This window comes from Gobio gobio (assembly GCF_949357685.1).
Source record: "Gobio gobio genome assembly, chromosome: 13".
NCBI classification, from domain to species: Eukaryota; Metazoa; Chordata; class Actinopteri; order Cypriniformes; family Gobionidae; genus Gobio; species Gobio gobio.
Genome location: NC_137106.1, coordinates 54,700,887 through 54,843,561, shown reverse-complemented (window position 1 = coordinate 54,843,561; position 142,675 = coordinate 54,700,887). Strand labels below are relative to the sequence as shown.

Genomic DNA, 142,675 nt, shown 5'->3' with positions numbered 1-142,675 from the left:
TCAGGTGTGCAGAATTATTAGGCGTTTCCTTTACAGATAAAATGAGCCAAAAAAGAGATTTAACTCAGACTGAAGTGTTAAAGATGATTAAATGCCCATGAGAAGGACACAATACTAATACAATACTAGACATTGCAGTTAAGGCATGACCACTGGACAGTGAAATGCTCAGCAGGGTCAGACAAAAACAGGTAGAGAAGAAAAGACTGCAAAAGAATGAAGAATTAAGCTGAAGAATGAAGAGTGAACCCATCAGGAACCCTTTAGTCTCCAGCGCCACCAGAACTGAACCTACCCAGAGTCTCCAGAAGTGAAGGTGTCAGGATCTCAGAGACTTCAGTCAGGTAAAGAGTCCTAAAAAATCACCCTCACTTAATAAAATCACAAGCTGAAGTGTTGTAAAATATACAGATGGGTTGAGAGTGACTCTTGAAGGACCAGCATCACATCCTCGTGTTCCACAGTTTGAAGAATTCATCTTCCAGAATCTGCCAGGAAGTTTTGGGAGGTCATTTTTAGCCCATCTCAGCAAAATGGACTTCAGGATATGAGATGACTAAAAATAATAATTCTACACACACACGCACGCACACACACACACACACACACACGAAAGGAAACTTTGCTTACTTTAGATTAAATTTATAATTTTTTGATATTTGTACTTGAAATATGACCAAAATACTCAGTAAGAAAATCATTTGTGGCGTTTGAATGAATTAATAAAGTATTTAAACACCGCTGGCGCTTTAAAAAGGGGAGGAGACTGAAAGAAACTCTGGGTTTACTGAAGAAAACCTGCTCCAGACCAGGTTAGGTTCACAGAGTAAGAGTGACCCTGGTAACTGACTCTGAGTATAAGTGACCTCTCTTTCAGAAACCGGCTTGACTTACCCCGCTTTCTCAGGTTTGACAAACCTCCCATTCTGAAACAGAAAACCCAGAGTTTCCCTCATTTCAGGGTTAACATACTCAGAGTTTCCACTTAACCTCCTTTCTGAAACCGGCCCCAGATGAAAAGTCTGTATTTATTTATTTATTTTCAGAAGAGAATGGCAGACAAAGTTTTAGCGCCATAAAAATTTCAAGAATAAATTCATAATGTTATTAAAATTTGAATAGGCATAATATGCTTTTTACTAAGTCATACTGTTTCTAACCAAGTTTTCCAGTGTCTTTGGAAAATATATTTAAACTATGTTAGTTATCCAATAAAGACCTCTTTCTGTAGCATTAAAACTCTACTAATGTGTTTGAGGTCTGCATTGATGAATGATTTGAGACTGTACAGCATGCAACGTCAACTGGCGGCCAAATCCGGCCCCCCGAATAATACTGAATTCAGGAATAGCCTTGTAAGAGGAAAAAGTTTAGGGCTGGTCCGAATACCATTTTTTGAGCTTCGGAGAGAGGGGCTGAACATATTTTTCTCTCTAATAAAGGCAGGAATCTGTCCATTTGCATTTTTATTATTTCGAAAACCGTTCATCCAATCGACTTCACAAGGGAGTGCAGTGTCACATTTGGTGCAATATAGATGGACACACGAGACGCGACACATTCAGAATTAATAAACTTTAAGTAAACTACAGTCAGAACAGCGCGAGCGGGAAGCGGCGCACCTCACGCGGGCAGAGCTTAAGGCCCGGGTTTACTTCGGCCGTCCGCGTTCGTGGCTGCGCCCGGACAAATCAGTCACGCGCGCAGCTCTGTCCGCGCGTCTTTCAAAGTATACTACACAACGGATGCGCGTGGAGGATCGCGTTCGACACATGCGCAGTAAAAAAGTGTCTATGCTCCACCAGACATCGGAGGGCAGCACTGAGTCCTGTCATCAACGGGACATTCGCTGGGCATGATCGGAGAAGAACTGTAGTGCATCCACCATTGCTACATAGTTTGGAAGAAACACTGAAGAATCAAAAATTCTCTCTTTTTGTTCCAAGCGTGTTGTTTTTAAACCGGTCTTTGCACACTCTTCTTCGACGGCTGAACACTGTGCTCAATACTGTGTGTATTGCCACCTAGTGGACTCTTCTGTACTGCTGGCGCATGCGCTGTTGCACGCGGACCGTCCGCGCGTTCACAAAATTTGGGCTGCGCGCGGACGGGGTGTGCGGCCGGCCGCGAGCCCTCCGAGTGACGAAAATTACGTCATGCGGGCGGTGCACGAACGCGGACGGCCGAAGTATACCCGGGCCTTTAAGCTCCGAGAACGGACACTAGTGATATAAAACGCACACACAGGTCTGTTAAATTAAGCAATACTTTTAAGGTAGTCTAATATTTTTCTGACTAACAAATTGGCACAGTAAGGGTAGATTTAAATAAATAAAAACTAAATTTAAATAAAGAAAAACAAAATTTGAATTAAGAAAAAACGAAATTTAAATAAAGAAAAACAATTTGAATTAAGAAAAAACGAAATTTAAATAAAGAAAAACGAGATTTAAATAAAGAAAAACGAGATTTAAATAAAGAAAAACGAGATTTAAATAAAGAAAAACGAAATTTTAATAAAGAAAAACGAAATTAAGTTAAATTAAAAACGAGATTAATTTAGATTGATAATAACGGGTAAAAATGCTAGTACATTTTGTTTCTATTATTCTATTTTCCACAATGTCAAAGCAACAAAACACAAGCTCAGACATGCACTTCGGTCCATTCAAACTCTGCTGTTCTGCGCTCTAGCCAGAGAACACTCCCGTTCGCGTTGGTTCTATTTCTAGCATACACACGTTTTCCGCGTGGCTCGAGTGCGCCTGAGACGCCTGTGTCAGTGTGCAAACTCCAACCTGTTAAATATGGGAGCCGAAATAATGGACACCAAGCAGCTGAGACGCTCACGCAGCCAGTGTGTCGCCGGCCTTATTCAAGCGGGAATGAGAACCGTTTCGCGGGGGATCCCAGGTCCAGACCAGGTTATGTTCAGAGAGTAAGAGTGACCCTGGTAACTGACTCTGAGTATAAGTGACCTCTCTTTCAGAAACCGGCTTGACTTACCCCGCTTTCTCAGGTTTGACAAACCTCCCATTCTGAAACAGAAAACCCAGAGTTTCCCTCATTTCAGGGTTAACATACTCAGAGTTTCCACTTAACCTCCTTTCTGAAACCGGCCCCAGATGAAAAGCCTGTATTTATTTATTTATTTTCAGAAGAGAATGGCAGACAAAGTTTTAGCGCCATAAAATTTCAAGAATAAATTCATAATGTTATTAAATTTGAATAGGCATAATATGCTTTTTACTAAGTCATACTGTTTCTAACCAAGTTTTCCAGTGTCTTTGGAAAATATATTTAAACTGTGTTAGTTATCCAATAAAGACCTCTTTCTGTAGCATTAAAACTCTACTAATGTGTTTGAGGTCTGCATTGATGAATGATTTGAGACTGTACAGGCTACATGTAGACAGCAGATGGCAGTGCTGCTCCAAAACAACTTCATCTCAAACATTCTGCCTGATCCTCTGATCAGAAACCCTGGACTGAGATGGACAGGTTCATGTTTCTCATGGCCACCTCTGGAGCCAGACAGGCTTTGCTGTACAGTAATGGCCGATTATCACCCACATCACAGTAATATTGTGGGCAGTTCACATGCGGTGTGTGAGCTCCTGTGATTGTGGAGCTGTAATATGACATTGACAGTAAAGAGGCAGTCCAGATTCACCTACAGTCGGTTCTTAGTCGCACATGCGCAAAAACACTGGGACAGAACTTCGTAAGATGTGCCAGTTGTCAAGAGTCTGATCAGATGTCTCATATTTCTCATCGGCAGTTCAGGCTTATTTACTGAAAACAAGATTTGAAATTATTTGAATATACATGGCTAAATTCAACCATCTTAATCAGAAGCTTTACTGAAGTATCGCTGGCATCAGTCCAAAGGAGGACATCTATCAGAGCGCCATGAGATGAATAAACATGAGGATAGTGAAGATGAAGAACGTAACCGGCCAATCCCAGAGACAGAAAACACATCATCAGAACATCAGAACATGGCTAACTGCCTTCTGGGAGGAGTTTGGTTTCTGGGTGCATATACGTTTACTTACAGTCAAACAAACATTTATTCAGACACCCTCAACATTATCACAGTTTATTCACTATAGTTTAGAAAATGGTCAAATATGACAAGAACTCAGAGTTAAACTGAACAGATTAATCTTGATAATGTCAGATAACTTTGATAGAAAGGGATGTAATGGATTCAATCAACTGTTAGATTTAAGAACACAATCAGATAAAACCAGTTTAGCTCAACCAATGACCAAGCAATGCTTCATTTAGTTCAGTCTGTGGGGTCAAAGTTCACATTAGCAATTAAAGAACAAACATTTAAAGGGATAGATTTCATTTTCAACCAAAAATGAAAATTCCGTCATCATTTGGTCACACTCAAGTTGTTCCAAACCTGTATGAATTTCTTAGTTCTGCTAAACACGAAGGAAGATATCGGCAAGCATATTAACCAAGCAGATCTCGGCAGCCATTGAGTAGCGTAGTGTGGGTGTCCAAAACACAGCAGCTCCAGTTCTTACTAGAACCAGGAAGTATGAACTTGTACTTCCAGTACTTGAGCGAGCTCTTAACATATTATACTCCATCACGTCTACTGCGCTCTCTAAACTCTGGCCAGTTGATCATACAGAGAATATCCAAATCAACGGCAGGCGCTCGATCCTTTTCCTATTTAGCTCCTAAACTCTGGAACTCTTCCTAGCATTGTTCGGGAAGCAGACACACTCTGTTGGGTATAATATGTCACAGTTTACTGTATTTTGCTCTGCTCACATCATAAATGAACTATAGTGTCCCACACACACTAGTGAACATTATATATCTGTCTGAATCATGTTTGGTTTGACTGTACATGCGAAACAGAAGAGGAAGATACTTGCGTAGAAATCATGCAGCTGAAATATGAAAAGAACAAAAACCAGGAATATTACCAAGAAGAGCTGAGGCAGAAAGAAGCAGATCCCACGATTACCTATAGTTCCTCAAACGTGTCAAGTCTAATATATAAATCTATAAGTAATCATATATAGTATAACTGGAGCCGCTGTGAAAGGATGCATATTTACAAATGACATGAAGTTGACCACACAAAACATGAAATATTTTGTGTTCATATTGTCTGCAGTGAAATACAAGTCAAAGTAAATTTAGAAATCACTTTTTTTTTTGCGTTTTTCATACTGTCCCAACTTTTTCTGATTTGGGGTTGTATATAACATTACAAAAATAAAACGTTATATATATATATAATTTCGAATTGCCGACGTTCTAAATTATTTACGTCTAAAATACATACCCTAGATGTATATATATATATATATATATATATATATATATATATATACCCTAGATGTGTATATATATATATATATATATATATATATATATATATATATATACACATACACACACACATTAAAAAGTATAAAAATCACTGGTTTTTATAAAGGAACACTGTCCAACAGCGACACCCGCAGGTAAAGTTACAGCGGTCGCCTGAGCCCATTGAATTTTAATAGACCCGTCAAGGTAATCAAGCTATGTTCTATAACATGTAAAATGGGAACATAAACAGAATATTCTCAAAAGCAACTCATGTAAACGCTTTAATCAGAATATAGTCTTATTCAGAATAAGGTCAATAATTACTGCCCAGATAGCACACGCACGTCGCGCAGACATCTGAGTGATGTCGTAATTTTCATCTGGAAGATGTTTATATTAGGGCGTTTGCTCATATGCTTTACGTCGCCGAGACGTCCCTGCCAGCTGTTAGAACGACGTCTAGGGTATGTATTTTAGACGTAAATCATTTAGAACGTCGGCAATCCGCTCTTTTAAAGATGTTCATCAGATGTTCATGCAGCTGCAAGACATCTAATGTATGTAGCCCAGACATCGTTTTAAGATATGATTCCTCTCATTAACAAAATGAATTACCATAAAATGCAGCCACTCTTCACGCTGTACTAAAACAAATGCGACTTTACCACAGTAAACAAAACAATGTTTCCTAGCAATGACAAACCGCGCTAAAAAGCTCATGAGAAATGAAAACAAAACACTTATCTGCTGTCCTCCTCTGTTGCTTGACTGCTTCTTCTAACAAGAACTTGCAAACACAGTAAATTAAGTAATTTTACCTGGCTTTGGCCACGTATACTCTCCCTGCATTGGGTCAGATATGATAATCACCTTAGCTAGTGAACAAGTTGCTTCTTCTGGAATAAAACGCAATTTGGTGTAGTTTAAAAAAAAAAACACATTTATTAATAGGCAAAAACAACATTGTAATTTATTATTAAAAAACCGTATTAACATACATTCAAACAAAACAATACACTTTATATCTAGAAAATAAAACTTTACACATAAAATATAAATAACATAAACAATTACACCCTCCCGGGGGCCAAGCGTAGGAAGTCTTTTATGTATTTTTCTGCCTCTGCTTCCGTCGGAGACAACAGGACGGGATTCCTCATGGCTGAAGCTGCATGTAAAACATTTTTTCAACCAAATAACTCTGGGTGTGTCTCAATCAGCTTCCTGGTTCCTGGTTCCTGGGGCGTTGCAGAGCGTTTAACATACAGCATGTTATATGCACATGTGTTTGAGACAGAGGGTAACAGGTCGCAGATATATGCTGCCCATCGTAAAGCACGAGACAGACAGGGTCGGAGGAGAAGACTGGAAAATGTGACATAATGGACAATATTCATCTGTATTTGCAATTCATGCGCCGCGGTTCATGCAGGACGGGCTCGCGGCTCCCGCAGCAGATTTCACGGAGGAATTAGCTTCCACAATCTTCGCGAGTTCAATGCAGGATTCACACAACGGCTTGTCCTGAAAGCTGGATTTACAAACAGAAGCTGTTTACGGGCCACAACCTGCAAGTCTGATTTATTTTTCATCGATGTGTTTTCCTGTAATACATTGTACGTTGTAGCAAGGAAGTAAACAGATGACAGCGCTGTTCTGCAAACCAGTCTGTTAAATGCTCATTCATACTTAACGTTATCCAACGAACACCTAACGTTACAAACACTGACGTTAAAATCTCAACAGCTAACTCGGCATTAGTGTAAATGATTCTTTGATTAGAGCTTTTGTGTATTGTTTATCTACAGGCATGCTAAACATGGTTCTGTGTGACATGGTTCACATGGTTCAAAGCCAATGTTTAGTGTTCGTTTTGGGACAGATATTTGGCTATAATCGTTCTAAAAATACAAAAGTAACAGTGCCATTCAGTAGCGATCACTATAGATCCGCAGTCTTTACTCTTGAGGAATGAACAGGTTGAACAGGTTCTGCTCGATTATCTTCACTCAAATGTTCTGGGTCTGATTCGGGCTCATATGGTTTTATTGACGCCGTTGTTTCTAATACTGACCAAAGCACAGGTGAAGGTAAGGGGCGTGGCGTTTCCGATAAACGTGCACTAGGCGGTTAGCGAATCACAACACACTGGGCCAGCTAACCAATCAGAGCCCATCGCGTATTTATGAGGGACTGGCTTCATACAACCCGGAAACCATCAGACCGATTTACAAGGAGGGACAGAGCAGTGTAGAATAAAGGTCAAATATATGAAAAATAATGACATTTTTTAAAAACAAAGCATGAACACGTTACAGTGCAGCCCACAAACACAATCAAGCCTTCAAAAGAATGTGTTTTACCACCCCTTTAACAGACTATTATATGTGCTAGATAAATGCACATATAATAAATGCTCGTAAATGCACATTGCTGTTTGTGTTACCACATGTTTGATTATAGTTGACTCAATATATGAATGTTAGCCAAAGATTTAATGGCGGGAAATTACTTGACTAAAGCTGTATTTTCCCGCCATTAAATCTAATCTATTCTGTACAACATTTGAACTTGCCTATTAAGAGTGAGCCGATGTTCGATTTCTTAATGCCTCGCTTGTCTCCTCTCCCGCACCAGTTCAGTTGGCGGGCGACATTGGTGGTGAAGACCTTGAAGCAGATTCTCCATACGGTCTTCTTCATTGTTGGCCCGCCACTGATGGATAATCTGTTCACCTTCAACAGGTACATTAAGTCATATTTTAGCATAAAGATGGACCTCTTCTGTACTGTACTAAACACTAATACCTGTCAAAAGTTTGGAATAATTAATATTTTCGTAATTTTTTTGAAAGTCTAATCATGTTCACCAAGACTGAGTTGATTTGATCCATGTTGTAAAAACGTTATAGTATATTATTTATATGAACTGTTCTCTATTTTGAAAAGTACTTCCTGCTTTTTCAAAGCTTAATTTTCAGAAATGCATGATCTTTCAGAAATCATTCTAATATGCTGATTTGCTGATCAAGAAACTTTTCTGATCATTATCAATGTTGTTTCTCAGTTTTGTGAAAACTACCACTCAACATTTTAGGGTAAGTAACAATTCTAACAAATATAAAACACATTTATAACATTACAGAGGATTATTTGAACTTTCTACTCATCAAAGAATTCTAAATAACGAACACCGTTTCCTCAAAAATATGAAGCAGCAAAAACAATTTTTACATTGATAATAAGAACGATTATCAATACTTGAGCACCAATAATTATTGCTAATAACCAAGTAGAAAAACAGCTTATTAGAATATTATGTGACACTAAAGACTGGATTAATGATGCTGAAAATTGAGCTTTGATCAGAATAAATTACATTTGTACAATATATTCAAATGGAAAAGTTGTTTGAAATTAATATATTTCACTTTTACTGTTTTTGCTGTATTTCTGATCAAATAAATGCAACCTTGGTGAGCATACGAAACTTTAAAAATACAAAATCTTAATTTTAGACTTTTGACATGTAGTGTGTAAACATGCACAAACACATACACATACATTTCAATAGTAGTTGAGAATTCCCATGATTCTTACCATTCTCTGCATAAACCCTCTGTCCAGGGCCGGCTCTGTAAATCTGGGGGCCCTGAGCAGGATAATTTTGGGGCCCTGCCTTGCAGTGAATAATGGAGTATTGCACCGCAAACCAGCAACTGTATACAATCTAACACTTACACATTTCATCTGAATATCTTTTAACATGATTGCCTACAATTATTTTACTGCTTATTAAAGTACACTCACTGAAAAAATAGTAAAAGTAAAGATTACAGATTTGCAAATTTCTTTCATACATAAGGTCAATTTGTTGTAAACAAATAAATATTAATAATTTAGCATTAACAATATATAGCTAACTTACAACATTAGCCATAGTGGTCTGCGGCTCGCTGCTCTACTGAAGCAGCAGTAGAGTCACCTCCTCCAGATGTTGAGATTACAATATAATTCATAATAAATACAGTATGCAGAGTAGATAAAACACATTAATTTTAAATTGATATTAAAGTACAATTAGACAACACAGTGAATTATGATTATAAAACTAAATTTGTTATTGGCAAGAGGAAAATTAGCTATGTTGAAGTTGCGCACAAAACTATTCAAAAGAAAGGCAGTGGGAAATATTTCCTTGTGTCATCTCTGGTGTCAGCCTCATGAAATGTTTCTCCACGACCACCAAAATATTTAAGAATGGCTCCTCCTGAGAAAGTGACATTTAGTTTTTTACAATTATGTTAAGGGTAAATTAAAAGAAATCCAATGTTAAATTATATTATTTAATTATTGGTTGATTAACTCTTACATACTGTTCATATTTTAAACCTTCACAGCATGGAGTGAGATATTTTTGACCTTTTATGATTACATACAGTAATACATTCACTGTAAAAAAAAATCAGGTGCCCAATTGAAAATTTTCTAGTGAGCGATCACATCTAAAATTTTCAGTTGGCCAAATTTAATTTCTTGAATTTTAATTGAATTAAATTGCATCAATTCACATTAATTCAATTTGGCCAACTGAAAAATTTAGATGTGATCGCTCACTAGAAAATGTTCAATTGGGGACCTGCTTTTTTTTACAGTGTTCTTTACTAAAATTTACCACAAATCCATTTTGCTTTTAGGTGTCTTGTATCGATCATCATTCAATAATGTTTCAGAGAGGACACTGTGTTTTCTTTAGGTTTAAACGGTCTGGGCGATTTAGCTTAACAATATATAAAATATTTCATAATGGTATATAGATTAATATTTATTAATAATCTTTAATTGCCTATTCAATTAAGACCATAAGAAAAAGCTTGTATTTAACCGCTTTATTTTAAACTTCATTTTGATTTTGACTGTCAAATGATTGCTCTTTCTCTTCCTATTACTTTCTTTCTCTCGAATGTTCTTCTTAAACTATTTATTTTTTGTAATAAGCGTCTATTGAGACAAAGATTTTTCGGTTTTTTCTTTCCCAGAACTAGTGTAGGTCATGTAACGTTAACTGTTAAAAAGAAAATACATTCATAGGAGGTGGGTCTGTCTCTACGCGGTCTGTAGCCCAGAGCTGGGGCCGACGGCTGGACCATAGCGCAAGCAATGTTGATTCAGCATAATCGACGGACAGCTAACTTTATGCTGCGTTCACACCAAACGCAAATAGAGTGTCTGGCGCGAGTGATTTGATTTCAATGTTAAGTCAATGGAAAGGCGCGTTGACGCGCGTCTGGAGGTCCCGCGGCGCGGAAGGCGCTTTTCGCGCGGTGCGAATGACGCGAATTGAGCGTCTTGCGTGATAAACTGCGGCGACGCTGACGAGTGCAATCTGTAGTTAGGGGCCCCCTAGTGGCGGCGGGGCTCTAAGCAGCCGCTTAGTTCGCTTATAGGGAGAGCCGGCTCTGCCTCTGTCTAATAATCTTTGTTCCAGCCTGTCTAGATCTTCGACAGACACAAGTGGAAAGATGCCATCCTCGTCATCATTCTGGATTTGGGGTAAAAAGCGCCTGTTTCCCACTAGAGACTGGACCAGTGAAGTCAGGTGGTTTATCTTCATGTCCATCTTCTCTAGCGTTTCCAGAATCGCCCTTTCTACAGCTGCAATACAGAAGATCATTTAATTTGGTATGTAGCTTTGAGTAAATATTTTTGTTGTTGTTTTTATTGATGAAGGACTTACATGTACATTGATTTGTTACAAGACTTGAGACTGTATTCTCCAGACTCACGCCAGAAGTACCTGTAAGTAAAAATTTACTGTGAGGTTTTCATTGTTAGACATATTATCACGTGTGCCTCTGCCTTGGTGGAACATGTCTGGGTTACATTTCACCCTAAATAATGTGACACTTTCACTCTTTTCCTGGTTTGCTTAAGAGACACACTGAAGCTCAAAATGGGGAACTTGGTAAGCAAAAACTTAAGGAAGCTGCTGCTCATGTTTTTCATTTGTAAAAAAATATATAATTTGTAGGTAGTCTGCTGATAACATACTCTGCTCTCTTCCTTGGTGGTCACCCGAGGGTCTCAGGACTATTGATTGAACAGATAATGTAATATATATATATAAAGTATTAGATTGTCTTTAAATATGGTGAATATGTTTGATTTCCTCATGCCAAATGAATGCTCTTTTACCTTGTGTGTTAGGTGGATCAACACCCCAGCCGGCTCCATGATGGTGTGCCTGAGAGACGCCCACTGGAGCTGAGAAAGGTGGAGTGGGTAAGATTTGCTTGTTACCAACACACATTAACATGCACTAAAATGTAAACTGAAAAGCATAAAACAAATTTTTGTTCACCATCACATTATAACCAGTGCTTTAAGTGGGCCGGTACGCGCCGATACTCAGTACCGCCACTTCCAAATATAGCTTTTGAGCGTACCGCCACCTCTCCGTGCGCCCAGAACGTGCTTTTAGCGTACCGGTACGCTCATTTGCGAGCAGAGACTACATTACCCATACACTCTTGAGTTTTACAAGTGAAAAGCGCATGCGTCGCTTTTGCCGCTGCCAGCGTCAACAACTCAAAGTGGTCCGGAGAGGGTGTGTGAAACGCCACGTGAGACTGGGTTGGAAACGCGCAACCATAGCTGCTCGTTTAAAATCTATGGTTAAAATACAAAGCACTTGTGCTGCGGACGAGGACGAGAGTGGCACCACTTCTACCGATGACAACAGCCGCATGTTGTAGCTGGGTCGTTCCTGTTATACAGTGACTTTTCTGTCTTTATGATTTACTTACTCATATTTTCTATGAAATGAGTCACATAAGAAATGGCTTAAATTATAAATGTAGGTCTTCTTTATCACTTAAACAGATATAATAGGTATTAAAAATACTATTTTGTATTTTGCACACCTTTTTATTGATATATGCATTCAATTTTATCATGTCCTCAGTGCAAAGTAATCAACTTCCACAAGAACTATAAACTATGAAATGATGAAAATCTCAAAATATAAATGATGAAAACTCCTCCACTGTTATGGTCTTCCACCCTGTTAGGCGAGTCATTTTTAAATAATAATTTGACAGCAATGTTAAATGTTTTGCATACTTATGTTTAATTTTGGGAGGTGAGGATCATTAACAGCATATACAATATATGTTTTTAAACACATTTTTTTATTATTTACCATCCTGTTGGCAAAAATGGGTACAAAAAGTACTTGTTCTTAATAATCAAGACATTCTATTCATCAATAATAGTTTTGTTATTGTTTCAAGAATTTAAAAAAAATACCATGATGGCATAAGGGACATATAGCTACTATCCAAGAAAAACTTGTTATTGTTTAACATTTACATTATTAACATTTTGTGATAACTATGTCCCTAACAGGGTGGAACACCTTCACGGCCCGTGTCTGAACAATGAATCTACCCATAATTATTATTTTTTTAGTCCCTGAGCTTGACCAATATGTATTCCGACTAGTTAAACATGTCACCATTTTGGTAGAATGCTAAAAACATGAAAATCATGTACTTTTTTTTCAAACATTTATGAAGCCAAAATGTTACCGCATACCAGGAATGACCCAGCTATAGTTTCTAACTGTGTTGCTATTTGATTAGAAAAAAAAAGTTAACATTGGCCTGCATGGTAGCCTCATGAGGTGCCGTCAAGGTCTTGCTTTGTAAATGAACCCTTATTGTAACAAATGATATATTTACACAATTACAAGAACTATATGTAAGTTCTAAGGCTGAGAACAAGTTAGAAAGAGCTTTAAAATACGGACCTTCTTGAATTATTGACTAAACAATCCCCCCATAACCACGCCCCCAAAAAAGCCCCGCCCCCTCTGGTGAGTACCGGCACTTTATTTTTTCCACTTAAAGCACTGATTATAACAGTATGGTTAATTTATTCATTATTGCACTGACATTCCCAACAATCTCCAGTCAGTGCATCAGTGTTCTTTTGAGGACATTAAGGACTAGGGCAATATGATAAAACCCGATTTTGTAACCGCAAAGGCTGCGATTAGAGTCTGGTCACGTCACATGCGAGAGTAAAGCAGTCTGCAGAATCAGCTTGGCACGTTATGCCTACAGGAAAGAACAGTTTGTTTAATCGATCTTATATTGTGTTGGTCATACTATACTGATACTATAGATTTTAACTGCAGGTGTGCAATGGCGCTGCGTGTGTTTTAGAAACTCACTCACTCTCTCACTCTCACACACCCAACACTCGAACCATAAAATATAGACCCTTTTCACAGACTGTGATGACGCGTTTTAACTGTCATCAATATCATAAATTCTGCAACGTTTTTTGTATTTTCATTTTTTTTACAAGTACATTTATAACACTAATACTTTGTATTGTACAAAGCCTGTATGAGCCTGTAAAGATGATATTTAGAAGAATGTTTGTAACAAAGCAGAGCAACCATTAACTACCATAGTATTTTTTTCTCTACTATAATCTTTTCTGTTCAGCAGAACAAAGAAACTCGTACAGGTTTGGAACAACTTGAGGGTGAGTAAATGATGACAGAATTTTTATTTTTGGGTGAACTATCCCTTTAATTATTAATAATCAAGCAACAGTAAAAATGAGAATCACTCACAGTTCAGATACTCTTAAATACTGAAAGCACTCTTTGTTCATTGCTTGTAATGTTTTTTGTTCCTCTTTATTATTTACTAGCTTTTATGTTTTGAAGCTATATTAGTTTATATATTTAAAATTCTTAACATGCAATTGTTTTAATGAAATTTGTGTAATTATTTTAAAAAGTACTTATAATTACAAAAAAAGAGTAAGTTTTATTAATAAGATTAATTAGAAAAAAGTTCAAGAATTGTTTTGGAATGGGATCGTGAGGTGCCTAAAGATTCCCACCATTAAAATACAATGATTTATTGCTCATCTTTGAATAATACAGAAGATAAAAAGCTTAAAAAATAATTGCGTGTTAAATCGCAATATTGGTTTAAAAAAAAAAAATCGTTTTCCAAACTCATTCAGCCCTATTAAGGACTTAATGTGGTTTTCACACTGGCTGACAGACATCACAATGTTTCTTTGAAATGACGAGGCGACTAGTAGTAGTTGCTCAAAATAGGGAGGGATGCACCATTATGAACATTTATCTGTTGTTGTTTTTCTCTTTTGTTTATTTATTTATATTTTATTTACTTGCTCTGTGATCTTCCTTGGTGTTCACAATCACCTAAGGGTCTCAGGACAGAAAAGGTGTGTTCTATGGATTGGAAAAGATCATGTAATATACAGTATTAGATTTTCTTGAAGTGCTGTGCATAATGTTTCTGGTTTCTTCCTCCCTATCATATTGTAATTAATGCTCTTTTACCTTGTGTGTTAGGTGAATCAGTATCCCAGCTGGCTCTGTGATAGTCTGTTTGAGAGACGCCCACTGGAGCTGAGAAGGGTGGAATGGGTAAGATTTGCTTGTTACTAACACAAATGAACGCATACAAAAATGTGTAGCTAATTGAAATTCCAGAAAATAATAAAACCAAAGAAGGAAAATGGTACTTATGTATTAATCACATTGTTATTCAGGGTACCCGCGGGACCTTAAAAAGTCTTAAATGTCTTTAAATTCAAAATCAAAATTTTAAGGCCTTAAGTCTTAAATTCGCTGAAGTATTGAGTTCTAGGTCTTAAATAATTTTAAACAGGTCTTAATTTTCCTACGTCCATGTAACGCTACTCCATTGCTCATTGAAATGCTCCCGCAATGTTTTAGTGTGTGTGTGTGTGTGTTGTTCGTTTTTTCGCTAGTGAGAGACCAACATGCATCTTAAATAGCAGCCAATCAGCTTTCGTGTTATTGGCGCGGGTCTCTTTCGGATTGTACCACAGACGCATCAAACGGATTTTATTCTTCAGCTTCAGTTCTCCAGTTCTTCCAGTTCACGCGATCGTGAAAGCAAAGGCGAATCTTTCTCTCCTGCCATCTCGTATAATGACCAAATAAAAGTTTGATATGCCCGATAGCACTAAACAAAGAGTTTAAAAAGCGATGTAAACCCCGAACTCATTCGCTACTGACACACGGACCGATGTCAGACTGGCCGCGGATTCTGCACGCGTTTGCCGCCGGTCAGCGCTCGCGCGAGTGTACCGAATCTAGGCTCATTCATGGATATCCATATCTATGGGCTCATTACTGTAGGTCTTAAAGTGAAAGCAATCCAATATAGCCTAGCCTATACCCACCCCTGCCTGTGTCGTTAGTATTAATCACACAACAACAACAACGGGGAAAAATAAACAGTAGCCTACCTAAACTTAAAGCACTGTTTGTATCTGTATATTTAAGTTGTATTTATTTGTCCTATTGTCAAACAAGATTCATGCATTTTGTTTGTTTTATTGCCATGTGTGACTATAGTGCATCTAATATAATGATATGGTAAATGTGGCATCCTAATTATTAAAAAAAAAAAAGAAACATGCACATTTCTGAAAATGACCACCACAAAATCAGTAATTTTGATCTCACAAAAAAAAAAATTATATACATACACATACACTATCGGTCAAAAGTTTGCGAACGGTTCGATTTTTTAAATGTTTTTTAAAGAAGTCTCTCCTGCTCACCAAGGCTGCATTTATTTGATCCAAAATACAGCAAAAACAGTATTATTGTGAATAATGTTTTTTTTTTTTTTTTTTACAATTTAAAATAACCATTTTATATTTCAATATATATCTTAAAATATAATTTATTTCTGTGATTCAAAGCTAAAGTCTGGAGCAATGATGCTGAAAATTCAGAGTCACATAATCCTTCAGAAATCTTTTTTATTTTTTTTTCCTTTTTTTTTATCCATCAAAGAATCCAAAAAAAATGTTTTACACAACTGTGTTCAACACTGATAATAATCATAAATGTTTGTTGATCATCAAATCCTCATATGAGAATGATTTGTGAAGGATCATGTGACACTGAAGACTGGAGTAATGATGATAAATTCAGCTTTGATCACAGGAATAAATGACACTTTACTATATATTCACATAGAAAATAGTCACAACAGAACTGTCACAATATTACAGCTTTTTGTATTTTTAATAACATAAATGCAGCATTGGTGAGCAGAATGTAAAAACATTAAAAAATCTTTCCGTTCTCAGACTTTTGACGGGTGGTGTGTTTGTATATTAATCCTGGTGGGATTGAGCTATGAGGAAGTGCAAGATTACTAATACTTACTTAATTTTGCAAGTAATTTTGTGATTCTGCATTTCCTTTTGTACGTTTTTTTTTTAATTGCATGATATAGGTTTTAAATTTAATTCATAATGGTCTTGAAAAGGTCTTAAAAAGTCTTAAATTTGACTTGGTTAAACCTGCAGATACCCTGTAATTACTGTTATCTGTTAGATGCTTATTCGCATACATTTCGCGAATTACTAGTAGAGATTCACCAGAGATGGAAACTCAAGTCTGGAATTTTTTAAAAAAAAATGTAAGCTTTCATAATTGCACATAAACCAAATCGCGATTGTGGTTTGCTTTCAATTAATCATGCAGCCCTACTGTGAATGTGTTTCTGATTTCCTCATCCCTGTAATTAATGCTCTTTTACCTTGTGTGTGAATCAACACTCCAACCGTCTCCATGATGGTGTGCCTGAGAGACGCCCACTGGAGCTGAGAAAAGAGGAGTGGGTAAGTTGCACTTGTAATTTGTGTAATTGTAAGGTTACTGTTCCTCAATTGACAGGGCATTTCTTCCTAACTTGCATACTTCAAAAAGATAATAACATAATTGGAAAAGTAATGCATATGAATCAAGCGGTTTAATCCTAGTCTTTTGAAGAGAAACAAGCATGTAAACATTAGTCAGTGCTACTAGTGTACATCAAATATGGTAACCAGAATCTCAAATGTGCTTGTTCTCATACGTCAACCAAGTAAGGTTGATGTTACATGTTTGTTTTTTGTGTCCCTTATATATGTGCACTGATCAATGTGTAATATTGGGGATAGACTAAAATATACTTGACCTTTTCTCTATGTATTTATAGCCTCCCCTCCAATATTACTGCTACTTCCAGTATGGGCGATGGACCATGGCTTTTACCTCCAATCAAATAGTCTTTATTCAATTTGTATACCGAGTTAATAAAAGAGGACACATTGTGAGTTCCCCTTCTCATGGTTATACCCGTAACCGGAGACCATTTCTTTGTACTACACCAAGCCTTACTAAAGCCTGAGAGTGCCGTTAAAGGCCTGCACACACCGGGACGAATATCGCACGCGCTTATCGCCAGTGTTTTTCGTGACGTTTTTCGGCGCGTCTTGAGTGTTCACACCCAATCGATTTTCACTGGCGATGCGCCGATTGAACCTGCACATTCAGTAGATAGCGCTCACGGTACACAAGGTGGCGCTGCGGCACTTTACGCTTCTGACATGCTTGTCACTCAGAAGAAGAAGAGAGACAGTATTTACGTGCTTGCCAAAACCATAGACCTATTATGTATACGGCCAAAACCATTCACACACTTTTTGCTAACTGGCAATCAGCATTAGCAGCTCATCTTCTTCTTTGTCTACTTACTACTTCTTCGTCGTATCAACGTGTGCTCGGCAAGACCGTTTTGTGCTTGAGCGCCACCAAGTGGTGTTTAACTGTCACTTCAACAGCTCCAGGCACGTGAACAAAAGCGCTGATCTCATTGGTCGGCTAGTTTTTAACGCGCCGCTTCAAAATAAAAAAACGAACCCGAAGCTTTTTTTTTTTTTTTTAAATGACGCTTTTACGCCTGGCTTTTTGCGCATCGGCGTGCACTAGGGCTGTCACTTTACGTTCGAAAATCGATTGCACAATCGATCGGACCAACCAACACAAGATTAGATTAGATTAGATTCAACTTTATTGTCATTACACAAGTACAAGTACAAGGCAACGAAATGCAGTTTAGGTCTAACCAGAAGTGCAATAGCAGCAAGTGCAGGATATACAATGGTTGCGTAAGTGCAGGACATAAAAATGTTCTGAATATATATAAATATGTATAAGTAGAGAGATGGTTATTACTATAAGTAGAACTGAATTTACAGATGAATATATACAGTGAATAAATATACAGATGGCTATTACTATAAACAGAATTTACAGGTGACTATGTACTATGAATAAATATACAGACGGTTATTACTTGAACAGAATTTTACAGTTAGAGGTATACAATAATATGTTAGGCTAATATGAGGAATATAGCAGTGGATTAAGTTAGTACAATAAATTATGGACAGAGCTATCCGAAAGAAAGTGTAAAAGTGCAGTGGAAAGTGGTTGCATATTCCAGTTAGAAGTACGGTGCAAAATGCAAATGTAAACATTGTTACTGTAAATACAGTCGGCAGTGCAGATGAGCATTATCCAGTTACGGTATGGTGGTGCAGAATGCATAAGTAAACAGTTGTTACTGTAATAAACAGTCAGTAGTGCAAATAACAAAGTGAAGGTGGATGTGAGGTAGGAGAGTTATCAGTTTATGAGGGAAGTGGATCAACGGGGGTTTGAGTTCAATAAAGAGACAGCTCTGGGGAAAAAACTGTTCTTTAGTCTGCTGGTCCTGGTCCGGTGGATCGGTGGAACACAAGTTTCGAAAACGAAAATAGGGAATCGATTTTAACCAAATATGGACACTTATTATTTTTGAACGAATTAAACAAATAAAAAAATTATTAACAGGTATTATTAATATGTTGAAATATGTTTTTAATTTTTTTTTTACAGTTTTAAAGAACTATTTTATATTTCAATATATTTCAATATATTTTAAAATGCAATTTATTTCTGTGATTCAAAGCTGAGTTTTCAGCATCATTACTCCAGACTTTAGAGTCACATAATCCTTCAGAAATATTTTTTTTACTTTCTATTTCAGATAAATGCTGTTCTTTAGAACTTTCTATCCATCAAAGAATCCTAAAAAAAATTTTTTACACAACTGTGTTCAACACTGATATTAATCATAAATGTTTGTTGATCATAAGATCCTCATATGAGAATGATTAGTGAAGGGTCATGTGACACTAAAGAGTAATGATAAATTCAGCTTTGATCACAGGAATAAATTACACTTTACTATATATTCACATAGAGAACAGTCACAACAGAACTGTCACAATATTAGAGCTTTTTTGTATTTTTAATAACAAATGCAGTGAAGCCACAAAGGAACATCTTGTCACTTAGGCTAGAGGTGTTGTAGGGTTATCTGACGCGTGGGATCCAAAACATGACTGTTCCAGTCCAGTACTGCAATTATCACCTTTATTTGTCACAGTTACGATGCTCAAACACATAGTACTCCTCATACCCACTCCTGACACGGTCAAAAATTGTTTGCTTCCCTCATTACACCTGACCTCACTTCCTCTCTGGCTACCTATATCCATTAAACCCACACTCCACCCGGTGTCTAACAGTGGAACTACAGCAGACATATAAATAAAGCATAATGGCTCTTACATGCAGCATTGGTGAGCAGAAGAGACTTCTGTAAAAACATTACAAAATCTTACCGTTGTCAAACATTTGACCGCTAGTGTGTTTGTATATTAATCCTGGTGGGATTGAGCTATGAGGAAGTGCAAGTTTACTAATACTTTGTTCAATTTGAATAAATGAATTTGCTTTGCAAGTAATTTTGTGATTCTGAATTTCCTTTTGTAAGTTTTTTTTTTAATTGCGTGATATAGGTTTTAAATTTAATTCATAATGGTCTTGAAAAGGTCTTAAAGTCTTAAATTTGACTTGGTGAAACCTGCAGATACCCTGTAATTAATGCTCTTTTACCTTGTGTGTTAGGTGGATCAACACCCCAGCCGGCTCCATGATGGTGTGCCTGAGAGACGCCCACTGGAGCTGAGAAAGGTGGAGTGGGTAAGATTTGCTTGTTACCAACACACATTAACTCACTAAAATGTAAACTGAAAAGTATAAAACGATTTTTGTTCTTATAACAGTATGGTTAATTTATTCATTATTGCACTGACATTACCAACAATCTCCAGTCAGTGCATCAGTGTTCTTTTGAGGACATTAAGGACTTAATGTGGTTTTCACACTGGCTGACAGACATCACAATGTTTCTTTGAAATAACGGGGCGACTTGTAGTTGTTGCTCAAAATAGTGATGCACCATTATGAACATTAGGCTGATACAGATAACCAATAATTCTTTATATCTAAAAGCTTATAATTGATACAGGTATATTGGCCGATAAACCAAAATTTGATATAATTTGAGAGCCTAATTACAAAACAAAAGGCTCATCATTAAAAGTTGTGTCCCAAACACAACATGAATCAAACATGTATAGTACAGAAGCCTAGTTTGAAATGATATAAGATTCTGATCACGCACCGATGAACTGAAACTAAGTTACGTAGTGAGAGTTTAACTCCTGATGTGGACATGCTCTTCTCGTGACAACGCGCTGAAACATTCAAAATTTATTCTAATTAGCACAGCTTTTTAATGAGGCAGCAACATATTATAGATGGGGTAGAACAAGAGAGACTATTAATAATCTTTTCATTGCGCAAAAGTATTATAATATGAAAGGCTCCAATACAGAGCGGCACAAAGTGCGTACATCCCGTGCGCAGGATGAAGAGCTTGAAGCAACACAGTCACAACGCAGCGCTCCGTCCGCATTGAAGTTCAAAACACAAAGGGAAGATATATCGGTGCGTAGTGTATCTATCTATGCAATATTTTAGTGAGCCTTTTCTTTTAACAGTTAAAAATTTCAGTTAACATGCGTGTGAAGAACAATACAATCAAGAAAGTAAACACGATTTAGAAACAGTTAATTAATGAGATTATAAACAGATTATTAATGAGAGGTGGTGGTCCAGTGGGTTAAACCACTGAACTGATATGCAGAAGGTTGCTGGTTCTATCCCAGCGGTCACCACCAGTGTGTCCTTGAGCAAGGCACTTTACTCCACGTTGCTCCAGGGGGATTGTCCCTGTAATAAGTGCACTGTAAGTCGCTTTGGATAAAAGCGTCTGCCAAAATGCATAAATGTAAACCGCAATAGCATAATAACATCAACATTGAATCATCTTGGTGAGGGTTTCATCGTGTTGACTGTCGTAGCCGAAAGCGACACGCGGTTTGAATGGAGAATGGCTGAGGGAAGCTTTCACGTGAACTTAAATTTAATGACCTAAATATTAATCTGTACCTCACATTAAACTATGGAATGGCTATGTAGTGCAAAAGGAGGGGTTGATGATGCTTTATAATGTTGTTATGCACAGTATCGGATTTGGATTGGATTATATTAAGACATACAAGTCTTAACACCAGGGGATCCCTTTAAAGACATCTTCATTTGTTTTGAAGTTTATGGGTTTGGAATGACATGAGTGAGTAATTCACAGAAGTTTCTTTTAAGTCAACTAAAATTTAATTTAATTGCATCAAATGTTGGTCTTCTTTTGAGCATACCCACCAGCCAGATACAACTTTAATTTACCTTGAAAGCTGCGGAGACTCTCACACCAGGTCTGCTGTTGGTCTTCCAAATCCCTTTGTTGCTGATTGACAAATGCTGTTGACAGTTAGGGGTTGGGGTGTCATTAGCTACAGTTGTGCAGCTGTATGTTTTCAACATTTACATAGTTTAGCGGTTCTTAATCCGGTTCCTGCATAAGAAATCTGTTCATTCACGGATTTACACAACACAACTACAGAAATGCTGGTATAGTCACATTTTTATAATTTCTTATATATATTATATATAAATAATTATATATTCGACTCGGTACCGAAGTACCGGTACTTGTGACATCCCTAATGTGTATTATTCATAGCATTTTTTTCTATTTACCCTTTTTTTTGGCGTGTTTTGGAATTGCTGGAGGTTTCGGTGCTGGTGGAACACTTTGTTTGTCTGCAGTTTTTCTTTTTTTAAGGGGTGATGGTTCTGGTGCCTCATCATCTGTTGAATAGATGTGATTGGAGCATGTTTTCTTTCTAGGAAAACAAAGAGAAAATATAATTCAGTCAATGAGACGGCATTTGTATCACTCTGTCTAACAGAGGATCCTAGCTTTCCATCCCTGCTAAGCCAGTGTGTTTTACAAGTGATTTTTCATTTTTGCCTAAAGTGAATTGGAAGCAACATCCAAGGCCAGAAGGACCGAGTGGCGCGTGTAGTTTGAATTCTCCACAGTAATCAAGGGCTGAATCCGAAATCGCCCCCATAACCTCAAATAGGGCATTATTTGGAGGGGACAGCGCTTTGTAGTGGTGTCCGAAACCCTATGGACATTATTGAGTGCACCGCAATAACGAGTGTACAGCCGATGTCTGGCCATGGCCTGCTCATGCACGTTTTCATTGAAATTCATTCACTCCTTCAAATAAAGTGATAACATAGGGAATAGTGAATGAGAGTATAGGATTCAGCCATAGGCTGTAATGCGATCTCAACTGTGCTCTGACTGCTCTTACTACAGTGCATCAATGAAATGGGTCCCCTCTCAAACAATGACGCGCTGCGCCGCGTTCCGAACGTTGTTTAAGCGACATATACCGGTATTGCGGTATCATCAAAATACATATCATAAAATAAATGTATACCGGTATTCGGTATGAACCGGTATACCGCTCAGCACTAATGTACACCCACTGGTTTGTCACAGTTGGGGCATCCAGGCAATTCACATATTAGCACCATTTTAAACACTACACCAAGACCTAAAGCAATACCTAAATGAATGTAGAATCCAATAGATTGCATAAAGTGTGTGTTGTATGTCTAAAACAGAAAATTATTGTTTGTGCATAAAAATTTTTTCTCGGCGCTTCATAAAATTGTGGTTGAACCACTGTAGTCAAATGGACTATTTTAACAACATCTTTACCATCTCAAGGCCCATAAAGGTTGAAGTTGTGTTGCCGTTGTCACGGTCTTACCGTGTTTTGTTTTGTTTTCTGATTGTTGTTCATCACTGTCTGTCTGTGATTTGTGAGATTGTGAACACCTGGGCTGGATGGGCTGTGGGTATTTAATATGCCTGTTCACTAACCAGAGGGTGGTGGGGGTTGTTCGTGATTTTGATCTTGTCTTGCATCTCGCAGGTATGGGCTCGTGGCAGGTGCCTTGGGATTCGAACACCTCTACCACAATAAGATCCTCGTTTGTCCCGTCTACCTCGTAGCCATGATTGGACCAGTCGGCGTTTGAATGTCTTCTTTCTTATTTAATTTCATTAAGTTTCCCCTAGAACTATGTAATAAATTTATATCTTTGCAACCTTATTTATGGTGTGATCGCCCTTTTTGTTGCAGTTACGAGCCGAACTGTAACAAAATTGGGGGCTCGTCCGTTTCAAAGTTTGGTTGAAGATTTTCCCCGCTGATTGAGAACACTGTGGTCGCGCGCATTGAACTTGACTCTGATTAGAATCACCTGCGTGCGCGCTGCTCCGTTTGTTAGTGCTGTCGGTTTGCAACCTGCAAACGTTTGATTATTCGCTGCCGAGTTTTTCCAAGTTTGTCGCATTATTTTGGTGAAACATCGGTAAGCAGCCTATCTTCTCTATGAGTTTGAATGCGATTTGTTATTGGGTTAATCTTGTTAAATCGGTAACGAGAGGTGAGATCGCGTTATGCAGTGGTTATTTATTGTAACGAGGTTAGATGTTTGTTTCTCATAAAGGGTGTCTTTTTCCAAGTAGGTTGTAGCAACGCATTTTGCGTTGACCCTTTTTTATTTTAGTTTGTTATTTTTGTGCTGAGGCTGGGCTGAGGGCACTGCCGCTGGACTGTATCTCTCTGGTTAACTGAGGGGTATCGGTGCTGTCGGTATAAGGGCTTAAAGGAACTCGGCTCTTGGTTGAAGCACGAAGATTAGGGTTGAGTTAGAGTGTTTTTTTTTGGGTAGTGGGAAAAGACTCTGTTTATGAGAAATTAGAATCTGTGTTAAAACAAGGTTTGGGTAAGTTGTGGAGAAAATAACAAAAATGGCCTCAGGGTTTGACATCCTACTGAGGATGAGTTGGACAAAATGTCTAAAGACCAATTAATAGAGGTAGCAGCACATTTTGACATTGGGATTACAGCTAAAGAAAAACGTCTAAAAGAGAGTATAGGACTTATTGTAAAATCAGCCTTGGCAGATTTGGGTGTGTTTACATCTAGGCAAGCTGAGAAACAAGCTGTGTCTGAAATTAAAGATCCTAAAGAGAAAATTAATCCTCAAAGTAATTCTTCCTTAACTTATGAGCAGCAAAGAGACTTGATGCTTTTAGAAATGGAAAATAGTAAAAGAAATCGGGAACTTGAATTTCGTAAATTAGATATTGAAGCAGAGAGACTGCAGTTAATTAGAGAGGGTCAGCTGGAGGCTCGGCCTAGTATTGCACGACCACAAATGGGTAGCTCATTTTTGCAGGGTTTTGATGTTGCAAGAAGTCTTAATCTTATGCCCAAGTTTAATGAAGATGAGTTGGACACTTTCTTTAGTTTATTTGAGCGTTTGGCAAATTTGATGGGATGGAAAGATAATGAACGAACAATATTGTTGCAGTGTGTGTTCCAAGGTAAAGCTCAGAAAGCCTATTCTACACTTAGTGTGGCGGATAGTCAGGTCTATACAAAAGTGAAGGAAGTGGTATTGAAAGCATATGAACTAGTTCCTGAAGCATATAGACAGCGGTTTAGAGTTTTGCGTAAAGGAGGGCAACAATCTTTTTCTGAGTTTGCAAGAGAGCTGCGCATTCAATTTGATCGCTGGTGTTCCTCATCTCATGCAGATACTTATGAGACTCTTTATGAATTGATGTTGTTGGAACAGTTTAAGAATACTCTATCTGAGGATGTGGCTGTTTTTATAACAGAACGAAAAGTTAAAACCGCAGAGGAGGCTTCAATTCTCGCTGATGAGTATGCTCTGACGCACAAGGGTGAGGTGAGAAGGAATCGTTATCGTCGTGCAGAGACTTCTTCGGAGAATACTGAATCCCATTCATTTCTGATTGGTGGTGGTAAGCCTGTGAGAAAACCAAAGTTCTCTGAGAAAGATGACCAGTGTGCTTACTGTCTTAAAAGAGGTCATTGGAAAAAAGATTGTCCTACTTTAAAAGCAAAATTAAGTCGTGTCAAGTCAGAACCAAAGCCGGCACTGTTGGTGTCTTCAGTAGTGTCTGAAATGGCTAGCCTTCCTGATAATGGTGATAAGCATATCCTCAAACAAGAAGAGTCAGGATTGTATAATGAAAATCAAATGTATGCTCCATTCATTACAGATGGTTACGTGTCTCTTGTTGGGGGCAGAAATAAAGTTCCTGTCAAGATTTTGAGGGATACGGGAGCCTCAGAGACATTCATTTTGGAGTCTGCTTTACCCTTTTCTTCTGATTCAAGTACTGGTAAGGAGGTGCTGATAAAGGGAATTGGATTGCAGAGTTTGTCTGTTCCGTTACATACAGTAGTTCTTCAGTCTGAACTGGTTAGTGGTACAGTGGTTGTAGGTGTACGACCGTCACTGCCAGTTGAGGGGATATCGGTTAAATTAGGAAATAACTTGGCTGGGGGGCGTGTTTGGAGAGGTGTGCCACCGCCACCAATTGTAACCGCTTTTCCCTCTTTGGAGGAACAAACTGTTGTCACACAGTTTCCTGATGTGTTTGTCTCTTGTGCAGTCACTCGTGCTAAGAGCAAAAATAACTCTGATGTTTTGCAGGATGTGGAGTCTAAGCCTGAAGATTCGTCAAAGATATCGGTGACTGGTCTTTCTATTCTCTCTTCTTTCACCTCACCCAAGGAGCTGATTAAGGCTCAACAGGAGGATGACACTCTGAAGGAAGTGTTTTCTTCTGTTTTGCCTTCTAAAAAGATGGGTGAAGTAGCAAGTGGGTACTTTGTTGAAGATGGCATACTACTTAGGAAGTGGCTATCTGGTAAAGAGGTAATGTTGGGTCAGGCATCTGTTCAAGTTGTTGTACCTACATCTCTGAGAGGTATGGTTCTGAAAACTGCTCATGGAGATGTAGCTGGACATTTCGGTGTTAATAAGGTGTACAATCAGTTGTTACATTATTTTTATTGGCCCCGAATGAAGAAAGATGTTCGAGAGTATATTAAAACTTGTCCGACATGTCAATTAACAGGTAAACCTAACCAGCCTCTCAAACCAGTCCCCTTGTATCCTATCCCAGCTGTGGAACCACCGTTCCAACATTTGGTGATAGACTGTGTTGGTCCGTTACCACCATCAAAGTCTGGTAACATCTATCTTCTTACTGTCATGTGTCAAAGTACAAGATATCCAGCCGCTTATCCTCTCCGTTCCATTACGACTCGTTCTGTGGTAAAGGCCTTGACTCAATTTATATCCATTTTTGGGATTCCTAAGGTCATTCAAAGTGACCAAGGAACTAATTTTACCTCTGGTATGTTTCAGGAGGTGTTGAAACAGCTTGGGGTGAGGCATAATCGATCTACTGCCTACCATGCCCAGAGTCAAGGGGTTTTGGAACGCTTCCACCAGACCTTAAAATCTCTGTTGCGGGCGTACTGTGTGGAGCTCAATCGTGATTGGGAGGAGGGTTTGCCATGGTAGCTGTTGGCAGCTCGGGAAGTGTTGCAGGACAGTTTGGGGTTTAGTCCAAATGACTTAGTTTTTGGGCATAAAGTGCGTGGACCACTTGCAGTTCTTCGTGATGGGTTACAGGAGGATGAACCTCCAGTGAGTTTGTTACATTATGTAAATGGTTTCCGAAGACGGTTGTTTTTAGCAGGGGAGATGGCTAAAGAGAATTTGTTGAAAAAGCAAAAGAAAATGAAGTGCTGGTTCGACCGCAAGACTGATTCCCGTGAGTTTTGTGCTGGTGATCAGGTTTTAGCTTTGCTACCACTGCTTGAGTCACCTTTCTGCGCTAAATTTTCTGGTCCCTATACTGTGGTTCGTAAAGTATCTGATCAGAATTACGTAATTTCTACACCTGAGCGTAAAAGACGTACTCAGTTGTGCCATGCTAATTTATTAAAACCATTCTATGTTCGTTCAGTGGTCTCTGGAGCAGCTCCAGTGGCTGTTGCAATGGCTGCTGTTTCTTCACCAGTGACGGCTGTATCAGAGGATGTTGTGACACCTGATGATTGTCTTTTACAGCCACGTTTAACAAATTCAGAGACTTTGACTAATTTGGAGCAGTTGGTGCAACATTTACCTGATCAACAAAGAACTGAGTTGATGTCGTTAATCTTTGAGTTTTCAGTCTTATTTGCAGATGCTCCGACTCAGACCCACCTAATAGAGCATGACATAGATGTCGGAGAAGCAAAACCTATACGTCAGCGCTTTTACCGTGTCTCTCAGGATAAGCAGCGTTATATACAGTCTGAAATCAACTATATGACTGAGCATAATATTGCTAAACCTTCTTCTTCTAGCTGGGCATCCCCGTGCTTGTTGGTGGGTAAACCAGATGGAACATATCGGTTCTGTACAGATTACCGAAAATTAAATAATGTTACGAAACCTGATTCTTTCCCTCTGCCACGCATGGAGGATTGTATAGACCAAATTGGTCCGGCTACTTATGTCAGTAAATTCGACCTATTGAAGGGTTACTGGCAAGTGCCTCTTACTCCTCGTGCTCAAGAGATTGCATCATTTATCACTTCATTTGGATTATTCTCTTATTCTGTGATGAGTTTCGGCCTTAGAAATGCTCCTGCCACTTTCCAGCGCCTGATGAACCAGGTGACGTCTGGCTTAGAGGGCTGTGCTGTATACTTAGATGATGTTGTAGTATACAGTCAGACCTGGGAACAACATCTCTGTCGTGTCCGAGCTCTGTTTGAACGTCTTGCTGACGCTCGACTTACGGTTAACCTGGCGAAGTGTGAGTTCGCCAGGGCAACTGTAACGTATTTGGGAAAAGTAGTTGGGCAAGGCATGGTGCGTCCTGTGCGGGCTAAGGTTCTGGCCATTGATAACTTCCCTCCACCAAGTACTAAGCGGGAGTTAATGCGTTTTTTAGGCATGGTAGGATATTACAGGAGTTTTTGTCCAAATTTTTCATCCGTAGTAGCTCCTTTAACCGATTTGCTGAAAGCCAAAGTAAAATTTGAGTGGTCTTTACTGTGCCAACAGGCATTTGAAAATGTTAAGAGGTTGCTCAGCACTGCACCCGTCCTGGCCGCTCCACACTTTGAGTCACCTTTTCAGATCCAGGTGGATGCTAGCCAGGTTGGTGCTGGCGCTGTGTTAATACAGACTGATGAAAATGGAGTAGACCATCCGGTCAGTTTTTTCTCTAGAAAATTCCATTCGCATCAAGTACATTATTCAACCATTGAAAAGGAGACCTTAGCTTTGATTTGGGCATTACAACATTTTGATGTTTATGTGACAAGTGGTACATCTCCTATTGTGGTTTTTTCTGACCATAACCCACTGACTTTTTTACGTTCTCTGCAGACCCCAAATCAACGTCTGGTTCGATGGGCTCTCTTTTTACAGCCTTACTCCTTGGATATTCGGCATATACGGGGAGTGGATAATATCCTAGCTGATACCTTGTCCCGTGCTCCTTGTGACTCTTGCTGAGGTTGAGGATCTCAGTAACTGGTCTCTTTCACTTTGTATTTTCTCTCACCTTAAATATTGCTTTTCTTAGGCGTCAAGAATTGCTGGAGAGGGAGATCCCAAGTGTGAGAAGAGAGAGAGAGAACTTTGGCCGAGTACTGAGTTGGTGTTGAAGTGTGTTGGTGATGGGATTTCACTTTGTCATTCTAAAAGTCTGACCTTTTTGAGAACCGGGTTATTTACTGAGGCCCTTAGGTGAGGTCCTCCTTTTTTATTAGGGGAGGTGTCACGGTCTTACCGTGTTTTGTTTTGTTTTCTGATTGTTGTTCATCACTGTCTGTCTGTGATTTGTGAGATTGTGAACACCTGGGCTGGATGGGCTGTGGGTATTTAATATGCCTGTTCACTAACCAGAGGGTGGTGGGGGTTGTTCGTGATTTTGATCTTGTCTTGCATCTCGCAGGTATGGGCTCGTGGCAGGTGCCTTGGGATTCGAACACCTCTACCACAATAAGATCCTCGTTTGTCCCGTCTACCTCGTAGCCATGATTGGACCAGTCGGCGTTTGAATGTCTTCTTTCTTATTTAATTTCATTAAGTTTCCCCTAGAACTATGTAATAAATTTATATCTTTGCAACCTTATTTATGGTGTGATCGCCCTTTTTGTTGCAGTTACGAGCCGAACTGTAACACCGTCTAATGGAGGGGTCAGAGAGCTCTCAGAAATATCTTTAATTTGTGTCTTATAGGTTTGGAGCGACATGAGGGTGAATAATTAATGACACCTTTTTCATTTCTGGTTCAACTTGCACTTTTAAAACCTGTAACAGCTGCTATTCGATAACTTTAACATTTCAGTTGAACAATTTTAAATATAGTTCAAACATGAAGGTAAATTATGGTATTTTCATGTTAATTTTCTTTAGTTTTTTCTGAGGACTTACTTGGGAATCCTTTTTCCAGCAATTTCAGATTCTGAATTTATGTCAGATGTGTAGCTGGCCTTCTTCCAGTTGTTGGCTACATTGTGAAAAGATGCTGAAAAATGAAATACTGGTAAGTTTTCAGTTTTGTTGATTAAAGCTATATGCCAGATCATGTTTTACAGTATAGATAAATTATATAAATAAAAATAATAAATAAAAAAATAAATACAGATATGCTGGGTGAGATCATGTGTAATTTACTCTTACCTGACTCATGCAGGATTCTTGTTTTATGTCGGGTCCAGCCTTTCTCTGGCTGTGGTGCCTCCATGGTTCTCACACTCTTCAACAGCCTGTCAAGGTCTTTATATGGTGGCCACCAGGAGTAGCCATCTGCGTACCAGGATTTGGCAACTGGTCCAGTTGTTCCTTCTCCCTCAAACTCCACTATTAGGTACATTTTTATATATATAAAGCTGTAAATCTGAAACCCATATTGTTTATTAACTCGGATTCAAAGTTTAACTATGTACTTCAAATGCATTTGGAACTATGGAACAAAACGTGCTGATAAAGAATTAATCTAAACTTGCAGAAATTGACGGTTGTTGAGAGGTCATCCACTAAATAAATGCCGAGTGTAGAGGATGGTAAGGGATAGTCAAAAAAGGATTCCTGGTGGTTGAAGGTACTGTAAGCTACATAAATTTCATCCCTGAATGAAATTATATTTTGCAGTTTAGCAACTTTGCCGCCGATGGAAACGTGACTGTTTGCCTGGTCCAGTTTAAGAGTGTAAGGGCTTGTCCTTAACTCTTTATATTGTGTTGCCTCATGGAAGGATGCAGGTAGAGGACCAGTCGTGTGCTGTTTTTTGAGCAGATATGGCCTGGTTTTGGCTCTGGTTTTTTTGCAGCTTCTTTGCATCTCTGAGAATCTTTTTATTATTTGACTCAAAGGGCATGTTGGTTTCCTCAGAAGTCTTTTGAGCTTGTTCAGTTGATTCTCGTACTTGAAAGCACTGAAGTTGTCTAGGACGCCATGTTTTTTTACATCATCTGCAAGATGTACAAGGGAGTGTGCATTGTAGGATAGGAATTGTGGACCATACAGTTGACCGAAGTGAGTGACAAAGAGAACCAGTATGTCATTGGCATAATCACAGTAATCTTCAATCAAACTGTTGTTGCACAAGATGGAGATTCCCACAAAAAGCAGCAAGAAGTTTTTGTACACCTCTGTGCTGAGGAGATCTTTCATCATGACAGGTCCGGTATACAGTAAAAACTGCCTGAACTCTGTTGCCTTCCACCTGTCAAGTTCCCTCAGTGCCCTTGGTTTCCGTGCAAACTCCATGGGCACATTTCTCTGAGCATTCACTAGCCTTTCTGTCAGTGTGCTTATTTTAAATCCTGACAGCCTACAAGTGAGAGGACCCATCTTCAGCCACAAGTGGAGAAGTCTTCTCATGATTCCGAGACACACAAGGTGCATATAATCGAGGGGGAAACCAGAGACCATATCCAGGGAAGTTTCTTCAAGGGGTGACATGCCATGATGGTGATCAGAATCGGTCTTGTTTCTGAAGCTCTCATTGGTTCTTAGAGGCAGGGACGGATTGACAATCTGTGCATTCTGGAGAAGTCCAGAACGGCCGTCCAACCGAGGGCCATCACCCGGCCGTCGGCAAAAAAAAAAAAAAAAGAGAAAGAAAAGAGTCTAATAACGCAATATGAACAGCCAACAGCAGGGGCACTAATACAATCACTTATATGCTGCTTTGCGCAAAAAAAAAACCTGAGAAAGAAGAGTCGGCCTACTAGTAGCCAGTTTGTGATTGGTCCCCGGATTTCCAGAATTGGCACGGGCGTCACGGCTCGGTGCATGAATTTACACGGAGAATACACGATATAAAAATAAATAAAACTTGCGCGAAAATTAATGTAATGCGGAGAACTACTGTTAGAGAGAGACGTGATGTGTGTGTGTGTGTGTGTGTGTGTGTGTGTGTGTGTGTGTGTGTGTGTGTGTGTGTGTGTGTGTGTGTGTGTGTGTGTGTGTGTGTGTGTGAGTGAGTGAGTGAGTGAGTGAGTGAGTGAGTGAGAGAGAGAGAGATGAGGCCCGGACGCGATGCCGCGATCGAACAGTGGAAACATAAAAACAATACATACTCCGTCATTTTGTTCATACAGGACATCATTCAAACTGCAAAGTGTTTGCTTATATTTGTGTACACTCGCAATAAAACAAAACATTGTGCTTTTGTCAAACTGTAACCTACAACTGTGATCTAATCAAAATATCTCTCTCTTTCTCTCTCTCTCTCTCTCTCTCTCTCACACACACACACACACACACACACACACTCTCTCTCTCTCTCTCTCTCTCACACACACACACACACAGTTTAAAAGCAAAAAATATGTATCCAAACTCATTTAAAAACAGTCTGTGGGTGTCATCTTTTGGACATTCATCATCGTATTGCATTGTCAATTTTTTTTCCATAAGTACTACAGTCATGAATTTTGGTTTAAACATTAACTTAAACACCGTAAACATGGGCAAACTCAAGCATTTCAAGTTGTTAGCAGTTCTTCATTTCACAAACATTTTACCACCAATGCGCATTGGATTAGTGTTAGTTTGTGTGCACTGATTATATATGGCCATTTAACTGAAGATCAGGTGAAAGCGCTGTCATACCTCAGATACTGAAGACTGAAGACTTTGGCATGTGTGCTGTTTTTCTTTCTCCTGCACATGCGGGTTTGTAGTCCACAAAGAATCCACAATGACTCCATCAAACGAAACTGTCGTGAACGAGCATCCGCTGACTTTTCCTGTGGTCTCCAATTCAGCTTCAGTCGCTGCTGTCGATCCAAAAACTCCATCGGTCAAACTTTGACTAAACTCGTAGGGACGCACATGAGCTGTAGAAGTATGTTTCTGACGCGTGCCTTTGCTTTGAGTAAATAAAGTTCATGTCCATACATTCAGATATGCCAATCCATTTATTGTCCATTTGGCATTGCAAACAAAGATTAAATCAATACTTTAAACTTTACGCATTTCTTACTACTAATAAATCATATATTTAATTCTAAACAAACGGCTGGTCAAATGATTGCACGTAACACATGCGCACCTGTAACTCATCATCACCTTATTAAACACACTCTAAATACTTCTACACCCTCTAGTGTCACAAACACTAACTCATCATGAGATTCTTCAGTCAAATCAACATCAAGAACATGTTCTCATGATGTCCTCATAAAACAGCTGTAAAGCTACACACAACCTGACACACTGTAATCAACACACACATAATATAATGCAAATAAAATGCCACTTTACCTTGGGGAACATTGAAATATTGATTTTAAATACTTGTATATTATCTCAAATCAATATTTCATGTGCAAATATTTATTGGTCAGTAATTGTGTATGAGGGACCCTGGTCATCCTGTCCATGTTTATTTTGCATTAATTACTTGCTGATTGAACATTAGCTCTATGATATATTTCATATATTAGGAATGTTTTTTTAACTCTGAAGGCCTGTTGTACACACTGGGACTTACAATGGCCGCTGCGTGAAACCCTGAAGCAAAAATATAAAGTAAGATCATTTTGTAACTTCTAATACAGAAATCAAATGGCATTGTGCTGTTAAAATGACTGCTTTTGTATTATGTGTGTGCAGTTTTGTAGGATGTGAAATGTCAGCAGACGGTGTGAGCACTGAGGATCCTGGGAATGGTTTAGTGCCATGATGAGAGTCTCCATCACTCCAGCGGCCCTTATTGCCTCATCTGGCCCAGATGTTGCTGTGGTCTCTTCATCCTCAGTGAGCCCAGAGTCAGCGAGAGCTTCTAGAAAAAGACCAAAAGAGACTCCAGTGCACTTATTACAGGGACGATCCCGCTGGAGCTCCTGGAGTAAAGAGCCTTACTCAAGATCAGAGCAGAAGCCTTCAGTGCTTTAGCCCACTACACCACTAAACTCATACAGCTACAATACAAATTAGCATGTCATTGCACAAATATGAAATTAAATATATGGCAAGAAATGGGATGCTGACAACATGAATTGTAAAACGTTTGAATGTGTTTAAATGTTTTACAGGTAGTCATGCTGATGGAGAGCAGGCACACGGATGTTTGAGCACATGGGTTTGCACACATTATATACACAGACAAAAGCACAATAACAACCAATAACACAATAACAACCAATCCGGCTTCAAAAGCGGGCACTCAACTGAGACTGCCCTGCTCTCAGTTACGGAGGCACTCAGACAGGCAAGAGCAGCTTCCAAATCCACAGTACTTATCTTACTGGATTTGTCTGCTGCTTTTGACACAGTTAACCACCAGATCCTCCTGTCAACTCTCATGAAGATGGGCATCTCAGGAACTGCTCTCCAGTGGTTCAAGTCTTACCTCTCAGGTGGGTCTTTCAGGGTGTCATGGAGAGGTGAAGTGTCTAAGTCACATCATCTAGAGCTACTGGAGTTCCACAGGGCTCAGTGCTTGGACCATTTCTCTTCTCCATCTACATGTCATCACTGGGATCGGTCATTCAGAAACATGGCTTTTCCTATCACTGCTATGCCGACGACACTCAACTCTACTTCTCATTTCAACCAGATGATCCATCGGTTGGTGTTCGTATCGCTGCCTGCCTAACAGACATTTCTGCCTGGATGAAGGAACATCACCTTCAACTCAACCTTGCAAAGACAGAACTGCTTGTGGTCTCAGCCAAACCAGCACTGCATCACAATCTCTCCATTCAGCTAGGATCATCAACCATAACTCCGTCCAGGACAGCCAGGAACCTTGGAGTTGTGATTGATGATCAGCTAAAATTCACTGACCACATCACTGCAACAACCCGATCCTGTAGATTTGCATTATACAACATTAGGAAGATTAGACCCTTCCTATCAGAGCATGCCACACAACTACTGGTCCAAGCTCTTGTTCTCTCCAGACTGGACTACTGTAATGCTCTTCTAGCGGGCCTTCCGGCATGCACTATCAAACCCTTGCAACTGATCCAGAATGCAGCGGCGAGAGTGGTCTTTAATGAGCCGAAGAGAGCGCACGTCACGCCTCTCTTCATCAGTCTGCACTGGCTGCCAATAGCTGCTCGCATCAAATTCAAGGCACTGGTGCTCGCCTTCAAAACATCCACTGGCTCTGCACCAATATACCTAAACTCGCTCGTTCAGACTTACACACCCTCCAGGAGCTTACGTTCTGCTAGTGAACGACGCCTTGTGGTGCCATACCAGAGAGGCATGAAATCGCTATCGCGGACCTTTTCCTGGGCTGTTCCCACCTGGTGGAATGACCTGCCGATCTCAATTCGAGAGGCCGAGTCTGTAGCCACTTTCAAAAAACACCTAAAGACACATCTCTTCCAGCAGCACCTCACCAATCAAGAATAGCACTTATCATTCTATTCATTCTCTGTCTGTCTAATTTATTTAAAAAAAAAAAAAAAAAAAAAAAAAAACTGTCCTGTGTGTTCTGAGCTAGATTAACTGAGACTTGTTACAGCACTTGCATACTGTTGCCCTTGACTGTTCTAGTTGCTTCTTTTGCTCTCATTTGTAAGTCGCTTTGGATAAAAGCGTCTGCTAAATGACTAAATGTAAATGTAAATGTAACAAGGTTACATATCTAAGAATAATTCATCATAATGCATTTTTTGTTATTTCATAAGCCTGAGGGATGAAACAGGAGTTACATTTAACAAGAAAAAGAGGAAAATATAAATTTAGTCCACTTTTGCTTGAATATATTAACTTCTTATTTTATATGCAAAAAATATCCAAGAGATCACAATTTTAGGTTTTCACAATCAGAAATAATATCTTAAGGATAAAACTGTGGGTCAGATAGTAGGGTTAAAAATGTATTGCTTATACTACAATCACAAAATAAATGGGCAGCTGTTTCTTCAACAAGACCACAAAACAAACTAGTGTCATCAATATTAAGACATTTATAGATAGATGAATTAAACCTGTATACTGTAATTTAGTGAAATTACAATAAAATGCTGTAACATATTTACAGGATTTTATTGGCAACTTTATTTATTTAATCTGTGATGTACAGAAAATCAAATGTAATTTCTACATAGTAAGTTAGTTCAGGCAAGAATAAAGTTCTAAGACTAAATTCTATATTAGTACTCAATTCAAGTGTAAATATCAACAATATAAAATTAAGTAAAACTTACTCAACATTCTGATACTGGTGTTCCCATCATGTTTTATCAGTTTTTTTATTGTTAGGTCTGGTAACTTTGACATCTGAAGTTCATTTTCTACTCAAAATGACACATCCATACTCAAATCGATCTATCGAATGTTCCTGTCATTGTGTATTGTGTAGCAAGTATTGAAGTCTCTGTGTTCATATCTACATAATAAAAGTGAGTAATGTGGCATATGACATCTACATGATATCTATAAGTAAAACATGCACTTTCATGGTTTAATTCTTTATATTATTTGAGTTAAAAGTTTGTTAAATTTAGCTACTTACCTTAGTAACGTAGTTTTTAATACTATATGTGAAATGAAATGTTATTAATATCTGCTCAATCACTTCATGAATGTTAAGTTCAATAGTGAGAAGATTTTACTTGATAATAACAGGTTAGCAGAGCAGTAGCAGTGACATTTACTCAAAATGTGTTAAGAGGATTTTATCAAGTAAATCCTACAAGTTATATTTTTTTTAGTGTGTACTGTACTTCAGTAAAATCACAAAATATTGCTGTAAAATAAACTACAAATTACTTTATTTCACACACAACAATTAACTGTAAATTGCATTGCAGTATTATACTGTAATCGGCTCTAGGGAATCTAGTGGAGCACAGAGCAGAGTAATGGATCACAGGAAAAGCAATCACAGACAGAACTGGTTTTGCTGGAGATTTGGCCTGGGCTAAACTGATTGCTTCTGCTTCACATGATATTGTGATATTGTGTTGACCTCTAGTGGTGAGCTTGAGAAACTGCTTTTTCTGTTTCAGGTCTACAGCTTTCACAGGAGAATCTCTGCATCTGCTGTTGCATCTACTGAACAAATGAACCTTTCAAACCAAACTAAATTATTTTATTTGTATATTTACACAATATGCCAATACATTTTAAAATACATACAATGGCAAAAGAGAAAATTATACTCGCTGAACAAAAAGTATTGAATGTAGCTAGACTGGCGACAGCTAGAATGCGGTGGATTATGGTTCATGAATGCTGTGACTGCTAAAGCTGAATCTGAGTCTGGGCTGGTGTGGGAAACTTCATCATCTCTCACTGTAGGACAGTCAAAGCTTTGAGTCTGATGAACACAGACATATTTCTGCATTATGAGACAGACAGAACCTCATACTCATTTAAAAATAGATATTCTCTATATAAAATAGGATTATTTATTAAAAGAAATACAAATGTAAAACAGATTCATGTAAAATAAAATAATGATAATAATACCAGTGATTTGATTGATTTAAATATCTGTACATGTATTTAATGATTTAATATATATATATATTAAAGTACTACATTTGAGAATTAAAAATGACCAATATTAATTTCTTCATTATAGATGAGTTTAATCCCAACATTAGTATGATGTAGGACACTAAAGACTCCCATTCCTGCTAATGCAGCTCATCTGATCTCAGATCAGGCTCTTCCTCCTCTATTTCAGCTCTTAAATCAACAATAACCAGTCAACATTACTCATCATGTGTGTGTGTGTTTCTATTGATGCTGCGTTATTACATCTGAACGTCTGAATCTCTTCCTCCTGTATGCATTAGTACTCATTATAAATGATAATACACAAGAGCTGGTATGATGAACTGTACATGTGTTAAAGCAGTGCTATTTGAAAAACTGCATGTATATAAACAGCTTGAGTTCATAACAGCTGTAGGTTTGGCAGTGTATTTATGAAGTGCTGTAGAGCAGCATCTCAGCTAAACTACCATCACACATATTCATTTATTATAGTGTTATATTGAGAACCTCCTGAGGATCTTTAATCTGATGGTGGCTTTGCTTGAGCTGTTGATGTCTCTGGTTCCTCCTGAGCTTTAGGCCAATATAACCTGTGCTCCTGCTCCAGCTCTTCCTATAGGCTGAAAGAGGAAGTAGAAGAACATAATCAGTGCTCAGTGGAACAAGCTGCACATTATATCAATATTTCAGTTACTTTGAGTAAGTGTATAGACTATCAGATTAGTTACTGATCTTACATTATTTGGTGTACATATTGTCTCTAAATATTGATGTCTTAAATATAATACATTTAAAGTTAAATCCCCATGTGTGTGTGTGTGTGAGTGGTGTAAAGTGATGTTTCCTCACCTCAGTTTGAGTCCTGAGTCTCGTATCTCGTCTCTGAGCTGCTGTGAGTTTCTGATCTTATTGTTTCTCAGATCAAGCTCTTTTAAAAACTGCAGTGCTTTTGAGTTTGTCAAAGACTGAGTTAAAGAAGAAACATCTGTAATGCCACAGTACTGAAGGCTAGAAAAGACAAACACAAGAGAAAAGAGAAATGATTGTAACTTTCACCCAGAGTGTGATCTCAAACCAGAGGCTCTGACATGTTCAGCTCAATACGAACTCATGTGATGAGAGACTTCCAGCGTGAATGAACACATGAATTCTGTGTCAATGTCGAATCTGACAGGAACATTCACAGCTTGATCTGCACTTCATAACAGCTTTGCTCAAGAAAATAAAGACCTGCAGAATAAAGAGGCTGTTTGGGGAAATGTGTGTCACGTGTGTGTCACATCTGCTCCTGCTTTTACACCTGCAGAATTTCATCTCACAAAGGTAAATATGACAGAATATCAGGAAAGGTGTCTGATAGATTAAAACTACCAGCAGTCACAGTTCTTACCAGACCATTTATAAAAAAGACAAGTATTTTAAACATATATTAATGTGTTAATATGCCACATTGGTAAAATGTTTAAAATATAATAAAAGACAACAGAGCAGTTTAAAAAACATAAGAGCCCAATCTTCAGTCAGAGGAAGAAGATTCTGCAGGAACACACTTATCACACACATCATTTCTTGATCAAATGTGTGAAGAATAATAATGAGTTAAGCTCTGTCTGGTTTGATGCTTGTGTTTGCAGTTTTCCCGCTGCTGTTTGCTCTGTGGTGAAGGCATCTTATCCTCACACATTATTCCTGACTGAAGTTACTGACTGACAGAAGCTGCTTGTGCCGCACAGCACATATAAAGCTCACTGATGAAGACATGATCACACACACCATATGGTCTGTGACACTATGGCCTAAACTGACCTGCGAGCGCTGGGTACTCGAGTGCTCAGACCCTGCTTTATCACATCACTAAACACATCACTAATAGAGGTCGACCGATTCATCGGCACTGATAGTTGATTGGTGGAACAATCGGTTATCGGCAAAAATCGATAGAAGGTCTGCTGGCATTATATAGCACGAGAGCGCCCTCTAGAGGCCAAATAACAACTATCACTGACGGTGTTTATATTAACATGTGAGGCTGTGCTGAACGGAGAGCACACACTGCACAGAGAGAGAGCGCTCACACATCAGATGTGTGTTTAAAACACTGACAGTGAAACGGTATGAATACAGAACACTTCAGTACATGTTTCCAAATCATTATAAAGTCATTCATTTGTTGACTAGATGCTGCATTAGCAGGGAAAGAACAGCAGTGTGTGTGCACTTTGTAGTCGAGGCTGAGAGGACATTAGCATTAGCATTAAATTAGCAGTAGCCCAAGCAGTTAAAACAATGTAACAACTCGTGATGTGAGAAAGCAAACTGTATCGCCAGCAAGCCGACAGAAATATAAACACATCACATTTACATTACATTTACATTTAGTCATTTAGCAGACGCTTTTATCCAAAGCGACTTACAAATGGGGGCAATAGAAGCAGCTAGAGCAGTCGAAGGGCAACAATATCAGCAATAAATAAGCTAATACATCCTTGTGAACAAATGGGATTTGCAGTTACCTATGACATTTACATACATTTTTCTAGATTATCCACAGGTTCCTGCGTCCCATGAGGCCTTGCGTCAAAAGTGGGAGCGTCTTCCGGTTTGAAGTAAAGAAGCGGGACTTTATGCATTTCCATCGTAGTTTATGCGCACGTTTTCATATCGGATAGAAAATGTATCTTTTTATTATGCATACGTTTTTTATGCACATTTATGGAATTCATGCGCATGTTGGCGTTTCCATTCAGCATTTTTTGATGCAATATCCCAAAATGTGCATAAAAATAGGCGGATGGAAACACAGCTTATTGACATTCAACAGTTGACAGTCAAGATATCCAAATGTGCTAACGCTGTGGGAACACAACCTCAACGAACTTTCAAAAGGGTGAAGCAGCAGAAGTGCCTCGTATCACGTACGGTAGCATTTTTAGCTATTTTCTAGATTCAGTAACGTTAGCTTGTGATGGTAAGGCGATGAGCAATCTGAAAGCTCAGAGGTGTATCAGTATCTGTCGGAAACGATCTAAAAGTGGACATTGAGCCGAGTCTACACGTATCCCATCATAAGGCATGTGTTCCAGCATCAGTGACCGGTGAAGGACAGACCGCGGGTGTTCATGTGTTAGGGCCAGGACGCTGCTGGAGTCATGAAGGGTTGGAGGGCTAGGGTTAGGGTTAGAGTTAGGGTTAGGTTAGGGTTAGGGTTGGAGGGTTGGAGGGTTAGGGTTAGGGTTAGGGTTAGGGTCAGTGGCGTAACTTTGCTTTGAAAAGTGGTGGGGACAGTGCCGCCGATCCCATTACGCGCATCACGCGCTGCGTAGGGCACAACAACAGCCCGGGAGTCTATGCCCAAGACCAACCTAAAAAATGGTTTGCATTCAAACAAAAATGCAGTATTGCAGTAAGAAATATAATTTTAGCACTATAATTTTTATTTATATATCCGTATCAATTTGATAAATAAAATTATAATATTGGCAGTCATTTGCCAGTGGATCTTTGATTCAACCGATTGGCTCGTTTAGGCTACTTAGAAGGCGGGACACATTCATTACGCGTTGCAGTTTCTCCCATTCATAAGTAACCGCACCCGACCGTCTTTCTATATAGTATTTTGACTATATATGAGTTTCCAATTCCTGTGTGCTCATTTGTCATGAAAAAATATCTGTAAGTTTGGCACATTTGGCTGCGTCATCCTCCAATGCCTTTCTTTTTTTTAACTTGCCTTTTTCAGCTCCCCCTGGCATCTTTTTACTATCCATTTTATTCTTCGCGATTAGCTTACTCTCCCCACATCATTAAATGACGGTTTTGTTTTTTTTTTTTCTCAATGACAACGACCTGAGTACACGCGACGCACTTCAGTTTAAAGAGAGAGAGAGCGCGCGCTCTGACAACAGAAAGCGGCACTTTTTAATGCACGGTCTGATGCGCTGATTTAAATTCAAATCTAGTGTAATGTGCTGTGTTGTTATATCAGTCACACAGTAACTTAACACATATAGACATACAGAGAAAACGAAGAGAAAGCAGCCGAGTCTGCCGGCCCAATTTATGAGCGGAAAGAGCTGCCCACCGGGAATTCTCCCGATTCTCCCGATGGCCACTCCGGGCCTGCATTCTATGTACTAAAAAGAAAGACGCTTTCAGCCTTATCCAGGCCATGGGGTTCAATCCATTCCCGACGTTCTTATTTTGCTTCCGATGTATTAAATTTACAAGCAATTAGTTTATGAAACCTTGATCAAAATTAAAATACAATTAACTTTTCATCATCAACATATACAAATTAAAACAATAATATAATAGGCTAATATTTAAAGATATAGCCTAACTATGAATCTAAATAGGTTATGTTTTGCTTGTAGCCTTCTCCACTCGTTTCAAAAATATATATTTTTTTTTATCAAACGCAAAGTTTTTAATTTCAAATTTAATTCCTAAATTCAGTTCATATTTCCAACAAACGAAATTCCGAGCCAAAATAACGAAGTGGTAAAAAAAAACCCTGCAAAAATGAAAAATATTAAAGAATACGCAGGCGCTTTCGTCGGCATGAGTATAGGCTATAAGATGCGCAATATGTCTGGAGACATGGAGTGGACATGATTTCTATTGAGTGTTGTTTTGCAGAAATCATTTCTTGTGAATTTTGTTTTCTATAAATTGTATTTTAATTTTGATCAAGGTTTCATAAACTAATTGCCTGTATATTTAATACATAAGCAAAATAAGAACGCCAGGAATGGATTGACATGCTTAACGAACCCACTGGCCTGTTTCCGCAGACCGCGGCCTTTGAGTAGCCTAATGCTGAAAGTGTCTTTGTTTTTAATACATTTCTAGAATATATGTATTACAGTAGCCTATAGCATACAATATATTACAGTAGGCCTGTTTTGATATTTTTGCACCGGGGTCCGTATTTTCTAGGTTAAAGTTATGCCACTGATGTTAACATGAGCGGTCCATGGCACCTGTTACCCGTAACGAAGTGGTAAAACTTTGAGTTACCACCATGCAATTTCAAACATTTCGCTCGTCTCTGTATGTGGCAGGCTGGCAGCAATGCGTCACAATAACCTGGCATGTAACAGTCGATCATTCTTTACAGATGATGTTGTGTTTGGACAGAAGACGAGTTCTTTATTAAACTCATAAAAAACAATAGAATATAAAGTGCCACAATTTATCAAGACCTTGAAGCAGATAAGAGAGAGAAACACCCAGAATCAACTCATGCCGCTCAAGTATAAGGGGCTTTCCTTGCCATCAGTGCTTGAATAACACACGCGTGCGGTGGCTGGGATACACGTAAACCTAACAACATACGTGGCATAATATTTGGAATGATTTATCACGTGAGGAAAAAAATTGTTTTAGTCGCATAACATCAGTTAATGGAAACGCTGTCATTTCGCAATATTTTTTTTTATCGACTTAGGAAATATGGCAAAAGTTTTGTGCAAATCTGTAATGGAAAAAAAGCTTCTGACCGGCGGAAAAATTCGTTAAATGAATGAATTACGATTTGTAGATAGTGCTTTTGCTTTAATACACACCTTCCGCAATCTATTTTTCAATTACTTTTAAAAAGTGGTGGGGACAATGTCGAGCCTGGCAAAAAGTGGTGGGGACATGTCCCACCCGTCCCACCCGTAAATTACGCCTATGGTTAGGGTTAGGGTTAGGGTTAGGGTTAGGGATAGAGTTAGGGTTAGGGTTAGGGATAGAGTTAGGGTTAGGGTTAGAGTTAGGGTTAGGGATAGAGTTAGGGTTAGGGTTAGAGTTAGAGTTAGGGATAGAGTTAGGGTTAGGGTTAGAGATAGGGATAGAGTTAGGGTTAGGGTTAGAGATAGGGATAGAGTTAGGGTTAGGGTTAGAGATAGGGATAGAGTTAGGGTTAGGGTTAGGGTTAGGGATAGAGTTAGGGTTAGGGTTAGAGTTAGGGATAGAGTTAGGGTTAGGGTTAGAGTTAGGGATAGAGTTAGGGTTAGGGTTAGGGTTAGGGATAGAGTTAGGGTTAGGGTTAGAGTTAGGGATAGAGTTAGGGTTAGGGTTAGAGTTAGGGTTAGGGATAGAGTTAGGGTTAGGGTTAGGGATAGAGTTAGGGTTAGGGATAGAGTTAGGGTTAGGGTTAGGGATAGAGTTAGGGTTAGGGTTAGAGTTAGGGTTAGGGATAGAGTTAGGGTTAGGGTTAGAGTTAGGGATAGAGTTAGGGTTAGGGTTAGAGATAGGGATAGAGTTAGGGTTAGGGTTAGAGATAGGGATAGAGTTAGGGTTAGGGTTAGGGTTAGAGATAGGGATAGAGTTAGGGTTAGGGTTAGAGTTAGGGATAGAGTTAGGGTTAGGGTTAGAGTTAGGGATAGAGTTAGGGTTAGGGTTAGAGTTAGGGATAGAGTTAGGGTTAGGGTTAGGGATAGAGTTAGGGTTAGGGTTAGAGTTAGGGTTAGGGATAGAGTTAGGGTTAGGGTTAGAGTTAGGGATAGAGTTAGGGTTAGGGTTAGAGTTAGGGTTAGGGATAGAGTTAGGGTTAGGGTTAGAGTTAGGGATAGAGTTAGGGTTAGGGTTAGAGTTAGGGATAGAGTTAGGGTTAGGGTTAGAGTTAGGGTTAGGGATAGAGTTAGGGTTAGGGTTAGAGTTAGGGATAGAGTTAGGGTTAGGGTTAGAGTTAGGGTTAGGGATAGAGTTAGGGTTAGGGTTAGAGTTAGGGATAGAGTTAGGGTTAGGGTTAGAGTTAGGGATAGAGTTAGGGTTAGGGTTAGAGTTAGAGTTAGGGTTAGAGTTAGGGTTAGGGTTAGGGTTAGGGTTAGGGTCATGTATTAGGGCCAGGACCCTGCTGTAGTCATGAAGCAGCTCTTTTGTGGAGGGTCAGTAAAGTAAGGACAATGTTTATTGTATTGTAATATTATGAATTAACTAATAAATGTACTAAACAGAAATGTTTAGTGTGTGTCATTCATGTTGCTTCACAGTAACCTTCACTTAACCCTTGTGGCACCATCTGATAAAAACAATAGTAAAAATTATCATTTTGAAACCTTGCCAATGATCTGAAGAACTCTTAGCCTCTCCACTAACTAGCACACACAATCCCATCGGTAAACTACTCCCGCCGCCTCACCGGAAGCTGTACGCACGATCTTCTTTACAGTAGCGGCCCCCGGAAACAGGCGGATAGCTAAAGGAACATTTATTTATAATATTTAATGTTTAAATTATTTTCTATAGAATTTGTTCTGTTAGAACTTTTTTAATGTATCCATTTTTACATATTTAATTTAGCAATTTTCATGGTTCAGTACTGTTATGTTTATTTATTTATTTTTATCCATTTTAAAAACTATCGGTTGATTAATCTGTTATCGGCAAGTGTGGTCCAGCCTAGTTATTGGTAAAATCCACTATCGGTCGACCTCTAATCACTAAGAGCAATTATTTTCCACAAATATAAAGCTCACATTATTCTGCTCTTCATGAGATGTTGATTAAAACTGTTTTGGTTACATTTTTAAAAGTTGAAGTGATTTTAAAGGGTTAGACCTTCATAGGGCATTATTTAATATAACTCTGATTGTGTTCGTCTGAATGAAGAATATCACACACACAGAAGATGAGCTGAGGGAGAGCAAATCATGGGCTAATCTTCATTTATGGGTGAACTAACCCTTTAAGCATTTTGATTCTTGTCTGTGAATGTGACTGACCTCAATCTCTCCAGTTTACAGTGAGAATCCTCCAGTACGGCACATAATGGCTTCACTCCAGAGTCTCCTAGTTCATTCATGCTCAGGTTCAGCTCTCTCAGGTGTGATGGGTTTGATCTCAGAGCTGAAGTCAGGATGAGACACTGTTTCTCTGTAATACTGCAACTCCACAGACTGAAAACAGAAAGAGAAAAGACAATAGCTCAGATCTGTGATGATGATCTTATTAAAGACATACAGTGGTCATATAGTCTATAGTTCCCATAATCTGCTTGTAATCGTGTCAATAGTTCTGTGTGCTGGAAACTGATGTTTCTTCTCTTTCTTTTTAAAACTTTTAAACTATTTCTCTTTTGTCTCTTTTATTTATTGTAGCAGCAGATTCAAATATCATGATATTTCTGCAGAACAATATGTACACAACTAGAATGTACATTTCCTGAAGAAAATGTGAGTGGTGCTTGCAGTGGTAAAAAACACAGTTAGCATTTTGCTAGCATGATGTTAACAAAATTGGCATTATGTTAACATGATTAGCTAACATGATTAGCATGTTGCTAGAATAATGTTAACACAATTAGCATGTTGTTAACATGATGCTAACATGATTAGCATGATGTTAGCATGATTAGATAACACGATTAGCATGATGTTAGCAAGATTAGCTAACAAATTAGTATGATGTTAACATGATTAGCTAACATGATTAGCATGTTTTGCTAGCATAATGGTAACATGATTAGCATATTTGCTAGCACAATGTTAACACAATTAGCATGTTTGCTAGCACAATGCTAACAAAATTAGCATTGTGTTAACATGATAACAGAATTAACATGTTGCTAGCATTATGTTAACATGATAAGCATGTTTTGCTAGTATGCTAGTATTTTTTTAACCAAATGTTAACATGATTAGCATGTTTCTAGAATAATGCTAACACAATTAGCATGATGCTAGCATTATGTTAACATGATTAACATATTGTTAGCATTAATGCTAGCACATTTTGACTTGTTTTTATCATGTTCTAACCCTAAGCTATTCCCTATTAGCATGTAGCTATTCACTGCTAGCATGTGTAGTATGTTGAAAGTCCAGTTTGCTAGCATGAGCCAAAATACCCAACCTCCACGTCTCTATGATGTTCTGATGCAGCGATATAGGCCTTTGCTTAACGGTTGCTAGGGTACTCTGTTTGGTTGCTATGGAGTGGCGTGGCAGCTGCCAATGATGATACTCCAAAGGCTGCTTGCCCGTATGAATGATATAAACCAACCCCCATGCCTCTATGACATTCAGATTAAAAGATATAGTTCTTTGGATTTGGGTCTCTAGGGTGCTTGATAATGGTTGCTAAGGTGTGGCTAGGAAGTGTTGAAGGTGATTTGTGATTGGCTGTTGATGCCCTGAGTCAAACAAACCCACCCTTGTGTTTCTATGACACTTCTATCCAAAGATATCCCTTTGATGTTTTTCAATGGAAGTCTATGGGATCAGTTGCTAGGGAGCTCTAAATGGTTGCTAGGGCGTGGCTTGATAGCTTCACGATGACCCAGAGATCGTGATTGGTTGGCTGAGTAAATTGATAATAAGCCGGTGGATTTGACGCCTCATTCGTGGGTCTGGGACAAACGGTGTGGGAGGAGTAGCGCTGAAATTTTGTCCAGAAGAATAATAATAAGTGTGGAGAATAACAATAGAGATGCCTTGCTACCGCTAACACACCTAATCAGTTCATTGTGTCAAATACTTTAAATGAAATGATTTACTCAAGACACCTAATTTTAATTGTGACCAATATTGTAGCAGCAGATTCAAATCTCATGATATTTCTGCAGAACCACTCATTTTTCTCAAACCCAAAAATTGCTATTTTAAAAAAGGTATATTAAATGATCTGTTAGGAACTTTAATCTGAGACTTATATTACATCTTGTAAAAAGGAGCATAATAGGTGCCCTTTAAATGAAATGATTTACTCAAAGACCAGCAGATGCAATGCTTCAGTGTAAATGATGTGACTTGTGTCCAGTTGTCTTGAACTAAACAGTGAACTGTAATCTCACTGTAACTGTACAGTATAATGATACTGACTGTAGTTTCTCCAGCTGTGATTGTGGGTTCATCAGTAGATCACTGAGGCTTCTCACTCCAGAGTCTCCTAGTTTATTCCCGCTCAGCTCCAGCTCTCTCAGGTGTGATGGGTTTGATTTCAGAGCTGAAGTCACAGCAGAACAACCTTCATCTGTCATATCACAGTGGCTTAACCTACATTGAGAGAGATGAGAAAACTCTTTATTCTGTAAAGTTATAGCATCTTCATAAATGTAGTGTGAACTCAGGCTATTGATGAGATATTGAGTTCTTCACCTCAATCTCTCCAGTTTACAGTGTGAATCCTCCAGTACGGCACATAAGGGCTTCACTCCAGAGTCTCCTAGTGTATTCCAGCTCAGGTCCAGATCTCTCAGGTGTGATGGGTTTGATCTCAGAGCTGAAGTCAGGATGAGACACTGTTTCTCTGTAATACTGCATCCACTCAGACTGAAGACAGAAAGAGAAAAGACAATAGCTCAGATCTGTGATGATCAAACTGAGCTTTTAAATGATTTTTTAGACCGTCATTCATCAATCCATCATTTGAAAGTCATATTTGTAATTCTCTACAACAGTATTTTTCATCTCAGAAGTGTCATAAAGTTCTAGTTTACACATTAACTTCAGATGAACTTGAAGACTGGTTCTTTCATGTCAACATCACCCTATGGTTTACTCACTGGGCAAATGTGTTCAGGTCTGTTGTTCTCACACACGTTTACTAGAGATGCACGATATTATCAGCACGACATCGGCCGATAAACGCTTAAAATATACAAATCTGCATCGGCCGATATGAAAGAATTATGCCGATATGCCTTTGCGATATGATAACGTGTTGATATGCGCCTGCAATAACTATAATAACTGCTATAGTGATAAGATCATGTCAGCACACTCATTCTTGAAGTCAAAACAAGCAAATACAAATACATCATACGTACAGTGATTTATATTAACAGTTTTTAAATGCTGCCTTGAATTTGTGAATGCAGTACAGAAGGACGTGACCGTCAATGCAGGGTTGCCAGGTTTTCATAATAAAACTAGCCCAAAACTAGCCCAAAACTAGCCCAAAAACAAGCCCAAAAACTAGCTCAAAACTAGCCCAAAACTAGCCCAAAACTAGCCCAAAAACTAGCCAAAAACAAGCTCAAAACTAGCTCAAAACTAGCTCAAAACTAGCCCAAAAACTAGCCCTAAACTAGCTCAAAACTAGCCCAAAACTAGCCCAAAACTAGCCAAAAACAAGCTCAAAACTAGCCCAAAACTAGCTCAAAACTAGCTCAAAACTAGACCAAAACTAGCCCAAAACTAGACAAAAACAAGCTCAAAACTAGCTCAAAACTAGCCCAAAACTAGCCCAAAACTAGCCCAAAACTAGCTCAAAACTAGCCCAAAACTAGCCCAAAACTAGCCCAAAACTAGCTCAAAACTAGCCCAATCGTATCTCCTCCAGCGTGCAGCCTCCACAGCAACAGAAGCTCCTCCAGGTCCTAGTGCCCGCCTCTAGAATGTTATATATATATATATGTAGTGGGGTTTAGCGCTGTTGTTACAGTAATAAAATGAAAAGTAGAATACACAAATTAATTGAAGTTACTACTTATTCTGAATAAATAAAGCAGTAATGGTGTCATAAATCACAAGCATGACACTTGTGAATTAAATACTTTTATTCATCTGTAATCAGATTTTTATGAAATGGATGATGAAAAATAATTCAAGGAGCTCTAAAATAATTGTAGAATGTTTTATTTGAAGCTGAAGCTAAAGACGGCATCAGCTGAAGTCATGCCACCCCCACTTCCTGTGCACAAACGTCACATCCAAAAATACAGTATTTAGGTACACCTGCATCTGTCTGGGGTGAAAGATCACTGACTTTATTATTGTTATTTTCAGAACGTTTAATATACTCTTATTATAAAAATAACTTTATTAACATGTATTTATCTTTAACAAGTATCCTTTTAGTAAGGAGACGTCAGAAATCTGAAACCACAATCAAAAATAAAAGTTTTTGCTCAAAATGGTGTCGTTTCCAAACAAAGGGAAAAAATAAATGCATATCAGCATCGGCCAAAGTATCTGCATATCGTATATCGGCAAAATCCAATATCGCTCATCCGTAATTTTGACACAATCTCTCTACCACCAATAGGAATGAAAGATGTTCATGACATCATCCTGCTCTAGAATCTGAAGCTTCCCGCCTCATAAATGATAACAGACGCTGAGACTGCATCTGAAATCCGTCACTCGTTCACTCATTCACTATCTCCTATACAGTGAAGGGCATATATAGTGCACTATATAGAGGACAGTGAACAATTCAGACTGTAAATATGCTTTCCATTAGAGAGACTGAAGTGTGGCTTCACATCAGTGACGAGTCAGAGACAGAGATAGCACAGTGTGTCATATATCATATCATATCATATCATATCATATCATATCATATCATATCATATCATATATCATAAAGGGTATCATATATCATATCATATCATATCATATCATATCATATCATATATCATAAAGGGTATCATATATCATATCATATATCATTTCATATCAAATATCATATCATATCATATCATATATCATATCATTATATCATATATCATATATCATATCATAAAGTGTATCATATAATCGAGTCGGCACAGACCACAAAACATAAACACAAAATGCTGTATTTTAAAGCGATATGGAGCTCAAACAACACAAGCGGTTAGACAGCCTCTGCATTAGAAACAGCCCTGATGAGAAGAAGAGATGACAAGCTCTTTACAGCACATTAGCATGATTATGATCATCACTGTTTTACTGTAACAGATCAATATTAAGTCAGAAGGGGGATCTAGTAGACATGCTCTGACTTCCTGTTTCAGTGGAAATGACATCACCACATTGAATAATGCGGCACTTCAGGCTTTAAAAAAATGAGCGGCCCTAAATTTAAGTAAATGTAGATGTGAAATATAATCTTTTGAAATTAAAGCATACATGTGTACTTAAATTTAAATTATACACAATTAAATTGATTTAGTATCTAATTGTTTGTTATTAAAGGTGCAGTGTGTAAGTTTTAGCAGCATCTAGTGGTGAGGTTGTGAATTACACCCGTCCACCGCTCACCCCTCCCTTTCAAAGCACATAGAGAAGCTACGGTGGCCCACACAGGACAAAGATGTGTTCGTCTGAGAGAGCAGAGAGTAGCTAGTGCTCTGTAGAGAAGTTTGTCCCTTTAGGGCTTCTGTAGAAACATGATGGCACAAAATGGCGGCTTCGCTGTAAGGGACCCGCAGTGTGTGTCGATAGAAATGGCCAAGATATTTTTTATGAAACCTGATTCTCAGAAATATCCTCCTCAGACAGTAAATAGTCATCATGTCAATCATCAGTAATAACAAAATAAATCAATAAATTGCATCACTTTTTCTGAGGTTTTCTCAGCTGTGATGTAACATAAGAACTTCCAAACATGATCAAAATATATTTGTTTCAAAATTTGAATGGTTTTCTATCAAATGAGACCTTGATATGAGATGCACTTGTAAATATCTTGTTTTTTGAGTTATAAGCCATTACTTTTAATTATGTCACTTAAGCCCTATTCGCACGGGGTTAGTATTATCTGGGGACCTCGTGTGATTTAGAAATTACTCCCCACATCTGAATTTTGCGCGGCGCATTCGCACGGGATAAGCAGGCCTGTGATTTTACTCAAATTTACTTGACTATCTCCCGGATATGATGTCAAGACTTAATGTTTTTTTTGTTATAGATATAGCTGTATGAAATTATAAACAGTCATATCGATTGTTATCATTTTGATTGTTTTATAGTAATAAAAATAATAATTTAGTTCAGTTAGAGAACAGACGCTACAATTAAAAACTGAACTGAGCAATAATAACAATATACGGCAGAAGATTCAGTTTCAAACCTACATGTAAAAGTGCCCATTTAAGCGAGTTTGTCATTGTCCTTTTCTGTTTTTGTGTTTTTCATTAAGAATAATATTAAACACCATTCAAGCAATTTACTCCCAAATTGGTGCTCATTCTAAAGTGAAAGTATAATCCGCGCGGCTGCACGGAATTCATAACGGTGCGCATTATATGCAGCCTAGCTCCATTCTTCGTGAAAGATAAAGATAAAAATACGCACAGGAAACAAAAACCTTGCAAAAATGATATACGATCAGCCGAATCCTGGCCAAATCACAGAGATGCCGATTCGCACGGGACTAATATTATCACAGGACCTCAGTGTTTGGCGAAATATGGTAGGTAATTTGCGGGGGAATATTTACTTTACATATTACAGACATGGCCAATTCGCACGGGATTAAGATCACAGACATTCTCTGCAATTATTACAAATCACCAGAGGTCCCCAGATAATACTAATCCCGTGCGAATAGGGCTATAGACATGAAATTATTAAAAATGTGGTTAATTTTAAAACACAAATTATATATTATTGTGTTATTGTGGTTGCTGAATTTAACAAAAACTGACTCAAAGAAATGAGGAAAATGGCATTATCCACTACTATAACAAAACATTAGAAGTAATGTGAGATTTTAAAGGTCCTGTTCTTCGTGATCCCATTTTTCTAACTTTAGTTAGTGTGTAATGTTGCTGTTAGAGCATAAATAACACCTTTAAAATTATAAAGCTCAAAGTTCAATGCCAAGCAAGATATTTTATTTAACAGAAGTTCCCTTTCAAAGCCTACAGCGAACGGCCGGTTTATTCTACATTCCTGTACTTCCTGCTTTACTGACGTCAGTAGAACATTTGTTGACTAAACTCCGCCCACAAGAATACGCAAAAAAGGGGGCGTGGTCTTGTTGCTCTCCCACGTGGAGAAGAGGAAGTGTTGCATTCGGTTGCGTTTGTAGTGAGTTTGTCGCCATGTCGTCCAGACGCTGTTATTTTCATCCCTGAGTCAAATCACCTTTGTTTGGCCTTCAGGGACGCTGTACTTTGAGCACATGCATCTCCCCGTTATGGTAAGAGGCGGGACCTTTCCGGGCAACGTGCGCTAAGCTGCTGTCCAATCACAACACGGGAACCGCTGGCCCAATCAGAACTCGTTACGTATTTCTGAAGGAGGGACTTCATAGTATAAGGAAATCATCAAGCCATTTTTAGGACAGTGAAAACAGCAGAATACAGATCAGTCAATTGTGTGAAAAATACTGTTTTTTTTTACACGCGAAACATGAACACATGTTATATTTCACACTGTAAACACAATAAAAGCTTCAAAAACACAGGAAAAACGGGACCTTTAAAGCATTAAAACACAATCCTCACGTGAGTGTGTTGAGCTGGCAGTGTTTATCCTCCAGTAGAGCAGAGATCTGATTCACTCGTGTCTCTCCTAGATCATGATTACTCAGATTCAGCTCTCTCAGGAGTAACGGGTTTTTACCCACAATTCCTCTCACATACTGACAGGCTTCATCTGCAGCAGGACTCAAAAACCTGCAGAAGGGAAAATTAAGCAAGAATCAATATAATTAAACATGGTGTAATGAAAAACAGCATTTGATTCTAATGGGAAACATTGTGGAATTGTTTATCTCGAATTGGCTTCTGTGCAACACATTTTATTAGTGAAATAATATTTCTATAAACAATTCACCTGCACATTATGTATTATTTGATCCCGTCTCACCTCAGTGTCTTCAGTTGACAGTGTGGATCCTGTAGTAAATCACTGAGCTCCTTCACTCCTGATGGTCCAGGATCATTTCCTGTGAGATCCAGCTCTGTCAGGTGTGAAGGGTTTGATCTCAGAGCTGAAGCCAGAGCTTTATAACCTTCTTCTGTGATACTGCAGTCTGAGAGTCTAGAACAAAAATTAATAATGCATATAAAATACATTTATTACACAACATCAACTATTATTTACATTATGACTGATGAAGTCAACTGAATCTGTGTCTGTAAAGCTGTGAACCAAATGAGCCACACAATGAGCATAAGAAGTGAACATCATTCCTCTGAAAGCTCCTGTAGAGCATCGGCTGTCTTGTGTACGGCAGGATCTCCAGTGAAGTCCTATATTGTTTGTAGCCCTTTTGTCTTCAGATACAAGATATATAGTAAAATATTATATACATTTTTATACAACAGTTCTTTCTGGTTCTGGAATCTGATTGGCTGAGAGCCTTTTCCAGCCGTGCGATATCCACCAGTGCCGTCACGCAAACCGTTTCCCCGTTTGCATCTCTCCGCTCGAGCGACTGTCATGGCGGTCAAGCAAATCCACTTTTAAGCATACTACTGTTGTGTCACGAAATGTAGTTTTAACTATTTTTAGGTGAGAATGTAGTTAATTGGACCTCAAATATGTGAATCATGTGTAAACACAGCGTCTATTTAACAGTTTGTTCAGACGCTTTGGCAAATGTGAGCTCCAGGCGGTCAGCGCTCGTGTTCCCGCAGAGAACAGCTTCATCTCGGACAGACATTCGGGAATTTGCCGCTGGCTCTTACAGTGTGTAGATAGTGGTTAAACATGAGATAATTGTGCTGTCTAGGCAACACATATACTAAAAATTGGAACGATACTGAGAAGATTAGCATGGTTTCCATGTGCTGGAATCTGATGTTTCTTCTCTTTCTTTTTTAAAACTTTTAAACTATTTCTCTTTTGTCTCTTTTGTTTATTGTAGCAGCAGATTCAAATCTCATGATATTTCTGCAGAACAATATGTACACAATCAGTTAACGGTTTCAAATACTTTAAATGAAATGATTTACTCAAGACGCCTAATTTTAATTGTGACCAATGGCAAAGACCAGCAGATGCAATGCTTCAGTGTAAATGATGTGACTCGTGTCCAGTTGTCTTGAACTAAACAGTGAACTGTAATCTCACTGTAACTGTACAGTATAATGATACTGACTGTAGTTTCTCCAGCTGTGATTGTGGGTTCATCAGTAGATCACTGAGGTTTCTCACTCCAGAGTCTCCTAGTTTATTCACACTCAGGTCCAGCTCTCTCAGGTGTGATGGGTTTGATCTCAGAGCTGAAGTCAGGATGAGACACTGTTTCTCATGAAATCTGCATCCACTCAGACTGAAGACAGAAAGAGAAAAGACAATAGCTCAGATCTGTGATGATCAAACTGAGCTTTTAAAGGATTTATTCAGACAGTCATTCATCAATCCATCATTTGAAAGTCATATTTGTAATTCTCTACAACAGTATTTTTCATCTCAGAAGTGTCATAAAGTTCTAGTTTACACATTAACTTCAGATGAACTTGAAGACTGGTTCTTTCATGTCAACATCACCCTATGGTTTGCTCACTGGGCAAATGTGTTCAGGTCTGTTGTTCTCATACATGTTTACTAGGGATGCACAATATTATCAGCACGACATCGGAATCGGCCAATAAACGCTTAAAATAAAAAAATCTGCATTGGCCGATATGAAAGAATTATGCAGATATGCCTTGGCGATATGATAACGTGTTGATATGCGCCTGCAATAACTATAATAACTGCTATAGTGATAAGATCATGTCAGCACGCTCATTCTTGAAGTGAAAACAAGCAAATACATATTAACAGTTTTTAAATGCTGCCTTGAATTTTTTAATGCGGTACAGAAGGACGTGAAGGGGCAGGTCAGATACCTGCGTCTCTTCTTTTATACATCTATCCTTCTCAATGTTTCTTTTTATTATATCCATAACCTGAATAATCAAGGATAATCAAAGTAAATATCTCTTTCTTTGCTTTCATATGTTTAGTTTAAAGATGATTGTAATTCTGTGTGATTTTATACTTTTATATATTTAGTTTAAGGATAATTTGGATTTTGTAGTTTTAAATCTAGTCTCCTCAGCTGCCTGTTCTGACCTCCAGCCGGGATGTGTGTCTCTCTCTGGCGAAGGAGAGCGATTGCTGTATATTTGTTTGGGTATTGGGTGTTCTCTTGATAAAGGTCAGAATCCACTGACATTGACTAGAGTGTGATGCCCTAGTGCTTGTATGTGTGTGTGTTTCACATGTTCTGTGCAGGTTTGTTGGAGCTATCTGATCTGGGCCTTAACCCCTCCCGACAAGCAGGCGCCCTTTCCGGCGTCCGAGGCCAATCTTACCCATCTGGTAGGGGTTTTGCGACAAGCATCCTGACTAAACGACGCCATTCTGGCATATCTATACATGTGTGAATAATGTTTAGGCTTTTATGTCTCTGTAGCCAATCAGGCTTAGGCCATCTGTTATTGTTGATGTAATCAATGTCCTTGTAAACCGTATAACTGGTGGGAAAAATTCTCTGTTAGGTAGAGTCTGGTCAGCGATTCCTCGTGAGACTTGAAGCTGGCTTCTGCTGATGAAACTGCAAACTATTCTTCAGTACATTTTTCTTTAATTAATCTAACTCCTTACTCGTGGTTTTCATTTTTCACTACTGGTCCTGGGTCCTAAACTGTTACCCCAACCGACGTGACCATCAACGCAGGGTTGCCAGGTTTTCATAACAAAACTAGCCCAAAAAAAGCCTAACACTTGCCAAAAAAAAGCCCAAAACTAGCCCAATCGTATCTCCTCCAGCGTGCAGCCTCCACAGCAGCAGAAGCTCCTCCAGGTCCTAGTGCCCGCCTCTAGAATGTTATATATATATATATGTAGTGGGGTTTAGCGCTGTTGTTACAGTAATAAAATGAAAAGTAAAATTACACAAATAAATTGAAGTTACTTCTTATTCTGAATAAATAAAGCAGTAATGATGTCATAAATCACAAGCATGACACTTGTGAATTAAATACTTTTATTAATCTGTAATAAGATTTTTAGGAAATGGATGATGAAAAATTATTCAAGGAGCTCTAAAATAATTGTAGAATGTTTTATTTGAAGCTGAAGCTAAAGACGGCATCAGCTGAAGTCATGCCACCCCCACTTCCTGTGCACAAACGTCACATCCAAAAATACAGTATTTAGGTACACCTGCATCTGTCTGGGGTGAAAGATCACTGACTTTATTATTGTTATTTTCAGAACTTTTGATATACTCTTATTATAAGAACTTTATTAACATGTATTTATCTTTAACAAGTATCCTTTTAGTTAGGAGACGTCAGAAACCTGAAACCACAATCAAAAAGTTTTTGCTCAAAATAGTGTTTCCAAACAAAGGGAAAAAATAAACGTATATCGGTATCGGCAAAAATTTGTTGAAAAATATCGGCAAAAATCCAATATCGCGCATCCCTAATTTTGACACAATCTCTCTACCACCAATACGAATGCAAGATGTTCATGACATCATCCTGCACTAGAATCTGAAGCTTCCCGCCTCGTAAATGATAACAGACGCTGAGACTGCATCTGAAATCGGTCACTCGTTCACTCATTCACTATCTCCTATATAGTGAAGGGCATATATAGTGCACTATATAGAGGACAGTGAACAATTCAGACAGTAAATATGCTTTCCATTAGAGAGACTGAAGTGTGGCTTCACATCAGTGACACACGAGTCAGAGACAGAGACAGAGATAGCACAGTGTGTCATATCATATCATATCATATAATATAATATCATAAAGTGTATCATATGAACGAGTCGGCACAGACCCCAAAACACAAACACAAAATGCTGTATTTTAAAGCGATATGGAGCTCAAACAACACAAGCGGTTAGACAGCCTCTGCATTAGAAACAGCCCTGATGAGAAGAAGAGATGACGAGCTCTTTACAGCACATTAGCATGATTATGATCATCACTGTTTTACTGTAACAGATCAATATTAAGTCAGAAGGGGAATCTAGTAGACACGCTCTGACTTCCTGTTTCAGTGGAAATGACATCACCACATTGAATAATGCGGCACTTCAGGCTTTAAAAAATGAGTGGCCCTATATTTAAGTAAATGTAGATGTGAAATATAATCTTTTGAAATTAAAGCATACATGTGTACTTAAATTTAAATTATACACAATTACATTGATTTAGTATCTAATCCATAGTTTTCAGTCATGTGACTGTCGCGGAGCCTTGGAGGGCAAAACCGCCATAGAACTGCAGCACAAGCCTGTCAAATTTCCATCTTAAACAAAAATATGTGAACAAGATGCACGTTTTAGGCACTTACAGTATGATCCATATACAGCACCTGCTGCAGTATTTCAATCACTGAAAACAGCAGGACGTTTCTAAAACGCTTAACGTGAAAAACACTATAGGGTGAGCTGCACCAATAAGTATTAAATTAAGCAAAGTTTAAAGGATTTGTTGATATGGGTTTTATTTTAAAGGGGTGGTAAACCACGATTTCACTATTCTAACTTTAGCTAGCGTGTAATGTTGCTGCTTGAGCATAAACAACATCTGCAAAGTTACAACGTTCAAAGTTTAAAGCAAAGGGAGATATTTGCTTTTAAAGAAATCAGTTTCTAAGAACTACAGCAAACGGCCAGCAGGCGACTACACACATTCCTCCAGGGCTTGCTGACATCACCAGGCCCAATATTTACATAAACCCCTCCTCCGAGAATATTAACTAAGGGGGGGGGGGGTGAGGCCATTTTGTATCGCGGCGCTGTTGTGGTATAAGTTAGTTAGGCTGGAGTGTTGTTGCCGCGATGCCAAGGAAACGCTGTTATTTTCATCCGGATTGCAGGACTGGGGTACTTGCTCTGTTCAGCCTTCATAGGGACGGGGGTGCATTGCAGAGCGTTTAACATACAGCATGTTATATGCACGTGTGTTTGAGTCAGCGGGGAACAGGCGCGCGCAGGGCTCCCTGCAGCACAACAGAGGAAAACATCCACCGTCTTCGCGATTTCAATGCCAGATTTGCACAACGTCAGCTGCGTGAAAAAAACACTGCCGGTGCGTGGATGCACGACGCGCGCGCTGCACATTTCACGGAGGACAACACAAACTTCCACAAACTTCGCGAGTTCAATACAGGATATGCACAACGGCTTGTCCTGAAAGCTGGATTTACAAACAGAAGCTGTTTACGGGCCACAACCTGTAAGTCTGATTTATTTTTCATCGATGTGTTTTCCTGTAATAGGTTGTAGCAAGGAAGTAAACAGATGACAACACTGTTCTGCAAACCAGTCTGTTAAATGCTCCTTCATACTTAACGTTATCCGACGAACACCTAATGTTACAAACACTAACGTTAAAATCTCAACAGCGAACCTGACATTAGTGTAAATGATTCTTTGATTAGAGCGTTTATGTATTGTTTATCTACAGGCATGCTAAACATGGTTCTGTGTGTGATTTGGCTAACTTACTAGTTAAAGCCAGTGCTTAGTGTTTGTTTTGGGTTAGTTCTTGCGACAGATATTTGGCTATAATCGTTCTAAAAATACAAAAGTTAAAGTGCCATTCAGTAGCGATCACTATAGATCCGCAGTCTTTACTCTTGAGGACTGAACAGCTTCTGCTCGATCATCTTCACTCAAATGTTCTGGGTCTGATTGGGGCTCATATGGTTTTATTGACGCCGTTGTTTCTATGACCAAAGCACAGCCTCCGGTAAGGTAAGGGGCGTGACGTTTCCGACAAACGTACACTAGGCGGTTAGCGAATCACAACACACTGGGCCAGCTAACCAATCAGAGCCCACTGCGTATTTTTGAGGGACTGGCTTCATACAACCCGGAAAGCATCAGACCGTTTTACAAGGAGGGACAGAGCAGTGTAGAATAAAGGTCAAATATATGAAAAATAAGGCAATTTTTTTTTAAACGAAGCATGAACACATGTTACAGTGCACCCCACAAACACAGTCAAGCCTTCAAAAGAATGTGTTTTACCACCCCTTTAAATCGAGTCGTTGCACTTCATTTTAAACAGATTAATTACGCAGTAAACCGTTATAGAGCTGATCAAGCCGCAGACGGAGGAGAACTGAAGACAGGCTAAAGAATCCTTGGTGAACCCACCCTTAAAGTGCTGGAATGAACTAAAACAGTGATATTAAAAGATCAAATTCAGTTTACACCTTTTTGATGATGCGTACTATATACAGGCGAGTAGATGAGGCAAGAATATGAAAGCAACGTGTTTTCTTTATAATGGGTTTCGATGGGGAAAACACCTAACGAGAAACCTCGTGTTGCACTAATATTGTGTGTTCGTCTGCTTTCCTGTACAAAGTATGCAACATCAATAAGGTGTATATTGAATTTGGTATTTTAATATCACTGTCTTACCGCATTAATACTGACTACAAACCTGGTAAAAATGACTAGCGGGCAACGGAGGAGAGCCTTGTTTTGCCCTCCAGGTGGGCGTTCCTATAAGCGTGTGACGACATGTGAAAACTATGGATTGTTTGTTATTAAAGGTGAAGTGTGTAAGTTTTAGCAGCATCTAGTGGTGAGGTTGTGAATTACACCCGTCCACCGCTCACCCCTCCCTTTCAAAGCACATAGAGAAGCTACGGTGGCCCACACAGGACAAAGATGTGGTCGTCTAAGAGAGCAGAGAGTAGCTAGTGCTCTGTAGAGAAGTTTGTCCCTTTAGGGCTTCTGTAGAAACATGACGACGCAAAATGGCGGCTTCACTGTAAGGGACCCGCGGTGTGTGTCGATAGAAATGGCCAAGATATTTTTTATGAAAACTGATTCTCAGAAATATCCTGCTGAGACCTTGATCAAATGAGACCTTGATATGAGATGCACTTGTAAATATCTTGTTTTTTTGTAGAGTTATAAGCAATTACTTTTAATCATGTCACTTAGACATGAAATCATTAAAAATGTGGTTATTTTTAATACACAAATGATATAGTATTGTGTTATTGTGGTTGCTGAAAGAAAAACAAAAACTGACTCAATGAAATTAGGAAAATGGCATTATCCACTACTATAACAAAACATTAGAAGTGATGTGACATTTTAAAGCATTAAAACACAATCCTCACGTGAGTGTGTTGAGCTGGCAGTGTTTATCCTCTAGTAGAACAGAGATCTGATTCACTCGTGTCTCTCCTAGATCATGATTACTCAGATTCAGCTCTCTCAGGAGTAACGGGTTTTTACCCACAATTCCTCTCACATACTGACAGGCTTCATCTGCAGCAGGACTCAAAAACCTGCAGAAGGGAAAATTAAGCAAGAATCAATTAAATTAAACATGGTGTAATGAAAAACAGCATTTGATTCTAATGGGAAACATTGTGGAATTGTTTATCTTGAATTGGCTTCTGTGCAACACATTGTATTAGTGAAATAATATTTCTATAAACAATTCACCTGCACATTATGTATTATTTGATCCCGTCTCACCTCAGTGTCTTCAGCTGACAGTGTGGATCCTGTAGTAAATCACTGAGCTCCTTCACTCCTGATGGTCCAGGATCATTTCCTGTGAGATCCAGCTCTATCAGGTGTGAAGGGTTTGATCTCAGAGCTGAAGCCAGAGCTTTATAACCTTCTTCTGTGATACTGCAGTCTGAGAGTCTAGAACAAAAATTAATAAATAATTCATATAAAATACATTTATAACACAACATCAACTATTTTTTACATTATGAGTGATGAAGTCAACTGAATCTGTGTCTGTAAAGCTGTGAACCAAATGAGCCACACAATGAGCATAAGAAGTGAACATCATTCCTCTGAAAGCTCCTGTAGAGCATCGGCTGTCTTGTGTACGGCAGGATCTCCAGTGAAGTCCTATATTGTTTGTAGCCCTTTTGTCTTCAGATACAAGATATATAGTAAAATATTATATACAATTTTTTACAACAGTTCTTTCTGGTTCTGGAATCTGATTGGCTGAGAGCCTTTTCCAGCCGTGTGCTATCCACCCAGTATCGCCACACAAACCGTTTCCCCGTTTGCATCTCTCCGCTCGAGCGACTGTCATGGCGGTCAAGCAAATACACTTTTAAGCATACTACTGTTGTGTCACGAAATGTAGTTTTAACAATTTTTAGGTGAGAATGTAGTTAATTGGACCTCAAATATGTGAATCATATGTAAACACAGCGTCTATTTAACAGTTTGTTCAGACGCTTTGGCAGATGTGAGCTCCAGGCTCAGCGCTCGTGTTCCCGCAGAGAACAGCTTCATCTCGGACAGACATTCGGGAATTTGCCGCTGGCTCTTACAGTGTGTAGATAGTGGTTAAACATGAGAGAATTCATTTCTCAAAATTAGGAGCCTTTAATAATAAGGGCACTTTAAATCCTGTCGGGCCTACTACAGCACTGCTTTTGTACTTTTGACTGCATTGTTTGCATGTGTTTATTTCCTATTGTCTTTTATAATGGCTTTTGTTGTTGATTATTATTATTATTGTTCAATTAATATAACTTATATAACTAATATGCATATTTGGTATTGAGAAAAGGTCTGTAATTTCGACTCCAGTGACAGTTACTACACCACTAGATGGCTCAAAGACTGTCTTTATGAGCGACTGCTGTAAACAAGGAAGTTGTTTTAGCGCTACCTTTGGAAATCGTTTAAAAGGACAAAGATAGCGCTTTCCTCAGCGGGCATTCAAACTGATTTTTTATAATGGATATTATGGACATCAACCTGAAGAATGAATGCTATATCAGATACACTCGTTTAGTCGATCTCTCTCATAATACCTTAATACTCTACATTATAAAACGAAGAGTTCCGGCCCTTGATTCTGATTGGTTGAGCCGGGTTTGAAGCCATGGTAAAAATACTGAAAACATACAGCTGACCGCATTACATTAGTATCGCTGCGCCACGGAGTGTGTGTGTTGCTGCGTCTGTGTGTTGCTTGGCAATTAGTCCGCTATCAGTATTACTGAGCCAAAGAAACTGTTTGATTTATTGGGCCAGGTGTGGATGAGTGGTGAAAAGATATAGACAGAGGAAGAGGACAAAAAAGAAAGCAGACATGCTGATATTAATGAGAGAGAAACTGAAGAGCTGGAAATTTCAAGAAATGAAGCTGGTACTGTTAAACAGACCATGTGGGCTGTTCGCTGTTTTCAGTCCTGGTGTGCCAAAAATATTTGGTTATTGATTTAAAAAAACAACCAAAACACGACTCTCCACCAGTTTTATACCACCATGAAAAACAGGTAAGGTCAACTCTACGGTTTGAGCAGCGATGTTGGCCTACACGCGGGGATTAAAGGGATAGTTCACCCAAAACTGAAGATGAGCCCATGATTTACTCTTCCTTAACTCATCCTAGGTCTGTATGACATTCTTCTCTCAGACAAACACAATCAGAGTTACATTAATAAATGTCCTGGCTCTTCCAAGCTTTATAATGGCAGTGAAAGGGAAGTTCTGTTTTTAAAACCATAAAAGAGAACCCTTCCATCCATCATAAAGGTGCATCCATCCATCATAAAAGTGCATCCATGCATCCATCCATCATAAAAGTACATCCATCCATCATAAAGGTGCATCCATCCATCATAAAAGTCCATCCATCCATCATAAAAGTACATCCATCCATCATAAAGGTGCATCCATCCATCATAAAAGTGCATCCGCCCATCATAAAAGTGCATCCATCCATCATAAAAGTACATCCATCCATCATAAAAGTGCATCCATCCATCATAAAAGTGCATCCATCCATCATAAAAGTGCATCTATCCATCATAAGTGTATCCGTCCATCATAAAAGTACATCCATCCATCATAAAGGTGCATCCAACCATCATAAAGGTGCATCCATCCATCCATCATAAAGGTGTATCCATCCATCATAAAGGTGTATCTATCCATCATATCCATCATAAAGGTGCATCCATCCATCCATCATAAAGGTGTATCCATCCATCATAAAAGTGCATCCATGCATCCATCCATCATAAAAGTACATCCATCCATCATAAAGGTGCATCCATCCATCATAAAAGTCCATCCATCCATCATAAAAGTACATCCATCCATCATAAAGGTGCATCCATCCATCATAAAAGTGCATCCGCCCATCATAAAAGTGCATCCATCCATCATAAAAGTACATCCATCCATCATAAAAGTGCATCCATCCATCATAAAAGTGCATCCATCCATCATAAAAGTGCATCTATCCATCATAAGTGTATCCGTCCATCATAAAAGTACATCCATCCATCATAAAGGTGCATCCAACCATCATAAAGGTGCATCCATCCATCCATCATAAAGGTGTATCCATCCATCATAAAGGTGTATCTATCCATCATAAAAGTGCATCTATCCATCATAAAAGTGCATCCTCCATCATAAAAGTGCATCTATCCATCATAAAAGAGCATCCATCCGTCATAAGTGCATCTATCCATCATAAAAGTGCATCTATCCATCATAAAAGTGCATCCGCTCATCATAAAAGTGCATCCATCCATCATAAAAGTACATCCATCCATCATAAAAGTGCATCTATCCATCATAAAAGTACATCCATCCATCATAAAAGTGCATCCGTCCATCATAAAAGTACATCCATCCATCATAAAGGTGCATGCATCCATCCATCATAAAGGTGCATCCATCCATCCTAAAAGTGCATCTATCCATCATAAAAGTGCATCTATCCATCATAAAAGAGCATCTATCCATCATAAAAGTGCATCTATCCATCATAAAAGTGCATCTATCCATCATAAAAGTGCATCCATCCGTCATAAGTGCATCTATCCATCATAAAAGTGCATCTATCCATCATAAAAGTGCATCCGCTCATCATAAAAGTGCACCCATCCATCATAAAAGTACATCCATCATAAAAGTACATCCATCCATCATAAAAGTGCATCCATCCATCATAAAAGTGCATCCATCCATCATAAAAGTGCATATATCCATCATAAAAGTGCATCCATCCATCATAAAAGTGCATCCATCCATCATAAAAGTACATTTATCCATCATAAGTGTATCCGTCCATCATAAAAGTACATCCATCCATCATAAAGGTGCATCCATCCATCATAAAGGTGCATCCATCCATCATAAAGGTGCATCCATCCATCATAAAAGTGCATCTATCCATCATAAAAGTGTATCTATCCATCATAAAAGTGCATCTGTCCATCATAAAAGAGCATCTATCTATCATAAAAGAGCATCCATCCGTCATAAGTGCATCTATCCATCATAAAAGTGCATCTATCCATCATAAAAGTGCATCTATCCATCATAAAAGAGCATCCATCCGTCATAATTGCATCTGTCCATCATAAAAGTGCATCTATCCATCATAAAAGTGCATCCGCTCATCATAAAAGTGCATCCATCCATCATAAAAGTGCATCCATCCATCATAAAAGTGCATCTATCCATCATAAAAGTGCATCCATCCATCATAAAAGTACATCCGTCCAACATAAAGGTGCATCCATCCATCATAAAAGTGCATCTGTCCATCATAAAAGTGCATCTATCCATCATAAAAGTGCATCTATCCATCATAAAAGAGCATCCATCCGTCATAAAAGTGCATCTATCCGTCATAAAAGTGCATCTATCCATCATAAAAGTGCATCTGTCCATCATAAAAGTGCATCTATCCATCATAAAAGTGCATCTATCCATCATAAAAGTGCATCCATCCATCATAAAAGTACATCCGTCCAACATAAAGGTGCATCCATCCATCATAAAAGTGCATCTGTCCATCATAAAAGTGCATCTATCCATCATAAAAGTGCATCTATCCATCATAAAAGAGCATCCATCCGTCATAAAAGTGCATCTATCCGTCATAAAAGTGCATCTATCCATCATAAAAGTGCATCTGTCCATCATAAAAGTGCATCTATCCATCATAAAAGTGCATCTATCCATCATAAAAGTGCATCTATCCATCATAAAAGTGCATCCATCCATCATAAAAGTGCATCTATCCATCATAAAAGAGCATCCATCCATCATAAAAGTGCATCTATCCATCATAAAAGTGCATCTATCCATCATAAAAGTGCATCTGTCCATCATAAAAGTACATCTATCTATCATAAAAGTGCATCTGTCCATAATAAAAGTGCATCTATCCATCATAAAAGTGCATCTATCCATCATAAAAGTGCATCTATTCATCATAAAAGTGCATCCATCCATCATAAAAGTGCATCTATCCATCATAAAAGAGCATCCATCCATCATAAAAGTGCATCCATCCATCATAAAAGAGCATCCATCCATAATAAAAGTGCATCTATCCATCATAAAAGTGCATCTATCCATCATAAAAGTGCATCTGTCCATCATAAAAGTGCATCTATCCATCATAAAAGTGCATCCATTAGGGCTGTATGATTAATCAAAAAATAATCGAAACCGAAATTCAGAACCTCTAACTGAGGTATTTTTCCCATGTGAGTTATTTGCATAAAATATATATTTGCATAAATGCATAAATATATATTTCGGTTTTAGTCACGTGACTCCGCACCGTCAGTCACATCGAGTGCAGTTTGCAGGCACACAGAGAGATGCAGGAGCAGTTATCTGTGTTTATAGATGCCCAGAATCACTATAGCAACTGCATGCTTTACACAGTTTATACAGGTCAGTTAATCGCCGTTCTTATAGCCTACGTGCTGACACACACACACACACACACACACACAGACGGCCCGTGCAAGCCCCGAAGCCAGATCGCACAGAAAATAACTGCTGAAAGTGAACATTTTCCTTCAAGTATTTTAACATCACAAAGAAATGCACTTTTTCATTAGAAAAAAAAAATTCCACCTTTAATAGTAGAAAATATTTAGAGTAAAAACTAGGGATGTCCCGATCAGGTTTTTTTGCCCTCAAGTCCGAGTCATTTGATTTTGAGTATCTACCGATACCGAGTCCCGATCCGATACTTCTATAATATAAGTATACTTCTATATGTTAGTGGGCAGTAGATTATCTGTCATACCTCCTCTCTCCTTTTTTCATCATTCTCTCATTTCTATAAGCCTCCTCATTTCCATCACTCTTTCTTTTTGTCTCCTTCTCTTGCCCTGTCTCTTTCCCTCTTAAAGCTGAGCTCTGGTTGATAGTCGTGTCATTGTTTAACATTTTATATATTAAAACAGCTGTCAAATATGAAATGTTAAGTTTGGCTACTTGCATCTCGCACCATTTACTGAAGCGTGTTACTCGTACAGCAGCTTCTGCGTATAAAGCCTGCATACTTTCATTTGATTGGTCATCTCATATATTTTGATATTGGTGATGGTGACCGACCGCAGGCAGGGCAGCTCAGACAAGAAGATATCCTTGCAGCACTAAAGTAGTGTTAATACTCTATTAGGCAATTATTTCGCAACATTTATTAAATTTAACACATATTAACACTTTGTTGCCCTTGACTGTTCTAGTTGCTTCTATTGCTCTCATTTGTAAGTCACTTTTTCTCATATCTGGCTACGGCCATTATGTAGGCAGCCTATAGTTTACTACAACACTTCAGTTTACATGGTCGGAGCTATTCAGTCTTGTTCAGCTAGTTTCTCCACAGAGCCTTTACTGTACACAATATGTTGCGCTTGTATCAAATTCAAATGGATAAAGCGACTGCCTGGTGCTCGTAAATCGTTATCACTGCAATAGAGCGGAAAACTGCTCTCGTGCTTCCAGTCTGTTGATGCGCTCGAGGTTTAATCAGGTAATGCCGTTTCTTCACCTGGCTTTTGATGCTTGTTCCCAATCCCATGCATTTGCAGCACTCGAGTAAATAACAGCGCTTAATATGTAGGGGCGTGGTGGGGTCTGGCGAGCGGCGCTCCAGGAAAAGTTTAGGTTCTCCCGATCGACTGTCAATCATTTCCTCTGCCAATCACGGGCCCCCTCTGTGCTCGGGCCCTGGTGATTCAGCCCCAGCTAGCCCTTATGTTAATCCAGCCCTGTACATATATACACCCGAGTCCTGATCGGGAGGTAACGTCCGATTCCGATCGAGTCTCAAACCAAAGATCACATGATCGGATCGGGACATCCCTAGTAAAAACCTTATCAGGAACTTACTCAAAAACCTTGAGGGCAAAAAATGGAGAGCAAAAAAAAAAAAAAATTTTATCATTTATCGGGGTTCAAGCAGTTTAAGGCCTTTAAGCACATATGCATAAAAATATATCATGTTTTATTTAGCAAGCATGTAACCAATTCGAAAACCAAAAGTAACTTATAAAAGATCATATAAGAGATTCAAAGGGTACAGCCAACAGAACTGGGAGCAAGGAGGATTGGGAGGTCAATTGCAAATTAAGAATTTAAGTAACAAAAATTCATAGGAAAAAGAAAATAATGTTTTATGTTACATTAAAATAAGTGAACGTAAATATGATGAATAAGTTTGCTAATGGGTTCTCAGCAAAGTATTGGAAACAAATGTAAGTGTTATTTTACAATTCATACTGTAGTAGTGTTGTCAATGTATGTCATGTCATGTATCTATACTAAAATATCTGAAACGATACGATACTCATTTTCTACAGTATCGATACCACACGCGCTCTCCTCTCCTCTCCGACCGACAGCGAGTTGACACGCACCCGCCTCCTCTCATTCAGTCCGGTTAACCCTCCAAACACGGCGAACGCGTGTTCTGCTGTTGGCGTGACGGGTCTGAATTTCATGCGGGATTGCACATAACATTAATTCTACTCATTCCCGCAGATTTCACACTCGCATCTGAAGCGTGTGAACACACATACCGTAATAAAGCCGCCTCTGACATACAAGGGCAAAAATGAGCTCCTTTTTCAAGCTTATTAATGGTCAAATACACTCTAAAAATGTCTCAATGTCCATCTTGGTGAGTATTAACGTAAACACAGTCGTAAACAGTTCAGGAAGAATGTGTAGCAGGAGTGTTTGGGATCCATGCATGCGGTGGATCTTAAAGGGACAGCGGTTATTTATTATTCTAACTACAAAAAGACAAACGATCACTTACTGCTCTTGACTGATTAACTTGTGAAACTCTAATGGATTCATCTGTATTTCATTTTTTATAATGAAGATTATTGAAGATTATTTACATTTATGCATTTGGCAGACGCTTTTATCCAAAGCGACTTACGGTGGCCTTATTACAGGGACAATCCCCCTGGAGCAACGTGGAGTAAAGTGCCTTGCTCAAGGCCACACTGGTGGTGACCGCTGGGATAGAACCAGCAACCTTCTGCATATCAGTTCCATGATTTTAACTCACTGGACCAAGAATTTGTTCTTATTTTATTACTGTTTACTCATCTTTTTAAAATCAATTTGAAATCAAGCTTCCTTGTGCTCTATGTAAGCTATTGCAACACAATTATTTGCAAATATTTGAGAGATAATTGTAATGGTAACTGATCAACGTTTATATATGAGAAAACCTTAAAAGCTTTATCATATAAAGTGATCTCTTCTGAAGAAATTTTTAATCACCTAGACTTTCAATAGACGGACAAAAAAATTAATTATATTAAAAATATCTATTTGACAGTATATGCAGCATTTTTTCCCCGTGGTATCGAAAATGGTATCGAATATCGATACTTTTTTAGGTATTGTATCGAAGTTACAAATTCCAGTATCGTGACAACACTATACTGTAGGCTACATTGGTTTAAAAGTTATCTGTTTAATAGGGGACATTGTGTATTTTATATTGGAAGTGTTTCAGATGTGAAAGAGTTACAATGTGGTGTGCCTCAAGGAAGTTGTTCAGGACCATTACTATTTTCTATTTTACCAATAAACTTCCTCTTGTTTTAAAGTGTGCACGGACAGTCAGGTATGCAGATGAAACAAAATTATATTTAACTGCAACGTCACTTAAGCAGTTGTCTACTGCTTTGGATGAGGAATTACAATTGGTAAAAGTAGGTACAGAATAAGTTGGTTGTAAACTTGACAAAAAACAAAAGCATTTTTGTGATCCATAAATCAGAGTAATATCTGAAATGTCACTCATCAAAGCCAGACATGCTATTAGAATAACTATTTCAGATTAATAATTAAAGGTAATTGAAGATTGTCTCTCTGCTTTGTTTTATAAGAAATAATTTTTCGAGAGTTCCTAATGTCCCGTAATGTCAACTTTTATATAGTAGTACTAGTCATAATTTCAACACCAGGCATGCATCAAAGGGATGTTTTTTACTTCTTGTTTCGAAAGCTACTGTAAAACAACGTACTGTAACATGTAGAGGAATGGAAATATGGAATGATTTACCATTGCATATTACATATTTGAAGTAAAATTAAAAATATAAAAAAGTTGTAAAAAATCTTTAAAGGAACATTTAATGGCACAATAGTAAATTGTTGATTTTCATATTTGAAATTAATTTTGGGTTTGTATGTTTCATTGACTTTTTATTGTTCTGGATTAATGTATTTTTTACTTGTTGGGACCTCGGGCAGAGTAGCCACTGTCTAGGTACTGGCTTTTATCCAAATAAATAAATACACTTAGATCATATATGAAAAAAGACTATTTTCAAAGGAATATATTGTTTTTTTTATAAAAATGTTTTAAAAAATGGCAGTTATAGCACCACGTCTTGCCCAATCTCCACCACTTTTTTAGGTGTCCTCAGAGTGTGTCAATACATATGCGTGTCAAATTTGTCATAAATATCTCAATATATCAAAATATCTTAATTTTGAGGTTATAGACCAGGGGTGTCCAAAGTTGGCCCTGGAGGGCCACTGTCCTGCAGAGTCTAGATCCAAGTTGCCTCAACACCCCTGTCTGAAAGTTTCTAGTATTCCTAATAAGATCTTGATGGTACAGGTGTGAACAGGTTGAACTGGGGTTGGAGCTAAACTCTTCATGGCTGGATTTCCTGAAACCTTCTTAACACTACGTCATTCTTAAGTTATACCTTAAGGTGTATCTTATCGTTAATACGTGTTTCCCGAAACGATCTTAGTTAAGAATACCTTCTGTAAGACATTCGTTCGTAAGGTTGGTCTGGAGCACTCTTAGCTATACCTTACCACTATTGACAGTTCATTCCGATAGTGGCCACCACTGTTTCTTTACATCTCAGTCTTTACGAATATGATTCTGCTAATTGAAGTGTTTTCATGCAAATAATACTATTGTCATTACACTGATGGCTTTTCGCTTTTTAATTAGCCTATATTATCCAAAGGTATATCAGCTGGCAAACCATTATGGAGTCTATTTAAAGGGAATGATTGTAGAGGGGAGTTTGGTCAAACTATGGCACCGATACAGCAAATAGTTGTAAATCAAAGACGGCACCATCCGCAGAGTCATTTCTATGTGCATTATTTCATCCGTGGAAACTTTAGTCCCCTGGCTACCATATCAAAAGCTGCAATTCAAAATAAATTTTGCCTGCCATGGCAGCGAATTCAGCAGATTTTAGATCTTGTTGGTCCGACTTTGACTTTTCAAGACAAATCTGACGGAGCTCAGCCCCGATATTCAGCTGTTGGCCCTCTTCTCTTTCTTTCTTTTTTCTCTGCTGTAGCTGTTGATTATCTTTCGCGTGTTGTGCCTTTATTGAGTATAGGTCATCCAATAAAAGAAATTTGTGATTTACCAATAATGTGATGTGGGCAATCAACTCTGCTTGTGGAGTAAATGAAGACTATGGCAAAATATATTATGATAATATAAATGGCATACTGCCAGTGTAGTGAGTTGATACGTTTGGGCATAAGAGGTTGCGGGTTCGCACAATCATTTCAAAATTATTTACAATATTCACGGTTGGATTTAGTTTGCAATTTGGATTATATTTATATGATCTCACGAGTCCTGATAAATGCAATTTCAACTATTTCTGAAGTGATTCTATTATAAAGAAAATCGCTTTCTCACATAATGCAGTTAAACAGCCCCTGCATAGAGTGAATAATCGATTTTTGAGCCATTGATAAACTAATTCAGCACCGCCGCCACGGACAGTGCCTGCTAACGTCGCACTTAAGAAGGTATACCTTAAGCAACCTCCTAAGGTTTAGTTCGGGGAACACGCCTAGAAATGGTACACCTTTAGTTAAGTTATACCTTTAGAGTCTTCGTAGCGCGATAAGAGACAACGTTATCGGGAAATGCAGCCCATGACAGTGGCCCTCCAGGAGCAGGATCGGACACCCCGTTATAGACACTTACAGTATATTTATGAGAGTAAAAAAATGACTAATGGGCAACATTGATTGGATTTTACTTCATATCATTATTTTGACATTTGGACATTATTGTTTAGCTATTGTCCTATGTTATCAAATTTCCTGTGGTGGTTTTGTATCGATCGGATTAGCGGTTTCGAAAATAATCGCAAAAGTTCAGTAAGCTCTAAATTACACTGTTACACAAACCATAAGGCAAAACCTGCCATGTTTGGTGTCGTTGGAGTCGGCAAGGATTCAGGAGTCTAAAGAGGTGACTCTCGTGAAAAATACTGGCTTGAAACTTCTAAGGCTCCTTCAAGGCAATGTGCCGATGATGCAAACTGTGTTTTTTGAGATACGCCAATGTTCTCATAAACTATTATGGCACCCTGGACAAAAACACTGCATGCCACTTATCAGGTTAATGGTTGGGTGTGATTATAGCCATTTTCATGAATTTTTTTCCGCTTACAGCGCCACCAAGTGGCCAATCGTCCCAATTTTTGTCATGTGACCAACCTTTCAGCTCATAGACATGTGACCTGAGTTTAGCGAAAATATCTTTTGTTCACAAGTTATAGTCATTTTAGTAAAAGTGGCCCCCGACACGTTGAACACTTTGGTTCCCCTTAGCGACAATTTTTTTTCCCCCCATAATTATTGATAGTCTCTCTCCAATTAACATTTCAACAGTGGTTTGGTTCCAATTAGGGAAAAAACGTGAGAGTAGTTTGCAAAAGTAGGTTTTTCAAAAAACCCAACATTTCTCGAAATTGGCGTCTGAAGGGCGAGCCAATCCGTGGCGTGCATTTTGTCCGCTTTGAGCCAAGGATTCCAAGGATATAAGACACTTGAGCCGATGCCTAACGGTTTAGGAGTTATGAGCCATTTCATACTTTTGCTTGCTGTAGCGCCCCCGTCAGGCCGGTCGGGGCGTGCCTCGGTGACGCTGGTAGTCGGTGTGAGTACTACCAGCCCTGAAAGTTTCAAGTCTCTACGACTTACGGTTTGGTCTGACCGATCAGTTTTAGATGGAGAATGATGCATCATGGGAAATTTAGCAATTACAATAGGCTTTCAGCCTTTCAGGCTTGAACCCCTAAAAAAATAATCGTTCAATAATCGTAATCGAAGTAAAATGTTATTCGAGGTTTTTATTTTTGGTCAAATTGTTACAGCCCTAGCATCCATCCATCATAAAAGTGCATCTATCCATGTATATATTTTGTATTATTTGATCCCGTCTCACCTCAGTGTCTTCAGTTGACAGTGTGGATCCTGTAGTAAATCACTGAGCTCCTTCACTCCTGATGGTCCAGGATCATTTCCTGTGAGATCCAGCTCTATCAGGTGTGAAGGGTTTGATCTCAGAGCTGAAGCCAGAGCTTTATAACCTTCTTCTGTGATACTGCAGTCTGAGAGTCTAGAACAGAAATGCAAATGTAACATCCAGCTAAATAATCAGTTATTCTAGAACAATGACTGAACAAAATAAAGTGCAAATATAGTTTTCTCTGTCCAACATATGGTATGACTCTGACTGTACATACCAGGCTTGTGACAATTTTTTAATCTATATTTAGCATCAGGCCTATTAACCAGCATCTTAAAGATCATTTCATAATAAAAATTATAATTTGTAAAATTATTTGTAGATGGCAAGGAAAGACTATTTAAAACTTTGAAATTACTACTAGTTAACTTAAAGCATTTTGAATATGCATGTTGTTTGTTTTAGTAGATAGCCTAATTATTTTAAGCTAAATATTCAAATGGTCCAGACTTCAAGTGGCCTGAAACCTTATATAGTATCTTTAATCAGTACGTGTGTGTGTGTGTGTGTGTGTGTGTGTGGTTGTGAGTGGTTAAGTTATCTTAGTTATTCTCCTGTTTATTGTGATTCCTGTTAGAATGAAAGACGTTTGACGTTTGGTCTGACTCTTCTGTCATGCGCTTCATCTAAAAGCCACAAACCGTGACATTTATTCTGTGACTTATTTACATTGTGATTTTTTTATTTATTATGTTGTATACATTTTGGGACTTTTTATTTAGAAAACAAAAGGTTCTATCTACAAAGTGGAATGGAATGCAAAAACTTTGAAGCTCAATATCTCTAAACTGCTCAGAATGCAGACAGAAGTTATTTAAGTTATCCTCACATTGAACTTAACCAAACCCATTCAGTAACTGGTATAGCGCCAAGCATCGGATTAGGACACAGTCAATGACAGACCAAATCAGAGCACCATGGCAGGTGTAGATATAAAAATATCTCCATGCACAACATACAGTCCTGGGCTGCATTTCTCAAAAGCTTTGTAAGCCTAAGATGATCGTGGAGACAATTGGTGGCAATTGTTCCATGATCAACTTAGACTTATAATGCTTTTGGGTAACGCAGCCCCATTCATTATCCAAGTCTGGATTTCACCTTGTTTTTTGTTTTTGTTGAGCTCAATGAGCTTTGTCTATTGTCACAAAACTTACCTCAGTTTCTCCAATTTACACCTTATATTCTCCAATCCAGTGCATAGCAGCTTCACTCCTGAATCCTGGAGATTATTATTGTTCATGTTCAGCTCTTTCAGATTGGTATCTGATCCAAGAACTCTAGCCAGAGCTGAACAGCCTTTGTATGTTAAGTTACAATCATTTAACCTACAAGGGAAATAAGTAAGATTCCAGAATAATTAATTAGTTTGAATACATTTGCTAAAATACAAATATTAAATCTATTTTTCACCTATACATTTAATGACAATAAATTATACATTTAAAGTGCTAGCTTGATAGGCAAGGCAAGTTTATTTGTATAGCACATTTCATACACAGTGGCAATTCAAAGTGCTTTACACAGAAATGAAGTTAAAATAGTCATAAGTGAATAAAATAAAAATATATATAGTATAATAGTTATAATAGGAATTAAAAGGAAATAAAAATAAAGATGAAATCCCCTATCTGGGGTGGAAGAAAATGGAGAGTCAGGTTTACTTTAAAAATATTTGTAAGGTAACTGTGCGTTTAGACAGTACCCTTACAGACAAATCTTCTTGGCCTAACTTGAGGGCGTTCTCTAGATGTTTTACCCACCAGAGCAGATCTAAACGGGTCTTCCTCGCACCGGAGGGAGTACTCAAAAAATATTTGTCAGGTAACTGTGCATTTAAACATTACCCTTACAGACAAATCTTCCTGGACAGGAACACCAGGGCTATCTCTACTTTGTTCGACCGTCAGAGCGGATCTACACGGCCCTTCCTCTTACCACCAAGGCTATACAGATCTATCCGTCAGAGCAGATCTAAACAGATTGTCCTCACGCTGGAGGGATTTCGATTTATCGCTCCCCCGTCTCTCAACCTCTTCCACCCAGAAAGCCTTAACAAAATAAAAAATAATAAAAAATAAAAAGTATAATTAAAAAATAAAAATAAAACAGGGTTAAAATGAAACACATAATTAAAGTGCAAGCAGTTCGGACAAAGCACAGAGCTCATTGAGTAAATGCATAAGATAAGGTGCAATCTTTCGGACGTACAGTGGCATAGCTCATTCAGTAAATGCACAGCTAAACAGGTGTGTTTTTAGTCTGGATTCGAAAGTGGCTACTGTTGGAGCACATCTGATCTGTTCAGGAAGCTGGTTCCAGCTACGGCTGGCATAATAGCTAAAAGCAGACTCTCCTTGCTTTGAGTGAACCCTTGGTATTTCTAATTGACTTGATCCTGATGATCTGAGTGATCTGTTGGGTTTGTATTTAATCAGCATTTCTGCAATGTATTGAGGTCCGAGGTCATTTAGTGATTTATATACAAGTGATAGTACTTTAAAATCGATCCTAAATGTAACTGGAAGACAGTGTAAAGACCTGAGGACTGGTGTGATATGGTCATATTTTCTGGTTCTGGTCAGGATCCTGGCAGCAGCGTTCTGTATGAGCTGCAGCTTTCTAATGGTCTTTTTGGGAAGGCCAGTGAGAAGACCATTACAATAGTCCACCCTGCTGGTGATAAAAGCATGAACGAGTTTCTCTAAGTCTTGCCTGGAAATAAAGCTTCTAATTCTTGCAATATTTTTCATGTGATAGTAAGCTGCTTTAGTTATTGCTTTGACATGACTACTGAAACTCAGGTCTGACTCCAAAATCACACCAAGATTCCTGACTTCATTTTTTGATTTTAGACCTTTAGCCCCAAGATATGCGCTCACCTTGAGAATTTCATCTTTGTTTCCTAATGTAGTGATTTCAGTTTTGTCTTTGTTTAACTGAAGAAAGTTTTGGCACATCCAACTGTTAACTTCATCAATGCATTTACATAGAGAGTCAATGGGGCTGTAGTCATTAGGTGATAAGGCTATGTAGATCTGGGTGTCGTCAGCATAGCTGTGGTAAGTAGGGCTGAACGATACATCGAATTTTCATCGTCATCGCGATATGAACTCGCGCGATGAACACATCGCAACAGACAGCCTGATACGAAGAATAAGGGAAAACGGTTTACATGCGCCAATCTGAGTAACGTATTCTGAATACTTGGATAACTTCCACATTGAATTGCATTTTATAAGTGTAGGAATGCGGCCATCAAATCCTGCTTAAATTATAAAATATTTAGCTAACGTCAAACGGGGCCAACGGCTTTTGGGCTGGTAAATCAGCGCATAGGAGAATGTAAAGTTGCACGTCAACTAAGCAGGAGCACCGGCAGTGGTCGGCCAAAACACTTTTTTTTTTGTATGTGAAGCTGTTTTACGTGAATATTATGACACGAGTGAAGCACAAAGCTTTATTTACAAAATAAATAATAGGTTCGCGTTCGCAGTTAAATGTTAAATCACAGCCATGGAAACACATGGATTCAGGCCGAACGAGAGAGGAAGGCTTTGTGTGGTGAGCTAAATTTAAGTTTGCTTGCGTTTTGCTATCTGGTCACACGATTTTCCACGAATTTAACAATAGGCTTACTCCATTTTATTCTACTGGACATGGAATCTCTTATTTATATTCCCAAATCCTCATTTACGTCTCTCACATGGGGATTATGTTTCTTCCTTGTTTGATGTATTTAGGAGTAGGCCATATTCGCATCATTTACTGTGGTAAAGTAGAAAACGGAGTAGGACAGATACATTTTACTTCAAACTTTACTTTATTTAACACAGTTTGTGCTTGCTATTAGACTTGGTCAAGTGTATGTGTATAGCGCATTTCACACCGGAGATTTTTTGTTTCGCTTTCTCTCACAGTGCATAATCAAACAAAGCCTAAGTTCTTGACCCTGTGGAAGATAATTTCGTTCTTCACATTTTACTACAAGTAGCCGATCAGTTTTGGAACATCAGGAGAAAACATGAAGATATTAGAAAACGATGCTTCTTTCCTTCTCGTGTCATCCCTTTCAGCGCAAAGGCAAATGACGCACGTCAATGGGGAAATATAAGCGATTTTTTTCTTTAACTAATATTTAACTTATATTATTTATATTTAGATTATTTACAGATATTTATTTAAATGTTTTACAGGCTGTAGTATGTTGTTTCACTGACGGAAGTAGGCCTACTAAAATAAACACGCATTTGAGCCTTATATTTTTTATTTTCAATATGTAGGCTATTTAATTGAGGTAGGCTATTTAATTGAGGTAGCCTACTCAATCTCAATTAAATAGCCTACATTTTGAAAATAAAAAATATAAACGAATAATATATTTAACGAATATATAACGAATTTTTATATATAATATAGCCAAATATATATATAGGGCTAGGCGTGTGTGCGTGTGTATCCGCCACCGCAGAGTTGCACTGCTGTGTTATATTTCGTTCTCCCTTCTCTTTTTTTATTTAACATGAAATGCTGTTTGAATTTCCAAGATAGAAACGCATTCTTGCCCTGGCTCTGTTGTTCTGGCTCCATCTCTACCTCTAGCTCCCGCTACTCCTCTTCCGAATGATCACGCAAACCGTGCATTTTTTCGTTTTCATATTGGGGCGTTCTGAGAAATGCATTGAGTTGCCTTAATTTATTTAGAGAGTAAATAAACTCATGAAACAGAAAAGTATCGTTAATGTTATCCATTAATTTCAACAATGTACTGTATTCTAAATATCAACTATTTAAATTGTAACTGTAACGGAATACAGTTACTCCTAATATGTATTCTGAATAGGTACATGTATTCCGTTCCTGCCCAACACTGAACACAACCTATTAAAGCACCAAGACATGGGAACAGTATAGCTAACATTTACATTTTAATATTTATCGCAAGTCATATCGTCATCGCAATATTAAACAATGTTATCGCACATCGCAGCTTTTCCTCATATCGTGCAGCCCTAGTGGTAAGCCATTTTGTTATTTTTCATTATTTGGCTGAGTGGCAGCATATACAGATTGAAAAGGAGTGGTGCAAGAATTGACCCTTGTGGGACTCCGCATGTCATGCATGTCCACTCAGACTTATGGTCACCTATACTCACATAATAACCTCTCCCTTCGAAGTATGACCTGAACCATTTGAGGACCATTCCAGAAAGCCCAACCCAATTTTCTAGCCTGTCAAGAAGTATGTTGTGGTCAACCGTGTCGAATGCAGCACTGAGGTCCAGTAGTACCAGAATTGATGTTTTGCCTGTATCTGTATTGAGGCGAATATCATTTATAATCTTTATGAGCGCTGTCTCTGTGCTGTGATGCGGTCGGAAACCAGATTGAAAATTGTCAAAGTATCCGTTTGAGTTCAAGAATTTGTTCAGCTGACTGAAAACAACTTTTTCAATGATCTTGCCTATGAAGGGGAGATTTGAGATTGGTCTGTAGTTGCTCAGTATGGAGTTATCCAGATTTCTCTTTTTAAGGAGAGGCTTTACTACTGCAGTTTTAAGGGAGTTTGGAAAAGTCCCAGAAAGAAGTGAGGCGTTTACCACTTCTAGGAGATCTAGAAGTGGTAAACTTCTAGTCTTTAAGTCTTTAAGAAAGTGCTAAGTCCATTCTGACTCAAACATTGCCATTGCGTTCAAGTGCTCAACACTGGGTAGAATGCTCAATGCTCTAAAAACACTGTAAATAGAAACATTTGAAGCTTTTTACAGAGTACTTAAACAAAAAACACATGGGAGTATTTGAATCTTATCAGTGGGTATCGCATTGACCTAGTACATGGTACTACTGGTACTGCAGAAAGGCTGGAATCATTACATTTTTTAATTGTATTGACTTGGTACCAAAGTACCTGTACTTTTGACAACAATCAGAACTAAATAAAACATGCTGTGTAATTGATGTAGGTTGCCATGCAGATCCCAGGCTTATACTGTATCAAAATAATTGGTTAGCAAGTTACTGAAATAATATTAACCAGGTTAGGTAGCTGATTACCAGTTGACATTTGCTCCAAACATTTGAGCAGTTAATAAAATGAGCAAGGGCCAACACAAGACTAAACATCATCTTTCAAAATACTTCTCTAATGTTTCAAACCTCAGCATCCCTGAACATAGCACTTTATGCTACTTACGTTAATGTTTCAGGGAGAATGAAACAATTTGTTCTAAGCTAAAGGAAAACACAAAAACATTAAACAAATTTCAGGACATTTTAAACTTTCTCTTGTTTTTCAGGACTGGAAAATAAGTAAAGGACTTGAAAATTAGTAAACTTTCCAGTTTTTTTCCAGGACATGTGGAAACCCTGAAAAAAAAGACTTTGACTTACAGAGCACTTTTGGAGGTTTTGATGACTGCTGATAGTCTAATGAGACACTCGTCTGATTTCCTGAATTTCTGAAGCTCAAACTCCTCCAGCTCTTCCACTGATGTCAACAACACAAAGACCAAAGCAGACCACTGGGCAGGTGAAAGGTCAGCAGATGACAGACTTCCTTTGCTAAGGTGGGTCTGAATCTCTTTCACCAGAGTTTGATCATTCAGTTCATTCAAACAGTAGAACAGATTGATGGATCTCTCTGAAGACAAATTATCTTCAAATTTCTTCTTGATGTACTGAACTATTTCTTTCTTGCTCTGGTCATTGTCATCTTGCTGTGTCAACAGTCCTCGCAAGAGTGGACGATTAGACCAGAGTGACAGACCAAGGAGGAAGCGAAGGAAAAGGTCCAGGTGTCCAGTTTCACTCTCGAGCGCCTTGTCCACTGCAGTCTTGAGAAAATCAATCATGGCTTCATTTTTGTTTTCCTGTTCTGTAGACTCTTGATCAAATGCACTTTTCTTGTTGATGTCTAGAAACAGATGTGTATAAAGGGCTGCAATAAACTCTTGAATGCTCAAGTGAACAAAGCAGTACATGGTGCCAAGAGTGATCCCTGTTTCCTCCTTAAAGATCTGGGTACACATGCCTGAATACACTGATGCCTTATAGACGTCAATACCACAGGCTTCCAGGTCTGTGTCATAGAAGATCAGGTTGTTTCTTTCCAGCTGATCAAATGCCAGTTTCCCCAGTGAAAAGATGGCGTCTGTATCCCAGGAAACATCTGGTGTGTATTCTCCATCATACTTTCGGCGGCTCTGCAGGATCTGAAAGCGGAGAAAGTGTGTGTACATTTGTGTCAGAGTCTTGGGAGTGTCTTCAGTGTTTGATTCCTGCTGTGTTTTAGAGGCGTCATCAGACTGATTGTTTTTCAGATCATTATTTATTTTCTCTTCCAAAATGTTCTGGAGAACAGTGGCTGAAATCCAGCAGAAGACTGGGATGTGGCACATGATAAAGAGACTCTTTGATTGTTTAACATGATCAATGATTTCAATGGCCATTTTCTCATCCGTGAATCTCTTTCTGAAGTACTCCTCCTTTTGTGCATCATTGAATCCTCGTATCTCTGTCAGCCGGTCGATGCAGTCAGGAGGAATCTTACTGGCCGCTGCCGGTCTGGTGGTGATCCAGATGAGAGCAGAAGGAAGCAGATTTCCCTTGATGAGGTTCGTCAGGAGAACATCCAGAGAGGCTGGAGACGATACATCACACCACGTCTCATTACCATCAAACTTCAGAGGAAGGCGACATTCATCCAATCCATCAAGGATGAACAGGACTCTATGATTATTCCTTCTTGTAAGGTTGAGTCCTTCTGTCTCTGGGAAAAACTGAGTTAGAAGATCCATCAAACTTAGTTTTTCATCCTCTTTTAAGTTCATCTCTCTGAATGGAAGAGGAAATATGAAACTGATATCCTGATTCTCTTTTCCTTCAGCCCAGTCCAGAACAAACTTTTGCACAGAGACGGATTTTCCGATACCAGCGACTCCTTTTGTCAGAACAGTTCGGATCTCCTGGTCTTGTTCAGATGCTTTGAACATCTTTGTGCATTCAACTGGAATCTCTTGTGATTCATGACGCCTGGAAGCAACTTCAATCTGTCTGACCTCATGTTCAGTATTGACCTGTTCACTGCCGCCCTGAGTGATATAGAGATCTGTGTAGATGTTATTCAGAAGTGTGGAGTCGCCTTGCTTTGCAATTCCTTCAAACACACACTGATACTTCTTCTTTAGGCCACACTTTAGCTGATGAATGAAGAGCAGCTCATCTAAACACAGGAACAGAAAACAGATAGTTTTAGTCTAAATTTCCTCTCCTACATTTGTACGTGACATTATGACAGATGTTGATGAGTCTCTTACCTTCTAGAGTATCAGCAGCATTATTTTCCTTCATCTCTCTCAGGTAGTGCAGTGCGAGATCAAGAGCTGCTTCTTTGATACTGCTTCTGTTCTCATTAAAGTCCTTCACTAAGGATTCTGTGTCCCCTTTTTGTAATATTTTCTTAAATTTTTCCAGCTCATTCTTCAGAAATGTGATTAATTTGCTCTCAAGTTCCTACAAACACAGCAAGAGAAGCGCACAGAGAGTGAAGGAACGCATTGAAGCCGTGTGTAAGTGTTTTTTCAAATTACTCAGTTTGCTGGATTTGCTCAGCGTAGTACACTCTATCAAGTGGATATATTTCGATTCTGTAGTTATTTTTTTGGATTTATAATTTTACTGGCTAAGATAATTGTATTTGAATTAAAACCAGTGCTGTTTTAGCCGTCGGCACTCAAATATTATTTCTGGATATTCGCACGAGTAAGTGATAGTTTCGTTTTGGAGCTGAGCCATTGACAGGCTGTTACCTTGATTGTCTGAGCGAATTACAAAGGTGGACAGAACATATATAAGCTCAGGTCGATCAGTTAGTTTGTTAGGAGAAGCGCACAGAGAGTGAAGGAACGCATTGAAGCCGTGTGTAAGTGTTTTTTCAAATTACTCAGTTTGCTGGATTTGCTCAGCGTAGTACACTCTATCAAGTGGATATATTTCGATTCTGTAGTTATTTTTTTGGATTTATAATTTTACTGGCTAAGATAATTGTATTTGAATTAAAACCAGTGCCGTTTTAGCCGTCGGCACTCAAATATTATTTCTGGATATTCGCACGAGTAAGTGATAGTTTCGTTTTGGAGCTGAGCCATTGACAGGCTGTTACCTTGATTGTCTGAGCGAATTACAAAAGTGTCCTCACCTGTTCTGAGTGTAGTGATTAGCATCTATTTAATACGCTCGTTAACGCTGGTGCGGAAGCGTCAGCGGGAGTGTTCAGCCTCCTCGTGTGAAGACCGAAGAGTGTAAAGACCATCGACTCTACTCTGCGCGACTTCACACGAGCAAGGACACGACAAGGCACTTGAGTACAGCTTTCCTCCTACTTTGTCCACTTTGTGTTTTCATCTGTTTATTTCTCTAACCCCTATTCACTATGTGCTTCCAAATTGCTACCATTGTCACATACACCCGTAAGTCACGCTCGTTACATTCTAGGCGACGCAATCCGAATAATCTGCAAAGTGTACCTATTTCCTCTGCTACATTAATGTCCATTCCAATTGGTCTGTGGAATTGCCAGTCTGCTGTAAACAAAGCAGACTTTATTCCATCTATTTCCGCTCATTCATGTCTCAGTCTCATGGCTCTAACTGAAACCTGGATCAAACCAGAAGACACTGCCACTCCTGCAGCTCTCTCAAATAATTTCACTTTTTCACACACCCCACGCCCGATTGGGAGGGGTGGAGGTACTGGTTTGCTCATCTCAAATGATTGGAAATTTGAGCCCTCTCCTTCTCTATCTGGCAACCGCTCATTTGAATCACACTCAATCACTATCACTCACCCAGCTAAAATCCATGTTGTAGTTATTTATCGCCCTCCAGGTCAACTGGGTAACTTCTTGGAGGAGTTGGATATTTTCCTCTCTCACTTCCCTGAGGATGGCACTCCTCTGGTACTGCTTGGTGACTTCAACATCCACCTTGATAAACCCCAGGCTGCTGACTTCACCACTCTTTTGACCTCATTTGACCTTAAGCGAGTATCTACTACAGCTACTCACAAATCAGGTAACCATCTGGACCTGATCTACACACGCTGCTGCTCCACAGACAACACTTTAGTTACTCCACTGCACACCTCAGATCCCTTTCTCATCACTCTTAACCTCATACTGACTCCGGACACAACACACACTCCTCCGCAGATCACCTTTCGGTGTAATCTACGCTCGCTCTCTCCCTCCCGTCTATCCACTATGGTTTCATCCTCACTCCCTCCACCTGCTCAGTTCTCAGCACTAGACACTAACAGTGCTACTGACACTCTTTGCTCCACTCTAACATCCTGCTTAGACAACCTCTGTCCCGTTTCATCCAGGCCAGCCCGCACCACCCCCTCTGCCCCCTGGCTGTCTGATGTTCTCCGCGAACATCGCTCTGGACTCCGGGCGGCAGAGAGGAAGTGGCGCAAAACTAAAAACGCTACTGACCTAACCCTGTATCAGTCTCTTCTCGCTTCTTTCTCTACTAATGTCTCCACTGCTAAAACTACATACTACCACAACAAAATCAACAACTGCTCCAACTCTCGTGCACTTTTCAAAACATTCTCCTCGCTCCTTTGTCCTCCCCCCCCCTCCTTCGTCAAACCTTACAGCTGATGACTTTGCATCATTCTTTACAAACAAAACCTCTTCCATCATCAGCCAATTCTCCACACCACAAACCGACACACACATCTCAACGACCATCACACCCACGCTTCCCTCCTTCTCTCTGCTCTCTGAAGCAGGCCATTTCTTCTTCTGTTACTCCTGCACTCACTCACATTGTCAACACCTCTCTTCACACCGGGACTTTCCCCACAGCATTTAAGCTGGCTCGGGTAACCCCACTGCTTAAGAAACCCTCTCTAAACCCAGCACTTTTAGAAAACTACAGACCGGTATCCCTTCTTCCTTTCATTGCAAAGACACTTGAGCGGGCTGTGTTTAATCAGCTCTCTACGTTTCTTGAACAGAACAACCTCCTGGACATCAACCAATCCGGTTTCAAAAGTGCCCACTCAACTGAAACTGCCCTGCTCTCAGTTACGGAGGCACTGACACAGGCAAGAGCAGCCTCCAAATCCACAGTACTTATCTTACTGGATTTGTCTGCTGCTTTTGACACAGTTAATCACCAGATCCTCCTGTCAACTCTCATGAAGATGGGCATCTCAGGAACCGCTCTCCAGTGGTTCAAGTCTTACCTCTCAGGTAGGTCCTTCAGGGTGTCATGGAGAGGTGAAGTGTCTAAGTCACATCATCTAGAGCTACTGGAGTTCCCCAGGGCTCAGTGCTTGGACCACTTGTCTTCTCCATCTACATGTCATCATTGGGATCGGTCATTCAGAAACATGGCTTTTTCTATCACTGCTATGCCGACGACACTCAACTCTACTTCTCATTTCAACCTGATGATCCATCGGTTGGTGTTCGTATTGCTGCCTGCCTAACAGACATTTCAGCCTGGATGAAGGAACATCACCTGCAACTCAACCTTGCAAAGACAGAACTGCTTGTGGTCTCAGCCAACCCAGCACTTCACCCCAATCTCTCCATTCAGCTTGGATCATCAACCATAACTCCGTCCAGGACAGCCAGGAACCTTGGGGTTGTGATTGATGATCAGCTAAAATTCACTGACCACATCACTGCAACAACCCGGTCCTGCAGATTTGCACTATTCAACATTAGGAAGGTTAGACCCTTCCTATCAGATCATGCCACACAACTACTGGTCCAAGCTCTCGTTCTCTCCAGACTGGACTACTGTAATGCTCTTCTTGCGGGGCTTCCGGCATGCACTACCAAACCCTTGCAACTGATCAAGAATGCAGCGGCGAGGTTGGTCTTTGGTGAGCCGAAGAGAGCGCACGTCACGCCTCTCCTCATCAGTCTGCACTGGCTACCAATAGCCGCTCGCATTAAATTCAAGGCACTGGTGCTCGCCTTCAAAACATCCACTGGCTCTGCACCAATATACCTAAACTCGCTCGTTCAGACTTACACACCCTCCAGGAACTTGCGTTCTGCCAGTGAACGACGCCTTGTGGTGCCATACCAGAGAGGCATGAAATCGCTGTCTCTGACCTTTTCCTGGACCGTTCCCACCTGGTGCAATGACCTGCCTATCTCAATTCGTGCGGCCGAGTCTGTAGCCATTTTCAAAAAACGTCTAAAGACACATCTTTTCCAGCAACACCTGACCGATCGAGAATAGCACTTATCATTCTATTCATTGTCTGTCTGTCTAATTTATAAAATAAAAAATAAAAAAAATAATTATGTACTAGACTAACAGACTTGTTACAGGACTTGCATATTGCTGATATTGTTGCCCTTCGACTGCTCTAGCTGCTTCTATTGCCCTCATTTGTAAGTCGCTTTGGATAAAAGCGTCTGCTAAATGACTAAATGTAAATGTAGCAAGAAAAAAAGACAGAACAACAATTTAAACCAAACTGTATATCCACATTTGCTCAAACCCATTTATTTAATCATTTAAAATATCTGTAAAAAAAATCAGTTAAAAAGACAAAGGTGATAACTGTCATTTTTGAGAAATAAGTATTTTTAAATACAGTATATTATATTTTAGTCTTATTTTGTGTTCTTTAAAAGAAAAAAATAAACTGTCAAGATGAATTAGAAATTAAACTTATGTGTTTAATAACATATTATAACACACTTATGAAAATGTGTTTTCTTACCTGGAAGATCTGCGGGAGATTGTCTGTGAAATTCCTGTAGTTCTTGTGAGTCTGTAAGTTTGAGTCTAATGTCTCACATTGAAGCCTGTTAGCAAAAAAATAAGATAAAATACAGAATATTCAGGCAAAATATTACAGAAATCTCCTGTAAACATTTTCTAGCAAAGAGAAAAGAAAGCTGATTAGCTGTAACTAGCATGTTATCTGTAACATTAGCTGTAAGAAACATTAACTTATAAACTTTCTAACACAGTCCATGTGTGACCAAAAATAAGAAACACATGAAATACCTTTTGGTAGATGGTGGTTTCTCACTGAAGTCCGGCATGTTACCTATTGAACGGTCACTCTTCACAGACACAGAGCTGGACACACATGAGCCTGATCTCTCCCCATCACTAACACAGAGCAGATAGACAAAGCTTGACTACAGGAGGCTCATCTGAGTCTGATATCTGCACATGCTCTCTCTATCCTTCAGAGAAATGTGCAGACTCACACAATTCACAGTTTCACAAGATAAAGAAAGATCATTTTAATTTACTGGATCACATTTGTTTGAAGCTTTTCTTTGATGTGCTTAAAGCGACAGATAAAATATATATATTCATGATTTCATTTTAAATATTTGACTAATCTAACAGAAGAGAACATCAAGGTTTTGTTTGACTCAGATGGAGATGTCAGAGCTACACAGTTCTGTCAGCATAATTCAATTACATTAACTGTTTAGTCATTTTATAATGCCTGTCAATAAATTTCAGGTTTACAAACCAAAGTCTTTTATTTCCCATAATTTACTTCAGTTTCTACATCCCTGGTGCAGGGGTTCAGTGCTGAGAGAGTGACTGTACATTTGATTGTGTAAATGATTTTGCTTTTCATATTATCTCAGATATTTATCCAGGGTTTTTCCTACATTTAATTTTTTTTGGCGGCCGCCAAAACAAATTTTTGTCCCGCCAAAGCCTTATTTCATCAGTTATTGTGATTTATGATTGATGTAGTAGATGAATGCTGCGCTTGTGTTAACTGAGTGACAGAGAGAACGATCAGAGCTCCTCCCCAGCTCGCACGCTCTCTGTCTTCAAAATAAGCATTCTTAGCTTTCTAATTTTTCACATATTACATTAATCAAAATCAAAAGGTCGGAAGACCGAATCCATGTTGCACGTGGCGCTATCAGACGATGTTTTCCTTTAATTACCGCTGGGTGTGAATTGCGCTCAAAAAACATTGACTCTTCCCTGACCAGCTGACATTAAGCATACTTTCAATAAACGGGAAACAAATCCGATCCGGTTATGAAGTGTTTTCTGTGTATTGACAAATCTTTCACGATGTTCTAACAGAAGGGATTCGCACACAACGCGTCTGCTAATGTCCTATTCGCCACCTAATGACTCCTTTGAACCGAATCATTTTAACGACTGGTTAAAACAACTGATCTGTCCAACACTGAACTCACCAATCAGTTTAATCATTTATTCAGAACACTTCTAAAATGAGAACACAAAAGTGCTTACACAATTTAGCAAGAATGAGTGTAAGAGTTAGTTTTAATTATCCACAGTCTTTCAGCTTATTTATGTTCACAATGTGAAGTAAAATAAATAGCCTATAAATCATTTAGTTTAGACTGGAGTGAGGTGAACCCAGAACAAAGTTAGCTAGCTGATAATTTTATGAGATTGTATATGGCAGAAAATTAGGCTATTTGTTCATTTTTTTAATACGACTTTTTAATATTGATATGATTATATACCAAAACAATTATCTGTAAATAGCGTAAAAATGAGGACCAAAAACAAACATTAAGGTATCAAAATAAGATAAGCAAAAATTACAAACTTTCTTTGAACTTCAAATTTATTGTCAGTATTGCCCTTGCAGATCACGTGGGTAGGGTACTTTTTTACTGTGCGTGTGTGTGTGTGTGTGTGTGTGTGTGTGCTTGTTTATGTGATTTATGAGGACACAAATTTGTATAATGACATGGGTATTACACTGGTATTACAACATCAAGGTGGTTTATGAGGACATTTCAAATGTCCCCGTAAATCAAATCGCTTTAAAAACATATTAAACAATGTTTTATTGAAAATGTAAAAATGCAGAATGTCTCCTGTGAGGGTTAGGTTTAGGGGCAGTGTAGGGGGATAGAATATACAGTTTATACAGTATAAAAACCATTACGCCTATGGAGAGTCCTCATAATGCTGTTGCACCAACATGTGTGTGTGTGTGTGTGTGTGTGTGTGTGTGGATAACCATGTCTGTCAGTCACCACCGAAGACCATTTTTGACCCAGGAAAAACCCTGTTATCATCTCCTGCCTACTTTTTAAAAATGTTTTTGCTGTTTTAGTCATTCAGTGTATATTACCTATTGTTAACTGCAATGACAAAATTATGAATTCAAAACATCTACATTGTTTAGCAAAGAGAAAAGAAAGCTGATTAGCTGTAACTAGCATGTTAGCTGTAACATTAGCTGAAATAAGCATTCACTTATAAACTTTCTAACACAGTCCACATGTGATCAAAAATAAGAAACACATGAAATACCTTTTGGCAGATGGTGGGTTTTTCCCCACTGAAGTTCGGTATCTCCTCATCTTTTGAACAGTCACTCTTCACAGACACAGAGCTGGACACACATGAGCCTGATCTTACACTGATGACACAAAGAACAGAGAAGGAAAACACACTTTACTACAGGAGATCCTGCAGTCTCAATTCAAACGGTTTAAACGTTACAAATGGTTACAAATGCAGACTCACACGATTCACAGTTCACAAGTTAAAGAAAGATCATTTTAATTTACTGGATCACATTTGTTTAAAGCTTTTCTTTGATGTGCTTAAAGTGACAGATTAAATATATATGTTCATGATTTCATTTTAAATATTTGACTAATCTAACAGAAGAGAACATCAAGGTTTAGTTTCACTCAGATGGAGATGTTAGAGCTACACAGTTCTGTCAGCATAATTCAATTACATTAACTGTAATGACAAACAAACAGAAAATGAATAGAATGATAATTGATATTCTTGATTGGTGAGGTGCTGCTGGAAAAGATGTGTTTTTAGATGTTTCTTGAAAATGGCTACAGACTCTGCCGCACAAATTGAGATAGGCAGGTCATTCCACCAGATGGGAACGGTCCAGGAAAAGGTCCGTGAGAGCGATTTCATGCCTCTTTGGGATGGCACCACAAGGTGTTGTTCATTTACAGAACGTAAGCTCCTGGAGGGTGTGTAAGTCTGAACGACTGAGTTTAGGTATATTGGTGCAGAGCCAGTGGCTGCTTTGAAGGCGAGCACCAGTGCCTTGAATTTAATGCGAGCGGCTATTGGCAGCCAGTGCAAACTGATGAAGAGACTGATGAAGAGACTGATGAAGAGACTGATGAAGAGACTGATGAGGAGACTGATGAAGAGACTGATGAGGAGACTGATGAAGAGACTGATGAGGAGACTGATGAGGAGACTGATGAGGAGACTGATGAGGAGACTGATGAAGAGACTGATGAGGAGACTGATGAGGAGACTGATGAGGAGACTGATGAAGAGACTGATGAAGAGACTGATGAGGAGACTGATGAAGAGACTGATGAAGAGACTGATGAGGAGACTGATGAAGAGACTGATGAAGAGACTGATGAGGAGACTGATGAGGAGACTGATGAAGAGACTGATGAAGAGACTGATGAGGAGACTGATGAGGAGACTGATGAAGAGACTGATGAAGAGACTGATGAAGAGACTGATGAGGAGACTGATGAGGAGACTGATGAGGAGACTGATGAAGAGACTGATGAAGAGACTGATGAGGAGACAGATGAAGAGACTGATGAAGAGACTGATGAGGAGACTGATGAAGAGACTGATGAAGAGACTGATGAAGAGACTGATGAGGAGACTGATGAAGAGACTGATGAGGAGTCTGATGAAGAGACTGATGAAGAGACTGATGAAGAGACTGATGAGGAGACTGATGAAGAGACTGATGAAGAGACTGATGAGGAGACTGATGAAGAGACTGATGAGGAGACTGATGAAGAGACTGATGAAGAGACTGATGAAGAGACTGATGAGGAGACTGATGAAGAGACTGATGAAGAGACTGATGAGGAGACTGATGAAGAGACTGCTGAAGAGACTGATGAAGAGACTGATGAAGAGACTGATGAAGAGACTGATGAAGAGACTGATGAAGAGACTGATGAGGAGACTGATGAAGAGACTGATGAAGAGACTGATGAGGAGACTGATGAAGAGACTGATGAAGAGACTGATGAAGAGACTGATGAGGAGACTGATGAAGAGACTGATGAAGAGACTGATGAGGAGACTGATGAGGAGACTGATGAAGAGACTGATGAGGAGACTGATGAAGAGACTGATGAAGAGACTGATGAAGAGACTGATGAAGAGACTGATGAAGAGACTGATGAAGAGACTGATGAGGAGACTGATGAAGAGACTGATGAAGAGACTGATGAGGAGACTGATGAGGAGACTGATGAAGAGACTGATGAAGAGACTGATGAAGAGACTGATGAAGAGACTGATGAAGAGACTGATGAAGAGACTGATGAAGAGACTGATGAGGAGACTGATGAGGAGACTGATGAAGAGACTGATGAAGAGACTGATGAAGAGACTGATGAGGAGACTGATGAGGAGACTGATGAGGAGACTGATGAGGAGACTGATGAGGAGACTGATGAGGAGACTGATGAGGAGACTGATGAAGAGACTGATGAAGAGACTGATGAAGAGACTGATGAAGAGACCGATGAAGAGACCGATGAAGAGACCGATGAAGAGACTGATGAAGAGACTGATGAGGAGACTGATGAGGAGACTGATGAGGAGACTGATGAAGAGACTGATGAAGAGACTGATGAGGAGACTATTGAGGAGACTGATGAGGAGACTGATGAAGAGACTGATGAAGAGACTGATGAAGAGACTGATGAAGAGACCGATGAAGAGACCGATGAAGAGACTGATGAGGAGACTGATGAGGAGACTGATGAGGAGACTGATGAAGAGACTGATGAAGAGACTGATGAAGAGACTGATGAGGAGACTATTGAGGAGACTGATGAGGAGACTGATGAGGAGACTGATGAGGAGACTGATGAGGAGACTGATGAGGAGACTGATGAAGAGACCGATGAAGAGACTGATGAAGAGACTGATGAGGAGACTGATGAAGAGACTGATGAAGAGACTGATGAGGAGACTGATGAGGAGACTGATGAAGAGACTGATGAAGAGACTATTGAGGAGACTGATGAGGAGACTGATGAAGAGACTGATGAAGAGACTGATGAGGAGACTGATGAGGAGACTGATGAAGAGACTGATGAAGAGACTATTGAGGAGACTGATGAGGAGACTGATGAAGAGACTGATGAAGAGACTGATGAGGAGACTGATGAGGAGACTGATGAAGAGACTGATGAAGAGACTATTGAGGAGACTGATGAGGAGACTGATGAGGAGACTGATGAGGAGACTGATGAAGAGACCGATGAAGAGACTGATGAAGAGACTGATGAGGAGACTGATGAAGAGACCGATGAAGAGACTGATGAAGAGACTGATGAAGAGAGGCGTGACGTGCGCTCTCTTCGACTCGTTAAAGACCAACCTCGCCGCTGCATTCTGGATCAGTTGCAAGGGTTTGATAGAGCATGCCGGAAGGCCCGCTAGAAGAGCATTACAGTAGTCCAGTCTGGAGAGAACAAGAGCTTGGACCAGGAGTTGTGTGGCCTGCTCTGATAGGAAGGGTCTAATCTTCCTAATTCTAATTTCCAAAGGAAATGCAAAATTTACTTTCATCAGAGAACATAACTTTGGACCACTCAGCAGCAGTCCAGTCCTTTTTGTCTTCTGACGCTGTCTGTTGGTCAAGAGTGCGACAGCTGAAGCCCATGTCTTGCATGCGTCTGTGTGTAGTGGTTCTTGAAGCACTGACTCCAGCTCCAGTCCACTCTTTGTGAATCTCCTCCACATTTTTGAATGGGTTTTGTTTCACAATCCTCTCCAGGGTGCGGTTATCCCTATTGCTTGTAAACTTTTTTCTAGCACATCTTTTCCTTCCCTTCGCCTCTCTATTAAGGCCCGGGTATACTTCGGCCGTCCACGTTCGTGCACCGCCCGCATGACGTAATTTTCGTCATTCGGAGGGCTCGCGGCCGGCCGCACACCCCGTCCGCGCGCAGCCCAAATTTTGAGACTGCGCGGACGGTCCGCGTGCAACAGCGCATGCGCCAGCAGTACAGAAGAGTCCACTAGGTGGCAATACACACAGTATTGAGCACAGTGTTCAGCCGTCGAAGAAGAGTGTGCAAAGACCGGTTTAAAAACAACACGCTTGAAAAAAAAGAGAGCATTTTTGATTCTTCAGTGTTTCTTCCAAACTATGTTGCAATGGTGGATCCACTACAGTTCTTCTCCGATCATGCCCAGCGAATGTCCCGTTGATGACAGGACTCAGTGCTGCCCTCCGATGTCTGGTAGAGCATAGACACTTTTTTACTGACACATGTGTCGAACGCGATCCTCCGCGCGCATCCGTTGTATAGTATACTTTAAAAGACGCGCGGACAGGGCTGCGCGCCTGACGCGTCCGGGCGCGGTAAGTGAAGTATACCCGGGCCTTTAATGTGCTTGGACACAGAGCTCTGTGAACAGCCAGCCTCTTTTGCAATGACCTTTTGTGTCTTGCCCTCCTTGTGCAAGGGGTCAAAGGTCGTCTTTTGGTCAGCTGTCAGGTCAGCTTCTTCCCCATGATTGTGTGGCCTACAGAACTAGACTGAGAGACCATTTAAAGGCCTTTGCAGGTGTTGTGAGTTCATCAGCTGATTAGAGTGTGGCACCAGGTGTCTTCAGTATTCAACCTTTTCACAATAATCTAATTTTCGGAGATACTGAATTTGGGATTTTCCTTAGTTGTCAGTTATAATCATCAAAATTAAAATAAATAAACATTTTAAAAATATCAGAGTCTGTGTGTAATGAATGAATATAATATACAAGTTTCACTTTTTGAATGGAATTAGTGATTATTATCTTTTTGATGATATTCTAATTATATGACCAGCACCTGTATGCTTTAAACTCTCAGTGGGAAAAATGAACCCAGTTTGTTTCTGAATTGCAGTTTAATATAATTTGCAGTATATTTACTCCATTTTATTAACGGTTGATTCTTCTTGGTTTGTCATTTGATCATTACTTCAAGACAAGTTCACAATACATTTCATTATTTTCAAATGCTCAAAGACCTATTGAGTAAATGTAACCTGTATTAAAGTGGGCAAACTGCACAATAATTGCTGTGTTAACTAAAATTTTCGATGTGATAAAAGCATATGTAGTCTATGTTCTTCTTCGACAAATAAATAAATAAATAAATAAATAAATAAATAAATAAATAAATAAATAAATAAATAAATAATAAATAAATAAATAAATAAATAAATAAATAAATGAGTGAGTGAACATTCACTACTTTAGAAGTCACAAAAACAGGGTTGCCAACATTTAAAATCAGGTTGGAGTGAGATTTTCTTTTCTTTTTTTTCGGTTTGAGGGGCTGACGGTATACGACGGTATATCGATTTCGTTTCAGTATCAATTCATAGCCTGCTGTACATATAAGGAAATAAGGATATGTATGTTATTAACATTTAAAATTTCACATTTAAAGAAATCTAGTGTTTGATCATATCTAAATATTTATTAAAATGCAAAACTGCAATACTTTTTTGAGCAACTAGATCATGTATATTGATTAAAGAGCCATAAAGGCACCAGTGGGTAATGACATTACAAATGGAAATTGTTATTTTTCGAGCCACAAAATGACTCTAATTTGCCTCTTTGAATAAGAATTCTCTAATTTAACCTTAATTACTATACTAATTGTAATATAAATAATAAAAATATTAGAAGAAAAATATTTTAAGTGGTCATTAATGGACCATAATTATTGCACAAATAGTATTAAGTACTAAAATATCTCAAAATATTCAATAAATATTATTGAACTAAAGTATGGAACATTTATTCAATTGAAAAATTCTTAAGGTGTATGTTCACATTTGACCATCAATGAGTATGAGTGTGACCAATTAGTAAGGAATACCTGAGGGCTAAATACAATAAAAAACATTAACATTAAAGGTCCCCTTCTTCGAGATTCCATTGTTCAAACTTTAGTTTGTGTGTAATGTTGCTGTTAGAGCATAAATAATACCTGTAAAATTATAAAGCTCAAAGTTCAATGCCAAGCGAGATATTTTATTTAACAGAAGTTCCCTTTCAAAGCCTACAGCGAACGGCTGGCTTGGACTACATCCTGGTACTTCCTTCTTTAATTACGTCAGTAGAGCAGTAGAACAGACTAACCTCCGCCCACAAAGAAACGCGAAAAAGGGGGCGCGGTCTTGTTGCTGTCCCACGTGGAGAAGAGGACGGTCGCGTGGAGAAAAGGAACTGTTGCGTTGAGTGTGTTTATCGCCATGTCGTCGAGACGCTGTTATTTTCATCCAGGAGTCAAATCACCTTTGTTTGGCTTTCCCAGGGACGCTGTAGAGATTATTGAACGCATACATCTCTCCGTTAAGAGGCGTGACCTTTCCAACGTGCGCTAAGCTGCTGTAGAATCACAACACAGGAACCGCTTTCACGTGCGCTAAGCTGCTGTAGAATCACAACACAGGAACCGCTTTCACGTGCGCTAAGCTGTGGTCGAATCACAGCACAGGAACCGCTGGCACAATCAGAACTCGTTACGCATTTCTGAAGGAGGGACTTTATAGAACAAGGAAATCACCAGCCGTTTTTAGGACAGTGGAAACAGCGGTATACAGATAAGTAAATAGTGTGAAAAATACTGTGTTTTTTTACACGCGAAACATGAACACATGTTATATTGCACACTGTAAACACAATCAAAGCTTCAAAAAAACACGAAGAACGGGACCTTTAATGTTAACATTGTTGCATCTCCATCCCACGCCATTATAAAACAATCCTTTATGGTTGACGTAATAATCAATGCACACTGTGCTGTACTGTTTACCAAAACTTGCTGCAAACACCTGTAAAGTGGAGCTGTTGTGTATCAAGCCATTCACATGTATTGACCCAGCGCTAGAAGTATTGAGAGCTCGTGAAGCTCGTGACCGCGCGCGCCGCCGTGAGATGAGAGAGCATGTCCCAACTCCGTTTTTCAACACTCTGGCTTTAACTGTCATCAGTCCCTCCAGAAAAACGTGATTATGCGATCGCATGATTTAATGCATAATCAGCCAATGTCCGCATATTTATGCGGGCCACATTTTTTCAAATACGCTGCACTTTCGCCGCATAAATTGCCTATTTCCGCATGCAAAATATGCGGGGCAAGCATGATTTCATAATCCCCGCATTTTCGCTGCAAAAAAGTCATATATATTAGCCGCCATTTCCCCCTATTGCCATGGCAACGTTTTGAAGTGACGTAATTACCCGACGCGAGCGTCATCGAAAAGCTGCAAACCCCATGGAGAAACCATAGATATCGGTGAAACCATGATGAAGCACGCAAACTCCCATCTGCCAACAAAAATAACAGCAAAAGACCAAAGCAAAGCAGTTTCCCGGTGTGTTGACCGATTTCAAAAAACAGCACCATGAAGCTTCGAAGCGTTATGAATCAGTGAGTCGATTCAGCGGTTTGGAACATTATGAATCAGTGAGTCGATTCAGCGGTTCAGAGCGTTATGAATCAGTGAGTCGATTCAGTGGTTTGGAACATTATGAATCAGTAAGTCGATTCAGCGGTTCAGAGCGTTATGAATCAGTGAGTCGATTCAGTGGTTTGGAACATTATGAATCAGTGAGTCGATTCAGCAGTTCAGAGCGTTATGAATCAGTGAGTCGATTCAGTGGTTTGGAACATTATGAATCAGTGAGTCGATTCAGCGGTTCAGAGCGTTATGAATCAGTGAGTCGATTCAGCGGTTTGGAGCATTTTGAATCAGTAAGTCAATTCAGCGGTTTGGATCGCTAAAGTCACGTATTTCAGCAGTTTGACGCAATCCGAATCATGAATTGACTCACTGATTCATAACGCTTCGAAGCTTCATGAGCTGTTTTTTTTAATCGGTCATCACTATATAAGTCGTTATTTAAGTTTTAGCACAAAAACTATTCTCGCTGATTCATAAAGTTATTGTAGAGCCGCTGTAGTGAGATGGACTTTGTAACTTTAGTCTTTAGTGTCTTTTAAGGGTCTTGAGAGTGTAAAGTTGAGCCAATGGAGGGTTGAGCCAACTTAAAGGGTTAGTTCACCCAAAAATGAAAATTGTGTCATTAATTACTCACCCTCATGTGGTTGGACACCCGTCAGACCTCCGTTCATCTTCAGACACAAATGAAGATATTTTAGTTGAAATCCGATGGCTCAGAAAGGCCTCCATTGGCTCAATGCACTTCACACTCTCAAGACCCATAAAAGACACTAAAGACGTTGATACAAAGTCCATCTCACTACAGTGGTTCTACAATAACTTTATGAATCGGCGACAATAGTTTTTGTGCGCAAAAAAACCCTAAATAACGACTTACATAGTGATGACGATTTCAAAACACGGCCTCATGAAGCTTCGAAGCGCTATGAATCAGTGAGTCGATTCAGCGGTTCAGAGCGTTATGAATCAGTGAGTCGATTCAGCGGTTCAGAGCGTTATGAATCAGTGAGTCGATTCAGCAGTTTGAATTGCCAAATTTCAGCAGTTTGGCGGTTTGACACGCGATCCGAATCATCATTCGGCTCACTGATTCATAAGGAGGCCTTTCAGAGCATCAGATTTACACTAAAATATCTTCATTTGTGTCTGAAGATGAACGGAGGTCTGACGGGTGTCGAACGACATGAGGGTGAGCAATTAATGACAGAATTTTCATTTTTGGGTGAACTAACCCTTTAAATATTCCCAGCACTTTCTGTGATGTAGTGCTTTTATTGCATAAAATTGCATAAATATCCCGCATTTTCCATCACATTTTTTAAGAAAACGTGCCTCAAGGATTTTTACCCACAACAATCACAAAAATAAGCTGCATTTTTCTGGAAGGACTGTGTTATGCCATATTAGCGCCAAAATGCTATTGTTTGAATTTCGCATTAAAACTTTGCATTAAAGCTTAAACTTTGTTTAATATCAAAAGCAGGTTTGGCAATTTGGCGTGAGATTAAGTTGGGCAGCGTGAGAGCGTGAGACTGAGCCTGAAAGCGTGAGAGTTGGCAACCCCACAAAAACAACACACTAACAACAACAACAACATCCTAAAATGGACGACAACATCCGCGGGCCTTCAAATAATTCCAGTAGGCCTCATTTATGACAGTCTGTTCGGGGTAGACTATAAAAAACTCCCGGAATAAGAACAGGTCTTTTGTAACATCAAATCACGTTTACATTATGAGACTTCTATTTATTCCCCCAAATAACTGTAATCAGACAAGTATTACACTTACAGTCCTGTGCAGTAAGAAGAGAGTTTAGCAGTGTTTGAAGCATGATTTCCTCTTCCTGGAGGTTTGTTGGTTGTGTGGTGTAATCCCACAGGAGAGTCCAGTCTGTGGTAAAGCTCTCCGTGTCGTTCAGCTGCTGTGTGTTTGCCTCTGGACAAGATTAACAGCCTTTACTGCTCATTCTGACGATCATCGCCATAGCAGTTCTCTGTGCTTACGTGTTTAACTTTATTACTTTCGTTTTCGTCTTCTTTGTGGGTTTAACCTGCGGGTTGTGAAGCAGCTAAACAGGTTCATATCGCCATCTACTGTAATGGAGCGACATACTCAACATATTTCCAGATGTTTAATACCGCTTAACCTAATGATTTCAGCAGAGTATTGATAATTTCTCCTGTTTCTGGATCTCCAAGATGCTGGATAATGTAAATGCCTGGAATCATGAGATTTGTATTCATTTCCTACATTAAATTCGGTTTCATTAAAAATATCAATGGCCATGTTCTACAGTTTCTGCTTCCATACATTCATCACATAAACCTGCATTATGCTTCATGGGCCACATCATGATCCATAAGCCTTATATTATTAAATAATGTATTATAATGAATCATATAACATGTGTCCCTCATTGTTGCTGAATTACAACAGGCTAGTGAACTAATTAACTTTCCAAACTAAATGAACAAGTTCTTCACTGTATTTATACCAATACATATTACAATACAATGGACAATGGAACAAGTTAATATAATTGCTAAACAAAATGATGAAACTATCTGGACTGGTGTGAGTGAAAGCGAGAGCTTCATATGAGGAAGTGGAGTATATAAATGCTGTGGACTGATAAACTAAAGTTAGTCTGTCCTGATGAAAGAGGAGAGATGCCATCCACAGCTCTCACGTCAGTCAGAGGATTATTGACTTGTGTTTGAGTTTAATGACCAAACTGCACAGAATCTGATGGGACAGCATTAGCTTGCAATGGATGGTTAGACTTCATTAAACTGATTCATAGATTTCTGATTCAATTCAAAAGCTATTTTTTCTCAGAACCTCAGAATGATTCACTTCAAATATGAAATAAAGAGTATTAGATTTTAATAAAAATCATTTTAAGGATTTTATTACTTTCTCTAATGTGTCTTGAGCAAGAAAAAGTTATAGCCTATATATTAATATACATACTGCATGCAGAATTATTAGGCATGTTGATGTTCATTTCATTTTACCAATTACAAACCACATTAATATTAATACCTACTATTAATGTAGTATTTAATAATTTATAAGTGATATATAATTGTTCATGAAGGCTGGAAATGAAAAGCACCTTATATTCAGGTGTGCAGAATCATTAGGCGTTTCCTTTACAGATAAAATGAGCCAAAAAAGAGATTTAACTCAGACTGAAGTGTTAAAGATGATTAAATGCCCATGAGAAGGACACAATACTAATGATTACTAGACATTGCAGTTAAGGCATGACCACTGGACAGTGAAATGCTCAGCAGGATCAGACAAAAACAGGTAGAGAAGAAAAGACTGCAAAAGAATGAAGAATTAAGGTGAAGAATGAAGAGTGAACCCATCAGGAACCCTTTAGTCTCCAGCGCCACCAGAACTGAACCTACCCAGAGTCTCCAGAAGTGAAGGTGTCAGGATCTCAGAGACTTCAGTCAGGTAAAGAGTCCTAAAAAATCACCCTCACTTAATAAAATCACAAGCTGAAGTGTTGTAAAATATACAGATGGGCTGAGAGTGACTCTTGAAGGACCAGCATCACATCCTCGTGTTCCACAGTTTGAAGAATTCATCTTCCAGAATCTGCCAGGAAGTTTTGGGAGGAAATTTTTAGGCCATCTCAGCAAAATGTACTTCAGGATATGAGATGACTAAAAATAATAATTCTGCACACACACGTACACACATATACATATATAAATATACACACACACACACACACTGTTGAAAGGAAACTTCGCTTACTTTAGATTAAATTTATAATTTTTTGATATTTGTACTTGAAATATGATCAAAATACTCAGTAAGAAAATCATTTGCGACATTTGAATGAATTAATAAAGTATTTAAACACCGCTGGCGCTTTAAAAAGGGGAGGAGACTGAAAGAAACTCTGGGTTTACTGAAGAAAACCTGCTCCAGACCAGGTTATGTTCACAGAGTAAGACTGACCCTGGTAACTGACTCTGAGTATAAGTGACCTCTCTTTCAGAAACCGGCTTGACTTACCCCGCTTTCTCAGGTTTGACATACCTCCCATTCTGAAACAGAAAACCCAGAGTTTCCCTCATTTCAGGGTCAACATACTCAGAGTTTCCACTTAACCTCCTTTCTGAAACCGGCCCCAGATGTAAAGTCTGTATTTATTTATTTATTTTCAGAAGAGAATGGCAGACAAAGTTTTAGCGCCATGAAAATTTCAAGAATAAATTCATAATGTTAATAAATTTGAATAGGCATAATATGCTTTTTACTAAATCATACTGTTTCTAACCAAATTTTCCAGTGTCTTTGGAAAATATATTTAAACTGTGTTAGTTATCCAATAAAGACCTCTTTCTGTAGCATTAAAACTCTACTAATGTGTTTGAGGTCTGCATTGATGAATGATTTGAGACTGTACAGGCTACATGTAGACAGCAGATGGCAGTGCTGCTCCAAAACAACTTCATCTCAAACATTCTGCCTGATCCTCTGATCAGAAACCCTGGACTGAGATGGACAGGTTCATGTTTCTCATGGCCACCTCTGGAGCCAGACAGGCTTTGCTGTACAGTAATGGCCGATTATCACCCACATCACAGTAATATTGTGGGCAGTTCACATGCGGTGTGTGAGCTCCTGTGATTGTGGAGCTGTAATATGACATTGACAGTAAAGAGGCAGTCCAGATTCACCTACAGTCGGTTCTTAGTCGCACATGCGCAAAAACACTGGGACAGAACTTCGTAAGATGTGCCAGTTGTCAAGAGTCTGATCAGACGTCTCATATTTCTTCATCAGCAGTTCAGGCTTATTTACTGAAAACAAGATTTGAAATTATTTAGGCATCAGTCCAAAGGAGGACATCTATCAGAGCGCCATGAGATGAATAAACATGAGGATAGTGAAGATGAAGAACGTAACCGGCCAGTCCCAGAGACAGAAAAGACATCATCAGAACATCAGAACATGGCTAACTGCCTTCTGGGAGGAGTTTGGTTTCTGGGTGCATATACGTTTACTTACAGTCAAACAAACATTTATTCAGACACCTTCAACATTATCACAGTTTATTCACTATAGTTTAGAAGATGGTAAAATATGACAAGAACTCAGAGTTAAACTGAACAGATTAATCTTGATAATGTCAGATAACTTTGATAGAAAGGGATGTAATGGATTCAATCAACCAACCAACTGTTAGATTTAAGAACACAATCAGATAATACCAGTTTAGCTCAACCAATGACCAAGCAATGCTTCATTTAGTTCAGTCTGTGGGGTCAAAGGTCACATTAGCAATTAAAGATCAAACATTTAAAGGGATAGATTTCATTTTCACCCAGAAATAAAAATTCCGTCATCATTTAGTCACGCTCAAGTTGTTCCAAACCTGTATGAATTTCTTAGTTCTGCTAAACACGAAGGAAGATATCGGCAAGCATTTTAACCAAGCAGATCTCGACAGCCATTGAGTAGCGTAGTGTGGGAAAAATACTATTGTAGTCAAAGACTGCCAAGATCTGCTTGGTTACAAACATTCTTCCAAATATCTTCCTTCTGTTCAGCAGAACAAAGAAATTCATACAGGTTTGGAACAACTTGAGGATGAGTAAATGATAGTAGACCAGTAATTTCCTACAACTTAATTCTGAAAAAAAAAAGAATTTTTAATTATTGGACAAAAAAGCTGCACAAGTAGTAACCTAGAATACTGTCTAACACTTGATGGCTACTCTGTCCAGTCCTCTGGTCAGTGAGGAACCTGGGTGAGCTCTTTGATACCAATCTTTCGTTTGAAAGCCACGTTTCTAGCATCTGTAAAACTGCTTTCTACCATCTTAAAAATATATCTAAATTATGGCACATGCTCTCAATGCAAAATGCTGAACAGTGAGTTGAGTCATTGATGAGCTGAGATTATTATAGTTGTAATTGTATTGTGGTTGCCCTGCTCGACTAATAAACAAACTCCAGCTGGTCCAAAACACAGCAGCTCCAGTTCTTACTAGAACCAGGAAGTATGAACTTGTACTTCCAGTACTTGAGCGAGCTCTTAACACATTATCCTCCATCACGTCTACTGCGCTCTCTAAACTCTGGCCAGTTGATCATACAGAGAATATCCAAATCAACGGCAGGCAGTCGATCCTTTTCCTATTTAGCTCCTAAACTCTGGAACTCTTCCTAACATTGTTCAGGAAGCAGACACACTCTGTTGGGTATAATATGTCACAGTTTACTGTATTTTGCTCTCCTCACATCATAAATGAACTATAGTGTCCCACACACACTAGTGAACATTATATATCTGTCTGAATCATGTTTGGTTTGACTGTACATGCGAAACAGAAGAGGAAGATACTCGCGTAGAAATCATGCAGCTGAAATATGAAAAGAACAAAAACCAGGAATATTACCAAGAAGAGCTGAGGCAGAAAGAAGCAGATCCCACGATTACCTATAGTTCCTCAAACGTGTCAAGTCTAATATATAAATCTATAAGTAATCATATATAGTATTACTGGAGCCGCTGTGAAAGGATGCATATTTACAAATGACATGAAGTTGACCAGACAAAACATGAAATATTTTGTGTTCATATTGTCTGCAGTGAAATACAAGTCAAAGTAAATTTAGAAATCACTTTTTTTTTTTTTGCGTTTTTCATACTGTCCCAACTTTTTCTGATTTGGGGTTGTATATAACATTACAAAAATAAAACGTTATATATAAATAATATATATATAAATAAATAACACACATATATATACATACACATACACATACACATACACATACACATACACATACACATACATATATATATACACACATTAAAAAGTATAAAAATCACTGGTTTTTATAAAGGAACACTGTCCAACAGCGACACCCGCAGGTAAAGTTACAGCGGTCACCTGAGCCCATTGAATTTTAATAGACCCGTCAAGGTAATCAAGCTATGTTCTATAACATGTAAAATGGGAACATAAACAGAATATTCTCAAAAGCAACTCATGTAAACACTTTAATCAGAATATAGTCTTATTCAGAATAAGGTCAATAATTACTGCCCAGATAGCACACGCACGTCGCGCAGACATCTGAGTGATGTTCTGCAACAGAGCGTTTAACATACAGCATGTTATATGCACATGTGTTTGAGACAGAGGGTAACAGGTCGCAGATATATGCTGCCCATCGTAAAGCACGAGACAGACAGGGTCGGAGGAGAAGACTGGAAAATGTGACATAATGGACAATATTCATCTGTATTTGCAATTCATGCGCCGCGGTTCATGCACGACGGCCTCGCGGCTCCCGCAGCAGATTTCACGGAGGAATTAGCTTCCACAATCTTCGCGAGTTCAATGCAGGATTCACACAACGGCTTGTCCTGAAAGCTGGATTTACAAACAGAAGCTGTTTACGGGCCACAACCTGCAAGTCTGATTTATTTTTCATCGATGTGTTTTCCTGTAATACATTGTACGTTGTAGCAAGGAAGTAAACAGATGACAGCGCTGTTCTGCAAACCAGTCTGTTAAACGCTCATTCATACTTAACGTTATCCAACGAACACCTAACGTTACAAACACTGACGTTAAAATCTCAACAGCTAACTCGGCATTAGTGTAAATGATTCTTTGATTAGAGCGTTTATGTATTGTTTATCTACAGGCATGCTAAACATGGTTCTGTGTGTGATTTGGCTAACTTACTAGTTAAAGCCAGTGCTTAGTGTTTGTTTTGGGTTAGTTCTTGCGACAGATATTTGGCTGTAATCATTCTAAAAATACAAAAGTAACAGTGCCATTCAGTAGCGATCACTATAGATCCGCAGTCTTTACTCTTGAGGACTGAACAGGTTCTGCTCGATTATCTTCACTCAAATGTTCTGGGTCTGATTCGGGCTCATATGGTTTTATTGATGCCATTGTTTCTAATACTGACCAAAGCACAGCCTCCGGTAAAGGGGCGTGACGTTTCCGACAAACGTACACTAGGCGGTTAGCGAATCACAACACACTGGGCCAGCTAACCAATCAGAGCCCATCGCGTATTTATGAGGGACTGGCTTCATACAACCCGGAAACCATCAGACCGATTTACAAGGAGGGACAGAGCAGTGTAGAATAAAGGTCAAATATATGAAAAATATTGAAATTTTTTAAAAACAAAGCATGAACACGTTACAGTGCAGCCCACAAACACAATCAAGCCTTCAAAAGAATGTGTTTTACCACCCCTTTAACAGACTATTATATGTGCTAGATAAATGCACATATAATAAATGCTCGTAAATGCACATTGCTGTTTGGTGTTACCACATGTTTGATTATAGTTGACTCAATATATGAATGTTAGCCAAAGATTTAATGGCGGGAAATTACTTGACTAAAGCTGTATTTTCCCGCCATTAAATCTAATCTATTCTGTACAGCATTTGAACTTGCCTATTAAGAGTGAGCCGATGTTCGATTTCTTAATGCCTCGCTTGTCTCCTCTCCCGCACCAGTTCAGTTGGCGGGCGACATTGGTGGTGAAGACCTTGAAGCAGATTCTCCATACGGTCTTCTTCATTGTTGGCCCGCCACTGATGGATAATCTGTTCACCTTCAACAGGTACATTAAGTCATATTTTAGCATAAAGATGGACCTCTTCTGTACTGTACTAAACACTAATACCTGTCAAAAGTTTGGAATAATTAATATTTTCGTAATTTTTTTGAAAGTCTAATCATGTTCACCAAGACTGAGTTGATTTGATCCATGTTGTAAAAACGTTATAGTATATTATTTATATGAACTGTTCTCTATTTTGAAAAGTACTTCCTGCTTTTTCAAAGCTTAATTTTCAGAAATGCATGATCTTTCAGAAATCATTCTAATATGCTGATTTGCTGATCAAGAAACTTTTCTGATCATTATCAATGTTGCTTCTCAGTTTTGTGAAAACTACCACTCAACATTTTAGGGTAAGTAACAATTCTAACAAATATAAAACACATTTATAACATTACAGAGGATTATTTGAACTTTCTACTCATCAAAGAATTCTAAATAACGAACACTGTTTCCTCAAAAATATGAAGCAGCAAAAACAATTTTTACATTGATAATAAGAACGATTATCAATACTTGAGCACCAATAATTATTGCTAATAACCAAGTAGAAAAACAGCTTATTAGAATATTATGTGACACTAAAGACTGGATTAATGATGCTGAAAATTGAGCTTTGATCAGAATAAATTACTTTTGTACAATATATTCAAATGGAAAAGTTGTTTGAAATTAATATATTTCACTTTTACTGTTTTCGCTGTATTTCTGATCAAATAAATGCAGCCTTGGTGAGCATACGAAACTTTAAAAATACAAAATCTAAATTTTAGACTTTTGACATGTAGTGTGTAAACATGCACAAACACATACACATACATTTCAATAGTAGTTGAGAATTCCCATGATTCTTACCATTCTCTGCATAAACCCTCTGTCTAATAATCTTTGTTCCAGCCTGTCTAGATCTTCGACAGACACAAGTGGAAAGATGCCATCCTCGTCATCATTCTGGATTTGGGGTAAAAAGCGCCTGTTTCCCACTAGAGACTGGACCAGTGAAGTCAGGTGGTTTATCTTCATGTCCATCTTCTCTAGCGTTTCCAGAATCGCCCTTTCTACAGCTGCAATACAGAAGATCATTTCATTTGGTATGTAGCTTTGAGTAAATATTTTTGTTGTTGTTTTTATTGATGAAGGACTTACATGTACATTGATTTGTTACAAGACTTGAGACTGTATTCTCCAGACTCACGCCAGAAGTACCTGTAAGTAAAAATTTACTGTGAGGTTTTCATTGTTAGACATATTATCACGTGTGCCTCTGCCTTGGTGGAACATGTCTGGGTTACATTTCACCCTAAATAATGTGACACTTTCACTCTTTTCCTGGTTTGCTTAAGAGACACACTGAAGCTCAAAATGGGGAACTTGGTAAGCAAAAACTTAAGTAAGCTGCTGCTCATGATTTTCATATGTAAAAAAATATATAATTTGTAGGTAGTCTGCTGATAACATACTCTGCTCTCTTCCTTGGTGGTCACCCGAGGGTCTCAGGACTGAAAAGGTTTGCACTATTGATTGAACAGATAATGTAATATATATATATATATATATAAAGTATTAGATTGTCTTTAAATATGGTGAATATGTTTGATTTCCTCATGCCAAATGAATGCTCTTTTACCTTGTGTGTTAGGTGGATCAACACCCCAGCCGGCTCCATGATGGTGTGCCTGAGAGACGCCCACTGGAGCTGAGAAAGGTGGAGTGGGTAAGATTTGCTTGTTACCAACACACATTAACTCACTAAAATGTAAACTGAAAAGCATAAAACAAATTTTTGTTCACTATCACATTATAACAGTATGGTTAATTTATTCATTATTGCACTGACATTCCCAACAATCTCCAGTCAGTGCATCAGTGTTCTTTTGAGGACATTAAGGACTAGGGCAATTTGATAAAACCCGATTTTGTAACCGCAAAGGCTGCGATTAGAGTCTGGTCACGTCACATGCGAGAGTAAAGCAGTCTGCAGAATCAGCTTGGCACGTTATGCCTACAGGAAAGAACAGTTTGTTTAATCGATCTTATATTGTGTTGGTCATACTATACTGATACTATAGATTTTAACTGCAGGTGTGCAATGGCGCTGCGTGTGTTTTAGAAACTCACTCACTCTCACACTCTCTCACTCTCACACCCAACACTCGAACCATAAAATATAGACCCTTTTCACAGACTGTGATGACGCGTTTTAACTGTCATCAATATCATAAATTCTGCAACGTTTTTTGTATTTTCATTAAAAAAAAAAAAAGTACATTTATAACACTAATACTTTGTATTGTATTACTTTTGCATCCAATTACAATAAAAAAGTTACCGCAGCTGTAAGGGTGTTTAGTAACAGCGTCTGTGGGAGTGATGGTAAAAATGAACATATTTCTCTCTTTTCACTGCCGTTATCAATCTCACTCTATTTTTTCCCTCTTTTTGAAAGTTGTGAAATCACTACTGTGGCGTTTTTCTTTTGCTATGTGAGCAAATGGGCACACACAAAAAAATATTTAATGTATTCTCTCATTCACAGCAATAATATTTAACACAACTATGACGACTTCCGCTCTGAGAAACCCGGAAATGTGAAAAGGGTCTATATTTCATAACGTTCGGAAAGGTTGAAGCGAATCACCATGACATTCGCGGGCTTCATTGCACAGGATATGCGCTATGAGAAACTTTGCTTGATGTTGCACTTACAGTGTGTTCTCGCTTGCTGATATTTTCCTTACAAATGCTCTACGAAGGCTTCATTTATGTTGTTTGGAGTGCTGTGTGCTTGTATATTAAAAATAGGAAACTCACTGACAGAAGGCTTTCAGTTTCAAATGCTCGTGCCGCACTCTGTGAAGAGTGCTCGTGCATGCGTGTCTCAAAATGCTTTTATGACGCAAAATTAATGTAAACACAGTCAGTAATGTTTGAAGGGATTAAACCGACAGGACAAACCACACCTTATATTTCAAAAGAGATCTGTGCATTAGTGTGAATACAGATCTCCCGCGGTCTATGTTAAAGGGATAGTTCACCCAAAAATGTAGAGAAAAAAATACTATGGTAGTTAATGGTTGCTCTGCTTTGTTACAAACATTCTTCTAAATATCATCTTTTCTGTTCAGAACAAAGAAACTCGTACAGGTTTGGAACAACTTGAGGGTGAGTAAATGATGACAGAATTTTCATTTTTGGGTGAACTATCCCTTTAATTATTAATAATCAAGCAACAGTAAAAATGAGAATCACTCACAGTTCAGATACTCTTAAATACTGAAAGCACTCTTTGTTCATTGCTTGTAATGTTTTTTGTTCCTCTTTATTATTTACTAGCTTTTATGTTTTGAAGCTATATTAGTTTATATATTTAAAATTCTTAACATGCAATTGTTTTAATGAAATTTGTGTAATTATTTTAAAAAGTACTTATAATTAAAAAAAAAGTAAGTTTTATTAATAAGATTAATTAGAAAAAAGTTCAAGAATTGTTTTGGAATGGGATCGTGAGGTGCCTAAAAATTCCCACCATTAAAATACAATGATTTATTGCTCATCTTTGAATAATACAGAAGATAAAAAGTTTAAAAAATAATTGCGTGTTAAATCGCAATATTGGTTTAAAAAAAAAAATCGTTTTCCAAAATCATTCAGCCCTATGAAGGACTTAATGTGGTTTTCACACTGGCTGACAGACATCACAATGTTTCTTTGAAATGACGAGGCGACTTGTAGTAGTTGCTCAAAATAGGGAGGGATGCACCATTATGAACATTTATCTGTTGTTGTTTTTCTCTTTTGTTTATTTATTTATATTTTATTTACTTACTCTGTGATCTTCCTTGGTGTTCACAATCACCTAAGGGTCTCAGGACAGAAAAGGTGTGTTCTATGGATTGGAAAAGATCATGTAATATACAGTATTAGATTTTCTTGAAGTGCTGTGCATAATGTTTCTGGTTTCTTCCTCCCTATCATATTGTAATTAATGCTCTTTTACCTTGTGTGTTAGGTGAATCAGTATCCCAGCTGGCTCTGTGATAGTCTGTTTGAGAGACGCCCACTGGAGCGGAGAAGGGTGGAATGGGTAAGATTTACTTGTTACTAACACAAATGAACGCATACAAAAATGTGTAGCTAATTGAAATTCCAGAAAATAATAAAACCAAAGAAGGAAAATGGTACTTATAACAGTAATAACAATGTGATTAATACATATGTTAGATGCTTATTCGCATACATTTCGCGAATTACTAGTAGAGATTCACCAGAGATGGAAACTCAAGTCTGGATTTTTTTTTTTTAAATTTAAGCTTTCATAATTGCACATAAACCAAATCGCGATTGTGGTTTGATTTCAATTAATCATGCAGCCCTACTGTGAATGTGTTTCTGATTTCCTCATCCCTGTAATTAATGCTCTTTTACCTTGTGTGTGAATCAACACTCCAACCGTCTCCATGATGGTGTGCCTGAGAGACGCCCACTGGAGCTGAGAAAAGAGGAGTGGGTAAGTTACACTTGTAATTTCTGTAATTGTAAGGTTACTGTTCCTCAATTGACAGGGCATTTCTTCCTAACTTGCATACTTCAAAAAGATAATAACATAATTGGAAAAGTAATGCATATGAATCAAGCGGTTTAATCCTAGTCTTTTGAAGAGAAACAAGCATGTAAACATTAGTCAGTGCTACTAGTGTACATCAAATATGGTAACCAGAATCTCAAATGTGCTTGTTCTCATACGTCAACCAAGTAAGGTTGATGTTACATGTTTGTTTTTTTAATCCCTTATATATGTGCACTGATCAATGTGTAATATTGGGGATAGACTAAAATATACTTGACCTTTTCTCTATGTATTTATAGCCTCCCCTCCAATATTACTGCTACTTCCAGTATGGGCGATGGACCATGGCTTTTACCTCCAATCAAATATAGTCTTTATTCAATTTGTATACCGAGTTAATAAAAGAGGACACATTGTGAGTTCCCCTTCTCATGGTTATACCCGTAACCGGAGACCATTTCTTTGTACTACACCAAGCCTTACTAAAGCCTGAGAGTGCCGTTAAAGGCCTGCACACACCGGGACGAATATCGCACGCGCTTATCGCCAGTGTTTTTCGTGACGTTTTTCGGCGCGTCTTGAGTGTTCACACCCAATCGATTTTCACTGGCGATGCGCCGATTGAACGTGAACATTCAGTAGATAGCGCTCACGGTACACAAGGTGGCGCTGCGGCACTTTACGCTTCTGACATGCTTGTCACTCAGAAGAAGAAGAGAGACAGTATTTACGTGCTTGCCAAAACCATAGACCTATTATGTATATGGCCAAAACCATTCACACACTTTTTGCTAACTGGCAAGCAGCATTAGCAGCTCATCTTCTTCTTTGTCTACTTACTACTTCTTCGTCGTATCAACGTGTGCTCGGCAAGACCGTTTTGTGCTTGAGCGCCACCAAGTGGTGTTTAACTGTCACTTCAGCAGCTCCAGGCACGTGAACAAAAGCGCTGATCTCATTGGTCGGCTAGTTTTTAACGCGCCGCTTCAAAATAAAAAAACGAACCCGAGGCGTTTTTTTTTTTTTTTTAAATGACGCTTTTACGCCTGGCTTTTTGCGCATCGGCGTGCACTAGGGCTGTCACTTTACGCTCGAAAATCGATTGCACAATCGATCGGACCAACCAACACAAGTTTCGAAAACGAAAATAGGGAATCGATTTTAACCAAATATGTACACTTATTATTTTTGAACGAATTAAACAAATAAAAAAATTATTAACAGGTATTATTAATATGTTGAAATATGTTTTTAATTTTTTTTTACAATTTTAAAGAACTATTTTATATTTCAATATATTTTAAAATGCAATTTATTTCTGTGATTCAAAGCTGAGTTTTCAGCATCATTACTCCAGACTTTAGAGTCACATAATCCTTCAGAAATATTTTTTTTTTACTTTCTATTTCAGATAAATGCTGTTCTTTAGAACTTTCTATCCATCAAAGAATCCTAAAAAATTTTTTTACACAACTGTGTTCAACACTGATATTAATCATAAATGTTTGTTGATCATAAGATCCTCATATGAGAATGATTAGTGAAGGGTCATGTGACACTAAAGAGTAATGATAAATTCAGCTTTGATCACAGGAATAAATTACACTTTACTATATATTCACATAGAGAACAGTCACAACAGAACTGTCACAATATTACAGCTTTTTTGTATTTTTAATAACATAAATGCAGTGAAGCGACAAAGGAACATCTTGTCACTTAGGCTAGAGGTGTTGTAGGGTTATCTGACGCGTGGGATCCAAAACATGACGCTTCCAGTCCAGTACTGCAATTATCACCTTTATTTGTCACAGTTACGATGCTCAAACACATAGTACTCCTCATACCCACTCCTGACACGGTCAAAAAAAATGTTTTTATTTTTTTTTTTATTGACAAAAAACAGCAAAATACAAAACTCTCGTAGGGGAAAGAGAATATACACATACATGTAATTACAAATGTTGTCAAAATACAAAAGTTAATAACTAAACAGAAAACAACCACAAAACAAAAACAAAACAAAAGGGGCTAATTAAAAACACAAATCAATGGCAAAAGGCTAAATATACTAACGTTAACATTTGAAGCGGCACACACAAAGGGAGATTATTCAAAACAATAGTTTCCTAGATATGTCACTACACATTTTTATGGCAATTTTAGTTGATTTCATCTTTTTCAGTGAGGTAAAATATAATTTAAAATCATTTATAAACCAAACAAAAGAAGGCTTAGAACATCTCCACTTACTACAATGAATATGATATTTACCCATAAGAATAATCATATTGACTAAATCTGATACTGACGAATCTAAATTATCCATGTAAAAGAGGATGTGTGTCAAGGTGAGAGTAGGGATATTATCAATCTTAAGTGATATCCAATTGTGTAGTTCGGACCAAAAGCTATTGGACATGGGGCAAAAAAAGAACATGTGTTCCAAAGTCTCATCAGTCATCTGGCAAAATGCACAGGGGTCTACATCAAATTTAAATCTTTTTCTGAGAAAATCCGCAACCGGATATGTTTTATAAATTATTTTAAAGTGAGTCTCTTTGACTTTTGGGGAAATGGGCCATTTAATAAATTTAAAATGTGATTTTCCTATGGACAATGCACCCATATTCTGAACCTGTACACACAATCCTCTGTCATAATCGAAAAATAACCTAGATTTCAAAACATTATTAATATATTTATTATTACATTTACTGTCAACTAAGATACAATTGTTAATAACTAAATTTGGTAAAGTTGGTAAGGGTCTTCTTATTGCATACAACAATGTGTTTCGAATTAACTGTAATAATGGGACAGGTATTGCTTTACAGATCTTATTGTATTCTCTATAAGTACAGTTTATGTTATATTTGTCTAAGAAGGCTTCATGTCCCAAAAAGTTACCATTTTCATCTATAACATCATTCACAAACACAATGCCCTTATCATACCAATCAAACCTAAACAATGATTTCATATTAATCATAATGACCCTATTATTCCATAAGGTGGATTCATGTGGAGAAAAATTATGGGTGAAGATCATCTTCCAGTATTGAAGAATTTGTTTGTGGAATTTTGATAATTTAACAGGAATTTTGGTCACCTCAAAATCACATTGCAAAAGAAAATCAAGCCCTCCTACCTTTTTAAATATATGTCTAGGAATGTGAAACCACATTGCATCCGGCTGTGATAGATATGTTTTCAACCATTTAATCTTAAAGGTCCCAAACATTGATTCAAAATCCAAGGCTTTGATACCCCCCATATCATACTCTTTAACAAGCTGTGATTTCCTAATATAATGGGTTTTGTTTTTCCACAGGAATTGAAAAATAATTGAGTTGGCTTTCTTAATATTACCGGAAGAAACATACAGGGAGTGACATGGATATATTACTTTGGAAATACCTTCTGTTTTAGATAGAGTAACCCTACCGAATATAGTGAGGTCTCTGGAGAGCCAGCGACTTAAGGATTTCTTCATATCAATTAATCGGTTAGAAAAATTAACATCTTCCCTTCTGATAGCATTTTTGGATAGAAGTATTCCAAGATATTTCACTTCAGATTTAACCTCAATTGAAGATATGATGGAATCTGTTGATGAGTGAATGGGAAGTAGCTCACATTTTTTAATATTGAGTGTTAATCCTGAAGCTTTAGAGAAGATTGAAACTGAATCAAGGGCAACATCAATCATTAATTTATTCCTTAAAAGCATTACGGTGTCGTCTGCAAATTGACTAATTCTGAATTCCTTATCAAACATTGAGATTCCATGCAAATCGGGGTTATGATTAATGAGGATGATAAGTGATTGAGTGGCTAGAATAAACAGTTTGGGAGAAATCGGGCACCCTTGTCTTATCCCACGGTGCACCTCAAACCTAGGAGTTATACCAGGATTCAGGGACACAGAACTATATATGTCAGTATAAAACATCTTAATTATTTTACAAAAATTATTCCCAAAACCTAAAAAATCTAATACTTCAAATAAAAAGCCATGTTCAACAGTGTCAAATGCCTTGTAAAAATCGAGAAATAGAATAAAGGCATCAGTATCAATAATATCTCGATAGTCAAGCATGTCTAGTAATAGTCTGATATGATTATGTATATTTCTACCCCTCATGAAAGCTGATTGACACTCATCAATAATATATGATAATCCCTCATTCAGACGATTAGCATAAACATGTGCCAGTAATTTATAATCGTTACAAAGCAAAGTAATTGGTCTCCAATTATCTAACAGAAATGTATCTTTATTAGGTTTGGGAATTAGAGTGATAATACCATGTTTCATAGTAGGAGAAAGATTACCTTTTGATATACAATCTAAATAGGCATTATAGAGCATTTCTCTGATATCACTCCAAAAGAAGGATAAAAACTCCACAGTTATCCCGTCTATTCCAGGTGATTTCCCCTTAGACATCTGTCGAACTGCCAAGTCTAGCTCCTCAATTCTTAGCTCATCTTCCATAAGTTGTTTAAAGTTATCATCCATTGTCTTTTTAAACCCTTGAATCTTATTTAAGAAGAAGCAACAATCTTCTTTAGAAAAAAGTGATTTATACAAATTACAGTAGAAATCTTTGATTTTTTTGTTTACTACTTCTTGACTTTCAACAATAATATCATTGATTTTTAATTTCTGAATTTTTTTCTTTGACTGTCTTTGTTTTTCCAGACTAAAAAAATAGGAAGAGTTTTTTTCCCCTTCTTCAATCCAGCGAGCCCTTGAACGAATAAATGCACCCTTGGCCTTTTCCAGATATATATTATCAAGATGGGACTGTAAATTGTTCAATTCAGTCTGCTCTTCCACTGTCAAATCACCTTTACTGCACAATGTATTGATATGACTAATGATGTCTCTTTGTCTTGTCTTTTTAAGTCTTAATGCTTGTTTACTTGTCTCAATAGCTATCTGTTTAGCTTTGAATTTGAACCATTCCCATTTACTCATAAAACACATTTCCAATTCATTTACTTCTTTAACCAATTGTTTAACTGCATTACAAAATTTAGTATCTTCCAAAAGGGTATTGTTAAATTTCCATATGGAGTTTATGTTATTCTCTCTTCCACCCGGTGAAAGAGTCAAATATATTACACAATGATCAGTCAGGGGTGATGCTGAGATTTCACATCTGTTTACCTCATTCACTATATTGTCTGAGATTAACCAATAATCCAATCTTGAGCACTGGCCATTTTTAGATGGGTTAAACCAAGTAAATTGTTTTCTGGTTGGGTTTTTCATTCTCCAATAATCTATTAGATTGGCCTTTGTGATCAATTCAACTATTGTTCCATCAAACGTGTGGCAGTGTCTCTTTGATGGTAGGCGGTCTAGCCAAAGATCAGGGGCCAGATTAAAATCTCCCCCAATTATTACTCTATTCGTTGAAAAAAGTATTTTCCATTCTTCTAAGCACTTATTTAAGAATGAGAAGAGATTATTGTTCTATGCTTTGTTATTATACCCATACACGCATAATGCAATGTAGTTTATGCCATTCAATTCTATTGCAACCATTAACCAATAGCCGGTAGAGTCACTCTTATGGTCAATAATTTTCCCAGGAAATCTATTTAATAAGATCATAACTCCTGCTGAGTGTGACGTTCCATGACTGAAAAAGATAGAGTCTCCCCATTGCAATTTCCAAAATTTTGTGTCAGCCTCAGCTGAATGGGTTTCTTGCAAAAAAACACAATTAGCTCTTTGCTCCTTACAAAAAAGAAAAATAGCCTTACGTTTTACATTATCTCTCAACCCCCTAGTATTTAACTAAATAAACGACAACATTTAGATAGTATATAATCTATAAACAATGCACAAAAGAGTGTAACGATGCGCAGGAATGAGTAATTAGTCCTAAATCAACATATTTAGTGTCACTAACCCTCTAAAACATAAAAAATCGAGGAAGAAAAGGAAGATTATTTAACCGAACAGCAACTATCTCAAGAATCAACTTCGCCTTTCTTGTAGGCTACTTTTCTTAATTTTGGCAGCCAAAAGGCTAATAAACTACCATACCAGACAAAACATATATACATATATATATGTATATACACATTCATACATATATACATGACCAGCTTTAATAATATTTAAACAGGTAAACAGCAACAACAACAAAAAACATTCAGTGTCCGCCCTATGCTGTCGTGAAAAAAAAAATTGGAGTTATCAACGTATGCTCCTATCGTAACATATTTAAGCTCGGATGTTCGGTGACATTTAAAAAACAAAGGTGCTGGTATTGTTAATACTTACATATCGGAGCGTTTAAGTCAACCAAACAATAAAAATAAAATCTCTCAGTCAAACGTAAGTGCAGGCTGGATTTCCGACAGCCATTCAAGTGATAGCAGAACGAGTGTTCAATTTGGGTCCACTCTCCGATTATCGATCAGTGCGTATCCTTCCTTTAAGAATGCCCTTTTACCGGTCTTTCTGGCTTCTTGGACCAGTGGCCAAAGCTTTGCACGCGCCTCCCGGTCTTCTTTCGAGAAGTCTTCTTTGAAACGAATGTGCATGTCTCTACACACTCTCGCATCCTTCGACTTCTTCCAAACATCATCCCTCACCGTTCTCATCCCGAACTGAATGATGATTGCTCTCGGTGTGTTATTTGAGGTAGCAGCGTCGCCTTTCCTTCCCAGCCGGTGAACAGTGTCTACTGTGTCTCGCAGCCGCTCCACAGACATTGGAACAACTCTTGTCAGTATCCCGATGACAACTTCTCTCGTGTCTTCTCCATCCTTTTCAGGAAAACCAATCATCCTCAGATTCCACCTTCTTTTGTAGCGGGCTTGCTCTGCACAAGTTTCTTTTAGCAGGCTGTTTTCTCTCTGAAGCCCTCCTATTTTTTTCTGAAGCACGCAGATTTCTTCACGGTTTTCTTTTGTAGCGGCTGTGTTAGCTTCAATACGTCTGTCGAAGCTTTTCAAAAGTTCCGTCTGCTCATCCATTTTTCTGGTCAGAGCCTGTACTGCATGTAGAATTGCAGCGCCAGTATTCGCGTCCTCCGTTTCTCTTCGGTGCCTCTGTTTCTTTGGATTCGGCTGTTTCACTGGCGTATGATCCTTGTTAATTTTGTCTTCTTTAAATGAATGATTCTCTGCTTCCATTTCTTCCTCAACGTCAACTTCGTCACATGCCTCGTGGAGCGCATTCAAATTGTAGTTGTGATCGGACATGATTCCAAAAAACAAGGAAAAAGCCCTCAGAATTATGTGATGACTTAGTTTTGTCACTAGATTTTAACACAACGTTAAATAACTGTTTACTAGAGGGGTTGACACACTAGTTTATCACATTTCAAGGACTAAAAAGCAACTTTCTACCAGAGCCTGCAAAAGTGCTACCACTCACTCCGCCATTTTGAAACCCCCCCACACGGTCAAAAATTGTTTGCTTCCCTCATTACACCTGACCTCACTTCCTCTCTGGCTACCTATATCCATTAAACCCACACTCCACCCGGTGTCTAACAGTGGAACTACAACAGACATATAAATAAAGCATAATGGCTCTTACATGCAGCATTGGTGAGCAGAAGAGACTTCTGTAAAAACATTACAAAATCTTACCGTTGTCAAACATTTGACCGCTAGTGTGTTTGTATATTAATCCTGGTGGGATTGAGCTATGAGGAAGTGCAAGTTTACTAATACTTTGTTCAATTTGAATAAATTAATTTGCTTTGCAAGTAATTTTGTGATTCTGAATTTCCTTTTGTAAGTTTTTTTTTAATTGCGTGATATAGGTTTTAAATTTAATTCATAATGGTCTTGAAAAGGTCTTAAAGTCTTAAATTTGACTTGGTGAAACCTGCAGATACCCTGTAATTAATGCTCTTTTACCTTGTGTGTTAGGTGGATCAACACCCCAGCCGGCTCCATGATGGTGTGCCTGAGAGACGCCCACTGGAGCTGAGAAAGGTGGAGTGGGTAAGATTTGCTTGTTACCAACCATGGGCGGATCTACAGGGGGGCAAGGGGCAGGTGCCCCCCCACTCTAGAGCCTTGCCCCCCCAGCTGCCCCCCTAACTTTGATGATCCAAAAACTGTACTTGTAAAAACAACCCGCCAGTATGTCCAATACATTTACCAAAAGTAAACCATTTAATTTTTTATTTTAAATGTATTAAAATTAAAATACATAAAATACCCCTCCCCCCGCCCCTCAAATACTAGCTACGTCCCTGATTCAAGCGTGCAGAGCGGCGTTCGCTCAGTCTGGCTCACACACAGCGAGTCTGCTGCGGGGCAGTGGCCCTACAAACCGACTGGAGAGACTGAGCTGCCCCAGAGCCCCTGAAGGTGAAGTGAGTTTCCCCAGGTGTAGTTTAAACACACGTTTAACTTAAAATTACATTTGTAATGAATGTATTGTATGCTAAAGACGATTCAGCAGCAGCAAAAACAGCGAGTCTATTACGTTAGCCAAAATCAGCGGTTGTGATTCGTAATTAAGAGCACTCTTCCCTTTGATTAGCCTAATTTTGATTTTAGTAAAGACAAGAACAGCTTAATAAAAAATATAAAAATATTGTATCCATAACTGCCAAATCTCACGCTCTCACGCACAGAAAAATCGCGAAGCAAAGAGGACACGGAGACCGACAGACAAGACAAAGCAGGTTACTTATGATATTAAAAAAAATCTCAGCTCTCAGATTCTGTCACTTTTATTACGAAATTCAAACAATAAATGCCGTTTTGGCGCTTGTTACGTGACAGATCCCTAGCTGCACGTGGACCGATCATCTCTACTAGCTAATAGTAAATAAACACGAATGAACAATGTTGAAAGAAACAGTAGCCTAAAACTTACCTAAATGTATATTCCTCATACATAATATCGACCAATCAATCTAACAAAGGGGTCAATAAAACAACTGGAGAACAATTATGGCACACAACATTTACCTCAGGAAAGCCATTTAATGATTATGATTTAATGATTTAGCCATTTAGGCTATAGCACATTCGTTGGCTAGAAATGTGCTATAGTCGAGAGTATTTTGCTAAATATGTGTAGTGTACCATATTACATATTACATATTTATTATATTTTTATTTATATAATTAAATAAAGTTGTTATTATAATAAAAAACGCATTATATGTAATTTGAGTTATTTTTAACCTTAAATAACACTGCCAGCTGATAGGGCTCTCTGTATGTTTACAGCATTAGGTGAGTTGTTTTTTCTTGAGATTAGGTAGGCTACATCTTGTGTGCCTAATATTTATCCAAATGAGTCAATATTAAATCAAATCACAATAATTTAATTGAACTGAAATAACAAAAAAGTGTAGCTTACCAGAAATTGTACCATGTAAACACTGTAACATGTTGAGAAACACACAACGCTGTTTTTGAAACATTTTGCTGCAAAGCACAACAACAGTCGCCTTAAGCTTTCCTAAAAAAGATGGGTCATTTCATTTGTGGACTGTAATTATAAGTTTTTAATTATAATAAGAACTTGAGTATTGTCCACTGTTGTATATTTGTAGTCCACTGCATCTTGGACACAATTAGCCTATGGTATTTGTTTATATTTTCATTTTGCTTTTTATACTGTTTTGTTTTGTTTGAACACTGGGCTTATTCCTGTTGTGAATTAAAAACCTTTGTAGTGTGTAAGGGCATGATTAAACAATAAGTACTGTAGTTTAAAAGTGGTTTTGTGTTTTGTTAAAGCAATTCACATATAGGGATTTCCATGTACCGTCTACCCCTGCCACCCTGCCAAGACCTCTTGCCACCCCTTTGCCCCCCCATGTAAAATTTTCTAGATCCGCCACTGTTACCAACACACATTAACATGCACTAAAATGTAAACTGAAAAGTATAAAACGATTTTTGTTCTTATAACAGTATGGTTAATTTATTCATTATTGCACTGACATTACCAACAATCTCCAGTCAGTGCATCAGTGTTCTTTTGAGGACATTAAGGACTTAATGTGGTTTTCACACTGGCTGACAGACATCACAATGTTTCTTTGAAATAACGGGGCGACTTGTAGTTGTTGCTCAAAATAGTGATGCACCATTATGAACATTAGGCTGATACAGATATCCAATAATTCTTTATATCTAAAAGCTTATAATTGATACAGGTATATTGGCCGATAAACCAAAATTTGATATAATTTGAGAGCCTAATTACAAAACAAAAGGCTCATCATTAAAAGTTGTGTCCCAAACACAACATGAATCAAACATGTATAGTACAGAAGCCTAGTTTGAAATGATATAAGATTCTGATCACGCACCGATGAACTTAAACTAAGTTACGTAGTGAGAGTTTAACTCCTGATGTGGACATGCTCTTCTCGTGACAACGCGCTGAAACATTCAACATTTATTTTAATTAGCACAGCTTTTTAATGAGGCAGCAACTTATTATAGATGGGGTAGAACAAGAGAGACTATTAATAATCTTTTCATTGCGCAAAAGTATTATAATATGAAAGGCTCCAATACAGAGCGGCACAAAGTGCGTACATCCCGTGCGCAGGATGAAGAGCTTGAAGCAACACAGTCACAACGCAGCGCTCCGTCCGCATTGAAGTTCAAAACACAAAGGGAAGATATATCGGTGCGTAGTGTATCTATCTATGCAATATTTTAGTGAGCCTTTTCTTTTAACAGTTAAAAATTTCAGTTAACATGCGTGTGAAGAACAATACAATCAAGAAAGTAAACACGATTTAGAAACCGCAATAGCATAATAACATCAACATTGAATCATCTTGGTGAGGGTTTCATCGTGTTGACTGTCGTAGCCGAAAGCGACACGCGGTTTGAATGGAGAATGGCTGAGGGAAGCTTTCACGTGAACTTAAATTTAATGACCTAAATATTAATCTGTACCTCACATTAAACTATGGAATGGCTATATAGTGCAAAAGGAAGAGTTGATGATGCTTTATAATGTTGTTATGCACAGTATCGGATTTGGATTGGATTATATTAAGACATACAAGTCTTAACACCAGGGGATCCCTTTAAAGACATCTTCATTTGTTTTGAAGTTTATGGGTTTGGAATGACATGAGTGAGTAATTCACAGAAGTTTCTTTTAAGTCAACTAAAATTTAATTTAATTGCATCAAATGTTGGTCTTCTTTTGAGCATACCCACCAGCCAGATACAACTTTAATTTACCTTGAAAGCTGCGGAGACTCTCACACCAGGTCTGCTGTTGGTCTTCCAAATCCCTTTGTTGCTGATTGACAAATGCTGTTGACAGTTAGGGGTTGGGGTGTCATTAGCTACAGTTGTGCAGCTGTATGTTTTCAACATTTACATAGTTTAGCGGTTCTTAATCCTGTTCCTGCATAAGAAATCTGTTCATTCACGGATTTACACAACTGTAGCGACTATGAGTCAGATAAAATAATAACTCAACGGGGAACTGAATTAAAATGAAAGACTCGAATGACACTATATATTATAAATAATTCAGAATTAATGTTTACACCTTAACTTATTCGTCCGCCGATATGTAAGGACTTAAAGGGGGCTCTGTTAAAGGGAAACATGTATATTTAGCTCAAATGAATGAATTTAATGAATTCATAGGGAATTTTGAGAGTCTATTTTACAGCCGAGCAAATGACTCTTCTAGCGTTCATTTGAACGGGCCGTAAATATCAACTCTGCAGCGGATATTAATATCCGAACAATAGTGAAACACTATTTAACAGCCAGGTAACTTAGATCGGCAGTTCAAGACATTAAATTGATAAGCACATAACACAAGAACAGTTATCTTTGAATACAAACGGAACTTTATTGATTAATCTAACACATCAAACTAATATCTAACATAACACACACGCTCGCACATTCACACGTTGCAGAAAGGAAGAAGGTGAGGAAAGAATAAGTTCTAAGAGAGAGAAATTATGAAATCCTAAGCAATCTATGCATTTATGAAACATGACCTGAAGAAACCATTGATCAGTAATTTAACCTCCTATCGTTTCTTAGGCAGGGTTATTACATTTGATCTAATGCACCAGTTCAGCTTGGAATCAAAAAGGCGTTACTTGCGTTTGGGTTTCGCGTGTCGTCTGACAAAGGGGGATTCCCTTCTCCTGGCTGGACAGGGATTTTCCCGGATCTTTGATTCGCTGAAGGTCTGGTTGACGTCTGTGGAAGCCGAACACGTGGCGTGTTGGCGGCTGGATGAAAGTCTTGTGGGCGTTGTTTGAAGTTGGAGCGTGCTGTTAGAAACTCGTTGTTGAGAGACTTTTACGGCGAAACTTAACAGAACCCGAGACTTAACGCAAAAAAATAAACTTTAAGTAAAAGAAAGGAAAGTGAGAGAAAAGCAGATGGCCTGAATGAAATCGTTGTTAACCCATTTTCTCTGATGTTGGTCTGTCACGATAGTCAGACCGTCTCCTGGGAGCTCCGTTCAGAACTCACTCTGGTCAAACTGCTAGGACTTAGATCATCTCTGAACTGCGAACAGGCCGCGAACCAGCTCGAACCGAACTGGAACCGAACTTGAGCTGAACTCTGCACTGCTTCTGGTCTGAACTGTACAGAACTGTAGACAGAACTGAACTTTTCGTTCGTGTTCTGAGACTAAACTCAAACATTTGCCCATCCCCTGGATGGGTTCTGGCCAATTAGGCTTCAGGGGTGACTGTGTCTCCACCCCTCCCACAAAATTGGGTTAACTATAGAATTTAGTTTACTGCTCTTAAGCAGAGAGTAAATTTAGACCTAATTTCTTACTATAAGGACATGATCAATTCTATAAAGATTTCATTCAGCTCATCTGTTGGATTATACCCATACAAACACATCAGTATCAAACACAATGCTTTTTCATCCACTCATTCAATAGTTACATAATTGCATGAATTGTGAGTAATATACATGCATGATAGTCACGTGTATCAGTTGTAAACACACTAACAAGCTATGTCGAAGGCTATTTGAATGAAAGTCCAATAATCAGTTATTTGATGTACTCCATAAGCTAACAGTTTCTGTGAGCTTACTCTGAGTTTTAGCTGTGTCGTGGAGTTCATTTACCGGTCATTGCAAAGACAGAGGTCTGGTTGTTTCTTTGTCTTGTGACAACCACGAGCCCTTTGTCCTCTTTTAACTGAGTTTGGTGGCGAGTCCATAGGAAGTCAGAACTAGTAGCTCTGGGCAGAATCAAGCCCCCATCTCCCTCGTGATGATGATGATTTCCTGGAGCTGAATTGTGCTTTGTTGAAAAGGATGTTAATTTGATCGAGTCATTGGAAGATTAACTCATCTATATGTCTGCGTCCATAATTGCTACACAACACAACTACAGAAATGCTGGTATAGTCACATTTTTATAATTTCTTATATATATTATATAATTATTTATATATATTCGACTTGGTACCGAAGTACCGGTACTTGTGACATTCCTAATGTGTATTATTCATAGCATTTTTTTCTATTTACCTTTTTTTTTGGCGCGTTTTGGAATTGCTGGAGGTTTCGGTGCTGGTGGAACACTTTGTTTGTCTGCAGTTTTTCTTTTTTTAAGGGGTGATGGTTCTGGTGCCTCATCATCTGTTGAATAGATGTGATTGGAGCATGTTTTCTTTCTAGGAAAACAAAGAGAAAATATAATTCAGTCAATGAGACGGCATTTGTATCACTCTGTCTAACAGAGGATCCTAGCTTTCCATCCCTGCTAAGCCAGTGTGTTTTACAAGTGATTTTTCATTTTTGCCTAAAGTGAATTGGAAGCAACATCCAAGGCCAGAAGGACCGAGTGGCGCGTGTAGTTTGAATTCTCCACAGTAATCAAGGGCTGAATCCGAAATCGCCCCCATAACCTCAAATAGGGCATTATTTGGAGGGGACAGCGCTTTGTAGTGGTGTCCGAAACCCTATGGACATTATTGAGTGCACCGCAATAACGAGTGTACAGCCGATGTCTGGCCATGGCCTGTTCATGCACGTTTTCATTGAAATTCATTCACTCCTTCAAATAAAGTGATAACATAGGGAATAGTGAATGAGAGTATAGGATTCAGCCATAGGCTGTAATGCGATCTCAACTGTGCTCTGACTGCTCTTACTACAGTGAATCAATGAAATGGGTCCCCTCTCAAACAATGACGCGCTGCGCCGCGTTCCGAACGTTGTTTAAGCGACATATACCGGTATTGCGGTATCATCAAAATACATATCATAAAATAAATGTATACCGGTATTCGGTATGAACCGGTATACTGCCCAGCACTAATGTACACCCACTGGTTTGTCACAGTTGGGGCATCCAGGCAATTCACATATTAGCACTATTTTAAACACTACACCAAGACCTAAAGCAATACCTAAATGAATGTAGAATCCAATAGATTGCATAAAGTGTGTGTTGTATGTCTAAAACAGAAAATATTTTTTTTATGCACAAACAATATTCTCGGCGCTTCATAAAATTGTGGTTGAACCACTGTAGTCAAATGGACTATTTTAACAACATCTTTACCATCTCAAGGCCCATAAAGGTTGAAGTTGTGTTGCCGTCTAATGGAGGGGTCAGAGAGCTCTCAGAAATATCTTTAATTTGTGTCTTATTGGTTTGGAGCGACATGAGGGTGAATAATTAATGACACCTTTTTCATTTCTGGTTCAACTTGCACTTTTAAAACCTGTAACAGCTGCTATTCGATAACTTTAACATTTCAGTTGAACAATTTTAAATATAGTTCAAACATGAAGGTAAATTATGGTATTTTCATGTTAATTTTCTTTAGTTTTTTCTGAGGACTTACTTGGGAATCCTTTTTCCAGCAATTTCAGATTCTGAATTTATGTCAGATGTGTAGCTGGCCTTCTTCCAGTTGTTGGCTACATTGTGAAAAGATGCTGAAAAATGAAATACTGGTAAGTTTTCAGTTTTGTTGATTAAAGCTATATGCCAGATCATGTTTTACAGTATAGATAAATTATAAAAATAATAAATAAAAAAATAAATACAGATATGCTGGGTGAGATCATGTGTAATTTACTCTTACCTGACTCGTGCAGGATTCTTGTTTAATGTCGGGTCCAGCCTTTCTCTGGCTGTGGTGCCTCCATGGTTCTCACACTCTTCAACAGCCTGTCAAGGTCTTTATATGGTGGCCACCAGGAGTAGCCATCTGCGTACCAGGATTTGGCAACTGGTCCAGTTGTTTCTTCTCCCTCAAACTCCACTATTAGGTAAATTTTTATATATATAAAGCTGTAAATCTGAAACCCATATTGTTTATTAACTCGGATTCAATGTTTAACTATGTACTTCAAATGCATTTGGAACTATGGAACAAAACGTGCTGATAAAGAATTAATCTGTATGTAAAAGAGGAATTGAAACAAAATGACGCTGATATGGGACAAGAACATTTTTGTTTTCTATTTCCTCCAACTTGCAGAAATTGACGGTTGTTGAGAGGTCATCCACTAAATAAATGCCGAGTGTAGAGGATGGTAAGGGATAGTCAAAAAAGGATTCCTGGTGGTTGAAGGTACTGTAAGCTACATAAATTTCATCCCTGAATGAAATTATATTTTGCAGTTTAGCAACTTTGCCGCAGATGGAAACGTGACTGTTTGCCTGGTCCAGTTTAAGAGTGTAAGGGCTTGTCCTTAACTCTTTATATTGTGTTGCCTCATGGAAGGATGCAGGTAGAGGACCAGTCGTGTGCTGTTTTTTGAGCAGATGTGGCCTGGTTTTGGCTCTGGTTTTTTTGCAGCTTCTTTGCATCTCTGAGAATCTTTTTATTATTTGACTCAAAGGGCATGTTGGTTTCCTCAGAAGTCTTTTGAGTTTGTTCAGTTGATTCTCGTACTTGAAAGCACTGAAGTTGTCTAGGACGCCATGTTTTTTTACATCATCTGCAAGATGTACAAGGGAGTGTGCATTGTAGGATAGGAATTGTGGACCATACAGTTGACCGAAGTGAGTGACAAAGAGAACCAGTATGTCATTGGCATAATCACAGTAATCTTCAATCAAACTGTTGTTGCACAAGATGGAGATTCCCACAAAAAGCAGCAAGAAGTTTTTGTACACCTCTGTGCTGAGGAGATCTTTCATCATGACAGGTCCGGTATACAGTAAAAACTGCCTGAACTCTGTTGCCTTCCACCTGTCAAGTTCCCTCAGTGCCCTTGGTTTCCGTGCAAACTCCATGGGCACATTTCTCTGAGCATTCACTAGCCTTTCTGCCAGTGTGCTTATTTTAAATCCTGACAGCCTACAAGTGAGAGGACCCATCTTCAGCCACAAGTGGAGAAGTCTTCTCATGATTCCGAGACACACAAGGTGCATATAATCGAGGGGGAAACCAGAGACCATATCCAGGGAAGTTTCTTCAAGGGGTGACATGCCATGATGGTGATCAGAATCGGTCTTGTTTCTGAAGCTCTCATTGGTTCTTAGAGTCATGTCGTTTCTTGGAAATGTCATCCTGTTTTCCAGGTACACTCCATCCTCTGTGCATTTTTCGCATCCATGATAGCCTGTGTGACCTTTAACCTTTTTCAGGAATGCACGAGCAGGTGCGTCACAGACCATCGAAGCGAGCTGTAAAGTTAACCTCACTCCTTCAAATTCAAATCCGTTAGCCAATTCATTTACTTCAGCGATGAAGTCTTCAAGGTATTCACTTAGTGAGGTAGGTTTACATGTGCCGCAAAATAAACCTATCGTCACTGGTTCCTCTTGTCTCATGTTTTGCAGTGTTCCTAGAATGGGCCAGAACTGTGTTGCTGAACTCTTGAAGAGAGGCAAACCGTCGATGTTGACCTGAAGCTCCAAGGTGTGAATGTTGCTCAGAATGTCGACGTTCTGATGTAGCACCTCTGTGATTGAATTCAGCACTCCGAAATGGTAATACTGGCCACCGGCCTTCTCTTGTATTTCAGGGTTCAAACGCACAGTTCCTAGCAATGTCCTTGAGTCTTTTGGCAGATTTAAACTATGTTGACGTAGTATGCTAAGTAAAGAATTCAATGCCACATGAGTGATTTTGTGTTCAGTAGCCCAGGTTGCCAAATCGTCATCTAGGGAAGTTGTTGGATCGATTTCAGATCCTGACTCTGTGTCTGATTCACTCTCATCAAGATCACTTGCCATATTGACAGCTTCAGTCTCATCAATATGAGAGAGACAGTCCATAAATGTGTCTTCATCATTTTGAAAACTCGAGTCACTGTGCATGCAACCTGACTCATTCCCCCAAGTTGTTGCTTGTATTGTCTGCAGTTGTTGGTCCACCTTCTCCTTTGCTTTTCTTCTCAGTGTCCAGTAGGATGATTCATTGCAAGCCATAGTATTAAGACCTTAACACAAACAAACCCTTTTTTTGTTGTTGTTGTTGCTTACTGGCCTAGCAAGATAATTAACACAATTGATGTACATACCTTCAGTTTACTGTGGATGGATGGTTGTAGATAACTTTCTGTAGTCAAATTAAAGAAATAACTGAGTTAAATGCTGAAATTTTAATAACTACATTTTTAAAATGAAATTGACTTGTGTACTTTATGATTATATAAATAGATGTATATATTTTTTAAATCAAAGATTGAATATGAAAATGTTCTGTAGTGTGACGAAATGAGAACTAAACTTATATTTAAACTGTTATTCGCATGCATTTCATTCTTGACGAGGTTTATCTAAAGTCATTTTGCTTATTTTGCTACGGTTAAGATGTCATTGTCGAAGTCAACTCTTTACTGGTGTATGATCGCTAGTGATGGGCAGACCGAGACTTCGTGAAGCACTGAAACAGTTGTAGCAAATGTACCATATTGTTTCGAAGCTTCGAATCAATCCGACACCCGTCTCTACGGTGACATCTAGTGGTCACTTGCATGTGTTGATCTGAAATACCTTGACAATAATCCATGTAAAAAAAAATATAAAAAAAAAAAAATATATATATATATATATATATATATATATATATATATATATATATATATATATATATATATATATATATATATATATATATATATATATATATATATATATATATATATATATATATATATATATATATATATATATGTATTTATAAATATTGTGAATAACTATGTTTTTTTTTTGTCATGAAAAATGAACATTAATAAAATAAAGCCACAATGTGTCACATTTGTTACATAACATTTTTATTCAAAAATATTATTTGCTCTGCTGTTGAAGGAGTTAGCTGACTTCTTTTTTTACATATAATTTCTCCAGCCTTTGAAAGAATCCTCTCACATGGGACACTTGTTGTCCTCTGAACCCTCCAGAATGCCAAATTCCAAAAGAACACCAAAGCTCCTCAAATGGTGCATCAAGGCTAGCTGCCTATCACAATACACACATCTCACTTTATTTGGTGTTTCCACATGGAAATGGTCCCACACCACAGATGTACGGCATCTCTTGTAATGGACAATAACAAAGATAACTTCCTGATTAACAACATCCTCATGCTGGGAAAATTTTATATACACAAATACAAGCTCTTAAAGGTGAAACCATGATTTTATTAATTTCACAATGAGTTTAACTCTTATATAAAAACCCTCAAAGTTATGAAAATGCAATCAATCTTTTTTCCATTATAGAAGAATATGATCTTCAAACAAAACCCTAGCCCCTTTAATGTTTTTTGTTTCTTTTATTATGGTTTGCCTGATATAATTTTCTACTGCACTTTCAAGCACCTGATCTGTATTTTGTAATACAAAAATTTTCTGTTATTGCCATGCTGTTTGTAAATGATTATTTGTTCAGCAATAAAAAAATGTACGGCATCTCTTATGCGGAGCCTCCATTTTTATCTATTCTATTAATATATCTATCTATATATCAGCTATGAATCTATATAATTCTATATCTCTAACTTATGCTGTGCTATCTGTCACTATCTAACTTAGCCTATATGAATGTGTCACTATATCTATCCTATCTGTCACTGTCTATACCTATCAGTCAATATATCTCATTTAAATATAGCCTAAATATAGCCTAACTAACCAAAGCGCACTATAAATCTCACTTATATCACACAATCTCTCTCCTCTCACAAAAACCCACAAGGTGAAGATGGATTTACTTCACTTTTAAACTGTGGTGAATTAGGTTTATACAGATGTGTAACTGTGTGGTTTGTTCCCGCCCCCTTTAATCAACGCAGTTTCGACAGGCGCCACCTGATGAAACACTTCGAAGCTTCATTTAGCCATAATCACGTGACATGGGTGTTTCGAATCACAGTTCGGAGCAGTGTTTCGAAACATCAGTGCTTCGGGATCTCGGCAAAGCGCCGAAACGTCAGTTTCGCGTCAGCCATCCCTAATGATCGCCAAACGCTACTAAAATCCCTGTGGTCGGCTCAGATGAGGAGCTCTAGTCGCGACGCTCTCTCTCGCCATACCCACACCGCCAGCGTGGGGTGTGTTTCGACTACCTGTGGCCGCTCGATCTGATTTCTCGGATGGATGTTCCTTCTCCACCTGTTCCTGTCAGGATAGCCTTGGTGAATGCTAGATCGCTAGCCAACAAGACCTTCATCCGGAAGGAATTCTTCACGGCTTGCGAATTGGATTTTCTCTGCTTGACTGAAACCTGGTTGAGTGTCCGTGAGTCCAGTGCTTTCTCCAAACATTTACCATCCGACTGTACTTATTTTAACTCTCCGAGGACATCTGGGCGCGGAGGAGGAGTTGCTACTGTCTACAAGAGTAAGTACTCCTGTTCACAACGCACGCTGTCAACTCCTTGTTCTAGTTTTGAATTTTATTTATTTGAATTGGGATCTTCCTCCCCGGTACTGTGTGCGGACATTTACAGACCCCCAAAGTACAATAAAAATTTTATTCGCGACTTTTCAGATTTCCTGACAGAAATAATGCCGAAGTACGATCGGGTTCTAATTGTAGTGGATTTTAATATACATGTATGTTGTCCTGAAAAACTTTTGGCCAAAGATTTTTAAATCTCATTGAGTCTTTTAATTTTGTACAGTCTGTGTTTGCCCCCACGCAGGAGCGGGGACACACACTTGATCTGGTATTAACTTATGGTTTTGCAGTTTTGAATATGGTTGTTTGTGAGGCTTTATTTTCTGATCATATGCCTGTTATTTTTGACCTTCCTCTTGCCTGTCAGTTGGTAAAACCATGCATCCCTGCGCGCCGCTGCCGTGTTTTTAAACCATCCACTGCTGCTCAGTTCTCTGCTGCTTTTAATCAATACTTAGAGGCTAGCCCAAATGCGCTGTATTCGGAAACAGATTTAGAGGAGTTCTCCTCTCGTTTTGACTCTACCTGCATATCACTATTAGATTCTGTGGCTCCGCTAAAAAAACAGACTCTCCAAACCTAGATCTGAGCCTTGGTTGAATGACGCTACGCGTACTGTTAGACACGAATACAGGAGAGCTGAGCGAAAGTGGAAGAAGGATAAGTTGCAGGTGACATTTGAAATGCTGAGAGACAGCTGGCGTGCGTATCAGAGAACTGTTAGATCTGCTAAGACTGGCTACCAATAGCCGCTCGCATTAAATTCAAGGCACTGGTGCTCGCCTTCAAAACATCCACTAGCTCTGCACCAACATACCTAAACTCGCTCGTTCAGACTTACACACCCTCCAGGAACTTGCGTTCTGCCAGTGAACGACGCCTCGTGGTGCCATACCAAAGAGGCATGAAATCGCTCTCACTGACCTTTTCCTGGACCGTTGCCACCTGGTGGAATGACCTGCCTATCTCAATTCGTGCGGCCGAGTCTGTAGCCATTTTCAAAAAACGTCTAAAGACACATCTCTTCCAGCAACACCTGACCGATCGAGAATAGCACTTATCATTCTATTCATTGTCTGTCTGTCTAATTTATTTATAAAAAAAATTAAAAAAAACTGTTCTGTGCTAGATTAACTGAGAATTGTTACAGCACTTGCATATTGCTGATATTGTTGCCCTTAGACTGCTCTAGCTGCTTCTATTGCCCTCATTTGTAAGTCGCTTTGGATAAAAGCGTCTGCTAAATGACTAAATGTAAATGTAAATGTAAGACGAAGCACTTATCTGATATTATTGTGTTGAACTGTCATAAGCTTCATGTCCTGTTTAAAACTGTAAACTCTGTGCTTAATGTCCCACCATTAGTTGGGCTGGAAGCCTCAAGTGAAATGTGTGAGAACTTATTGAGCTTTTTTACAAATAGGGTTGAGAATATTAGAGCTTGTATTAGTCCCCCATCAAGACACCCTTCCATATCTGTCACATGCTCAGCTGTTTTTGAGCGGTTTGAGCCTGTGACACTCCCTTTTTTAGAAGAAATCATCGGTCATATAAAACCAGCTGGCTCTCCAAATGATCCCATCCCTCCGCATTTTTTTAAAGAGGTGTTTCCTACTCTAGGACCTTATGTGCTTGACATTATAAATGGCAGCATCGCACATGGTATTGTACCTTCTAGTTTTAAACACGCAGTGGTGCAACCATTAATTAAGAAACCTGGACTGGACCCTACTGAACTCTCAAACTTTCGACCAATTTCTAAGCTTCCTTATTTGTCCAAAGTTTTAGAAAAGATAATTTTTACCCAGGTGAAATCATTTCTTGATGAACATGATATTTTAGAGTTATTTCAGTCAGGGTTTAAGAGCCTTCACAGTACTGAGTCTGCACTGTTGAGGGTTTTTAATGACATTTTTATTGCGGCAGACAGTGTCGTTTTGGTGCTGTTGGACCTGTCAGCTGCCTTTGACACAGTGGACCATGGTATTCTCCTCTCTCGCTTAGAAAACTGGGTGGGCATCTGAGGTTTAGCCTTACAGTGGTTCAAATCATATTTAGCCAACAGAAGTTTGTGTGTCAATATTAGTGACTCTGTGTCCTCTACGGCTCCTTTCACATGTGGGGTTCCTCAGGGGTCAATCCTGGGGCCTCTTCTTTTTTCTTTATATATGCTGCCGCTTTGGTCAATTCTTCGTAATTATGGCATTTCATTCCATTTATATGCTGACAACAGTCAAATTTACGTCCCATTGCACTGTGAAAATGCCTTTTGTGTTCGTCAACTATTAGAGTGCATTGATGACATAAAAAATTGGATGTCCTTGAAATTTTAGCATTTTAATGCAAAAAAAACTGAAGTCATGATAGTTGGGCCAAGTGACAAATGTAAAATTTCGCCGGTGGACCTTGGTTCTTTGACAGCGTCCGTAAAACCTATAGTTACGAATCTAGGAGTTAAAATGGATCAAGATTTACTTATGGACACACAAATTAAAGCAGTCGTCAAATCCAGCTTCTTTCAGTTGAGGCAGTTAGCTAAGGTAAAGTCTGTCCTTTCTAAACAAAATTTGAGATATTGATTCATGCCTTTGTTACGTCACGACTGGATTACTGTAATGCACTTTATGCGGGGATTAGTCAGTCATCGCTGTCTCGCCTGCAGTTGGTGCAAAATGCTGCAGCTCGTCTGTTAACGGGGTCCCGAAAATACGAACACATTACCCCCATTTTGGCTTCTCTGCATTGGCTACCTGTGCATTTTCGTGTTGATTTTAAAGTTCTTTTATTTGTTTTTAAGAGCCTGAATGATCTGTCTGAGTATCTGTCTGACCTTCTTCAGCCTCATGTCCCGTCCCACTCCCTTAGGTCGGCAAATCAATCCATGCTCATTGTCCCTAAGTACGGTGGCCCAGTAGTGCACAACACAAAGAAATATAAAAAGCAAACATAAGTTCACAACACAACGAAAAAGCCACAACACAATAAATCAAGCCACAACACAACGAAAAAGCCACAACACAATAAATCAAGCCACAACACAACGAAATCAAGCCACAACACATCGGAAATGCTCCCAACCACTCGGGGGCACTCGGAGCATGGTAAAGTTGCCACTGTTCTATAGAGTCAGCAATCTTACAAAGATATCAATACCACAATTTGCTTTATGTTTCACACTCTGTGTGTCTGAGTGTTTACTGTAAAATAGCCTAGTGTCGCATCAATAAAACTCTGCTCAGATCCTATAAGTTTTGTGTTCAATAGACTACTTGTTGTAGCTATTAAAACATATTTTGTTTCATATTGATGTGGAAATATTACAGCCTAATGATATTTTTTTATTTAATATATGTTGATTTATGAAAAGTGAACAGCACAAATAATAAAGAACACATCATAAGATGTGCAATATATCAGAAAACATGGAGTTTGTCAGAAATTCTTTAGTGTCCCAATCTACCTGAAGTCCCCCCTACACTCTGTGAAATCATAACTGCATTGCATTATGTTGTTTAAAATCCCACATATTTTACTTATAACATTCATCATTACCAATTATTCAGTAATTTGTATTTACTGAACACTGAAGTGTGTTCAATGTCACAATATTACTGCTCTTTTAGCATGAGACTTCTTTCAAAAACATTAAAAATTGTAGTCAAATCTTTTGATCATTTAAAATATAATAGGCCTTTGTTGAATACATTCTAAATAAACTACAACAAAATATATTTCCTTTGTCCTGTTGCTCTCTCAGTCACACACCTGAAGCTCATTCATTATGCAGCTCATTTTGCAGCTCATTTTGAAGCTCATTATGCACCTCATTATGCACCTCATTATGCACCTCATTATGCAGCTCATTATGCACCTCATTATGCCGCTCATTATGCAGCTCATTATGCACCTCATTATGCCGCTCATTATGCACCTCATTATGCACCTCATTATGCCGCTCATTATGCAGCTCATTATGGCTTCTTTGTCTCCTCAGGTGTAAATCACAGCATAATTCATGATCATTCACATCCCTTCGCATACGGCCTTTGTAAAGAAAAACTGTCTTACAAATTGTAAATGAATATATTGTTTTATGTGAATGAGTAGGTTCAATGATTCTCACATCAGTTTGGAGCAAAAACTCTAGGCAACAACACCCATTAGTCAAAAGTCTTGTGGACACAGATCTATTGTGTGTTTTGTGGCCTTAATTCAGTGACTTACAGTGCTCCAGACTAACTTTTTTATTTAGGCGCACTCAAAAATTTGCCTCTGCTCGCGTCGCCTTTAACGGCACAACTTCAAAATCACCTTTTTATCACGCCCCATATACATTCATATATATTATTAAAATGACAACAAAATATATGCAGTTACACAGGAATTAAAATCAAAGAAAACAGTGCTTTGAACATTACTATTATAAAACTACAGTTTTAACAAAGTGTGATATAATTAATTTAAAAGATAATTAAATAATAAACAATGAAATACAACTCATAATAAATAAAAAATAAGAATTTTTAATTTCCTCTGCCTATGTATCACACTTTGATGACTGTCATAATGATGTGGTAACGTTACTGATAGATTTCTTAATAAAACTGTGCCAGCTGGAGCAAATGCTATAATGAAATTATTCATTATTACGGGTAGATCCCCGCAGGATTAAACATGCTCGAACGTTTGTTCAAAGAGCCAGAAAGTCACTTTACAGCAGCTCAACAAATGAACAATGATACTAGCGTTAGCGTTTCAGGGAGCAAATATCGTTCTCAAAGAGAATAAAGAGAAAATGTGTGGAATATAATCTAACCGCGCACATCACAGTAGTGAAGGCGACTGGGTTAAGTGTTTACTGTATCTGAGGGAGATGTTCTGCCAGTCTCTTCAGAGGAAGATCACACACAGTGAACGCCAAATGATCACACACGACGGTTGTGATTTGGTGGTTTGCATGACGATGTGAGTAAGCTACAGGGCTCTTTCACTTTAATGGTAGCGTTAGACATTTGTTTTTAAATTTGCCTGAAACATATGGAGCTATTCCTAGATGTTCTGATTCTCGCGCTATTATGTTGTTTTGATGATGTTTTCATTTATCGTGCTAGTTATTGATAATTTAAAAAAAATATTGAGTGGAAGAAACAAACTTGTAATTTTTTTAAGTTGGCAACCGTCAGAATATGAACTCAGTATTTAAATAACTGGCGCTGTTCGTCTGTTCTGCTGCTATCCCCAGCTTTAACTCAGATCTACAGTATAATGAAATGAACCTGAATGCTATCAAACACATGTGTGTGTTGTTTTTGCTTACCCGTTTTATTCCGAAGACAGTCTGAGCTGTAGTTTGTGCTTCTGATGTCTCCTCTACAAGAGCTTCAGATCTGCAAGCTTTTATAGGCTGCTAAAACTGCTCTGGATGGTGTCCACCTCTGTCCCAGCCACACACACACACACAGAGAGAGAGAGAGAGAGAGAGAGAGAGTATATACCTATTTACATTTAATAAGTTACATTTATATTTTAATACCTACAATTAAAACTAGTTTTGAACGATTCACTTGGTAAACAATTTTCCAGAACAGTATGTAAGAGTTGAGAAGAGAAATGTTTAGAAGAGCAAGTTCCTGTACTCCCCGGAGCCGAGCAGACACTTACAGGAAACATAAACTGAAAGCGCTCTTAAAGCGGATGTTGATTTAACACATTCCTGCAGTTCATAGAGTTCAGAACAAACAATTACAAGAACATACTGACCTTCCTGGAAACCCACACAAAGTGATGTGGAAGGCTTGTGTAAGATTAGAAGGAGGTGAGGGAATTTGAAAAGGATAATAATAATTCATAATAGTAACCCAAATTCAAAAGCAGTAAAACATGAATAAACTGCTATTTCATTTTTTAAATCATCTCTTTGCCGGCTGTGCATCTTCTATGTTACTTCATCAGGCAGTTAAGTGTCCTTTGTAAGCTCTATTAGGAAAACGAATGCCTACAGTATCTGCTGTATACAACAGTGTGGTGAAACTGCCCCGGAGTAAAATTAAATCTGGTTTGAAGCCTCTAATGCCAGTTGTGTGTTCATACTACACTTCCCACACAGTTTGGATGCACAGATCGTCAATTGAGAGGAGGAAGTCGGCTGGGACCGGGAGTGGAGACCTTATTCACTGTGAGTTGTTGTGAGTTGCAGTGCTTAGTGTGAAGTGAACACGTATGACCATTTGAAGTGATTGATGCATGCACAGGTGTGGACATTATAATTTTGTGTCTGCCTGTGTCCCCAGTTGGCATAATCGTTGGTCTTGAGCGCCAAACTGAAACTAACTAACTGCTGTGTGTTGAGTGTATGTTATACAGGAGTGCAGCCCCATCCTGTTTGATGTGAAGAGGATTTGTTGTATATTCCTGCATTGCTGTTTGACTCTCTGACCCGAAGAGGAAGCATTATCTGTCCAATGAGCTGTTCACATGGAAGGAGACCCCGGGCGTGAGTACCTGCTCACCCAGATAGCAGACCAACACTGAATCATCTTGAATCAATGTTAATGCATCAACTAAAATATCATTGAATCAATGTTGAAATTTAACATTGATTTTTCATCAGGTTTGCACCCTGAAATAATGTCATTTCAATGATGAAAGATAGATGAAGACGGGCTTAAAATCAATATTTTTTTCAACTACAATTAAATCACTTATTTAACACTGAATCAATGTTAATGCATTAATCAAATTATCATTGAAATTCAAGACTTTTTAATGAATTTGACTTTTCCCTTTAAAGCACCTGCAGACACACAGGAGGAATGAATGAAAAAGCAAGGTGAAAATATCTTCAAATATCTATCTTGTTTTATCTAATATGAATACTGTATTTAATAGTAAATAAACAAATAGTGTGAAAGTAAAACAAGTAAAGCAATAATCAAGTAGCTAAATTAATAAAAGAGGAGCTGGATAAGCCACACAGTGGTTTGGAAGAGATTATCCATTTTACAACACGAACTGGAGGCGCAGCAGTTTGCTAAATTTCTGCAGTTTGATAAAGCTGCCTACAGAACTTAAAGATCTCACTCTTCTTTCGTTTTTCTTTCTTGCTGCATTAAAGATTAAATTGGAATTCTGTAATTGTGGTCGGCCCTCGTGAGCTAATCGCACAGGCACAGCTGAAGCACAGCTACGAACTGATTGTCCTATTTCCCCTCACAGTGCCACAGGGCAATCAGTTCTAGCTCTGCTTCAGCTGTGCGATACCCATATGAGGGCAGACCAGAATTACTGACATGCCAGAAATTCATCCGATCGCCTCTCGTTTCTCCCTCTACACTGGACAAATATGGGATGATTTTACTATCAAAATGATTAATAAATACACGCACAATTATCCATGAACTTCATGAACTTGATATATTTTGTAGATATTTTTACTGTCCACAAACAAATGCCTTTCAACTTGTGTGTGCTAAATACAGAATTACATGAATGTGCAGCATTTTGTACAAATAGACAATTGCGAATGCAAAACTTCGATTTTGTATTAATGTCAGAATCTGTGCGTGCAACGAGTAAGATGTGCATTTGTGGATTAGGTGCCGCGCATGCATTTATTGACTCGTTTGTGAGTCGATCCTATTGTCTCAAAATCCAAATGAATCAACTCACAAACGAGGCAATGAATGCATGCGCGGCACCGGATCCACAAATGCACATCTTACTCGTTGCACGCACAGATTAATCATTTTGATTCTAAAATCACACGAACACCTCACTACAAACGATGCACGACAAAGCAGAAAATCGGCCCGACCCAAATAAGAGTTGCACGAGACAGAATTTGTCTCGAAATCGGACGAAATTCGCACCGTGTATTCCCAGCTTAAGAAATAAAGATGAATACAAATATGATAGGGTTTGGTGAAAAACAAACTGAAATTCAATGTATTAAAGAATATCCTGGCTGTTGGTTGTGTACGGAGGGCGTTCACGCCCAGGAGAAGCTCACAAGTTGTAAGAAATAAAGATAAATAAAAACACAAAATGAAAATTGAGATGAATTGTATTAATCTTTTTGTATTCACCTCTAAAAAAACACTGCTGCTGTCCTGTCTCTGTTTTTTTCACGCTTGAAGTCTGTTAAGCCGCGCTTTGATCTGAAGGTGCATAATTACTGCCACCTACTGGATTGGATTGTGCCGCATTCGATCGGTAGGGGAAAATGTTCTAAATTCTTTATTAACCCTGTATTCTTTAGATAAATAATTAAATGTATGTAAATTAAACATGATTTAAATAATGATAATAATAATAATAATAGCCTACATTTTATAAATTTTAAACAGGCTATGATTTATATAACTGGATGACCACAAGAATTAAGGACTCTGTGACAGTCATTATATATCTCACTGTATGTGCTGTAGCTAGCAGATAACACTATGAAGTATTAATAGACAGAATCAGAGATTAGGAAGAACATCTTTTACTAGGGATCAACGTGCTCTACTTCACATTACATCCGGTACACGCACACCGCGTATAACATCATCACGTATTACGTATCACAACATCCCCCCTGTTTAACATAAGTGTATAACATAGATAGACAACCCAGACCATAACAAGATTGCATGTTGTTTCAATAGGGTGCACACTATGCAAATTTAAACAATAACAACCTGTTTGGGTTAAGTGTGCAGAAATGAACATTCAGCCTATATTTGGTATTAATAGTAATGCTTAACTTTTCATTCAGTTTTACACATAGTCCTTGTATTGCACTGGCTTGATTATGACCCGTCCGGACCTTGTGCATGTTTGTTTTGTTGTCTCAGGGCCTGTATTGTCTGTTTTTGCTTCAAGAGGTTGTGTGACTTTGTGTTCAACTGGATCCTTGTGATTTTGTTCAGTCACATCTCTTTTGGGTGTTTCAGCGAATTGTACCTTCTTCTGGATTTTCTGTGTGTGTGTTGCATACATTTCACGAAGATGGCTCCTGGTACGCCTAATTGTGTTTCCATTTGGTGTTTGGATCAGGTAACTTCTTGGCTCCCTGCATCTTTCCACAATAGTCCCTGGGTGCCATATTTTCCTCTCCTTGTCCAGCACTCTCACATCCTGTCCACGAAACAATGGGGGTAGGTCTCTACCACTACATTGATCATGATGTGTTTTCATCCTTATCGTCCTTCTTTCCAGGTGCTGTCTGTGTTCCAGTTTACCCGGATCGGCATGACTCGGTAGGAGTGTGGTGATAGGTCTGCCAAGGAGTAATTCTGCAGGGGACGGTAGATCACTGTCAATGGGTGTCGCCCGCACTTGCATCAGAGCCACTTGTACATCTCCTTTGTGCTGCATTGTCTTTTTGATGATGGATTTGATGTGTCTCACATGTCTTTCAATAAATCCATTGCTTTTTGGGTAATGTGGTGAACTTGTGGTGTGTTTTATTCCCCAGTCAGCTATGAATTTTCTGAAAGGTTGTCCTGTGTGTACTGTGGTCCATTGTCTGTCATTATTTCATCTGGACGACCAAATAAGGACATATAGCTTTGCATTTTTTGTGCAACTGCATGGCTGCTTACTGGCATAGGCATTTCATCAACCAATGGATACTTGGAATACCTGTCCACTGTAAGTAGGTACTGATGTCCATGAATCTCAAACAGATCAGACGATAGGTACTGCCATGGCTTTGTGGGTGTTTTGTGTGGAATGAGAGGTTCTTTTGGTGGTGCATCTTGGTGTTCTGCACAGGTACTGCAGGATCTGCACATTTTTTCAATGTCTGTGTTTATCTTAGTCCAATATACGCTTTCTCGAGCCAACCTGCGTGTTTTTTCGATACCTTGGTGGGCTGCATGGAGTTGAGTCAGAATGTCGCTGGTCATGCATTCTGGTATAAGGACTTGTCTGCCTTTAAATACAACTCCTGCTTCTATGGCAAGTTCATCTCGGAAAGGCCAATAGCTGCGTAGATCTTTTGGCAGGTCTTGAATCCTGTCTGGCCATCCCTGATGGATGATTTCTTTTAAAGCACTGAGCTTGGGGTCTTTTGCGGTCTCATTTCTGAGGATCTCCTGCTTGCTTGGGGAGAAGTTTATGATCGCAACAGTATGATGCTCAGGGTCTTCAAATTCTGTATCCAGCCCATCAATGCGTTCATCAAGTTCAATGTCTTCATTGTTTTCAGGGTTTGGCAGGCGGCTGAGAGTGTCAGCTAGGATCATTTGGCTTCCAGGACGATACACGACGCTGTAGTTGTATCCCTGTGTTTTGATCAGCATGCGTTGTAGCCTGGGTGGAGCAGAATGCAGAGGCTTTGTGCATATGGTGACGAGAGGTTTGTGGTCGGTTACTACGATGAATGATTTGCCGTACAAGTATGTGTGATATCGCTGCATACCATACAAAATAGCAAGCATTTCTCTTTCAATGTTGCTGTACCTTGATTGGCATTCAGTTAGTGTCTTTGAACCGAAAGCAATGGGTCTGCTGTCTTGCACCAGTGCTACACCGATGCCTCTCTGTGATGCATCTACCTCCAGTGTGAGGGTGACTGCTGGATTGTAGTACCGTAAGCAGGCATCAACAGTCAATGTTGTCTTTAGGTCATCAAAGCATTTCTGATAATCAGTGTCCCATGCCCACTGTGAGTCATTTTTCAGCAACCCTCTCAGGTTGTGGGCTTTATCCGCAAATTTTGGTATGTATGGTGATAGGTAGTTTAGCATGCCCATGAATCGATGCAGGTCATCTTTGCTTTGTGGTGTTGGCATTTTTTGTATATCGTGGATTTTGGCTGGATCTGGTCTGATGCCTTTGTCTGTATACAGGTTACCAAAGAAAGATATGCTCTGCTGCTTGATGAAACACTTGTCACTGTTAAACACCAGGCCTGTTCCCATGGCTCTTTCCATTAGGCTTATCAGATTCCTGTCGTGATCCTCCTCGTCAACTCCACATACTGCAACATCATCTGCTATGCTGATTACACCATGAAGACCTTCAAGGATTTGGTCCATTTTGGCTTGGAAAAGGTCTTGGGACACGCTGAGACCGAAAGGTAAACGTCTCCAGCAATATCTGCCAAAAGGAGTACGGAATGTAGTCAGAATTTGTGACTCCTCATCCAGATGGATCGACCAGTATCCTGCTTTTGCGTCTAGTTTGCTGAACACTTTTGCATTTGCAAATTTTGGGTTTAGTTCTTCCACAGTTGGAATTTTGTGAGGACACCTCTTCAGGCTTGCATTTAGTTTCTGTGGGTCTAGACAGATTCTAAGTGAACCGTCTTTCTTTGTGCTGAAGGCAAGACTAGAACACCAATCTGTGTGCTCTTCAACTTTTCGCAGAACTCCCTGATCGATAAGTTTGTTCAACTCATTTTGGAGCTTATCCTTGATGTGGATACTGCATTTGCGTGGTGGGTCGATGAATGGGTTGGCATCTTCCTTAAGAATGAGCTTTGCTGTACCGCTGAAATTGCCAATTTTGTCAAATTGGTCTGGATATTTCTCTTTTAGTTCACTGATGCTTTTTATTTGTTGTCGGGTACTCTGTTTTGTTTGTCTTCCCACATGTCCATCGTTTTCTCTTTCAGCCATCACATCAACGTTTACTGTCACAAGGCTGAGGAGCTCACTTGTGGGTAGTCCAACCACAGCTGGTCCAGGTACGTCAACGACATAGAATTTTGCATCTATCCACCTGGACTTTTTGTACTGGCATGGCATATTGATGGTTCCAGAGCAGGGAATCACATCACCAGTGTATGACGTCAATTTTACATTGGATGCTGGTTTTAGATGTTCCATACTTTGTGGTGACGCACCATACATCTGTTTGAATGTACGCAGTGGAAGTGTGTTTCCAGATGCCCCAGTATCTATTTTCAGACGAAGCGTGTATCCATGACCTTGCAGGAGAGGTGGTTTAACATTCAGAGTTGTAAATGCCTCATCTCTGGGTGGTTTTACATGGATGCTATGCATGCACTTTGCACTGATGGTGATGGAGTAAAAGTGTTTTTGGTATGTATACTCGTCATCATTTTTAGTGCTGTCTACAACGTTGATGCTGGACTCATCTCTGCGTTTGTAGTCTTTTCTTGCGTTTGTTTGGTTTTGGTATCTGTTGCGTGTTCGTGACTTACTTCTTCTGAACTGGCTGGATTGCTGTCTTTGTCGTCTGCTCTTTTTACAGCATTTAGCCCAGTGGCCTCTGTTACCACACATAGAGCATGTATCATTGTACGCAGGGCATTGTTTTGGCTTATGGTTTGTGTCACAGTTTTGACATGTTCGTCCTCTTGTTACAGCATGGACATTTTCAGTGTGTGACATGCCAAGCTGCTGTATCTGTTCATTACCAGCTGCTAAGGCTTCGTACTTTCTCCCCTCTGCTAGTACGTCGGTAATGGGGTAACCTTTAGGCTTACTGTATAGGTCATTTCTTAAGGCATCAAAAGGAGTACTGGCAATGATAAGTTCGACTATACGTTCATTGAGCTCTTCGTCAGTGAATTGACATTTCAGTGCTAAAGTTCTGGCTCTAGTCACAAAGTCATCGATGCTCTCGTTTGGTTTTTGTCTATATTGCATGAGATGGAGCCTGTGGATTCTGAAATTCACATTTATCTTTAGTTGCCCTTCAAAAAAATTCCACAAGGTGTCAGGCTTTCTCTTATCTGCATCACTGAGCCCACTTGCATTGAGTCGTTTTAATCCTTCATCACCAATCCCTCGACATATTTTCCTAGCTTGTTTTCCTTCATCCGTTATTTCCTCATCTTCCAGGTAAAGATTCATTTTTTGTTTAAATAAAGACATTGCTTCACTCAGATCGGGGTCAGACCAGTTCATGATTGGTAGTTGTGCTGCCATTTTAGCACATTTATCTTGTACTCACGTTGAAAGTAGTCGTTCTTTTCCGTTGTGTTCTCTGGACCGATTAGCAATTATCACGCAGACAATGCTCCTTCACGATCCCACACAGACGTACAGAGCGCGTCACGGAGTGGTCTCCCGTTTAGGCATTCCGCACGAGCTTTACACGGAGTAGGCTCGCGTCACTAGTCGTTCGCGGACACACACGCGGGTGATATTACGGTTGTTTACCGCTGCCACCATGAAGTATTAATAGACAGAATCAGAGATTAGGAAGAACATCTTTTACTAGGGATCAACGTGCTCTACTTCACATTACATCCGGTACAAGCACACCGCGTATAACATCATCACGTATTACGTATCACAACACACTAGAGGATTGGACATGTTTTCCATGATGGAGGTGATTTTAAAACAATAATAAAAACAGTAATTTAAACAATATGCCTACTAATATTAATCAACTGGTTCGACCCATTAAGTTCAATTTATGGTAGGAGTTCTTTGTTAATCCACACACTCGGTGGAGATTGCTCATATTTCACAGAAATGTACCCAATTGATTTGGATTTGCTTTAACATGTTGAATGATGGGACAGATAGATTGACAGTAAGCCTCACCAGTGGAGAATTAAGCTGACCAAAAATCAACATTGATTCAATGTTTGTCTTTTCAACACAGAAAAACATGGAATTATCAACATTGATCCAATATTATTTAGCATTGAATTTTCAACATTGGTCCAACATTTTTTTAGCATCGAATTTTCAACATTGATCCAATATTACTTAACATTGACATTTCAACTTCAACCAAACTGATGATTCTGATGGAATTTCAACATTGACTCAATGTCACAATGCTATCTGGGTATCGTCTGGTTTGAAGAGGATTTGTTGCACACTTATGCACTGCTGTTGATTTCTTGATAAGATTTGCTACCAGGCTATTGAGTTGCTCCATTGTTCACTTCTGGCTGTCCAAAGAGGAATCACTGTGTGAGTCCCTTTCTAGCGTCCGCTCCATTGCTTACCTCTGGCTGCCCGAAGAGGAACCGCTTTGTGAGTCCCTTATCAGTGTCTGTTCCAAACTCTTACCCGCGTCTGTTCCAATCTCTTACCAGTGTCCGCTCCATACTTACCTCTGGCCGTCCGAAGAGGAATCGCTGTGTGAATCCCATATCAGCGCCCGCTCCATTACTTACCTCTGGCTGCCCAAAGAGGAACCGCTGTGTGAATCCCTCATAAGTGTCTGCTCCAATCTCTTAACAGTGTCCGCTCCATACTTACCTCTGGCTGTCCAAAGACAAACTGCTGTGTGAACTCCTTCCACAGCCGGAAGGAGAAGAGAGTCGGTTCAGCCCGTGTGCTTTTAGTTTAGGATTTATTCTATTTTAAGTCAATAAAATACCACTTTTTATACTGATTCCCTTGCCTGGTCTTGTGGTGTCTCTGGGTAACTCCTCGATGTGGTACGCCCAAAAAGGGGTGGTG

The 142,675-nt window shown here is 38.7% G+C and overlaps 4 protein-coding genes across 8 annotated transcripts; 1 reads left to right on the top strand and 3 right to left on the bottom strand.

Annotated features, from left to right (window-relative positions):
- Window positions 1-11,283: 11,283 nt before the first annotated feature.
- Window positions 11,284-35,373, top strand: LOC307136053 (uncharacterized protein; the record flags this gene model as incomplete). The annotated part of the gene is made up of 10 exons (XM_079832797.1): window positions 11,284-11,458; window positions 11,556-11,630; window positions 13,865-13,904; window positions 14,755-17,072; window positions 20,233-20,307; window positions 29,948-30,040; window positions 30,191-30,364; window positions 33,475-33,537; window positions 33,622-34,367; window positions 34,568-35,373. The coding sequence occupies exons 9-10, from the start codon at window positions 34,313-34,315 to the stop codon at window positions 35,371-35,373; spliced, it is 861 nt and encodes a 286-aa protein (XP_079688923.1). The 5' UTR covers window positions 11,284-11,458; window positions 11,556-11,630; window positions 13,865-13,904; window positions 14,755-17,072; window positions 20,233-20,307; window positions 29,948-30,040; window positions 30,191-30,364; window positions 33,475-33,537; window positions 33,622-34,312.
- A 1,673-nt stretch (window positions 35,374-37,046) lies between these two features.
- Window positions 37,047-97,268, bottom strand: LOC307135765 (NACHT, LRR and PYD domains-containing protein 12-like). 2 transcript variants are annotated; one of them, XM_079832410.1, is made up of 18 exons: window positions 97,016-97,268; window positions 88,030-88,138; window positions 85,753-85,860; window positions 85,463-85,547; window positions 81,022-81,217; window positions 79,097-80,927; window positions 73,864-74,034; window positions 72,623-72,796; window positions 60,589-60,762; window positions 60,225-60,395; window positions 54,223-54,396; window positions 52,986-53,159; window positions 52,622-52,792; window positions 47,559-47,732; window positions 47,283-47,456; window positions 45,186-45,359; window positions 38,323-38,481; window positions 37,047-38,093 (listed from the first exon to the last, which is right to left on the bottom strand). In XM_079832410.1, the coding sequence occupies exons 2-18, from the start codon at window positions 88,077-88,079 to the stop codon at window positions 38,087-38,089; spliced, it is 4,167 nt and encodes a 1,388-aa protein (XP_079688536.1). In that variant the 5' UTR covers window positions 88,080-88,138; window positions 97,016-97,268; the 3' UTR covers window positions 37,047-38,086. The 2 variants fall into 2 exon arrangements, with proteins under 2 accessions (XP_079688536.1, XP_079688537.1); XM_079832411.1 differs by having other exon boundaries at window positions 82,551-85,547; window positions 97,016-97,236.
- Window positions 97,269-102,091: 4,823 nt separating this feature from the next.
- Window positions 102,092-119,666, bottom strand: LOC307136622 (uncharacterized protein). The gene is made up of 8 exons (XM_079833812.1): window positions 119,652-119,666; window positions 108,290-108,353; window positions 107,862-107,924; window positions 107,691-107,750; window positions 105,492-105,560; window positions 105,011-105,070; window positions 104,720-104,928; window positions 102,092-103,855 (listed from the first exon to the last, which is right to left on the bottom strand). The coding sequence occupies exons 2-8, from the start codon at window positions 108,321-108,323 to the stop codon at window positions 103,670-103,672; spliced, it is 681 nt and encodes a 226-aa protein (XP_079689938.1). The 5' UTR covers window positions 108,324-108,353; window positions 119,652-119,666; the 3' UTR covers window positions 102,092-103,669.
- An 88-nt stretch (window positions 119,667-119,754) lies between these two features.
- On the bottom strand, window positions 119,755-134,005 carry LOC307136621 (uncharacterized protein). 4 transcript variants are annotated; one of them, XR_013817811.1, is made up of 6 exons: window positions 133,606-134,005; window positions 125,907-125,944; window positions 123,515-123,731; window positions 123,272-123,365; window positions 121,947-122,092; window positions 119,755-121,716 (listed from the first exon to the last, which is right to left on the bottom strand). XR_013817811.1 is itself a non-coding variant. In XM_079833811.1 (4 exons), exon 3 carries the CDS (start codon window positions 125,812-125,814, stop codon window positions 123,826-123,828), a length of 1,989 nt encoding a protein of 662 aa, XP_079689937.1. In that variant the 5' UTR covers window positions 125,815-125,825; window positions 125,907-125,944; window positions 133,606-133,723; the 3' UTR covers window positions 123,272-123,365; window positions 123,515-123,825. The 4 variants fall into 4 exon arrangements, 1 of the variants encoding a protein (XP_079689937.1); XR_013817813.1 differs by having other exon boundaries at window positions 123,515-123,694; window positions 133,606-133,660; XR_013817812.1 differs by lacking the exon at window positions 125,907-125,944 and having other exon boundaries at window positions 123,515-123,694; window positions 133,606-133,708.
- Between the last annotated feature and the right edge of the window lie 8,670 nt (window positions 134,006-142,675).

Excerpts from the sequence above, each read along its gene's own strand:
- LOC307135765 (XM_079832410.1), bottom strand. The coding sequence starts at position 88,079 with ATGAGGAGATACCGAACTTCAGTGGGGAAAAACCCACCATCTGCCAAA. Across the intron at positions 74,035-79,096 it reads AAAACCTCCAAAAGTGCTCT|GTTAAATGATTGTAACTTAA; the intron begins GTAAGTCAAAGT and ends TTTCCCTTGTAG. Across the intron at positions 60,763-72,622 it reads TGTCAACTGAAGACACTGAG|ACTCTCAGACTGCAGTATCA; the intron begins GTGAGACGGGAT and ends TTTTTGTTCTAG.
- LOC307136622 (XM_079833812.1), bottom strand. The coding sequence starts at position 108,323 with ATGGAGACGGTTGGAGTGTTGATTCACACACAAG. Across the intron at positions 105,561-107,690 it reads ACACCAAGGAAGATCACAGA|CTCCAGTGGGCGTCTCTCAG; the intron begins GTAAGTAAATAA and ends CACCTTTCTCAG. Across the intron at positions 105,071-105,491 it reads TGATCCACCTAACACACAAG|GTACTTCTGGCGTGAGTCTG; the intron begins GTAAAAGAGCAT and ends TTTTACTTACAG.
- LOC307136621 (XM_079833811.1), bottom strand. The coding sequence starts at position 125,814 with ATGGCTTGCAATGAATCATCCTACTGGACACTGAGAAGAAAAGCAAAG.